This window comes from Triturus cristatus, chromosome 1_1 (genome assembly GCF_964204655.1).
Source record: "Triturus cristatus chromosome 1_1, aTriCri1.1, whole genome shotgun sequence".
Taxonomy (NCBI): domain Eukaryota; kingdom Metazoa; phylum Chordata; class Amphibia; order Caudata; family Salamandridae; genus Triturus; species Triturus cristatus.
The window spans coordinates 21,424,985-21,569,163 of record NC_140579.1 but is presented as its reverse complement, the minus strand read 5'-3'; the positions used below and the strand labels follow the sequence as shown (position 1 = coordinate 21,569,163).

General features: G+C 47.0%; 1 protein-coding gene across 1 annotated transcript; it reads right to left on the bottom strand.

Moving 5' to 3' along the window:
* Positions 1-59,594: 59,594 nt before the first annotated feature.
* Positions 59,595-143,169, bottom strand: LOC146869182 (E3 ubiquitin-protein ligase TRIM39-like). Its single transcript, XM_085643051.1, has 6 exons — positions 142,665-143,169; positions 131,586-131,681; positions 121,313-121,543; positions 99,742-99,764; positions 77,680-77,729; positions 59,595-60,352 (listed from the first exon to the last, which is right to left on the bottom strand). Exons 1-6 carry the CDS (start codon positions 143,076-143,078, stop codon positions 59,841-59,843), a joined length of 1,326 nt encoding a protein of 441 aa, XP_085499177.1. The 5' UTR covers positions 143,079-143,169; the 3' UTR covers positions 59,595-59,840.
* Between the last annotated feature and the right edge of the window lie 1,010 nt (positions 143,170-144,179).

Genomic DNA, 144,179 nt, shown 5'->3' with positions numbered 1-144,179 from the left:
TGCTCCTTTCAGAGTGCGTGATGCGAATGCCACTACTCGTTCTCGATCCAAGTGTTTTTGCATGAGAACAGCACCTAGGCCATAAGCACTCGCGTCTACTACTATGATACTTTGATGTGAAGGATTGAATGGTTTCAAATGAACAGACTTAACGATTTGTTCTTTAATAAAAGTAAAATCGTTTTGACATTCCTCTGTCCAATTAAACTTTTCTCCTTTCTTCATTAAAATTCTGAGTCTGTGTACTTTGTCAGCAAAGTGATGGACAAATTTGGAATAGAATTCCGCAAGACCCAGAAAGGAGCGTAACTGCTCTTTGTCTTGAGGTGGTGGAGCGTTTGTGATTGCATCTAGTAATTTCTTCTTAGGTTTGACCCCATCTTTAGATAAAGTGTGTCCTAAGTATTCAATTTCTTGAACACCAAATTTGCACTTTTTAGTTCCTACAGTTAGGCCTGCTTGTTGCAACTTCTCCAAAGTTTTAGTCAATGTCTCATCATGTTCTGAACGATTGGCACCCCAGACTAACACATCATCCTGAAACACCAATACTCTATGTAGTCCTGTCAACATTTTTGACATTACCCTCTGAAAAACCGCTGATGCTGATGCTAAGCCAAATGGCATTCTTATGAATTGGAAGGCTCCCTCTGGTGTGATAAAAGATGTGAGGTGTTTGGAAGATGGATTTAATTTGATCTGATGATAAGCGTTAGATAAGTCAATCAGAGAAAAGTATGTTGCATTGTTCACAGAAGACACCATTTCATTTATGTGAGGCAATGGATAACGATCAATAAGAATGTTGCGATTTAAATCTCTCAAATCAACACACATGCGTAAATTTCCATCCGGTTTTTGTGCCAAAACTACTGGACTGAGCCATTCTGATGATTCTATTGGTTCTATCACCTGGGCCTCACACAATCTTTGTAGCTCTAATCTTAGTTTCTCTCTCAAAGTGAAGGGTACACTCCTTACTTTGTGAACACACGGTACACTTTGCGCTTTAAGTATAATGCGGTGTTCAAATTTTTGTAAACAACCTAACTTCTCATTAAACAGCTTTGGAAATTTGGTACACCATTTGCTAATTTCCGCATCGTCAGTGGTTAGAACTTGTTGTGGATGATTTGGATTTAACGTGATTCCCAATTTTTTCTGTTCACACCATCCCAATAATGCTCTTCCCCTTTCCACCACATATACTTTACTAGTGGCCGTCCTTCCTTTGTGAGATAGTGTACATTCAAAATAACCTATCTAAGGGAGTTTAACTCCACAGTATCCTACCGGTTCAACATCGGGAATTTTTAATTCGTGACTTCCTACTTTCTCCCATGCATTTTTATCTATAATAGTGTATGGAGAACATGAATCTGCCCACACAGTTATTCTGGTGCCATTAATTCCTAAATCACACTTGGGCGGATTGTAGTTCTCTGATACTTCATTTATGACATTATCACATATGACCATTATTTCTACCTCTCCTTCATTTCCTGAACTATCATTCTCAACGTTTTCATCTATTGCATTTACAGGATGTTTCCATTTTGGGTTGAATACAGATCCTGCTTTACACATGCGTGCTAGATGGCCCCCTTTTTTGCATTTGTAACATTTCTCCTTGACTGCATAGCATTTTTCAGAATCAGCTGTGTGTCTTCTGCTACCGCATCTGTAGCATGCTTTGTTATGTTTTTGAACAATGTGTGTTTTACGGCTATTGTTTTCTTTCTTATTGCTTTGTTGTTGGTTTTTCTTTTCTACTACACACACTTTAGCTGTGCCCGATTTATCTGAACTTAATTCTTTTACATATTTAGAAGTGTTTTCAATTCTTCTTGCTATTTCTATAGTTTTCTTTAATGTTGGACAACGTGAGCGAGTTTTTCCAGGCCAAAGCGTACCGGGGCTGTAAGCGTCCCCCTCCCAAGGGTGAAAACCCGTGGTACTCTAATGAGTGTAGGACAAGGAGGCAGGACCTCTCGAAAGCTCTAAAATCTAAGGTTCAGACTAACATCCTGTCAGCAAGAAAAATATACTATAGGTCTATTGCCTTAGCCAAACGAGCTTGGGAAGAATCTCACTGGCAAGAACTTAAATCTGCAGCCCAGCTGAAGGATGCCACACTATTTTGGGATCTTATTAATGTTGGCACAAGGAGAGGGGCTGACCCACTATCGAACCATATCTCGGGGCGAGTCTGGTTCGATCATTTCCAGAAATTATACATGGGTGATGAAGGGCTTATCCCGCTTGAGCAAGGGCACGAATTAGAGCCTCCTGTACCCACACCTGAAAATGAGCATTTTGGCCTCAACGAGGTTCTTACAGCTATTGCTTCGATTGCGCCCGGTAAAGCAGCTGGTCCCGACGGCCTTCCGGGTGACCTTATGATTCATGAAAAAAATCTCTGGGCTCAATTTATCTGTAGATCCCTAAACCTCATAGCAAACGGCCACCCTGTACCTGAATCCTGGAAAGGGGCTGAGGTGGTGACCATCCACAAGAAGGGGGATAGAGAGGATCCTGCCAATTACAGACCGATTAGTTTAATCGATGTCATCCAAAAAGTGGTTGGCAGGGTCCTCTTAACACGGATGAAGGGATGGATTGATGAGGAGGGTGTTTTGTCCCACTTCCAGGCTGGATTTAGATGTGGTGTTGGTACGATGGATCAGGTATTTAGACTCTGCCTGATCCATTGGAAAACTGTAACCATCGAGAAGGGTAGCCTGTATTTGGCTTTTATAGACCTAAAAACAGCCTTCGATCTGGTCCCCCGTTCCAAGCTCTGGCAAGTTTTGCTTGACCTAGGAATCCCTCCTCTGATTTTGTCTCTTGTCAAGCGTCTGCATGAAGACAACTTTGCCAGAGTAAGGTGGGGGGGCCAGGGCCAGCTTACTGAGAAAATAGTTGTCCAGAGAGGAGTACGCCAGGGTTGTGTCTTGGCGCCGACCTTGTTCTCTCTCTACATAAATGGGGTGGCAGACCATTTGAGCGAGGACTCGACCGATGCCCCAACCCTGTGCGGGGAAAAAATACCAACTTTACTATTCGCAGACGACACCCTCCTGGTCTCCAAGAGTCCTATGGGCTTACAGAAACTCCTCGATCGCTTCACCTCGTTCTGTGTAGCCAGAGGCCTGGTTATTAACATATCTAAAACTACGTTAATGGCTCTGGCCCCATCTAAAAGTTTCAGGAATAAATTTAAGTTGAATGGTAGCCCGTTGGAATTAGTTGAGGCCTTTGATTATCTTGGGGTAAGGATGAACAATAAAATGAAATGGTCCCCCCATCTGTCCAAAATGGTCTTGAACCATAAACGGATTTCCGGGGCTATAGCGAGGCATCAGAGACTCTCCTATAGCCGGCCTGTAGTCCCTGCTATCAAAGTATACGAGGGCAAGGCTCTGCCTGGGTGCCTATATGGGGCGGAACTTTGGGGGTTTGATAATCTCTCTGAGTTAGTAAGATCTGAGAATAAATTTTTTCGCGACTTAGTTTCGCTCCCTCCATCTACCCCCCTAATCCCGCTCCGTTACGACCTTGGGAGACACCCAATAAATGAAGTGGCGAGGCTGCGTCCCCTGCTATACTGGACCCGGCTCAGGAGGTCTCCCGACCTAAGCCACTATGCATCCGGCCTAAATGAACTGATAAGATTGGGTGCAGGTCATAAGGTCGGTTGGGTGTCCAACCTGAAGAAATTAGTGGTTGCAATTGGTTTGGACCAGGCTTGGGAGAGTCAGATGCCCCCTCCCAAACCTCTAGTGAAAAGGCTTTACTGGGACTGGATTTCTGCTATGACCAACAAAAATCAAAATGGTATTCTGTCGGAGAGATTTCTGGATGTCAAGCATACCCCAAGACTGGAACCCTTCCTTGACCTCATCGAGTCCCCGGGGGACAGAGTCCTCTACCTTAAATTCAGGTACGGCACTCTCCCTCTCCGAGACTTCCAGAATGGTTGGAGCGACCAGATGGGAAATAACGAGGGCTGCCCGGGTTGTGTTTGCCCTACGGAATCTATAGCACATTTTATCTTTGCTTGTAGGGCATACAGCCAAGTGAGGTCTAGGTGGCTAAAACCAGTCTGTATTAATCTGGGCTGTTCATCCCACAGGGTGGCTTTACGCATTTTAACCTATGAAACGCTAATTCCAAGTGTTACTTGTGGTATAGCAAAGTTTTTAGGACATGCATGGAGGATAAGGCAAAAGATTGTCAAAGGAAAATAGTTAAATAAGCCGTTGTGAGCATTGTTCATTGAGCTCACTTGATTTGGATGGGCCCTAATTATACTGCTATGTGGCTTTATGTATAATTTTCCCTTAATCTGTTCTAGCTTCGCCTCATTTTTATGTACGTCTATGAGCATAAGAAAACTGACCAACTGTTGATATGAATTTTCTGGTCTTTTAAAAAATTAATCTGTGATGTATTTTTGTAACTTTTATGATTGATATTTTATTAATCGAATAAAGTGATTTGATTTGATTTAATGTTGGGTTATTCAAATCTAAAAGTCTTTCTTGAATGATAGTGTTACTAGTTCTATTCATGAATTGATACCTTATGATTTCTTCGTGAAGGTCTCTAAATTTACACGTGGCTGCAAGTGTTCTTAAGACCGAAATGTATTGTTCTACAGTTTCTCCCGGTTGTTGAGATCTAGAAAAGAACTTATGTCTTTCTACTACTATGCTTGTTTTTCTCCCAAAGTTTTCCTCTAATGCATTCTTTACATTAATATATTCGTCAGTGAGACTTGTGTCCTCATACTGTATTTCTGTTACATCGCTTTCTTCCTTATTCTCATCATCATTGGCTTTATCCTCAATAACTATTTGTCTCGGAATAGTGCCAATAGGTGATGTTTTTAAAACTTTCCTCCCTTCTATACCTAGATTATGTTTTAATATCGCTACTTTCCTAGAGGCTAGGAAGTCCTCCCCACCTATGGCTTCTAAGTAAGTTTCAAAGGATTCTATCCAATCCTCCCAAGGTAACGTAGGTTCTCCTGGGTTTTGTAAAAATTTAGGTGGAGCAATGATAGATGATATATCCATCTTGTGTGTTTAAATCTTATTACGTGATCAATTTATAATCAATACTATGTATGTATACAGTATTCTTAGATATTTGTGTACTGTTTTAACTTTAGTTGAAACTAAGAATCGATTTTCATAAGAAATCTGAAAGTTAATGAGATATGGTTAACAAAACAACAAACTAGCACAACTGACGTAGTCACCGTCGTCTGTAGTTCGCAGGTAGTGCAGTCTGTAGCTCACAAATATTGCCTTCTTCAAATGGCAGTGTAGACAGTTGAAAAATAAGTCTTGCTTTTATTCTATATATATTCCACCTTTTACACTATATAAATAAGTCTTGCTTTATTTAATTTCACTGTTTATTCCTTCCTTGTACTCTTCGTGTATGCAGATCTCTCCCCTGTGAACTCGCTGTATCGGGTAGACTGGTTGCTATGGCTACGTTCTGTTGTGATCCCACAGCGTTGATGACTCATGCGTCATGACGCGTTGCCGCTCCCATGATGCACTGCGCGCATCCGACGTAGGGGACAGTAAGGAGCGAACAACCAAGCCGATCCACGCGATATGTATCTATGGCAGCAATCAAGATCGCGGCCAAACAGTTGCTTTCAAAGGTAAGCACACGTGATGTTTACGCTTATGTTTTAAATGTTGCGCCCGCGAGGCTCAATTGACAATCAAACTTTGATTTCTTCAATCGCGACCTCAATTATATTTCATCACCACGCAATCACACACTCTTTGTGGGGAAAACATGTTCATGACTAGTACTTCACTGGGATCCCAAAACGAATGTCGTTGTTAAAAATCAAAACGCAGTTCCTCTTCAAGTTGAGTTGTTGCAGTCATATGTTTCCCTGCATACTCGTTAATCTAATTAGATATGTTCCCTTAAGATTGCCGCGTTCCCTTGTTGGGGCTAATTTTTTTTTTCTTTTGTTAATGCACAGTGTTTAACGCTTACAGGCCAGTCTATTGTTCCACAAAGCACGGCAATCCACTCTCATTCGAAGACGATCTCACACTTAGGACATCCTCGAAAATCCTGTAGCAGGGATCGCGATGCTAATCACTGTGTGCTCTCAGTTCATCTGGGGGTTGTTGGTTCTCACTTCATCTCGGTTTAGTCTGCTCAAAAACGATCGCATCCTCTGTCGCCACTTTTAAGACGCGCAGACTTGGTAGATGGAAGAAGGTCTTTATTGTAAGTTAATGAGAGCAACCCCCAGTTACATCCTCTGCCCGCAACCGCCAGCACTCCTCTGCCGGTATGCCCAGAATCCCATTCCCATGGATACCCCAGAAAAATGCAGACTCTGTTGCTAAGGCAACCCACAAGCTGCCAGATGTTAAGATATAACATTTTGCAAATTACCATCAAGTACAAATTGATGGTAATTTGCGCCCCCTATTAGCAAAATCGCAATTTGCAATTCCGTCATGCATTGCATTTAAGGAATCGCAATTTGCAATTCCTTAAATGCAATCACAATTTAAGAAATCTCAATAATTTGCCATTTCTTAAATTGCGAGAGGCTGACAGGTTGATGCATCGCAGAAGCCCTTTCTGCGGGTGCAAACGGCCGATTTTTGCTTATCGCACCGTTTGCGCTCGCAAAAACGGTTGATGCACGTGCCTGCAAGTGTATTATCCAGTCACCATAGTATGAATAAGCTGATATGACCTTGTTGCGGAGAAGAGCCACAAGGGATGCCGGCATTTTGGTGAAGTCTTGAGACCAAATGCCAGAACTTGGTGTTGAAAATGTGTATTCCCTTCAAAAAATCTAAGTTACTGATGGTGGTCATGGTGGACAGATGCATGGAAATAAAGCCTTCCACATCCAATGAAATCATGTATTCTCCCAGAAGTACTAGGGGTATGATGCATCGCAGCGCGTCCACCTTGGAGTGGATTATGGACACTCATAGGTTGACTACAGATTGATGGTCACCCTGAATCCTTCGGTCTTCTTTTCTCCAAAAAAGACATAAGAACAGAATCCCTGTCCTTGTCATGACTCAGGTGTTTGGAGGAACATCTTCTTTTTTTTTTTTTTTTTTTTTTTAAACCGTTTATTGCAATCTCAAATATATACAGGTATGGGCCTACAACCTTCCGGCCGGCCGCTAAAATGACAGGAGCACATGACATACATACAATAAGGCACTTGGCTTTGCAGAGACGCTAAATCAGGAGGTATCAACAACGTGGGCCACATGACTCTGAGCCCACAATACGGTTTCGTTTTATACAAACACAACAACAAAACCACACCCGCAAGGCAACCCGCAGTCGAAAGTAACAACACGTGCTCCTCAAATGGGGGACCCCAACCATACACAGGAATCTAGAGAGGGGAAGGGGAACAGATCAAGGACTGGGAGAGCCCTGTGCCCGGGGCTGGGGGAGGGGGTCAACTAGGGGGACGGAGCTGGTGAGGCAGCAGGCAGCAGTGGTGGCTCGCAGATACCCCCGCGGTAGGCGTTCCAGGGGCCACCCACGCCCCAGGCTTACCCCTCGCCACATACACCACCTTTTCTCGGAACATGCACCAATCCATGTGTTCTTTCCAGGCCGACACCGCCGGGGGCCTCTGGGATCCCCACAGTTGAGCGATGTCACGTTTAGCTATCATATATCCCAGAGTCACCCATCGCGTCTGCGGAACCGAGTAATCAGTTGGTTCCCACACATTCAGCAAGCATCTCCTCGCTTCAGGCAACAGCGCGAGATGCGTAACCACTCGCAGGACCTCATGCACACCACGCCAGAATCGCTCCACCTTCGGGCATTCCCACAGAATATGCAAAAAAGTCGCCAAAGCACCACACCCACGCTTACACAATCCATCCTCGGCATAGCCCATACGCAGAAGCCTTGGCCCCGTCATGTACACCCGGTGGAGTATCTTAAGCTGGACGAAGCGAAGGCGAGCCGGGATGGCCACCTCCTTCGGAGAGGCCACCGCGGAAATCCAGTCCTCGTCGTCCAACTCCAGCCCATCGGCAACCCAAGCCTCGCGGAGGCCAGTCAACAAGCCCGAGCGGTCATTAATCAATTTCTTGTAAATGAGGCAGATCGTGCTGTCCGGAACGTGGCCATCTAGCACTCTATCCTCCAGGGGGGAAGACTCCGGGATGGAGGCGACGTCTGGGAAGACGGAGCCCAGTGCGTGACGGACCTGCAAGTACCGAAAGTATTCACTGCCCTGCAGCTGAAACTCCGTCTGCAGCGTCTCGAAAGTTTTGAATCCCCCCCTCGTCCAGAGATCCCCCACTTTACTGATGCCTATCGTGTCCCACTTCTCGAAGCCCTTCGAGGTCCAGAGGGAGCCCAACCTCTCAGACGCGTACAGCGGTGACGCCCGGGTCAAACGGTCCTTCCACCCCATAGCTGCATTAGCCGCGTGCCATACTCGCACCATGACACGCGAAGGTCCCGTCAGGCGAGCGTCGGGCGCGCCAGAGTAGAGCGCTCGATTGTAATCGCCACCGGGCAGTAACATCTTGTCCATTTCAAATGCCGGGTTTAAGGCGGGCCCGTAGAGGCCATGGTTAATTGCAGCTAGCTGGGAGGCCCAGTAATACCGTTTAATATCCGGGAGGGCAATCCCCCCGTCGTACCACGGGAGCGTCAACTTCGCCAGGGCTATACGCGGCCTTCCGTCCCAGAACAGGAGGCGCTGCAGACTCTCCACCTCACGGAAGTAGCGCGCCGGGACCAAGTCCATAGTGTTCTGGAGAGCGTACAGGAAGCGCGGCAACGACATCATCTTAAACAATGCCGCCCGGCCGAGCGGCGAAAGCGGCAAGCGCCGCCAGCACGCGACGTCCTCCTTCAAGCGCTGGAGGGGGGGAAGCAAATTCCGCTCGTAGCGGGCCTCCGGGTCCAGCGTAATATAGACACCCAGGTATCGAAACCCCTGCGAGGCAATCTGGATCGGACAACCCCGCGGGAGGACGGGAGCCTCCCCGGAAAGCACATAGACACATGATTTAGCCCAGTTGATGACAAGGCCTGAGTTGCGGCCGAATGAACGTAAAACATCAACCAGGACTATTAGTGATTTACGTGGGGAGGCTAGGTACAAAAGGATGTCATCAGCGTATAGGGACACGCGGTCCTCGTACTCGAGGGTCCAACGGAGACCACGGATGGAAGGGTGCCACCGCAGCCACGCCGCCAGGGGCTCCAAGGCCAGTGCAAACAGGAGCGGCGACAGGGGGCAATCCTGTCGCGTGCCCCGTCCCAGCGCGAATGGGGCAGAGACTCGACCATTCACCACCACCTGCGCCAATGGGTCTGAGTACAACAATTTGACCCAGCTGATGAATCCCGGTCCAAATCCGAATTTCGCCAGCATCGCCCAAATGTATGGCCATTCGAGCGTGTCAAACGCCATGGTGGCGTCCAAGGACGCCAAGATGGCCGGCTCCCGCACGAACGGAACACGCGCGAGCACCCCGTGCAAGCGCCGCAGATTAAGGGCCGTGTTGCGATGAGGAATAAAGCCGGACTGGTCTTGGTGGACCAGGTCGCCCACCACGCCGACCAGCCGGTTGGCGAGCACCTTGGCGAGGATTTTGGGCTCCGCATTCAAGAGAGAGATAGGCCGATAGGATGTAACCCGGTCTCGTGGTCTCCCCTCCTTGTGGATCACCACGATGGTAGCCAGACGCTGGTCCGGCGGGAGGGAGCCCCGCGAGTGGGCCGCCAGGAACATTGCGCGGAGGTGGGGTGCCAGTACATCCGGTCGCAGCTTATACAACTCGATAGGAATGCCGTTCGGGCCCATGGCCTTGCCAGATGCGACCGAGCGTATGGCGAGGGCAATTTCGTCCGAGGTGGGAGCGACATCCAACGACTCCCTGTCCTCCACCGAAAGGGAGGGCAGCGCGATATCTCGCAGCAGGGCATGGGAATCCTCCTCCGAGCAGGGAGAAACCGGGGAATATACCTCGCGGATGGTGTACGTGTCACCGGCTCGGTGACACGTACACCATCCATCCTCTCAATCAGCGGGACCACACGACTAGCTCTCTCCTTCTTATCCAACCACGCAATCAATTTACCAGCCTTATCACCCACATCATACAGTCGCCCCTGTTGCTCTCTACTGAGGCCCCTAGCCGCCTCCGTGACGAGGGCCCTATAGGCCGCCTGCTTAAGGTGTAGAACGTGCAGCGCAGCATCCGTCACCCCACTCCCCAGATCACCCTCTAATTCAGTAATTTCGGCCTCCACCCGGGTCACCTCCTCCTGTGCGCGCCTCCGGGCATGGGAGATAAAGGAGAGGGCCTCCCCTCTAAGAACTGTCTTGAAGGCTTCCCACAGGGAGATAGCCGAAGGGACAGACCCCACATTCTCCTCAAAATACCGCTGCAAGGATTTAATCAAGTCAGCACGAATAGTGGGGTCGCGCAGGTACCAGGCATTGATTGGAGCTACCCTGCCCTCCCCCCTCGGGAAGACATCAAAATGCAACAGGAGCGGGGAGTGATCTGAAATACCCCGCGCCAGATGGCGCACCTCTCCCACTCTCCCAGCATAGGCCGCAGGGACAAGGACATGATCAAGCCGCGAGAGGCTACCATGGGCACCCGAATGGAAGGTGTACTGCAGCTGCGTGGGATGTTTTAAACGCCAGCAGTCCACCAATCCCAGTGTATCTAAAAGGCCGGACAGCCACGCCTGTGCCCGGGGGAGGTCCCTAGGGGGATAACGATCCATGGTCCCAGAAGCTACCGCATTGAAGTCCCCCCCAACCACTAGAAGCCCCCCCGGAAGGTCAAGAAGGAGGCGTCCCAGGTCCGCAAAAGTGGTGGACTGTAACCCCGGTGGGACGTACACTGATACAAAAACAACTACTTTGCCCTCCAGTCTCCCCACCAAGACAGTGTAGCGTCCCCTCTCATCATGGCGCACCTCGTCTATTTCTAGCGGGAGCGAGGTCTTGACCATAATGCCCACCCCCCGCGAGCCCGACGTGAAGCCCGAGTGGGCCACCAAACGATAGCCACGCCGATTCATGGCACAAAAGGAGTTACCAATAAGGTGTGTCTCCTGCAGAAAGACCACATCAGGCGAAATCCGTTTCAGATACTGCAGGACCACACCTCGCTTAATCCTATCACCCAGTCCGTTAACGTTCCAGGACAACAAAGTCAGGTCCCTACCCCCCATCACATACAGAAGCCATCATTTGTCCCCCCGAGAGCATCTCAAAAACACCAATACAGTAAAGGGTTTGCCTTGCGGTAAAAACGAACAACACCCTGTGGAAAAGTGGATTTTCCTGATCAGTTATGTCCCCTATCTTGGACCCCAACGGTTCTATATGCATGTTACAAGTACATGTATGTTCTCTCCAGTTCCAGTTTCGAAGACGCAAACACATGTGCGTCCACCGTCAACATGTTCTCTGTCAGATCCGCCATCAATGGGCTGGATATTCGTTTCCTAAGTAGGAAAGGCCACCGACTTTATATGGCTCAGTTACTCCATTTTTACAGTTCAGTCGAAGTAGGCCCGATTCTGTCCTCAAAGCCTTTCCCTGCTCTCTGTCTCTGACAAGCTGCAGCTTGAGCTCGCATCTGTATCCATGAACTTTGTCCTATTTCCTGTGCAGCTAACGGTGCCTGCCTCGGCCAGTTTATGCCGGCCTGCCAAGAAGCTGTATTTCACCTTCGAATTATCTACTTTACTCTTCAGCTGATGCATTCCTGTCTAGTGATTTAGGTAAACATTTCCTTTAGCTCTCGTGCAAAGGGCTGTCCCCCTGCAAGTAATTCATGGCCCAGTTGCCATGGAAAGTTTTCTGCTTCTCGCATCACACATAGACACTTAGACGTTTGTGCACGCACACACAGTCAGTATAGACTAGATTTTGTCCGAGAGTCCTTCCTTGTGGATAACATAGTTCTTTAAACATAGGATGTTAGATATGATTTGGGATTAGGTTGACTTGACCCCCCAGACTTTTCGTCTCCACATGTAGAGTTAATGTCAAGCCCCCTTCACCCCCTAGTCATACGTCAGTTACACGTCATGCTGCTGCGCGCGCATCTATGCCAAGTATTATCTCATAGATCCACCTATATGTGATAACTTTAACCAATTATGTTTCTTTTTACTCCTTATTACGCCTAGTTTCGTTTACGTAATTACTATGTCACTTTTCTTATCAAATGTTACGCCTTCCACATTCGTTTCATTGTAATGTAATTACTATAAAAATGCATGTCTGTCAATAAAGTATCGTACTTCACTTCCTGAACCTTTGCGGTGACGGAACCTGAAGGCCGCCACTCGAGTCGGCCATTTTGGAATAAAGCCCATTCAGAAACCTCTTATACCACGGATTCTGCCTCTTATTATTCTGAGCTATTTGTTTAAAGTTCCAGTATGAAATTCAGATCGGTAATGAATATTTTATTTACCACATAATGGCGCCCGAACAGGGACACTTCCTCATCTCACGCGCCGGCGGTGCGTTGCAGGCCCGGTCTCCTGCCACAGCTGGACGGACCATAACGCGTACCAGCAGGATTTCCTGTAGCTCCCTCCGGTCAAGCGGGGGCGACTGAGGCTGCGATCAACCCAGACGAGGCGGTGAGAAGCGCGAAGTATCCCGACCAGAGCCTAGCTGAGAGAGCAAGATCCGAGGTATACAGAGGCCCACCAGGTTTTCGAAGCCCCGATGTCCAGAGGGTCCGATGTCCGCAGTCGTGTCCAGTCCAGTCTCCGAGGCCTTTCGTTGTGAGCTACTCGGTGAGTACCATCGCCGGGGAGGCGTGTTGACGTGCACATAGGTTGTGCCGGTCAAGACGGATTTGGGTACACAAATCCGGTCTGCACTGTTTAGCAGTGTATATGTACGGTTTAGCCGTATATCAAGTATTCCGAAGTATTTAGTTATTGTCAAGAATTCTGCTTGGTGATTAGTTATGCAGACTGTCATCATTGTTGGTCATTTTTAAAATGTTTAGTGTTTTATTTTGAACGTGTTAAAATGTCCTGCATATTGTGGTATGAATGATTGTTTTATTGTGCTTTGTTCATTATTGTGTTTTTCGTACTAAGTGTGTTTAAGATTAAGTATCAGATCAGTTCTGTTCAAGAGTAAGTACCAGATTAGCTGTTGTCAATATGCCGCTCTTTTCGAAATTAAGACAAATCACTACTAGAAAAGGGGTGCTTGAAGAGGCAGTCCCTATCCCTCCTAGGGACACTCCAGGGCATTTTATGTACCATAAGCATGGCTTAGATGCCATATTATTCCTAGATCTATGGGTGGACTACACCAAAGAGTTACCAGGGAATCAGAGATGGCCCGTAGCTGGGACCTGGGATGCAGACTGTATCATGAAAGTAGAAGAAGAGTTGTGGAAGAGGAAAGCTAGACAGTCACAGAAAGACGCTATTGAATTATGGCGTAAAGAATCGCATAGGCGCACCGAAAAGGCGCTAAGACAAGAAGAGAGAAGCAAAGAAAGTGCAAATAAGGTTCGAGAGAAGCAGTTGATTGAAGAAGGTACAAGAGTACAAGCAGAACAAACAGAGAGACAAAGAAATGCCCTTATGAAAGGGATGTATCCCCTTCTGGCCGAAGGATTGCCTCAAGCCACTACGGCCATACCAAAAGACTTGCCACCCCCATTGTTTCCAATAAAGGTACATACTAAAGGACATCCTAGAACCGCAGAAGATATTTTTCTTTCTTCTTATCTAGACGACACAGTTCCCGAATATGCTAACCCCGCACCACATAGACCGTCAGCTGGGGGGGTTCAACGACAAGAGCAGGTATCTGTTACTGTGCCACAGCAAGTTCCGGCACAAGTCACAACCCAAGCTTCAGCAAGCACATCTGCTTCCGCGTCTGTCCCCGCAACTGATTCTACAGCCGTGTCTACACCTATAGTGGCTGTAGCACGTTCAACGAATCCTTTCACGTCTGACACCTCAGGGGGGGCTACTGGAGGTGCTACTAGCCTTCATTTCACGCCACCCCGAGGGAGTAAATTTTCTTTCCAAGAATCAGTACATACACGTACGCCCAAACTTATAAATAACCGTACGCTTAAGGATCTTATGGTAGATTGTAGATATGATCCGGTGCCTGGTAGAGAGGATGAAATGATTATAACATCATTACGTATTAGACGAGCTGCGTCGTATTTAGGAAGGCTACCAGGAATGACCGCGCATTTAGATAACATATATCATTTTGTCCAAACAGGAAAAGATCCTGAATGCATTAACAGAGCTATGGAATATCAGAAAGTCGAGATACAGGGAGAATTGTTACGTTTTTTTGTAAATTGTGTGATCAGAAATCAAGACCGACCAGGGGTAGACCCGGAAATAATGCAGATCCTTACTAAATGGAGTCAGAATATATCCGATGGAAAACATGATAGACAAGGAAGTATAGTAGGCATGTGCCGAAAAATTAGGAAAGAAGTAGAACACATACATGCAGAGAGATTGGAAACAGACGAGTTCGAGCAGGATGAAGAGTCCGACTCGGGAGATTCAGGAAGACAGCCGGACACCATAGCCTATGTGGGCAGAGGAAGGTCCTGTAATAATACCGGAGGTTTTTCTGATCCGATACACTCTATACGTCCAACTATAATAAATATGAAATCTCCCGAGCGTTTGTTTCAAGCCGCAGATAAAATACTCCGGGAACGAAGGGGTTACCACCTCCTCGATTCTATGGACGAACAAGAACTAGCGAGGGCAGCTGTTCACTGGATGGACAGTCCCGGTAAATATGGTGATGTAACAGTCGCACACGCGTTTTTGAACCTCAGTCCAGACGAACAATGTTTAGCTGGGATTTATATGATCCAGCAACTTCTTATACAATATAAGAGCCGACATGCTGATCCTGGTCCCTTACCCGATATGTTAACCGAACTACTCACGAATAGATGGAGAGGTTCCAGTAACAAGTTAATTAAAGAAATACTAATGTCACGTAAACAGTATGATCTTTTTGTAAACGCAGATCCTTTCGCGATCCCCAACAAAGAAGGAACACCGTACTACATGGATAGACAAAATCCCCTACGAGAAGTTCACCCAATAAAGGGTGATGACGATCAGTTTCGTCGTGTATTTGTTTACACACCCATATCAAAAATGGAATTATTAGGAATGAAGAAAGTAGTACCAAGTCATGACAAAGACCCAGCGGGTTTCCACCGAGAAATTAAAGACATGTTACTGATGGGAGAGTATACCTTTCCTGATATTATGACGATATTAAAGGTGCTTCTGCCTCCTGGCATTTATGAAAAACTGAAAGAAAAAGAGTGGGAAGTGGGAGACCAAAAGATAGATTGGACAGCATTAGAAGCAGAAGAAAGGGCCCGAACTGCAGGTTCAGGGCTCGGGGATAAAGTTAAACTATTACCAGGTTTACTAGTACAGGTACTGCCACGTTTATTAGCGACGAAAAAGGAAGATTGGGGTGCAATCTCAGCCTGTAAACAAAAGCAAGATGAAGACACAAGTGATTATTATGCCCGATTTGAAAAATGTTTTGGTATAAACAGTGGTATAAAAGCAAGCAGTGACTCATATCCACATTTATTTGTGACAAAATTGGTGGAAAATGCATTACCTCCAGTAAAGAATAGAATATTGAAATTCGAGAGTACCTGGCAAAGTAACACTCCGTCACAAATGCTACAAATGTTACAGTATCATCACAATAGAATTAGGGATGAACAGGAACACGAGCACAGACGCATGAAGGACACTAAAATGAAAATGCTAGTTTCTCAGACAGTACCAACGGATGGTCACAAAAAGGGTGCGACACACTCTGGAGATTCTGCAGTTCCTGTAAAAGGAACCTGCAATTACTGTAAACAACCAGGCCATTATGTACACGATTGTCAAGTCCTGAAACGTAATATAGCCTCAGGTATTGCAAAAGAGAGACCACGATTAGTTAGACAAGATCAGAATGAACAAGGAACTATGCAGCATGGACAGTCTATGCCAGTTCAGCAACAGTCTATGCCAGCTGCACAACAGGCCATACAGTTTGTGCCAGCTGCACCACCGTTGCCTGCTGCTGCCACACAAGTAACTTCACGACAAATGTATCAGACCGCACAGTACGAATATCCAGAGTATCAACGTTACGCATGAACTAGCCTAGAGAGGGAAGTTGACTTACCCCTTATCGAGATCCCTGTAGATCAAGAAGGACCTTATGTCCATAGTGAATTATTAGGTCAAGACCGAAAATTTTTACTCGATACAGGGGCAAGTCGAACAACCATAAAACGTAGTGAAGTTCCAGGTGCACCCCTCTCAGGCTCTCAAAATGTTTCCCTTGGTTTTTCAGGAAAGCCTATTGTTAATGAAGTAACACAGCCACTTCCGCTTACGATTGGTCCCTTGACAAGAACTACTGATTTATTGCTTACCAAATCATGTCCAGAAAACTTGTTAGGTATAAAGACATTGAAAGCCCTAGGGGCTATTATCTGTTGTTCTCCGGAAGGAGTAAGATTGTTTTTACGTGATTTTAAAGGTCATTATGTATCCAGAGACATGGATTCCCGACTACAGAACTTGCCAGCACATCTATGGGCACAAGGCCCTACTGATGTTGGTTGCATGAACATTACACCATATCGAGTCACACTAAAGGCAGGAGTGGTACTACCACGAATGCGACAATACAAGTTACCACAAGATGCTGTAGCGGCTTTACTGAAAATCATTGACGAGCTAGTTGCGCAAGGAGTGGTTGTAGAAACCAACTCCAATGTGTGTAATTCACCGATAATTCCGATTCTTAAACGAACTGATCCTATGGCCCCACCAGTATATCGATTAGTTATTGATTTGCGTGAATTAAACAAATGCATTGTGCCACAATTCCCTGTGGTCCCCGATATCTCATCATTACTGACAGCTATTGATTCTCAAGCTACATTCTTTACTGTAATTGATCTCAAGAATGCCTTTTTCAGCGTCCCAATTGATCCGGAAAGCCAATATTTATTCGGTTTTAGCTTGAATGGACGAAGTTTTAAATTCACCCGCGCTCCTCAAGGATTTACAGAAAGCCCCAGCATCTATAGCCAAGCACTGAAACGAGAACTTGACAGTATACACATGCCCGTTAACACCGCATTGCTTCAATATGTAGATGATCTGCTGATCACCGCCCGAAGCGAACCCGAATGTGAAAAAGCCTCACTGACAGTTTTACATTTTCTAGCCGACAAAGGGCACAAGGTGTCTCCTTCTAAGCTGCAATTCTGTGTCCAGCGAGTTATCTATCTTGGTCACTCGTTGTCCAAGGAGGGAAGGCAGCTTACACCAGATCGCATCCAGTTAATTGCAAACATGCCAATACCCAAGACACAAAAGGAAGTGCGGGCTTTCATAGGCCTCACTTCATACTGTAGGCAGTGGATCCCTCAATATGCATTTCTAGCGAAGCCACTCATTCAGTTGACAACACAGGAGGCAGCCACATCGACTGTCCTCCCTTGGACTCAGGAACACACACTAGCTTTTGAAAGCTTGAAGAAAGCTCTATGTCAAGCACCTGTTCTAGCGACACCAAGTTACAGCAAACATTTTACACTCTTTGTTACAGAACGTGCAGGTACTGCCTTGTCAGTACTCACTCAGGAACAAGCAGGAGCATGTAAGCCATGCGCTTATTTCTCCAGTACATTAGACCCCGTAGCTCAGGCTTTGCCTGCGTGTCTGAAATCAGTAGCAGCAACTGCTTTAGCAATCAGACAAAGCGATGCCATAGTGTTAGGACATCCATTGACAGTACAAGTACCACATGCAGTAGAGGTTCTTGTGAACCGAACGCAAACACAACACTTGACCATAGCAAGACTCACTGGTTACGAGCTGACATTGTTTCAACCACACATAGAAATCAGACGTTGTAATACACTGAATCCTGCTACACTTTTACCAGTAATTGGAACGGACCCACTAGCTCATGATTGTGTCGAAGTTATTGAAATAAAGACAAAACCGAGACAAGACTTAACAGACGTTCCATTGTTAGATCCAGACCTGACGTTGTATGTAGATGGTTCGTGCATGAGAGCAAGTACAGGAAATTTAGTTGCTGCATACGCAGTCACCACAGACACCGAAGTTATTGAAACAAACTGTATAGATACTTTGTCAGCCCAAGCAGCAGAACTTGTTGCTCTAACACAAGCCTGTATTCAAGCCACAGACAAGAAAGTCAACATATATACTGATTCACGTTATGCATTCGGAGTCGTACATGACTTCGGGGTGCTTTGGCGAGAAAGGGGTTATTTAACTTCTCATGGAACCCATATTCAGCACGGGTCCCTCATTCATGCTTTGTTAGACGCAATTCATTTACCGACTGCAATATCGATTATGAAATGCAAAGCACACACGAAGGTTACTGATATCATTTCTCAAGGCAATGATTTAGCTGACAGAACAGCTAAGCAAACTGCTCAGACCCGTACATCCGACATGACAAAGCCAATAGTTCAGACACCAACACAGTGTATGACGATTAAGGATCCCGCACTGGACGTAATTGACATACAGACACATGCCACAGAGGAAGAAATAAAGAAGTGGACTGAACTAGGAGGGATCCAGACAGATCAAGGATGGATGACGAAGGAGAAATCTGTGTGGTTTCTCCCTGATTCCATGGTTCAAGCCATTATAGCTACAGTTCACAGTCCAGCACATTTAGGAGAGAAGGCTATGTTAGACAGCATTCAGCACATTTGGTTTAACAAACATTTACGAGCAGCAGCTAAACAAAAAGTTCGTACCTGTATGATATGTTGTCAGTTTAATCCAGGAAAGAGTGTCCCCGTAGAACAGGGTGGATTTCAGCCTCCTGATCATCCTTTTGAAGTCCTCCAGATGGATTATATTCAGATGGAACGTTGTCGAGGATTCAAATATGTCCTCGTAGTTGTCTGCGCTCTCTCCCGTTGGACAGAGGCGTACCCTGTATCAGATTACACTGCCCCGACTACTGCCAAACAGCTAGTTCGAGAATTCTTCCCACGGTACGGTTTACCACGTGTTGTATATTCAGATAACGGCCAACCTTTCTCATCCGAATTAATGAAACATGTTTCGCTTCTGCTAGGATATCAGTGGAAGTTCCATTGTGTCCGACACCCCGAGGCAGCAGGTCTCGTGGAACGACATAATCAACTTTTGAAAATCAGACTGTCTAAAATATGTCAGGAAAAAGGTGTTGACTGGATAGTAGCCTTACCAGTTGCACTATTTTACATGAGAATGGTAGCACACTCTCGAACAGGGCTATCCCCGTATGAGGTGGTCTTTGGCAGACCACCGAATATGTGGGGGACGCCTATACCACGTAAAATAACTGATGTTGACTGTAATATGCTGACAGATTACCTGGCTTCCTTGATGTCTGCACTACAATCTTGTCGTTCACAGGTGGTCGCAGCCTTTCCTGACAACACTGAGGTGAAACCCCATGACGTGGTTCCCGGTGATTTCGTGCTCATCAGGAATTTCGATAGGAAAAGCCAATTGGACCCCAGGTGGAAGCTTCCTAAGCTGGTCCTGCTGACAACAAGAACAGCCGTGAAGATCGAAGGGAGAAAGGGCTGGGTTCATTCCAGCCACATCAAAAAATTCCATGGACTTCCTCCTGATATGAACAGTTCTCCCCGTGTGTCTTCCCCCATTGACTCAAAGCTACCTTTGGCTGAGGCCAGTAGCACCGAACTCTATAAGCAAAAACTTAGGTCCAGGCCTAAACTGTCGGACGATTTGATTGTTTAAGTCCTCTCCAAGGTGAAGCGGTTGAATCTGTCTCGACATGTATCCCTTTGGTCTGAATCATGTAGAGTCCAGAATCATAATGAAAATACATGCATACTGTAAATTACTGCGTAGCCACTGTATTGTGACTTTATTAATTTCGTTTTTCTTGAGTTTTATAATAGTTACTGCAAGTATATTATTACATATGTATTATCCTGTTTCTAGACGTACTATTAATATAACTGATGAACATTCTTTTAGTGATCTACCCCCACATGAGTTGTCCTACAGACTTGCGCTGCGTAATAACACTTTCATTAGTATGTTACATCATTCTCATCAGACTAGTAATGCCACAAATTGTTGGGTGTGTGGTCGACTCCCTCCCTATCAGAATAACAAAGGAGTTCTGCCTTTCTTTCCACATCCGTTCACATATAATGGTACTTGTGGAGCATGGTTTAGTTTGTTGAATTCCATAGACTCAAACACAGCAGTTTATGAACACCATTGGATATGGGGAAATCTGAATATAGTGTTATACAAAGTCTGTCACCCTGACAAGGAGGGTCACCCCAGCAGAACCGGAACTGACCTAGAAAACGAAGTGTATAGATTAGGTAATTTTACACCTAATCTCATGATTCTGAATGTCAAATCCGAAGTTGAGCTAATTTTGCCCACCATGTCCGTATTCCCAGTTAAAGGTGAATTATGTGTAAGAAAAGTTGGTTCCATACCTATGGGCCATAGCAAATGTGTTACTACAGTAGAATATAGTGACCAAGGAAAATCTTCATTTAGAGCTTCCCGCCATTCCTACTTTATATGTGGTCAGACGGCATATATGCGTCTACCTCTAGATTGGGATGGTACCTGTTACATTGCATTCCTTCTGCCACCTGTTTTCTTAGCTCCTCCTGATTATTATCGAAATACTCGTTTAACACACAATAGAGAGCGAAGAGATCTCCCAGTTGTTGATTATACTGAGACGGCATGGGACAAGTATGTAGATTTTAATAAAGGTATTTTTCCATATATAGGTACAATTTCAAATAGTAAGTTGATACGTAGACTAACCAAGACTCTTGAAGCTGTAGTGAATGAAACTATAGCCGCCCTAGGCAATCTGACAGAGGAACAATCAGTGATGAGGATTGTTGTCCTTCAAAATCGTCTTGTCCTTGACGTCATCCTGGCCGATAGGGGCGGAGCTTGTAGGGTCATCGGATCCAGCTGCTGCGTATTCATACCAGAAAATTCGCCATCTGTATACAAAGCTATAACACGCCTTCATAAGATTGTGAGCCAGATACACGAAGATCCAGGCACTTGGACTTGGTCCGGGTGGTTTTGGAGTCTGATATCAGCCTGGGGATGGAGAGTTCTATCCTTCCTAGGTATTGGCCTTCTTATACTATTCAGTTGCTGCCTATGTCTGCAATGTGGACCAGCGATTTGTGGTTTGTGTGCCACATCGTGTATTCCACATCAAGGTTTTCGTTCAAAATCACGGAAGAAGAAAGAAGAAGAAATGATGCTCCATGAGCAAATCGATGGATTAATGAAGATTGATGTCTCTTGACGGGCAAGTAAGGGGACAAGGAGGGAATGTGGAAAAGTGGATTTTCCTGATCAGTTATGTCCCCTATCTTGGACCCCAACGGTTCTATATGCATGTTACAAGTACATGTATGTTCTCTCCAGTTCCAGTTTCGAAGACGCAAACACATGTGCGTCCACCGTCAACATGTTCTCTGTCAGATCCGCCATCAATGGGCTGGATATTCGTTTCCTAAGTAGGAAAGGCCACCGACTTTATATGGCTCAGTTACTCCATTTTTACAGTTCAGTCGAAGTAGGCCCGATTCTGTCCTCAAAGCCTTTCCCTGCTCTCTGTCTCTGACAAGCTGCAGCTTGAGCTCGCATCTGTATCCATGAACTTTGTCCTATTTCCTGTGCAGCTAACGGTGCCTGCCTCGGCCAGTTTATGCCGGCCTGCCAAGAAGCTGTATTTCACCTTCGAATTATCTACTTTACTCTTCAGCTGATGCATTCCTGTCTAGTGATTTAGGTAAACATTTCCTTTAGCTCTCGTGCAAAGGGCTGTCCCCCTGCAAGTAATTCATGGCCCAGTTGCCATGGAAAGTTTTCTGCTTCTCGCATCACACATAGACACTTAGACGTTTGTGCACGCACACACAGTCAGTATAGACTAGATTTTGTCCGAGAGTCCTTCCTTGTGGATAACATAGTTCTTTAAACATAGGATGTTAGATATGATTTGGGATTAGGTTGACTTGACCCCCCAGACTTTTCGTCTCCACATGTAGAGTTAATGTCAAGCCCCCTTCACCCCCTAGTCATACGTCAGTTACACGTCATGCTGCTGCGCGCGCATCTATGCCAAGTATTATCTCATAGATCCACCTATATGTGATAACTTTAACCAATTATGTTTCTTTTTACTCCTTATTACGCCTAGTTTCGTTTACGTAATTACTATGTCACTTTTCTTATCAAATGTTACGCCTTCCACATTCGTTTCATTGTAATGTAATTACTATAAAAATGCATGTCTGTCAATAAAGTATCGTACTTCACTTCCTGAACCTTTGCGGTGACGGAACCTGAAGGCCGCCACTCGAGTCGGCCATTTTGGAATAAAGCCCATTCAGAAACCTCTTATACCACGGATTCTGCCTCTTATTATTCTGAGCTATTTGTTTAAAGTTCCAGTATGAAATTCAGATCGGTAATGAATATTTTATTTACCACATAAAATAACCCACCCGTCCCAACAGAACTCCCCCCTCCCTGCACCCCTGCATGAGCCCAAACAGCCCCCCCAAAGTGCAGTGTGCCTGTCGCCCCATAGATAAGAAAACTAACTAGTCCCCCAGAGGAGGAGGGAGAGCCCCCAAGAGACCCCGCACGACCTCCACAGGAGGGGAACTTACACGAACAGTCAATGGTGACAATAACGTAGTCCAGAGCAAGGCCTACCATTAGTCCCTCAGTCCTGATCCGGCGGGCCCTCCCCGCCAACCGCTCCCCCCCCACCCCCCCGGCCCCGATCTCCGGGCAAAGTGTCCAACCAGTCCCCGGCTGCCTCGGGACGATCAAAAAAGTGCGTGCGGCCATCCACCTCCACCCTCAACTTAGCTGGAAAAAGCATCGCATACTTGAGGTTCAGGTCCCGTAGGCGACGTTTGACTCCGAGAAAACTCAGTCTCTGCTTTTGGACCGCCGGAGTGAAGTCAGGGTAGAAATTTATATCCATATTGTCAAGTCTGACCGGTCCTTGTAGCCTAGAAGTCTGCAGGATAGCGTCTCTGTCCCGAAAGTTGAAAATCCGGGCAATGAGAGGCCTCGGAGGGGCTCCGGCCTTAGGCCTACCTCCGGGGACCCTGTGGGCACGTTCCACCGCAAAGAATTTACTCAGCCCCCGGGGCCGGAGATGGGTGAGAATCAGGTCCTCCACAAACAGATCCGCCACCTCTGCCTCACGTCCCTCCGGCACCCCGATAATGCGGACGTTGTTCCTCCGGGCCCGACCCTCGGAATCCTCCAGTCGACGATTCATCAGGGCGCTCGCCTGGCCAAGCCTGCGCACCTCCTGTTGGAGGGCTGCCACGTCCGTTGTGAGGCCCGAGGTAGTGTGGGCCAAAGAATCGACCCGGTCATTTGTTTTGGACGGATCGGCCCTCACCAGGCCCACATCCACGAGGACCGAGTCGATCTTCTGCGCCAGAGTGTCAAAGCGCTGGTCCACCGAGGCCTTCATCTCGGCGATGGCGCCCATGACGTCTCGGAGGGTCAGATCCGTGGGCAGAGCAGGAGCATCAGTCGGGCCCGCAGGGGACCTACGCAGCGCCTCTGGAGATCCCTTCTGGAGGGTATAGCGGTCCATGTTGTTGGACTGAGGGGCCGCGCCACGACGGGTCGATTTCACCTTTGCCCGGTCGCCATCTTGTTTTGTGGACATGGCGTCAGTCCCCAAATCGTGCCAATCTCCTCAAAAAGGGAGCCGACAATCCAGTTCACGGGCTCCGGGGGAGAGCGACCACCGCTCCGCAGGGCAGATCTCAGCCGGCGGGCCGGCAGGGCACCCCAACGAGGCCACACCACCGCACACCGCCCCGCAACCCTACCTCGCCTGGCAGCAAGGAGGGCGCAAAAGCGAAAGTGAAAGTGCGGGGCACGCGAGTCGCCCAGCCTCGCCCGCCGCTGTTGTTAACTTTGTCTCCGGATCGCCCCACAACTCCAATCCGGGGGGCCGGTGTGGAGAAGGCCGCAAACCTCAATCGGTGCTCCCGCCGGTGTCTGAGGTCCGATTTAGAAACGGAAAACGGGTGTCACCTCTGCTCGGGCTCACAAACACAGTCCCCTCATCTAGGACAGGATTCGGTCAGGATTTATGCAGGAGGTCGCGGAGGTCCTCGGGAGCCTCGCACCTACGCGGCCATCTTGGTTGCGCGCTAGGCTCCCCAGGATCATCTTCTTGGTGTGAATCTCTTGTAGGTTGTCCCAAGGAGCAGCTCGATGGACAGAGTTCACCAGAAGTGTGAGGGATCTCTGCAAACTCCAGCCTGTAGCCTTGTGTGATCCCCTTGAACAGCCAGTGACCTCATAGGGAATTCTGCCGGGCTTCCAAACAAGCATTTACAATGCAATGGTCTCGGCATTGGTAAAGTTAGAGCTATTGGCATTGCTCATGACATTATTTTTGTTTATGTTTTATTTTTTAAAACATTTAAAGAAACGGCCTTGTTATTTACAATGTTAATAGCTTAATGACTCTCAAATGCGAGACCTATTGCATTTGCACCCACACACAGAGCCACACACACAAATAGAGCCACCCACACACACAGAGCCACCCACAGAGAGCCACTCACATAGAGAAACCCGCACACAAATAGAGCCACCCACAGAGCCACCTATACACACACACACAGTTATTAAAAGGTGTTTATGATGGCGTGACAATCGTCTGCTCTAAATACACAAACACAACCGGTATAGCCATTCACCGCAAAGCACGCATATACACACATCCTTACAAACACACTAATATGCATAGATGAGTGCCCACACAAACACAATGCCCACACTCTGGAAACTCATACGAATGAAGAGGCACACACAAACATCTCCTTACCACTTCCTCCTTTGCTTGCCCGTCTACTGTATATAAAATGCGTGCAGGGTGAGCGGGTTTGGAAAACATGTAAGATAATTTACTCTTCTTGTCCTCTTCAATCATGAATTCAATTCAACGTCTGTTGTCTCAATGCAATACATCATCCAGTCTTCAGATTTCTTTGAAGGGTGAGGAGGCTGGAGGCGGGTTTGTTCAATGCTTTCAGCCGTCAGAGGTGTGCCTACAGTTTCTATGAGGGATTGCTCCAACCCTCCTATGCCTAAAGAGTGTGTAAAGTGTTCACCCTCCCCATATGTGTGCATGACAACAGAGTAATGCTCCCTTTCTTTCTCCCACAGGGTGCTGACAACGTGAGGGGGATGTTTCACCCATCTAGCCCCAAAATATGTACATGTAGGGTGCATCAATAAGGAAGAGGGGTGTTTTAGTAAAAAACCCTCTTCCTTACCGATGCACCCTATATGTACATATTTTGGGGATGCACAAAGCAGGTTAGCTCTTTTCTCCACAGAGGTGTGCATACAGTGCGTGTCTATATTTAAAGCTTTTTATATATAGCGCGTACTAGACTCAAAATCAAAGAGCTTTACATAATACCACATAAAAAGATCATAACACAATAAGATGATTAGAGGGGGGAGGGCATAACTGTGAAATAGGCAAAAGGTAATAATTGACAATCCAATAGAAGTCACCTTGAAATCTTCCCACCTTAATGTGCTAGCCATCCCTGTTTTCACACCCTAAACGAATTTCTCTGTAATGGGGGCCAACCTCTGAATCCTCTCCCTGTCCCTTTCAGATTTACCAAGAGTGAAACGGATTTCAGGAAACGTCCCCAAACGTGGCTTGTTTCTCTGGCTGATGAGTCCTGTAGGCGTTCGACCGACGGAGTTTTAGGTTCAGCTTTCTCTCCTCGGTTCTTCACACTACATTCTTATGAGTTAGGTGGTGGTTTACTGTGTTTGTTGCTGTCCAAGCGCCAGGATGCTCAGTCATGAGTGACAGTGCGCTATAAATAGCTCCTAGCATATCATATCATCGGCGCTGTCCGTTCTCCTGTGGCCTCAGGCCACCATGGAGTCCATGCCCCATCTCCCAGCACACGGACACTGGACCCAGTCTGGTGCCTGGGATTATTGTAAAGGAGAGATCTGAGGTTCCATAAAGGACCCACCCGGACCCGATAGAGGGTTACCAGTCGTAAGTCATGTGTTCCTCGCGCATTCGTAGGTGGGAGTTACACAGACCCTAGTTTAGGCTTTTTCTAACCTCTGTATATTGCTCCCTACGTGAGCAGCCCAGTACAAATGTGTGCAGATGTATGTAAAGCCTGTGACGTAGGTGCACTAGTGGAGTAACGCAGGGCACTGCGGAGCAGGAACACCTCCCCCCCCCCCCTCCCTCCCACCAACCTTTCCGGGAGCTCCAAAACCTTTCAGGGGACCCCTATCCAGGCCAAGGCCAACGAACATATGTGCAGTCTCGGAGATTCCGGGGTCCCTCATCACTTCTGCAGGGCAACGTGTAACATTTCATAAAATAAAAGATGGGTCCTTGGGTTGCTGCATCCAGATGTAAGTTTATTTTCATTAATCAGGAATCAATGTACAGGATACAGGCCCCAGTTAAGATCCAGTTAAAACCAAGTTAAGCCCCACCGGGAGCAGCTGCCCTGCTGCTCAGCCTCAGATCTAACTGGCAGTAGAATCAAACATATACAAAAGGAACTCTTGGGTGACATCACAGATACAGGCTGAGGGGCTTAGAACAAACACAGAAGAAGGACAGAGAAGAAGGAAAAGCAGGATGTAACACATCTCCCTCCTTGACAGAAATAAGAGACAGATGTGAAATAGAACATACAGCAGAGATGGAAGTAACACAACTTCACCTTTAAAAGAAATTGGAGACATACGGAAATGACAGAAAGAAGAAAAGTAAAGGATAGAACAAACAGCACATAAAAGAAAACCCTCTTCCCCAAGTAAGTGAAAGAGGATAGAGATCAAATGGAAACATTTACAAAATATTCATAAATATAACGACATTTTCAAATATAATGCCATTTAGAAGAAATAATCACCATTGCACAATGGATTAGCATTTTCAAATATAACACCATTTAGATGAAATGATCACCATTCCCCTCCCTTGGGAAAAATCCAATAAAACATTTCTGACTCAAGTTCCAAAACTTCTTAAAATATTGGAGAACACTGCTCCCAAAACCTCCTCATCAATTGAAAATGAACACCTCTAAAACATTAGAGCACATACGTGGTTCATATATACTAAAACTCCTCACATGAAAGCGAGCACGAATATAACTGAGCACACTATGGCTCTTTACCTTTAAACTTGAAAAAACGAAGCCCTAAGACTTCTCACATGAAAGCGAGCAATAATTTAACTGAGCACACTATGGCTCTTTACCTTTAAACTTGAAAGCTTGGAGCGCCTCAAAAAATGAGCACCGAATGTGGCTCCGACAATACATATCCAAACACTGGAGCAAACAATCTCCAGTTTTACCTTTTTTAACAATGGAGCACCTCAAAAATGAGCACCGATGTGGCTCCGCACACAATTACATTAAATTAAATAAAATATCTCAAAACGCATCACCAATACATAGCCAAACACTGAAGCAACTAATCTCCATAACCATGAAAACAAATGAGCACCTCAACGAAGGTTGAGCACCATTGTGGCTCAAAAGTACGCAATAATAAAATTCTTCAAACACATCACACAAAAGTATAAGTAACAGCGCAAACATTACACTGCATAACTTAACAATATGCATAATGAAATACACAACTTTTTAAAACGTAACAAACTAAAATAATAAAGGTAGTCACCGTAGTCTGATTTTTGGAGAGAGCTACTCCTCTGATGTGTGGCACCAGGAAGACAAAAAGTAAAGTCAAACTTGAAGTCATAATGGCTTGCACAGCTCTGTCCACTTTGGGAAAATGAATACCTCCATTGTCGGGAGAAAGACACACACACAGGCTGAGCAGCACATCGTTCCAGTTCAAGACGTAAAACTAATTCTTCCAACGCAGCGTTTCTGTGAGACGTTAATTTCATTTGAAATGCCACACTTTCTGCATTCCTGTAAGGCACAAACTTAAATTTTGACATGCCGTACTTCTGGCACTCAAAACAGTGACGTGGGTATGAGTGACGAACACATAATCGAGATATTTTAAAGTCAAGAAAGCCCAAGATGGAGGCACGCTGCCTCACGCTGCACCTGGTGGCTCTCGGCATCTACGTGCACCAAACGTCAGGAAGGATCACCGGAGCAGTAGAAGACACATTCGTAACAGTGGCTGAAATGGAACTCAGCACAGCATGAAGAGCACGAGAGAGGAACCTTTACAAAGGTATGCGCGTGCAAAACTAGTCACGAGCTCCATTTGTTTTCAACCATGTAAATGTCAGTTGAGTAACAATGCAAACAGTGAGGACTCGGAGTTGCTCAACTAATAATAATGTCTCAACTGTTTTAGCTTACCGGTGCTAGAAAAATACCTCCGCTGTGTGAATCAAGCACTGTTCACTTTCTATCAGCTATTTATAGTGAAAACACTGCACAAACATGTCCAAACCAATATCGCACGTCCTGTGTAAAATCGGCAGTTTGTCTTCTCCTTTTCTTTTAATTTAAAGTTGAGATAGGACTGATTTTCCAGCTGCAGGCACAGTTTTCTTTATCCAGATATGTAAAAGTCTCCAGAAAGTCGATTAAAGTACAAACACTTAAAGTAGAGTGCCCATCCTCGTCGCCAGTGTAACATTTCATAAAATAAAAGATGGGTCCTTGGGTTGCTGCATCCAGATGTAAGTTTATTTTCATTAATCAGGAATCAATGTACAGGATACAGGCCCCAGTTAAGATCCAGTTAAAACCAAGTTAAGCCCCACCGGGAGCAGCTGCCCTGCTGCTCAGCCTCAGATCTAACTGGCAGTAGAATCAAACATACACAAAAGGAACTCTTGGGTGACATCACAGATACAGGCTGAGGGGCTTAGAACAAACACAGAAGAAGGACAGAGAAGAAGGAAAAGCAGGATGTAACACAACCCCCATCATTTTGCCTTACGCCACTGAGGTGACCTTTGACCTTCCGTTGACCGCACGAGTAACAACACTGGTACTGCGCCACGCTCTTAAATGAGCTGGCGCATAGAAGCCGCCTTTCACGGCTTGGCGCTGGCGCTCAGTGCAAATAGCAGAGATTGACTGAGATGCTGGAATCTTCCGAGCAGCGAGTTGAACATTTTACAGCTCGGCTCCTTCCACTCACACTGATCAGCCAGGCACCGAGGCGTGTATGTCTTGCATCACATGTTTGTTCAATATATTTTATTAAATGGCGCAAAAGAATATTTCGGGAAGTGTTCCGTTTTAATTTGGAGAACACATCTTCTCCGTCTGTTAGCAAAAGCCTGGTAACTTTGTTTTGATGTTCATTGTTTTATTAATCTGTCAGTCGAGAGAGTGGGGTAGACCTGGAATGTCTTCCAGCGCGCGCCGTCTCCAGAGGGCGGCCTGGCCGCGCGCCTTGATCCTTGCTGGTAGCTGGCCCCGCCGCAGTTTCCCGGCCTATCATGGCCGCGCGCCGTCTCCAGAGGGCGGCCTGGCCGCGCGCCTTGATCCTTGCTGGCAGCTGGCCCCGCCGCAGTTTCCCGGCCTATCATGGCCGTGCGCCATCTCCAGAGGGCGGCCTGGCCGCGCGCCTTGATCCTTGCTGGTAGCTGGCCCCGCCGCAGTTTCCCGGCCTATCATGGCCGTGCGCCGTCTCCAGAGGGCGGCCTGGCCGCGCGCCTTGATCCTTGCTGGTAGCTGGCCACGCCGCAGTTTCCCGGCCTATCATGGCTGTGGGCCGGACCAATGTTCCCTAATAATCCTGTCATTATAGGCTCCTGATTTTAGCATCTAAGGGAGCTGGGGCGCGTTGGAGTGAAGGGGCTCACGTAGCCCCTGGTGGGCGGGCTTCCAAGCAGAGTCCCAGCCGCTGGGCTCTTCCGATTGGAGCAGGGTCAAGACTGATTTGCATATGGATGGGTTTTAAGTGAAAATGAAATGCATGGGGGACAAGAGTGTGACGAGTAGGAATTCTAGCAAGGGTTTAGACGGATTACAAGCCTTCTTCAATCCCATCTCATGTTGTGTCTTTGATGTACCGGCCGAAGTGGCAAGGGTATGCCATGGGTTCTGTGCTCAAGCGCTTCGATGCCTTGTCAGGGGTAGTAAGCGCTATATAAATGCAATTACAATACAATTGTGCTGCTGGAACCAAGCTACACACAGCAGGCGAGCCCCAATCAGAGCTGCTGGACTGTTCTCACTCGAGCAGGGTGATTTGCATATGGCTGGTCATCTAAGATGGCATGCTGGGTAAAAGACCCCAGATGAACATTGGCCCGATCCGCTCAACATATAAGCATGGATAAATTCAGATATGCAACCATGCCACGTCTGTCTTTTCTGTCTAGCCTGAAAGTATAGAGGATGTGGCGTAACAGCTAGAGCTTCCAACTTTGAAACTGGATTCGAGTCTGGCATTAGGCTCAACATCTTGTGATTCTGGCCAAATCACTCAATCTCCCTGGTGCCTATCAAAATGAATGTGACCTTCTATAATGTAACTAGCGCAAATGTATAGCGCTCTTGCAGTAGGGAGTTTCAGATGAAAGATAAGGGTAGATATCCGTTAGGCTGCACTGAAGGGGTGGTGAAGAGCTGTTAGGCTTTATTGAGAGGACAGGGGCTGGATTAGACTGAGTTTGCACTGGTGGCTGATGCTGGACCTAGGAGGCTGCACTACACTGCAAGGCTGGGCTCGTGGTGGAGGGGAAGTTGCACAGTGTGGACAAATGGGCACTTTATTCTCTGAGGAGGGGGCAACCATCGCTACGGAGGAGTGTGGCTGAAGTGTAGGATCGAGAGGCTGGACTGGTGGTGGATTGAGCAGGGGCCTGTGATGGACTATGAGACAGGGGTAGACAGGAGTGGGGGATTGGAAATAGTTGGAAGGACAGGGCTGGAGAGGTGAGGCTGGGTCTCCATCGACTGAGCCGGCGTGGCTTTTTCTGAAGAGCCCCTGGCCGGCCTAGACTCTAGATTGCCTCGCCGCCTGAGGTTAAGGCTGCCTGGCCTCCAGGCTCTGCTCCTCGACTCGTTCCTCTCTTCCGCTGCCGCCGGCTCCCGCGGCGCACGCTGATGACGTCGCAGAGTCCTTGGAGACGACGGTTGCTAGGGGCGGTTAGCGGCTGCACTCTGTGCTGAAGTTTGAAGGCGGCTTCTGCCCTCGCCCTCCCCACCCAGGCACCGGCCCCATGGACGTCTGCGCCCGACTCCCCCGGAGCTGGGGGTGTACGCCGAGCAGCACCGGGTCATCGACATCATACAGGTGCGGTGTGAGGGGGCGTGGAGGCTGAAGCGAAGGACAGGGGATGGGAAATACTTGAGCTGAAACCTGACGAGATCCCCGGAGTTGTGGGGGGGCGGGGGCGATAGACACTGCGGGGGGGGAGGGTGGGCGTGGGGAAGTGGAATTGGAACCAAGAGGCGCTGCGCAAGTTCGGCTCCCAGAGCCTGCAGGGGGCCCTAGACCGGCCCGAAGCAATGCAGAGTGACGGCGAGGAGGGGAAGACCTACCTGGGCACACATTTTCGTCAACACGGAATACAGCCCTGCATCGCACCACGCGAGTCTACTGCGTGTCTTGCTCACGCTGCCTGCACGCGCCAGTAGGCTCTCTGATTGGTTGACAAGGTCCACCAATCACAGTGCGTATTTGGTAGTTGCCAACCAATCAGAGAGCCGACTGGCGCGTGTGGGCAGCGTGAGCATTACATGCTGTCTTGTGGGCGTTTATTAAAAAAAACACGCCCAGAGAAAGATTAGAAAAAAACACGCCCCCGAATCGCAAAGAGACGGGGCTTGTTTGGAGAGACAAACCTCTTCTCCAATGGCTGACCAGCATTTCAGAGGCCAGCCAATGGAGAAGAGGAGAGAAGAGGGGCGGGTTTAAGCCCCTCTTCGCCAAGTCATTAAAACTCGCGAGCGAGACTGCGCAAGCGCAGCCTTCGCTAGCCGAGACCTAAACAAGCATTTACAATGCAATGGTCTCGGCATTGTTAAAGTTAGAGCTGTTGGCATTGCTCATGACATTCTTGTATGTTTTTGTTTTTAAAACATTTAAAGAAACGGCATTGTTATTTACAATGTCAATAGCTTAATCACTCTCCAATGCGAGACCTATTGCATTTGCACCCACACATACAGAGTTCACGTCAATGAAACATTGCGAAGCAACTAAGATAAAAGTATCATGGATAAATCAACATTTTATTTGTTTCCAAAGCATAGGCCACCACCTCAAAGAACAACAGTATAATGAAAAACATTCGTATTTCCAAGAGGAAAGCATCACGTAAGGAGGGCCCTCTGAGGCCCAAGAAAAGGACTGCTGCCATAGCGATCTATTTGAAAGATGCAGGTGCGTCGCACAGAAGATGAGATAAACTGCGGCGCTGTGTCAGTCTCCTGAAATAATCCCATGATGTCATTGTGCAGCGTGTGCAATGCATTAAGGGACCACTACTATCACAGCCTTGAATTCACGCAACCTCGGGAGTCTTATATGGCTCTTCCTCGGGATTCTACTCCAAGAACTTCTCTTAGAAGGGTCTGATGTCACCCGACAGTCATGGCTCCACGCTACTTTTAGAAGGCCAACTAAAAGCGAACACCCCATGTTGGAAACGGCCCACTCCCACTCCGCAGGGCGGTGGTGGACCCTTCCCAAACACACTGTGGTAGCTTGGCTCGAGTGGTCAGGAAACAGGCGCAGTGCTAAGCATACAATATACCCATACAATAACCATGCGTGCATCCACTCCAAAAACGACTCTACACCGTAAAAATTATGAAAATATGTTTTCTTTATCTTTCTTCTCTTAGTTGCTGATTGGGAAAATAAATAACAATCACAATATATACATTTTCTTAAATAGAGCAGGTCAAATAAATATTTGCTGTTTGCTGAAATAAATAGGGGTGATTATAAATAACAGGGCATAAATACAAGTGCAATATATACAGACAATTAAATACTTTGAGGTAATAAATACTGTATCAATAAATACTGTCCCAATAAATACTGTACACTAACAAGTCCTGTGGACCTAAAAATTCAGTGCAGCAATAAATAGATGAGAACTTAATAAATACAGTAACCCCAATAAATAATTAGCAGTATACAATAACACTCCTGAAATCAGATGACACTTCACTTCTGAAGGGCTGAATTGGCCCAGGCACAGCTTGTAGGGTGTGAAAGGCTTGAGGGGTACTACTCCCTGGCTGAGGCAAAGGCTGAGGCCTAAACTGAGGTAGATCAAAAAGGGGGGAAATTCCAATGCCCTGGCTTCCCTCTCCACAGAACCTCTCTAGGATAGTCCCAGTTCACCCCAGGCACAGTCAGGTGGGTTTCAGCTCCTCCCTAGCCCCTTAGAGTAGTCTCTCAGGTCTCCACAGGGCCTTAGGCGCCCTCTACTCCACTTACTGCCCTTTTCTGATGCTCCGACGCCGCTGGAGTCGTGTCGACGCCGTGAGGCGGTTCCGGTTCGGTCTCGGCGGCCTCGGCACAGTGTCAGTTCTTTGACGACGCCGGTAGGCGGTTCCGGTCCGATGTCGGCGGCCTCGGTTCGATCTCTACCTTCGATTCGACGGCGTCGGGCAGTCTCCACACGATGTCGACTTCGGGCGGCTCCGGTCCGATGGCGCACTCGGCTCCGATGACGTCGGCCGGCCTGACCTCGCTGTCGACTTCCGGCGACTCCGGGGTGCGATCCTCACCCCCGACCTCCGGTGTTCCTCCTCACAGGTTCCGGGCGACTCCGGAGTGCGATCCTCACTCCCGACCTCCGGTGCTCCTCTACCTCGGTCTCCGACGACTCCGGAGGGCTGACTTCACCCTTCCGATGACGCCGCTCGCTCGACCTCGGTTCTCCTCCTTCTCGACCCTTGGTATTCCACTCGACCTCCGCCGGCGCCCTCTTATGACCTCAGGCGGCTCCGGGTACGACGTCTGCTACCTCAGTCAGCGCCGCTTCTCCACCTCGGGCTCCAGGTCTTCGGCTACTCGACGCCAGGCTCCAGGGAAACCAACTCTCAGGTCAGAATCTTGTTATCTTCTTGGTTCTAAGGCCTGTTCCTGCTGTCCAGGTCCTTAGGATGGTTTTCTTCTTTCTTCTTCCCACACAGGGCTATAGGCTGGGATCCATCAGCTGGGACAAGTATCAAGGGTGGGTTTATGGACCCCACTCCAGGCACAAGTTTCCACCCCTGCTGCTTCACTCCTTCCTCCTTCACTGCTGTGCTCCTCTCTCTTCACCAGTCAGGTGCCAACTGCCAGCTCCAACTGCCAACTGCCCCTCTTATCCTCCCAACATTCTAAACGGTTTCCAACTGTCACACAGTTCTGGAATCTCCTGGAAGGTTCTGGAAGGTGCTGGTAGGTTCCAGTGGATGCTGGTGATGTCATAGGAGGCCACCATTTTGTGCTTCAGGCCCTCAGATAGAAGTTTCAGGGGTAAACAAAATGGCTCCCTGAATCTGTAGCAACATGAAAAATGAAAACAACTGAGGGAAAAAGGGCCAAGTCCTACACAACCCCCTTCCAGCCAAAAGCCAGGGTAGACCGATCAATGCCTTGATGGTCTTCCCTGCTTGGGGCGAGAAAAGGTGGACGCAGGCCCGCAACGGCAGGAACACCCACAAGTTCTCCTCCGCTCTGGAACCCAATGGTTCCCTAATGAACCTCCCTGGTCCAACAAAACCACCCCACGGGGACTCCCTAGCTAGTTGTGGCCAGGACCGGCCCCTGGGCCATCCAGATGTCTCTGGCCCGGGTGATCTCGCGGAGTGGGGGGCAGTAGCCCCAGGCCTGTAGTGCCCGTTGACCACTCCGGTCCTCCTCCTTGCAGTCCTAAACTGCCTCTGGTCCTTCCTCCTGGGTTTCGCACCCTTAGGCTGACCAGCCTTCAGGGGCGAGGCTCTCCTCCCCCTAACTCTCCTTCTGGGGTTCCTCATCCTACCCTGTAAGGCACCCTCAGACCAACACTTCCTCCTTAGTCTAGGGCCTTGACCCCTCAACTGATCCTTCAACCTAGGGTCTAAACCCTTAGGCTGAGTCGGTGCCCGAGGCGAGACCTTCCTCCCTCTGCACCCCCTTCCAGATTTCAGCACCCTCCTAACGGGAAAAGTACCCCTGGAAGTTAATTCTGGGGGGACCCTGTTAACAGAGGCCCCACCCGCCAGGTCAGGCAACCCCTGAGCCTGGCATCCCGGCCCAGGACCTAAACCCTGAATCTGGGCTAACCCCAGAACCTCAGGCGCGCTGGTTACAGTCGCCCTGGGTCCTCCTGACACTAGGGGCTCCCCTGCACTGGAGGGCACATCGGGACAGCCTAGGCTCCCAACCTGGGGCTCCCTTGCGGAACTCTCCAGGCCCTGAGACTTCGGTTGGGGCACCTCGGGACACCTCCCCGTCTCACGCCTCCCTACAGATAGGTCGTGAGGCCCTACAACCCTCTCTCCCTGGGACCTAGCTGGGCTATCTGCCACTTCTCTCACCTCGCTGGGTTGGAAGATCCCTGCACTACCCCCTTCAGGTTCACACCCCAATGCCTCCTCAGACACCCTGGTGATGTCCTCCTGGGGTAAATAAACTTCTAGCTCCTGTGAAGCTTCTGGTATGCTGCCACCAGTGTCCTCGCTGGACACACTCATCTGAAGGGCACGCAGCTTCATCTCCTTCACCCAAAGCTCGTGCGCCCTCCTTTTCTCCTCCATCTCTTTCTCCAGCCTTGCTAAGTCCCATGCGAGCTGTCTTTCCTCCCTCCGGTCTGTTAACTTCCTGACTTGGGCCACAGTGTACGTTTTTCGATTGTCCAGTACAACCTCCATCTTGCCCACTCAGGTTAGAGGACAGGTTTTGTGTAGTAACAATGCAGGGGGATACCTTTAATAATACCTCCTCCCACCACCAGAGTAAATTTGGAAAAAACAAAAACCCACAATTAGGAAGGCCGCTGTGAGAAAACTCCCGGTGTAGGCCTATGGACTACTCACAGTTATTGTTGAGTATATGTAGGCACAGCTCTATCCCACCACTGAACACCAATTTATGTTGGAAACGGCCCACTCCCACTCCGCAGGGCGGTGGTGGACCCTTCCCAAACACACTGTGGTAGCTTGGCTCGAGTGGTCAGGAAACAGGCGCAGTGCTAAGCATACAATATACCCATACAATAACCATGCGTGCATCCACTCCAAAAACGACTCTACACCGTAAAAATTATGAAAATATGTTTTCTTTATCTTTCTTCTCTTAGTTGCTGATTGGGAAAATAAATAACAATCACAATATATACATTTTCTTAAATAGAGCAGGTCAAATAAATATTTGCTGTTTGCTGAAATAAATAGGGGTGATTATAAATAACAGGGCATAAATACAAGTGCAATATATACAGACAATTAAATACTTTGAGGTAATAAATACTGTATCAATAAATACTGTCCCAATAAATACTGTACACTAACAAGTCCTGTGGACCTAAAAATTCAGTGCAGCAATAAATAGATGAGAACTTAATAAATACAGTAACCCCAATAAATAATTAGCAGTATACAATAACACTCCTGAAATCAGATGACACTTCACTTCTGAAGGGCTGAATTGGCCCAGGCACAGCTTGTAGGGTGTGAAAGGCTTGAGGGGTACTACTCCCTGGCTGAGGCAAAGGCTGAGGCCTAAACTGAGGTAGATCAAAAAGGGGGGAAATTCCAATGCCCTGGCTTCCCTCTCCACAGAACCTCTCTAGGATAGTCCCAGTTCACCCCAGGCACAGTCAGGTGGGTTTCAGCTCCTCCCTAGCCCCTTAGAGTAGTCTCTCAGGTCTCCACAGGGCCTTAGGCGCCCTCTACTCCACTTACTGCCCTTTTCTGATGCTCCGACGCCGCTGGAGTCGTGTCGACGCCGTGAGGCGGTTCCGGTTCGGTCTCGGCGGCCTCGGCACAGTGTCAGTTCTTTGACGACGCCGGTAGGCGGTTCCGGTCCGATGTCGGCGGCCTCGGTTCGATCTCTACCTTCGATTCGACGGCGTCGGGCAGTCTCCACACGATGTCGACTTCGGGCGGCTCCGGTCCGATGGCGCACTCGGCTCCGATGACGTCGGCCGGCCTGACCTCGCTGTCGACTTCCGGCGACTCCGGGGTGCGATCCTCACCCCCGACCTCCGGTGTTCCTCCTCACAGGTTCCGGGCGACTCCGGAGTGCGATCCTCACTCCCGACCTCCGGTGCTCCTCTACCTCGGTCTCCGACGACTCCGGAGGGCTGACTTCACCCTTCCGATGACGCCGCTCGCTCGACCTCGGTTCTCCTCCTTCTCGACCCTTGGTATTCCACTCGACCTCCGCCGGCGCCCTCTTATGACCTCAGGCGGCTCCGGGTACGACGTCTGCTACCTCAGTCAGCGCCGCTTCTCCACCTCGGGCTCCAGGTCTTCGGCTACTCGACGCCAGGCTCCAGGGAAACCAACTCTCAGGTCAGAATCTTGTTATCTTCTTGGTTCTAAGGCCTGTTCCTGCTGTCCAGGTCCTTAGGATGGTTTTCTTCTTTCTTCTTCCCACACAGGGCTATAGGCTGGGATCCATCAGCTGGGACAAGTATCAAGGGTGGGTTTATGGACCCCACTCCAGGCACAAGTTTCCACCCCTGCTGCTTCACTCCTTCCTCCTTCACTGCTGTGCTCCTCTCTCTTCACCAGTCAGGTGCCAACTGCCAGCTCCAACTGCCAACTGCCCCTCTTATCCTCCCAACATTCTAAACGGTTTCCAACTGTCACACAGTTCTGGAATCTCCTGGAAGGTTCTGGAAGGTGCTGGTAGGTTCCAGTGGATGCTGGTGATGTCATAGGAGGCCACCATTTTGTGCTTCAGGCCCTCAGATAGAAGTTTCAGGGGTAAACAAAATGGCTCCCTGAATCTGTAGCAACATGAAAAATGAAAACAACTGAGGGAAAAAGGGCCAAGTCCTACACCCCATGATTGAGCACATCTGCGCGTAGGAAACCTTCTGAGAGGAAGTTGCCCGTATCTAGACATGACCTGACCCAGCACCACCCTGTCAACGCATCAAGCCAAGGTTTGAGGCAGACAGTGTGTGCTGCGTGCCAGCGCTTCGAAATGTAAATGATGTGGGCGAGCACTGCCATCCTCAGTCAGTGGTAAACAAGACAGCTCCACCCTGGCTACGTCTCTGCGTTGGGTGGGCATTACAAAGTGTGTCCACGGCATGAACATAGGGTTAAATGGGGGGAAGAGGGGGCATGATAAATATATATATATATATATTGATATATATATATATATATATTCACTTAAAAAACCATAGGTTTCACACAGGTTATAGTTAGGTGGATATTTCACTCGTAAAAAACCAATAACTATAACTCGCGCGCCCGCAATCCACTGCTCATGACGTCACATATTACATCACTCATGACATGGTCAGTGGCATCACTCATGACATCACTGATGACATCATCCTTGTGATAGGGTGGCGGTCGCGCGAGTTATAGTTATCTGAACTAACTATAACGGGGGAATTTCATTGTTTTTTTACGAGTGAAATATCCACCTAACTATAACCTGTGTGAAACCTATGGTTTTTTCAGTGAATTTGTACGTTTTTTTAAATGCTAAGTTATGTATTTATTAATATATATATATATTTTTAAAGTTTTTTTACCGTGCGCGCACCCCGCGATTTTTTTCAAAAAAAATAAAATGTTTTTTTTCCCCTTGGGGGTCCTTCTGTGACCCCCTGACAAAGGCTAGGGGGTCAGGAACTCTCTTCCCTGCCCCCTTTTCACGTTTTCCACCTTTTTTCCCCCTTTCCTTTTCAGTGCGAGAGACAAAATGGCGGCCGACACTTCCTGATTTCGACCGATTCGAATGTTTACCGACATCTAACAACCAATCAGAATTTTGCTCGCGCACGGTGCGCGCGTATAGATATTTATATGCTTTTAAATGCTATTTTCTCAGGAACTAAAAAGTTACTGCGTCCTCCCCCCCCCTCCCGCCTCCCCCAATCAGCGTCCCCTCCACAGGTCAGCGCCTTGTGCGGTCGCACCGGTCGCACTGCCATGAAGCCAGCCCTGGAGGACTGTGGTCTTCAGTGAGATGGTGGCAGGGTCATTAAGGGTCAGGGTGGAGCCAAAAAGAACAAAATATTCTGGTGCTATTTTGTTGGTGTTTTACCTTCAGTTAACAGCATATACAATAATGCACACGCCTTAAATTAAAAAAAGAAATGCAAGTTTAAGTATTCGGTGGAAAATACACTATTTTATGTTATTAAATCTAATGTAGTTGATGTGATCTCTGCAGGTAGGGTGTGCGTGCGTGCGTGCGTGACGGGTGACTTCGGACCATGGAGCCACAAGTCTTACAAAACAGGTATGGGCCCTCCTGATGTAATATTAATGCTGTGCACTCTTCTTGTCGGGGCTGGCTTTTGAAGGGCAGTCTCTTTAACACTTGCTGTGTTCCATCGACGAGGGGTCATTGCAGCCGCTCTTGAGTGCGTCTCTAGTCCTTATCTGCCAAGCTGCGTCTGGCAGTCCTCTTGCTAATCCAGTCCCTGACGTAGGCATTTCACCCATCACAAATTTGGTAGAGCATCTGAGGAACAAAGGTTGATTTGCCTTGGTTAGCGCTGGTTACATTCCCTACGTACATGACAGCACCCATCTCTTAAATCCTGTGAAACTATGATAAAACGCCAGTTGAAGAAAAGATGTGCTTTTCTCAACGTGTTTCTTAAAACGGATGCAACAGCATGTCAAGAACCACCGCCTGCTGCACTCCAAAATTCTAGATCCCTAGAAATGATTTTAACTACATCGGTGATTTGTTATGTTTCGCCTGCACATCGCTTGCGCTGTGCTTGTAAAATCCATTGTATTTTAAATAAACCTTAAAAGGGGCATACATCTCACCCTCACTTTTCATTTGCTTGTGTGCTTGCCATTTACTTTTCCTCCATTCCCATTGGTTGTCGCATGCCAATGCTTGTTGTTCTTCCTGTGTTTTATCAGTAGCCTATTGCCCAAGTGCTCTGTTGGAAATGGTCCTTGATAGGGCACTTTCCCTGGAGTTTTTGATATTGTCCCTCCTGGTTTCTTGCTGATCTACGCGCTAGCCTTAGGACTTTGAGTGATTGGACGCTGCCATTCAGTGCCAAAGCGTTGTGCTTGTCATATAAATGTTGGTGATTGGTATATACAAGATTGGCTGATTTGAGTTAGCTGTAAGTCCTTATCCAGCAGTAAGACATATACCCAGGGCATGTAACTCAAATGCTACTCCCTGGTCCTTCAGCACTGGTTGTACCACCCACAGAGGTAGCTCTTCAAACGTTCCACGGACTGTGTTGTGTGTTTTTTATTGACATAATGGCTGTTGTGTTCGTAAGGTTGCAACATCAGCTCCTCCTCCCTCCCCCATGGACCAGTTTTTGCTTTTCTCATCTGTGTCTTCTGCATTGCTTTCCATTTAATTTTCAAGCCATCAGCGCCCTAAACCGCAACATGTTGACCTGCCAGTGCTTGTATTTGCTCGTGCTTACCTGCCCGAACCCCAAGACAGACGCACTCTGTGATAAGCTTCCTCCACTGTGCCCAATATCAACCCCTGTATCTTTATTTGTGTCCGGAATTCAGGTACTTAGCAACTGAGGGTGGATTATATAATTATCTTTACAATTCAGCATCAATGTACCACATACTATGTGACAAACTCACTCTATCAATTCTAAAATTGCCGGGTTTCACCATCAGAACTGATAATAGCTCGAGCCTCCCAATATGTAAATTAAGCTATGACGTTCAGCCTATCACTTGTGCCTAACCTCAGACCCAATTATGGACCACGGTGTGGAATGGCCATGGGCATGGTGGTACAGTTCATTCCTTCACATCTGTGTTCGTTTGCTGCACTCCGGTGCCAGTTTGGAAGATTGGTGATGTCTTGTTTGGTCTGGTTCATGAACATTGAACTACTCTGCTCTCTCGCCGACTCAGCAGAGAAGCTTGCACCCCCCCGTGATGCAACGGAGTCCATATGACCTGAAATACAGTTTCAAAGTAGGCAGGCATTTGGACACCTTATTTTCTACCAATATCAATTGAGCATTTGGCTGCAACATACGCTTCATGGCTCTGGATTGGATATGTGAGCTTGAGTTGTGGACAGCTACAATTGTGATCATCAGGTGAGTGGAGATGTGTACCCTTTCCAGAGTGTTGCTTTCAAGTTCGAAGTCCTTTATTCATTTATTCTGATTTTTAGGTTTCACTTGCACAGCGATTGCGCTGTGCTTATTAGGTTTCTTCCGCACATCGCTTGCGGAGTGCTTGTGAAATCTCATGTATTTAAAATTAGTTACCAGTGGCCAGTTCCCATGTCACTCACGTTTCCTTGCTTCCTATTGGTTAGGGCCTCCTCCTTGTCTTCATCTTCCTACTGGGCTTTGAGTCTTCATCCTGCTGCGGAGCATGGACCAAGTACTATGTTCGATGTCAGTGTCCCTCCACTGCAGGCTCCTTCACACTTTTAAAAAAACAAAAAACTTTTCAGCCTCTTTACCCCTGCCCGCCTCACTCCCTATGATTTTTTTTACCTCGCATCCTTCTGCCGCTTTTTGCTACGTCTTGTCTTAAATTACTGATGTATTTTAATCTAATTTGTATGACAATATTTAAATAAATACACCTATAAATTGAAATACATTTTTATATTACGATTATTTGTCAAACGAAGAGTTACTAAATTGATTCTAGAGTAAAGATTTTCATTAAATGCTCTGAAAATGATGATAGAACAAGATGCCCACTGTCCCGGCTTTATTCCATTCAGATGTAGCCCTGCTGAAGCAACGCCTCTTTCTATGGCAATTGTGGGCCATCCTGGGTTGGGTGTGAAGGGTCAGCGGTGGTTATGGGGTAATCTTATGACTGAGAAAATAGAGTTCTTGTCAGTGCCAGTGGGATGACTGTTCGTCGGAGAGGCGACAGTGGCAGCCATGGAGGGTCCGAGGTACAGAATGGTGTCATAATGCTTGTAGGAGGGATACAACGCCCATCAGTGCAGCAGTCTTCCTGAGACACTGAACGCCTCCCTCATGCACGGCAGTAAAGTAGGTTTGCAGTTGAAGGCCAGTCTGGGATGGAGGGAGTGGACTGGACCTGGTAGACATACAGTGAGGTATCCCTGCCTCCCTAGCTAAGGCTAGTCTGGGATGCAGGGTGTGGAGTGGACCTGGTAGACATATAGTGAGGTATCCCTGCCTCCCTAGCTGAGGCTAGTCTGGGACGGAGGGAGTGGACTGGACCTGGTAGACATATAGTGAGGTATCCCTGCCTCCCTAGCTAAGGCTAGTCTGGGATGGAGGGAGTGGACTGGACCTGGTAGACATATAGTGAGGTATCCCTGCCTCCCTAGCTAAGGCTAGTCTGGGATGGAGGGAGTGGACTGGACCTGGTAGACATATCGTGAGGTATCCCTGCCTCCCTAGCTAAGGCTAGTCTGGGATGGAGGGAGTGGGCTGGACCTGGTAGACATATAGTGAAGTATCCCTGCCTCCCTAGCTAAGGCTAGTCTGGAATGGAGGGAGTGGACTGGACCTGGTAGACATATAGTGAGGTATCCCTGCCTCCCTAGCTGAGGCTAGTCTGGGATGCAGGGAGTGGAGTGGACCTGGTAGACATACAGTGAGGTATCCCTGCCTCCCTAGCTAAGGCTAGTCTGGGATGGAGGGAGTGGACTGGACCTGGTAGACATATAGTGAGGTATCCCTGCCTCCCTAGCTAAGGCTAGTCTGGGATTGAGGGAGTGGACTGGACCTGGTAGACATATCGTGAGGTATCCCTGCCTCCCTAGCTAAGGCTAGTCTGGGATGGAGGGAGTGGGCTGGACCTGGTAGACATATAGTGAAGTATCCCTGCCTCCCTAGCTAAGGCCAGTCTGGGATGGAGGGAGTGGACTGGACCTGGTAAACATATAGTGAGGTATCCCTGCCTCCCTAGCTAAGGCTAGTCTGGAATGGAGGGAGTGGACTGGACCTGGTAGACATATAGTGAGGTATCCCTGCCTCCCTAGCTGAGGCCAGTCTGGGATGCAGGGAGTGGACTGGACCTCAGGCAGATAAAGCCTCAGGGTTTGGTTATTGATCAGCACTTTGCTTAGTGTATCTGGACAGGTTCATGATTATCAGGATCCTATATAAATGTAGGATTGCCGCATTAGCAAGGGATCAGACAATTGGTAAATAAGCAAGTCACAGATCAGGGCTTCCAGCATTGCTTTGGGGAGAGCTTCACCCATCCACTTTGTGCCTCTTGGTGCTCAACATGGATGTTTCATACCTGCAGCAATTGACTCCAATCCTATTTCTACCACCATCAGCAAACCCCACAAAACACAAAGACAGATTTCTCTCATAGTGACAAACTTTATTGGCATTCACATCATTTGGAGGGGGCCATGAAAGTGCTGTCGCCAAATTGGGCTGTGATGGCGATCATGACAGTGAAATTTAGAAAAATAATTTCATAATATTATGGTGCATTATTTTCGGGCAGATGTGGTCTTGAAGAATACTTGAAGTATTTCATCTACTGTTCTGTTTCCTATAAAGTGGGAGGTGTGTCAGCAAATAATCCCTGCGGTGGAAGTAAAGTGCTGACACCTGATCAGTAAGCTTCTTCCTCATCATAGTCCAAACACGTTGAGTCTGTACCTGGGAGGTAGGCAACAACTTGTGTCCTCTAGCCCAAACCTGTGGATAAGCTTCCTTCATTTACTCTACATTCTAAGCAAATTGGGCAGGCCCTTCCCTCAAACAGCATCCTTTGAATATTCCAATAGGATGACACTAGGGTACAGCAGCCGAATAGCAAGATCCAGTGAGGGCTTTAGCAGATCACAATGAATATGTATAAAGTACAATTGAATGGAATTCATTTCCTTGGAGATTTTTTTCATGTTTGTTGGTCATTATAAACCCCCTCTGGATTTTAATGTTTAACGGTGCAATGATCCCAGCTGTACAACAGAATGGATGAAAGGCAAGAAGGGAGGTGAGGAAAATGTGGAATTGTGGAATTATGATTAGCGGTAAATACACCGCATGTTACCACCTCCTCCCTTTTCCTCATCACAGGCTTTAAACATTGAGGAAAAGGCAAACCGCCGCCTGTTTCCCAAACACATCCTATGAAAGAAGAAGCCATAACCAAGTATTCTGCGATCCCCAAGTTTAATTAACATCAAAGTTCCTTCCATTTCTAAGTAAGACACCAACCATCAATCCGAATGTGACCCTCCAATGTGCCGCATGTGCAGCTTGGGGGCTACTCTTTTAGCAGCATTGCGCGTGAGCTCCCAATAGCAAAGCCTTTGCAGCGGCCTTCCTTTTCATTCAACGATCCAGGTTCAGACCAGAATCTTGATTCTGATTCGTCGTCAGAAGTGTACATTAATACAGCACCTCAGGGCGTAGTCGAGAGCGATAGGGAGGTGATAGAGGGTACCTCAGATTTCAGACCATCAAAGCTGGTACGGTAAAGGACCCCCAGCTCAGGAGGCCACCAGGCAGAAACCGAACTTAGCAACATCTGGCGCACTGTACAGTAGCCGAGACATTGAGTTGAGGGCCATCATTAGACTCCTTCATTGAAAGTCCAAAGCATCTGGATAAGGAGATCAAAGGTGGGAGGTAGAGGAGTGCGGGGCTTAAGGAAAAGGCTTGCAGAACCCTACATCTGGAAGGCTTGAAAGCTGAGAGAGGAACAAAGATACTGCCGGCTCAGGATCATCTAGAAATGACTTGCACCGAGGAAGCACAAGGTCTCTGAAGCCCAGTATGCGCAGGCGTTGACCCAGCCAAGGATCTGAATCCGCATCAAAGGCTGCACTCAAGTGCTCTAGAATCAAAGCAGCGCTGGTACCCTGATCCCAGATAGATGGAAGATCTTCTGAAACAGCCAACAGGCAGCTTCTGTGCTGCGGGAAGACGTTTGGAGATAAAACAAAGGAATGAGAAGATATATATTTGCTTAGTACCTGGGTATCTGCTTTGAGATGTTTTTAGCAAGAGAAAAACAAAGGGAGATATGTACAAGGAAGTGGCCTCCTTGGATTAACGCCGCGCTCCGCCACTTCTGAAACTCAAGGCTGCACCATATTTGAAAGAGTGTGGCGCCGCCTTGTGTTTCCCCCTGCGATGGCGCTAAGTTTAGCCACTTAGCGCCAACGCAGGCACCCTTACAGCATAGTGCAAGGGTGTCTGCGTGCAGGGTAGGATTGTTTATGTGTAGGAAGGTGTTGTGAGAAAGTGGCTCTGTATATACTGTTCCCCAATAGGTACAGTGTGCAAAGAGTCCACAGTCCCCAGAGGTTTGGCAGAGGCTAAAGTTAGATATAACCTTACTCTCTAAAGTGGTAGCTTGGTCGAGCAGTAAGGCAGTATCAGAAGACAGTGTAAAGCATCTGTTGTACACACTCAGTCAGCAAATGGTCTCACACACTCAATAACTGAACTCTAGGCCAATGGTTTATATAAAAAATATATGGCTGTTTTATTTTAGAACCAACAATAGGTATCAAAACATACTTTCTCAGAATGAGATGCTTTAGTTAAATACTTTTGCAAAATGCAATTGACTTTTGTACGTAATAGTTACAGGTTGTTGCAATAGGCAACACAATTTCAACCACAATAATACATTGAGCTCAATGGGAACTTTAAGTTATATGCAATTAATTACTTTCAGGATTACTTTTCTAACTCCAGGACTGGATCCTAGATTCAGTCTTGGGACAGTTCTTGGAAACAAGTGAGTAAATTCGGTTAAGTTACTGTTGTGATTTTTAAACAATATTTTGCTATTTTAAAAGATGACAGAAACTTTTTCTGATCAAATTACCAATGTTATCCTATGGAAGGAAATTCACTTAGCAGGTAAGTGAGGTTATGGTTTCTAAGTCAGTGTGGGATCCTGGATCCAGCACTAGAGTACCACCTGTAAGCAGTTGAGAAACTGCGTTTTAAGTTATACAGGCACCTTTTAAGGAATATTTATAAGTTTGTAAAATCGACACTTAGAAGAAACTTCATAGAAAAATAGTCAATGGTTCCCTATGGAAGAAAATTCAAGTTACGGGTAAAGTATGCTCTTGTTACTTTTGTAATCCAGGGCTGGGCTCCTAGGCTCAGTACTGGGACCTCTATCTAAAACAGGTAAGTAATTACGTTTTCACAGTTGGTACTATTTTTAAAGAATATTTGTAGTTTGCAAAAATCGACACGGAAGAAATTTCACAAAAAAACAGTCAATGATTTCCTATGGAAGAAAATTGGGTTAGTGGTAAGTACAGTTGTGAGTACTTTTCAGGGTCAGTGCTGGGCACCAAGATCCAGCACTGCCATCTCTCCAAATAGCATGTGAGTATTTCCGTTTTCGTCACTTGGTTGATTTTAGGTGAATATTTTAAGTTTTAGAAACTCCACACTTAGAAGAAATTTCAGAAGAAACCAGTCAACGTTACCCTATGGAAGAAAAAAGAGTTATCGGCTTTAAGTACTCGACTGGCAGAGTTAAGGTTCTGGGCACAGACTCAGGGGTCTCCCAGGGTCAGGTTGGTACAGTTGTTACACCCTCAGTGGCACTGGGGCGGCCGGGTGCAGAGTGAGTTAAGCCCAATGTTATCCTATGGAGGCAGGGGGGCCTTGGTTGGTGGCTGCTGACTAGCAGGCCACGCGGCTGTGGGAGCTGGGATCCTGGTCACTTGCTCAGGGCAAATGGGGAAGTAGGTAGGAGTAGAAGTTGCACTGCCAGGGCCACTCGGGCGGCTGGGTGCAGGGTGGTTTTGAGCCTTCGGGCGCTCAATGGATTTCAATGGGAAAGCTCAAGGACGAACAAAGGCTGCAAGTTCGGGGACGAAGATTCTTCGGGTGCCACCACCACTTCGAGAGGAAAGTTGGGTAGTTGAAGGATAGGTAGGTACCCAGTAGTCTGGCACAGGGGGCCGCAGGGTGCCGGGTGCAGGGGTGCCTTTTGATGTCCGGAGATCTTACCCCCTGTGATCGCGGTGGGGGGTCCCTGGTTCGGCGGCTCCAGGCGTCATCAGGAGCGCCGAGATGGGTCCTTGGGTGACGGATTTGGGGTCACAGTCGCCGGGGGGACGTCCTCGGGGTCTTTGTCCACTCCGGCACAGGCCAGGCTTGGCGGGTGCAGAGTGTGCAGGGTTCGCAGTTCCGGGCAGATGCCAGGGGTCAGTTACTTGCTTTGAGCAGAGCCACTGCTCATGGGAGTCCCAGATGCTCAGAGTCACAAGGTAGCCAGGTCCTCCGGGGTTTGTGAGGTTGTGGCCACAGGAGGTGCCGGGATTTAGCAGGAGCAGGTTCGAGGGTCGACAGGCCGGTAGGGCTGGGGCCAAAGCAGTTGGTGTCTTCCTCTTCTTAGCAGCTGCACGGCAGGTCTTCTTTCTTCTTTGCTTTTTCGGAATCTGGAGAGGGAAGGATCAGGGTGCCCCTAAATACTAGATTTAGGGGATTTACAGGTAGGTAAAGGGCAGGGACCAATGGGTCTATGCCCTGGGGTGGGTACACCCCCTATCCTGCCACTCTTCTGTGGGAGGGGGGCAGTAGCCTAGTCCTGTTTGGGCAGGGCTTCCCATCTACAAGATGGTGAGAGTGGAGATGTGCTTCACCTCGCCTCCCCCACCTGAGGGGTGGGGTTGGCAGAGGCTGGCACATACCCTGTTCTTACTTGAGGTTTCTGGCCAGTCTTCCCGCAAGAGTGGGGGTCAGAACCGGTGGGGGCCAGTTTCTGGGTACAGCAAATGGCCTGGAGAAGCTCACAAAGGCGGCATGCCTTTGAAGCTTACCCTGCCCATCCTGGGGGAGGAGACCTAGCACCTCGCCCAGGATGTGCATTTTTGCAGGCCCAGGAGAGCAGGGGCTCTCCACCCAGGGGTCCAGCAACAAACCTGCTGTGTGGCAGCCTAGGCAGCCCCTCAGACGAGATGTGGATTGTAGGTTAGGTTTCAGGAGGCATCTCTAAGATGCCCTCGGTAGTGCTTTGTATATTAAATGCCACACTGGCATCAGTGCGGGTTTATGTCCTTGTGTGTTCAGAGGTTTTTAGGCAACAATAAAAATGTAAAGGTAACCTCGGCAATTAATGTTTTAGTGGGATAGAGATGGAAGTTTTATCTAGTGGCTGTTTCCACTCATGCTAAAGTAGCGCAGAGGATTAAGATGCCAGCTGCAAAGAACATGTCCTTGTGTGTTCAGAGGTTTTCAGGCAAAAGTAAAAATGTAAAGGTAGTTACGGCGATTAATGTTCCTGCTGGAGAGAGATGGAAGTTTTATCTAGTGGCTGTTTTCACTCATGTTAAAGTAGTGCAGAGGAATAAGGTGCCTGCTGCAAAGAACATGCTCTTGTGTGTTCATAAGTTTTAAGGCGACAATAAAAATGGAAGGAGAACTTTGGCGATTAATGTTCCTGCTGGCGAGAGATGGGAGATTAATTTAATGCCTGTTTCCAGTGATGCTAAAGTAGCGCAGAGGATTAAGATGCCTGCTGCAAAGAACATGCTCTTGTGTGTTCAGAGGTTTTCAGGCAACAGTAAAAATGTAAAGGTAACTTTGGCGAATAAAGTTCCTGCGGGAAAGAGATGGAAGTTTTATCTAGCGGCTGTTTCCACTCATGCTGAAGTAGTGCAGAGGATTAAGATGCTTGCTGCAAAGAACATGTCCTTGAGTGTTCATAAGTTTTCAGGCGATAATAAAAATGTAAAGGTAACTTTGGCGATTAAAGTTGCTGTTGGAGAGAGATGGAAGTTTTATCTAGAGCCTGTTTCTACCTGCTGCAAAGAACATGCCCTTGTGTGTTCAGAGGTTTTCAGGCAACAATAAAAATGTAAAGGTAACTTTGGCGATTAAAGTTCCTGCGCGAAAGAGATGGAAGTTTTATCTAGTGGCTGTTTCCACTCATGCTGAAGTAGCACAGAGGATTAAGATGCCTGCTGCAAAGAACATGTCCTTGTGTGTTCAGAGGTTTTCAGGCAACAATAAAAATGTATAAGTAACTTTGGTGATTAAAGTTCCTGGGGGAAAGAGATGGAAGTTTTATCTAGTGGCTGTTTCCACTCATGCTGAAGTAGCGCAGAGGATTAAGATACCTGCTGCAAAGAACACGCTCTTGTGTGTTCAGAGGTTAACAGGCAACAATAAAAATGTAAAGGTATCTTTAGCGATTAGGGTGCCTGCAGGACGGAAAAGGAAGATTTATCTCGTGGCTGTTTCCATTGATGCTAAAGGATCCCAGAGGATTAAGATGCCTGCTGCAAAGAACATGTCCTTGTGTATAGAGAGGTTTTCAGGCAACAATAAAAATGTAAAGGTAACGTTTGCGATTAATGTTCCTGCTGGAGAAAGATGGGAGTTTTATCTAGTGGCTGTTTCCACTCATGCTGAAGTAGCACAGAGGATTAAGATGCCTGCTGCAAAGAACATGTCCTTGTGTGTTCAGAGGTTTTCAGGCAACAATAAAAATGTATAAGTAACTTTGGTGATTAAAGTTCCTGGGGGAAAGAGATGGAAGTTTTATCTAGTGGCTGTTTCCACTCATGCTGAAGTAGCGCAGAGGATTAAGATACCTGCTGCAAAGAACATGCTCTTGTGTGTTCAGAGGTTTTCAGGCAACAATAAAAAGTAAAGGTAACTTTGGCGATTAAGGTTCCTGCAGGACGGAAATGGAGGTTTTATCTAGTGGCTGTTTCCATTGATGCTAAAGGATCCCAGAGGATTAAGATGCCTGCTGCAAAGAACATGTCCTTGTGTATAGAGAGGTTTTCAGGCAACAATAAAAATGTAAAGGTAACGTTTGCGATTAATGTTCCTGCTGGAGAAAGATGGGAGTTTTATCTAGTGGCTGTTTCCACTCATGCTGAAGTAGCACAGAGGATTAAGATGCCTGCTGCAAAGAACATGTCCTTCTGTGTTCAGAGGTTTTCAGGCAACAATAAAAATGTAAAGGTAACGTTTGCGATTAATGTTCCTGCTGGAGAAAGATGGGAGTTTTATCTAGTGGCTGTTTCCACTCACGTTACAGTAGCGCAGAGGATTAAGGTGCCTGCTGCAAAGAACCTTGTGTGTCTGCAAGTTTTTAGGCAACAACAAAAATGTAAAGGTAATGTTTGCGATTAATGTACCTGCTGGAGAGAGATGGCAGTTTTATCTAGCGGCTGTTTCCACTCAAGCGGAAGTAGCACAGAGGATTAAGATGCCTGCTGCATAGAAAATGAATTTGTGTGTTCAGAGTTTTTCAGGCAACAATAAAAATGTAAAGGTAACTTTGGCGAATAAAGTTCCTGTTGGAGAGAGCTGGGAGTTTTATCTAGAGCCTGTTTCCACTCATGCTGAAGTAGCGCAGAGGATTAAGATGCCTGCTGCGAAGAACATGCTCTTGTGTGTTCAGAGGTTTTCAGGCAACAGTAAAAATGTAAAGGTAACAATGGCGATTAAGGTTCCTGCAGGACGGAAATGAAAGTTTTATCTCGTGGCTGTTTCCATTGATGCTAAAGGATCACAGAGGATTAAGATGCCTGCTGCAAAGAACATGTCCTTGTGTGTCTCTAGGTTTTCAGGCAAAAATAAAAATGTAAAGGTAACTTTGTAAATTAATGTTGCTGCAGGAGACAGATGGGAGTTTTATCTATTGGCTGTTTCCACTCATGTTAAAGTAGCGCAGAGGATTAAGATGCCTGCTGCAAAGAAAATTTCTTTGTGTGTTCAGAGGTTTTCAGGCGACAATAAAAATGTAAAGATATATTTGGCGATTAATGTTCCTGCTGGAGAGAGATGGGAGTTTTATCTAGTGGCTGTTTCCACTCATGTTAAAGTAGCGCAGAGGATTACGGTGCCTGCTGCAAAGAACATGTCCTTGTGTGTCTGTAAGTTTTAGGCAACAATAAAAATGTAAAGGTAACTTTGGCGATTAATGTTCCTGCAGGAGACAGAAAGGAGTTTTATTCAGTGGCTGTTTCCACTGAAGCTAAAGTTTCACAGAGGATTACGATGCCTGTTGCAAAGACCATTTCCTTGTGTGTTCAGAGGTTTTCAGGCAACAATAAAAATGTAAAGGGCACTTTGGCGATTAATTTTCCTGCTGGAGAGAGATGGGAGTTTAATTTAGTGGCTGTTTCCAGTGATGCTGAAGTAGAGCAGAGGATTAGGATGCATGTCTGCTGCAAAGAACATGTCCTTGTCTGTTCAGAGACTTTCAGGCAACAATAAAAATGTAAAGGTAACTTTGGCAATTAAAGTTCTTGTCGGAGGGAGAGAGATGGGAGTTTTATCTAGAGCCTGTTTCCACTCATGCTAAAGTAGCGCAGAGGATTAAGATACCTGCTGCAAAGAACATGCTCTTGTAAGTTCAGAAGTTTTCAGGCAACAATAAAAATGTAAAGGTAACTTTGGCGATTAAAGTTCCTGCGCGAAAGAGATGGAAGTTTTATCTAGTGGCTGTTTCCACTCATGCTGAAGCAGCACAGAGGATTAAGATGCCTGCTGCAAAGAACATGTCCTTGTATGTTCAGAGGTTTTCAAGCAACAATAAAAATGTATAAGTAACTTTGGCGATTAAAGTTCCTGGGGGAAAGAGATGGAAGTTTTATCAAGTGGCTGTTTCCACTCATGCGGAAGTAGCGCAGAGGATTAAGATACCTGCTGCAAAGAACATGCTCTTGTGTGTTCAGAAGTTTTCAGGCAACAATAAAAATGTAAAGGTAACTTTGGCGATTAAAGTTCCTGCGCGAAAGAGATGGGAGTTTTATCTAGAGCCTGTTTCCACTCATGCTGAAGTAGCGCAGAGGATTAAGGTGCCTGCTGCAAAGAACATGTCCTTGTGTGTTCAGAGGTTTTCAAGCAACAATAAAAATGTATAAGTAACTTTGGCAATTAAAGTTCCTGGGGGAAAGAGATGGAAGTTTTATCTAGTGGCTGTTTCCACTCATGTGGAAGTAGCACAGAGGATTAAGATACCTGCTGCAAAGAACATGCTCTTGTGTGTTCAGAGGTTTTCAGGCAACAATAAAAATGTAAAGGTATCTTTAGCTAATAAGGTTCCTGCAGGACGGAAAAGGAAGTTTTATCTCGTAGCTATTTCCACTGATGCTAAAGGATCACAGAGGATTAAGATGCCTGCTGCAAAGAACATGTCCTTGTGCATCAAGAGGTTTTCAGGCGCCAATAAAAATGTAAAGGTAACCTCGGCAATTAATGTTTCTGTGGGAGAGAGATCGGAAGTTTATCTAGTGGCTGATTCCACTTATGCTAAAGTAGTGCAGAGGATTAAGATGCCTGCTGCAAAGAACATGTCCTTGTGTGTTCAGAGGTTTTCAGGCAACAATAAAAATGTCAAGGTAAGTTTGGCAATTAATGTTCCTACTGGAGAGCGATGGGAGTTTTATCTAGTGGCTGTTTCCACTGATGCTAAAGGATCACAGAGGATTAAGATGCCTGCTGCAAAGAACATGTCCTTGTGTATCAAGAAGTTTTCAGGCGACAGTAAAAATGTAATGGTAGTTTTGGCGATTAATGGTCCTGCTCTTGAGTGATGGCAGGTGTATCTAGTGGCTGTTTCCGCTCATGTTAAAGTACCGCAGAGGATAAAGGTGCCTGCTGCAAAGAACATGCTCTTGTGTGTTCATAAGTTTTCAGGCAATAATAAAAATGTAAAGGTAAATTTGGCGAATAAAGTTCCTGCGGGAAAGAGATGGAAGTTTTATCTAGTGGCTGCTTCCACTCATGCTGAAGTAGTTTAGAGGATTAATATGCTTGCTGCAAAGCACATGTCCTTGAGTGTTCATACGTTTTCAGGCGACAATAAAAATGTCAAGGTAACTTTGGCGATTAATGTTCCTGCTGGAGAGAGATGGGAGTTTTGTCTAGTGGCTGTTTCCACTCACGTTAAAGTAGCGCAGAGGATTAAAATGCCTGCTGCAAACAACATGCTCTTGTGTGTTCAGAGGTTTTCAGGCAATAGTAAAAATGTAAAGATAACATTGGCGATTAAGGTTCCTGCAGGACGGAAAAATTGAAGTTTTATCTCGTGGCTGTTTCCACTGATGCCAAAGGATCACGGAGGATTAAGATACCTACTGCAAAGAACATGCTCTTGTGTGCTCAGAGGTTTTCAGGCAACAATAAAAATGTAAAGGTAACCTCGGCAATTAATGTTTCTGTGGGAGAGAGATCAGAAGTTTTATCTAGTGGCTGTTCCACTCATGCTAAAGTAACACAGAGGATTAAGATGCCTGCTGCAAAGAACATGTCTTTATGTGTTCAGAGGTTTTCAGGCAACAGTAAAAATGTAAAGGTAACTTTGGCGAATAAAGTTTGTGCGGGAAAGTGTTTGAAGTTTTATCTAGTGGCTGTTTCCACTCATGCTGAAAGAGCGCAGAGGATTAAGACACCTGCTGCAAAGAACATGCTCCTGTGTGTTCATACGTTTTCAGGTGACAATAAAAATGTAAAGGGAACTTTGGCAATTAATGGTGCTGTTGGAGAGAGATGGGAGTTTTATCTAGAGCCTGTTTCCACTCATGCTGAAGTAGCGCAGGGGATTTAAATGCCTGCTGCAAAGAACATGTCCTTGTGTGTTCAGAGGTTTTCAGGCAACAATTAAAATGTAAAGGTAACTTTGGCGAATAAAGTTCGTGCGGGAAAGAGATGGAAGTTTTATCTAGTGGCTGTTTCCACTCATGCTGAAGTAGCGCAGAGGCTTAAGACACCTGCCGCAAAGAACATGCTCCTGTGTGTTCATACGTTTTCAGGTGACAATAAAAATGTAAAGGGAACTTTGGCAATTAATGTTGCTGCTGGAGAGAGATGGGAGTTTAATTTAGTGTCTGTTTCCAGTGATGCTAAAGTAGCGCAGAGGATTAAGATGCATGTCTGCTGCAAAGAACATGCCCTTGTCTGTTCAGAGGTTTTCAGGCAACAATAAAAATGTAAAGGTAACTTTGGAAATTAAGGTTCCTGCAGGAAGGAAATGGAAGTTTTATCTAGTGGCTGTTTCCACTAATGCTAAAGGATCACAGAGAATTCAGATGCCTACTGCAAGGAACATGTCCTTGTGTGTTCAGAGGTTTTTAGGCAACAATAAAAATGTAAAGGTAACCTCGGCAATTAATGTTTCTGTGGGAGAGAGATCGGAAGTTTATCTAGTGGCTGATTCCACTCATGTTAAAGTAGCACAGAGGATTAGGATGCCTGCTGCAAAGAAAATTTCTTTGTGTTTTCAGAGGTTTTCAGGCGACAATAAAAATGTAAAGATATCTTTGGCGATTAATGTTCCTGCTGGAGAGAGATGGGAGTTTTATCTAGTGGCTGTTTCCACTCATGTTAACGTAGCGCAGAGGATTACGGTGCCTGCTGCAAAGAACATGTCCTTGTGTGTCTGTAAGTTTTAGGCAACAATAAAAATGTAAAGGTAACTTTGGCGATTAATGTTCCTGCAGGAGACAGAAAGGAGTTTTATTCAGTAGCTGTTTCCACTGAAGCTAAAGTTTCACAGAGGATTACGATGCCTGTTGCAAAGACCATTACCTTGTGTGTTCAGAGGTTTTCAGGCAACAATAAAAATGTAAAGGGCACTTTGGCGATTAATTTTCCTGCTGGAGAGAGATGGGAGTTTAATTTAGTGGCTGTTTCCAGTGATGCTGAAGTAGAGCAGAGGATCAGGATGCATGTCTGCTGCAAAGAACATGTCCTTGTCTGTTCAGAGACTTTCAGGCAACAATAAAAATGTAAAGGTAACTTTGGCAATTAAAGTTCCTGCCGGAGAGAGATGGGAGTTTTATCTAGAGCCTGTTTCCACTCATGCTGAAGTAGCGCAGAGGATTAAGATACCTGCTGCAAAGAACATGCTCTTGTATGTTCAGAAGTTTTCAGGCAACAATAAAAATGTAAAGGTAACTTTGGCGATTAAAGTTCCTGCGCGAAAGAGATGGAAGTTTTATCTAGTGGCTGTTTCCACTCATGCTGAAGCAGCACAGAGGATTAAGATGCCTGCTGCAAAGAACATGTCCTTGTGTGTTCAGAGGTTTTCAAGCAACAATAAAAATGTATAAGTAACTTTGGCGTTTAAAGTTCCTGGGGGAAAGAGATGGAAGTTTTATCTAGTGGCTGTTTCCACTCATGCGGAAGTAGCGCAGAGGATGAAGATACCTGCTGCAAAGAACATGCTCTTGTGTGTTCAGAGGTTTTCAGGCAACAATAAAAATGTAAAGGTATCTTTGGCGATTAAGGTTCCTGCAGGACGGAAAAGGAAGTTTAATCTCGTGGCTATTTCCACTGATGCTAAAGGATCACAGAGGATTAAGATGCCTGCTGCAAAGAACATGTCCTTGTGCATCAAGAGGTTTTCAGGCGCCAATAAAAATGTAAAGGTAACCTCGGCAATTAATGTTTCTGTGGGAGAGAGATCGGAAGTTTATCTAGTGGCTGATTCCACTTATGCTAAAGTAGCGCAGAGGATTAAGATGCCTGCTGCAAAGAACATGTCCTTGTGTGTTCAGAGGTTTTTAGGCAACAATAAAAATGTCAAGGTAAGTTTGGCAATTAATGTTCCTGCTGGAGAGCGATGGGAGTTTTATCTAGTTGCTGTTTCCACTGATGCTAAAGGATAACAGAGGATTAAGATACCTGCTGCAAAGAACATGTCCTTGTGTATCAAGAAGTTTTCAGGCGACAATAAAAATGTAATGGTAGTTTTGGCGATTAATGGTCCTGCTATTGAGTGATGGCAGGTGTATCTAGTGGCTGTTTCCACTCATGTTAAAGTACCGCAGAGGATTAAGGTGCCTGCTGCAAAGAACATGCTCTAGTGTGTTCATAAGTTTTCAGGCAATAATAAAAATGTAAAGGTAAATTTGGCGAATAAAGTTCCTGCGGGAAACAGATGGAAGTTTTATCTAGTGGCTGTTTCCACTCATGCTGAAGTAGTTTAGAGGATTAAGATGCTTGCTGCAAAGCACATGTCCTTGAGTGTTCATACGTTTTCAGGCGACAATAAAAATGTCAAGGTAACTTTGGCGATTAATGTTCCTGCTGGAGAGAGATGGGAGTTTTGTCTAGTGGCTGTTTCCACTCACGTTAAAGTAGCGCAGAGGATTAAAATGCCTGCTGCAAACAACATGCTCTTGTGTGTTCAGAGGTTTTCAGGCAATAGTAAAAATGTAAAGATAACATTGGCGATTAAGGTTCCTGCAGGACGGAAAAATTGAAGTTTTATCTCGTGGCTGTTTCCACTGATGCCAAAGGATCACGGAGGATTAAGATACCTACTGCAAAGAACATGCTCTTGTGTGCTCAGAGGTTTTCAGGCAACAATAAAAATGTAAAGGTAACCTCGGCAATTAATGTTTCTGTGGGAGAGAGATCAGAAGTTTTATCTAGTGGCTGTTCCACTCATGCTAAAGTAACACAGAGGATTAAGATGCCTGCTGCAAAGAACATGTCTTTATGTGTTCAGAGGTTTTCAGGCAACAGTAAAAATGTTAAGGTAACTTTGGCGAATAAAGTTTGTGCGGGAAAGAGATGGAAGTTTTATCTAGTGGCTGTTTCCACTCATGCTGAAGTAGCGCAGAGGATTAAGACACCTGCTGCAAAGAACATGCTCCTGTGTGTTCATACGTTTTAAGGTGACAATAAAAATGTAAAGGGAACTTTGGCAATTAATGTTGCTGCTGGAGAGAGATGGGAGTTTTATCTAGAGCCTGTTTCCACTCATGCTGAAGTAGCGCAGGGGATTTAAATGCCTGCTGCAAAGAACATGTCCTTGTGTGTTCAGAGGTTTTCAGGCAACAATAAAAATGTAAAGGTAACTTTGGCGAATAAAGTTCGTGCGGGAAAGAGATGGAAGTTTTATCTAGTGGCTGTTTCCACTCATGCTGAAGTAGCGCAGAGGATTAAGACACCTACTGCAAAGAACATGCTCCTGTGTGTTCATACGTTTTCAGGTGACAATAAAAATGTAAAGGGAACTTTGGCAATTAATGTTGCTGCTGGAGAGAGATGGGAGTTCAATTTAGTGTCTGTTTCCAGTGATGCTAAAGTAGCGCAGAGGATTAAGATGCATGTCTGCTGCAAAGAACATGTCCTTGTCTGTGCAGAGGTTTTCAGGCAACAATAAAAATGTAAAGGTAACTTTGGAAATTAAGGTTCCTGCAGGACGGAAATGGAAGTTTTATCTAGTGGCTGTTTCCACTAATGCTAAAGGATCACAGAGAATTCAGATGCCTACTGCAAGGAACATGTCCTTGTGTGTTCAGAGGTTTTTAGGCAACAATAAAAATGTAAAGGTAACATCGGCAATTAATGTTTTTCTGGGAGAGAGATTAGAAGTTTTATCTAGTGGCTGTTTCCACTCATGCTAAAGTAGCGCAGAGGATTAAGATGCCTGCTGCAAAGAACATGTCCTTGTGTGATCATACGTTTTCAGGCGACAATAAAAATATAAAGATACATTTGGCGATTAAAGTTCCTGTTGGAGAGAGATGGGAGTTTTATCTAGAGCCTATTTCCACTCATGCTGAAGTAGTGCAGAGGATTAAGATGCCTGCTGCAAAGAACATGTCCTTGTGTGTTCAGAGGTTTTCAGGCAACAATAAAAATGTAAAGGTAACTTTGGCAATTAAAGTTCCTGGGGGAAAGAGATAGAAGTTTTGTCTAGTGGCTGTTTCCACTCATGCTGAAGTAGCGCAGAGGATTAAGATGCCTGCTGCAAAGAACATGTCCTTGTGTGTTCAGAGGTTTTCAGGTAACAGTAAATATGTAAAGGTAACTTTGGCGATTAAAGTTCCTGTTGGAGAGAGATGGAAGTTTTATCTAGTGGCTGTTTCCACTCATGCTGATGTAGCGCAGAGGATTAAGATGCCTCCTGCAAAGAACATGCTCTTTCTTGTGTGTTCAGAGCTTTTCAGGCAATAATAAAAATGTAAAGGTAACTTTGGCGATTAAAGTTCCTGCGCGAAAGAGATAGAAGTTTTATCTAGTGGCTGTTTCTACACATGCTGAAGTAGCACAGGGGATTAAGATGCCTGCTGCAAAGAACATGGCCGTGTGTGTTCAGAGGTTTTCAGGCAACAATAAAAATGTAAAGGTAACTTTGGCGATTAAAGTTCCTGGGGGAAAGAGATGGAAGTTTTGGCTAGTGGCTGTTTTTACTCATGCTGATGTAGCGCAGAGGATTAAGATGCCTGCTGCAAAGAACATGCTCTTGTGTGTTCAGAGGTTTTCAGGCAATAATAAAAATGTAAAGGTAACTTTGGCGATTAAAGTTTCTGCGCGAAAGAGATAGAAGTTCTATCTAGTGGCTGTTTCTACTCATGCTGAAGTAGCACAGAGGATTAAGATGCCAGCTGCAAAGAACATGTCCTTGTGTGTCCAGAGGTTTTCAGGCAACAATAAAAATGTAAAGGTAACTTTGGCGATTAAAGTTCCTGGGGGAAAGAGATGGAAGTTTTGTCTAGTGGCTGTTTACACTCATGCTAAAGTAGCGCAGAGGATTAAGATGCCTGCTGCAAAGAACATTTCCTTGTGAGTTCAGAGGTTTTCAGGCGACAATAAAAATGTAAATGTAACTTTGGAGATTAAGGTTCCTGCGGGAGTGAGAAGGAAGTAGTGGCTTCATCCTTGAAGGAGTATGTGGGGATGTGTGGGGTCTACAGCGGAACTAGATTTCACTATAGTAAAAAGTGTTGGAAGAGTTTATCTGGTAATGGGGAGGGGCGTTTGTGATGCAGACAGTTGGTGAGTCCAGAGTCTTTTTTTGGGGGTAGAATTTGGTGCATTTATTGTACTTTATAGGGAACAGTAAATTTCGGAGATTTAAAAAAAAAAAATTTGCTAGATCATTGCAATGAGTGACTGTGTGTTCTGGGAAATTGCCGCCAATCGATGTGGTTAGGGATTTAAGAATTTGGAAACACAAACCGTAAACGTAAGAGTTAAGGACAGGCCGGTAGTTTTGATATTTTACTATTATAAACATGTTAGATTGGTCCATGGGGCCATGCATATTACATTTACCCTTATTGCCCTTTCAATAGTTTGTAGACATGCATTATTAATCTAATTACAATTGATGATTTTTTTTGTATTGATGCACATGCCACCCACATGCACCCCAGCACACTAACCACATGCATCCCACCAACACACACCTTATAACAACACACCACACCATGCCACTGCCCCACGTCACTGAACTAGACACCAAGTTTGCAGTACGGAGCACGGCAGCCACACTGCTCTACAACATACGTAAACACTTACACGGTCCTAAAGGTGAGACCTGTTGGCTATGCCAATGCTTGTTTAATTCTGCAGAGACTTTATCATATGTTACATGCGGTTTGGTGCATGACTCACATGGCAAACATTCTCTGCCCTTGTTTTAAAAATGTGCAAGGAAAAGAAATACATAGTTTCACGTGAGGCTTCTGGTTGTCATGGCAACAGGTGAGAGGGTCCTTGTGAAGAAGGGCGTTTGGAATGTTGGTGTTTGAACCGCGGATGACAGTTGGGGGGGCGGGAGGGGGGCTCACACCAGCCTCAGCTCCGCTCCACTGAGACCGAAGATCGGGTAGAGCCTCTCTGTGAAAGGCGCCCGCGGGAAGGAGAAGAGAAGCTCCATGGAGTCCGCATTGTACAGGGACAGCCGCCCCCCCTCGTAGTCCAGATACACCCCCAGCTTCAGGGGCTTCTCACGAGGGGACAGAGGGGTCCGAGGGGAGTTGAGAGCCTTGTACTGACCCCCACACCCCCGCACAGCCCAGACTCCCCCCTCAGGTGACCATCTGATCCCTCCCTTCCTGTCCACAGACTCCGCTGCGACCCCCACACGCCACCCTCCCCCCTCCTGCAGCAGCTGCACCTCCCAGTAATGTCTGCCGGAGGTGAACCCCTCGCTCCCCAGCACACAGGGCCAGTAAGAGGTGAATCTCTTGGGGGTGTCCGGCAGGCGCTCTGCTCTGCCCGTGTCTCTCACACGTCGCACCCCCTCAGACAGGAGGAGCCGAGGATGAGCCGTGTCAGGATCCAGAGTCACCATCACTGCAGAGAAGAGATTCACAATTAGAGATTTAACGACACAAAGAAAGGCTGTAATTACTGCTTCTGTTTTACATGTGATTAATTTACACCACACCCCGAAGGAGCACGCGGCGCTAGAGAGCGCGGCACTAGACTGCTCAGTACACTAAAGCGAGGGACACTAGACTGCTCACTACACTAAAGCGAGCGGCACTAGACTGCTCACTACACTAAAGCGCGCAACACTAAACTGCTCACTACACTAAAGCGTGCGGCACTAAACTGCTCACTACACTAAAGCATGCGGCACTAGACTGCTCACTACACTAAAGCGTGCAGCACTAGACTGCTCACTACACTAAAGCGCGCAACACTAAACTGCTCACTACACTAAAGCGTGCGGCACTAGACCGCTCACTACACTAAAGCGCGTATTCATCCAGAGCACACACTACACCGAACAGCACACTGCACTACAAAGGACATTCTACTACACACTACACGCAGCATACTACATTGCTCTACCACACATGACGCACACTACAATAGCAGAGAGTAACAGTAACTTGATTAGATGGTACGGAGTGATAGCTACTCCAAGGTTTACTGTACTAATCAGTACTCTCTAATAGATAGTACAGAGTAACAGAGCTACTAGAAGGTCTACAGGACTAGTCAGTACAGTGCATTAGATGGCACAGAGTGACAGAACCACTGCAAGGAAACAGTACTAGTCAGTACATTAGTGAGAGAGCTAGGAGAAGGTATACAGTACTAGTCAGTACACTTCTGTAGATGGTAGAGTGACAGAGCTACTCCACGGTATACCATACTAATCAGTACACTGCATTGGAAGGTGTAGAGTGACAGAGCTACTCTAAGGCATACTGCGCTAGTCAGCGCTCTATAATAGATAGTACAGAGTGACAGAGCTGCTACAAGGAAAGCAGTACTAGTCAGTACCCTGGATTATATTGTACAGAGTGAGAGAGCTCCTAGAAGGCATGCAGTACTAGTCAGTACACTGCATTCGGTGTCACAGTGACAGAGCTACTCCAAGGCATTCTGTAATAGTCTGTACTCTATATTAGATGGTACAGAGGAAGAGAGCAACTCGAAGGTAAACAGTACGAGGCAGTGCACTGCACTGGATGGTACAGTAACAGGGCTACCAGAAGGTGTACTGTACTAGTCAATACACTGTATTAGATGGTACAGAGCAAAGGAGCTACTAGAAGGTATATAGTAGAAGTCACCAAACTGCGTTACATGTCACAGAGTGACAACGCTACTCCAAGGTATACAGTACTACTCAGTACATTGCATTAGATGGTAGAGTGACAGAGATACCAGAAGGCATACTGTATTTGTCACTGGACTGTATTGTATGTTACAGAGTGACAGAGCAACTTCAAGGCATACTGCACTAGTCCGTACACTGCATCGAATAGTACAGAATAACAGAGCAAGAGAGCTACTAGAAGGTAAATAGTACTAGTCAGTACACTGCATTAGATGGTAGAGAGCGATAGAACTCCTAGAAGGTGTACTGTACTAGTCAGTACACTGCATTAGATAGTACAGAGTACCAGAGCTACTAAAAGATAAACTGTACTAGTCAATACACGGCATTAGATTGCACAGAGTGACAGAACTACACCAAGCTATATGTACTAGTCAGTACACGGCATTAGATAGGACAGAGTAACAGAGCTACTAGAAGGAATACTGTACTAGTCAGTAGACTGCATTAGATAGTACATTGTAAGATGGGTACTCCAAGGTATACTGTATTAGTCATAACCTCCTCGTAAGTCACCCTGGAAGTGTTGGCATTGCTTCTGAGTCGTTTCGCCCGGCTCTTTTTCCTTCTAGCCATTGGTGTGTTTCTGCCTATTCTCCCTGTACGCTCCGTTTCTTGGTGGCTCTCAGTTGTTCAGCTGGGTCGGGCCTGGTCAGTGGCTGGCTTGGTGGCCTCCTGAGTCCTCGCTTCGGCGGCTCGTTCACTACACGTGAACCATTACAGAGACAGGTTGCTTGGCCCCTGCGCTGGGATGTCACGCTCGTTCACCCAGCGTTCCCATGCTGCTAGTGCTGTATGCTTCCTTGTGCATAGTGGCCCTGTGATGGGCCTTCGCTTTCCTTTCTGGTGGCTTAGCCATGGACCTGGTCCCTTCTGATTTTCGGGCTCCTTGGGCGGCCTTGCGGGCCTTCCGCTGTTGGCTGCTTTGGTGGCCGGGTTGCTTCGAGGTTGTTTCCTGTGGCTACCGGGGGCTGTTTTGCCCTGTGCCTTTGCTGGTGTTGCGTTCCCTTCCGGGGGGTCCTTTGAGCCAATAGAGTCCATGGCCTGCCTGTTTTTCACCATGTTGATGGTGTTTTGTTGGCATTTCGTTTTGCGGGTCGGAGGGGGTGCTGGGTTCCTTTCTGCGCTCTCCTCCGTTCTTGCGGCTCCTGCCGGTCTGATTGGCTGTGTCTGGTTCCTCGGCTTCTGCCTTCGGTTTCCTCAGTTGACCGTCGGGCCTGGTGGGTTTTGTTTCCTTCTTTCCCTCCAGTCACTGGACTTGGGGTGGTTTCTGTTCTCTCGGTGTGGTGGTCCAACGTGCTGTTTTGCTGTGTTTGCGTCGGTCTGTGTCTTTTGGCTGCTGTGGCATCTTGTTGTCTCTGTGGTGGCGTTGCCCTCTTTCCTTCGATTCCAGAGCCTGAGGCTTTTGCTTCCCTCTCTGTTTTGACTGTCTGTCGGGCAGTCTTGGCAGTTTGGTCCAGCCGGCCTCTTGCTGTTGTGGTGCCGGTTTGTTTGTTGCTTTTGGGTCCGTATGGTCTGGTTCCGCTCCTTCTCTGTCCTCCTTCAGTCATTGGTTCGGGTGGATTTTCTGGCAGCCCTTCGGGTCTCAGGGGTTTTGGGTTTTCGGCCCTCCCCTCCCGGTGTCTCTATGTCCCGGGCTGGTTCTCCCTGCTCATGGTTGCCTGTCTCTTGGGTGTTTTCTTCCACTTGTCTGTGTTTTTGGGTTTGCCCTGCTTCTTTGGCATCCCCTTCTGGTCCATTAGTTTCTTGTGAGTCTCCATGAAGCCGCTTGGCTTTAGTATGTGCTCACTTTGTTAATCAAGTGGCGAGGAAGACTTACGAGGAGATAATGCCCCGGTTACTTACCAGTAATCTTCATTACTCCGAGTATAGTCTTCCTCGCCACAGGAGTTCCCATCCCTCCCTCCATGTGTTGCTATCGGCTTCTTGTTTCTGCTTGGTAGTTCTCAGGCTGAGGGTTGGGCCGACCCTCCTCTTATAGAGGTCAGGGGTGATAGAGGTCGGCCATGTTGGGAAGGGATGGGAGGCGTGGGAGGCTAACTTTTGCTTTGGGGGGTTCTGATGTGGAGCTGAAGCTCTCTTCGTTAATCATGTGGCGAGGAAGACTATACTCGGAGCAATGAAGATTACCGGTAAGTACTCTATATTAGATAGTACAGAGTAGGAGAGCGACTAGAAGGTATAATGTAGTAGTCAGTATACTGCATTAGATGGCACAGAGTGACAGAGCTACTCCAAGGTATACAGTACCAGTCAGTACACTGCATTGGACGGTGCAGAGTAAGAGAGCTACTAGGAGGTACACTGTAGTAGTCCCCACCCTGTATTAGATGGTACAGTGCGACAGAGCTACCAGACGGTGTACTGTACTGGTCAGTACGCTGAATTGTATGTTACAAAGAAACATAGCAACTCCAAGGCATACTACACTAGTTAGTACACTGCAGTCGATGGAACAAAGTAACAGAGCGACTCCAAGGTATACTGTACTACTCAGTACACTGCAATAAATAGTACACAGTAACAAAGTCAGTCTAAGGCATACTGTACAGGTCAGTACCCTACATTAGATGGTACACAGTGCCAGAGCTACTTTAAGTTATAAAGTACTAGTTAGTACACTGCATTAGATGACACAGAATGACAGAACTACTCCAAGGTATATTGCACTTGTCAGTACACTGCATTGGCTGGTGCAGTTAGGAGAGCTACTAGAAGGTATAAAGTACTAGTCAATACACTACATTAGTTTGTACAGAGTACCAGAGCTACTTTAAGTTATACAGTACTAGTCAGTACACTGCAATAGTTTGTACAAAGTGACAGAGCTACTGGAATGTATGCTGTACTAGTCAGTACACTGTATTAGATGGCACAGAGTAACAGAGCTACTCCAAGGTAGCCAGTACTAGTCAGTACACTTCATCGGATGGTACAGAGTTACAGAGCTACTAGAAGGTATACTATACTAGTCAATACACTGCATTAGATGTCACAGAGTGACAGAGCTACTCCATGGTAGCCAGTACTACTCAGTACACTGCATTAGATGGTACAGAGGCATTCTATACTAGTCAAAACTCTATACTAGATGGTACACAGTATGAGAGCCACTAGAAGGTATACAGTACTACTCAGAACACTGCATTAGATGGTACAGAGGCACAGAGCTACTACAAGGTATACAGTACTAGGCAGTACACTGCACTGGATGGTACAGAGTAAGAGAGCTACTAGAAGGAATACTGTACTAGTCAGTACACTGCATTAGATGGTAGAGTGGCAGAGCTACCAGAAGATGTACAGTACTAGTCAGTACACTGTATTGGATGTTACAGAGTAACAGGGCCACTTCAATTCATACTGTACTTGTCAGTACACAGAATTAGATAGTACAAAGTAACAGAGTCACTTCAAGGCATACTGTACAGGTCAATCAATCAATCAGGGGAACTGTAAGTGCGCTGAGGGTCTCAAGGCGCGGGGGGAGGTGAGCAGCTCCGTTCAGTCGAAGAGCCCGGTCTTACGTGTCTTCCTTGAAGCTGTTCATGTTGGGGACGCATCTGAAGCCGATCGGGAGCTCGTTCCAGGTTTTGGCCGCGGAGTAGAATGCTCTTTCGCATGTTCTGGCTCTGCGGATATGTGGGGGTCTTCTCTGAATGAATGAATGAATGAAAGGAGTTTTTATAGAGCGCAATGGCTACCCTGAGGCGTCCCAGCGCTAAAATAGGCCAGCGTGAGCGTAGAAGGTAGAGGGACCTAGTCTGTAGTGGTAAACAGCAGCGTTTTTAGCCCCTTTCGAAAGGAAAGATGGTTGGGTTCTGAACGTAGATGGAGAGGCAGAGAGTTCCAAAGTTTTGATGAATTATAAGAGAACAGTCGGCCGCCAGCTCTGGTTCTCTTCATTTTTGGCACCGTGGTCAGAAACAAGGATGCTGACCTAAGGTGTCTGGGGGGAAGGTGGGGGGAAATAAGGGAGTGAGTTATGGTGGCGCCAGTTTTCCAAAAAGCGCGATGAGCAATGCATAGGCTCTTGAAGGAAATTCTTTCCCTGATTGGAAGCCAGTGCAGTTTCTTTAGACCAGGTTTTACTGAAGCATGACAGGGAACTTGCAGGAGCATTCGTGCTGCACAGTTCTGGATAACCTGTAGCTTATTGATCGTGGACTGGGGGGCCCCCAAATAGAGGGCGTTTCCATAGTCCAAACGAGAGAGTATAAGGCCTTGGGTCATAATTTGTCTAGCTTTAAAGGGAAGACCGGAGAGAATTTGGCTGAGAGTTTAGCTGCCTGGCAGGAGAAGTTAAGGGATTTGTCTAACCAGAAACCTAAACTCTTAATTGAGTCCTTGGGAATCGGAGTAGGACCAAGGCAGGATGGCCAGAGGAAGTTATTGATGGCGTTGGGAGAGTTGCCCAGAAGCATCAGCTCTGTCTTATCTCCGTTTAATTTAAGACAGGATGAGGTCATCCAGGAGGCCGCTGCTTCTAGGCAGTCCCTCAGGTTATTGTTAGTCTGAGTCTGGTTTAAGGCGACTACTAACTGGGTGTCGTCCGCATAGGTCACAATTTTTATCCCAAAAGGGCGGACGATTGCAGCTAGAGGGGTCATATAAATGTTGAAGAGCGTTGGGCTCAATGAAGAGCCCTGCGGCACTCCACATTCTAGAGGTTTACAAGGGGAGGTGGCATTACTCTCGAAGACCTGGAAGGAGCGGTCGGACAAGAAGGAATTAAACCATTTGGGACCTGAGTAGAGACTCCCAGATTGGAGAGTCTCTGGAGAAGGATGCTGTGGTTCACAGTGTCAAACGCAGCGCTGAGATCAAGGAGGAGAATGGCAGCGGTGCCTCCTTGGTCAGTAATCCTCCTAGCCTCTTCCGTCACTGCAACCAGAGCAGTCTCGGTCCCATGCAAGGGCCGAAACCCAGTCCGGGAAGGATCTAACAGATAGTGGGTCTCGAGAAACTCCGTCAATGACTTATTGACATGCTTCTCCAGAATCTTGCTGAGCCAAGGTAAGAGAGAGATTGGGCGATAGTTCGCCGGGTTGTTGCTATCTAGGTTAGGTTTTTTTAGCAAGGCTTTTACCATAGCCTGTTTCCAAGGGAGCGGAACTATGCCGGTGGCTAAGGAGGCATTAAGTAGCTCCATGATAGTGGGGAGGATGAGTGGACTGACTGACATCAGAGATCGCGGGGGCGCGGGGTCATTGGGGGAACCGGATTTAATCTGGGACATCAAGGACTGTAAGATGGGCTGATTCAGAGGGGGGAGTGTATCAAGTGTTACAAGGGGCGACACCTCTGTCTTAACATCTTCGACAGTCATTGGGAGGATCTGGGTGATAGGGAAGGTGGTGTATATAGCCTGGATTTTTCCATGGAAAAATTCTGCCAGATCGTCGCAACGAAGTTGAGCATCATCAGGGTTGGGAATTCTTTCTGGAAGTTTAAGGAGAGTTTTTGCGATGTTGTAAATTTCTTTAGGCTTAGAGGCGGCTGCCGTGATCTTAGTTTCGAAAAAAGCAGCTTGTGCGTTTGTGATTTTGTTCTTATAAGATTTTATCGCTGCTCTGTAAGCAATTTTTCTGGAGGGTGAAAAGTCCAGACGGCATTTCCTCTCTAGTTTTTTACAAAGGCGCTTGCTTTCACGCAGGTCTTGGGAATACCAGGGGGCAGTTTTGGTGCCACGCTTGGGTTTAATGCATTCTAAGGGGAGAGTAGCATCCAAGGAATTCAAAATCCAGTTATTAAAATTCCGATTGGCTAGGGGGGGGGTCAGGATCGAGAGAAGGTCTTGATGACTCGAGGGCCAAGGCCCAGTCCGCTCGTGAGAGTTTACACCAATTCCGTTCTTTCCGAGTGACTTTAAATGTGGGAGGAGGACTATGTATAATAGACAGACCAAAAGGGATCAGAAAGTGATCTGTCCAGGGTAGCGGGCGGGGTTTTCCACCAGAAGGTCAGTACAGTTACTGAAGATGGAATCCAACAAATGACCCCTACAATGGGTGGGTTTTGTTACTAACTGCTGGAGTTGTAGTGCAGCGAGGTTCTCGGACAGATCTAAGGAATTATGGTCGGTAGTGTTATCAAGGTGGATGTTAAAATCTCCTAAAAGAGTATCGTTTGCTAAGCTACATACCGAGTCAGCCAATGAGGGGGATATGGCATGAAGAAATTGCCCCATAGGCCCCGGTGGGCGATAAATAAGCGTCCCTGAAAAGGTATTGGTAGCAGAGAGCTCAAGAGAGAAGGTTAAACTTTCACAATTGGGTAGAGAATTGGGCAGACTCCAACAGTTATAGCAGTCCTTAAAGATAATGGCAAGTCCACCTCCTCTGGTGGGGCGGTCTGCCCGTAGGATCAGATAGCCCTTAGGTAATGCTTTGATAACGTCAGGGTCTGATGCGGGGTGGAGCCAGGTTTCTGTTAAAAATAAGGTATCTAGTTTAGTGTCCTCTAAAAACAGCGAGACCTCTGTGCTATGTTTGGGGAGTGACCTACAGTTCAATAGATACATGCGAACTAGAGTACTTTTATCCGTAAGGTCATGGAGGATTTGAAAGCCACAATGTGGACAGACTAATCCGCGGTCTATTGGATTGCAGGAAGGGACGCAAAGAGGAGAGTACTTCCTTCTAAGTTGAATGAGAGCCTGGGAACTGTAACTCCGTATGGTGGGGGGAAAAGGAGCAGGGGTCGTGGCCCCTTGCCCCGGTCGGCCGCGGACGGGCGCAGACGGGCTTGCCTTTGGCGCGCCGCTGTGCGCGCCCGCTGTGCGCGCCCGCTGCGCACTTGTACCATGAGCCTCTTTGTAGCGTGTGGGAAGCAGACACTAGACTGCTCCCCGCGCTACTTCCAAGATGGCGGGCGGGCGTGCAAAGTTGAATACTTCAAAGAGTTTGGGGAATGAGGTATTAAAGTGCCACAAGTGAATAAAATACAAGTTAAAATGACAATAATTGTTAAAACTGGTTAAAAAAGCTCCAGGTAAACGCTACCTTAAAACAGTGCTAGGATCGCTCCAGCCCCCGATACACAACGCTACAGCAACTGTCTCCTGGCTCAAGCCTCAGGAGATTTCGCCGCTGTGCGCTTGTACCATGAGCCTCTTTGTAGCGTGTGGGAAGCAGACACTAGACTGCTCCCCGCGCTACTTCCAAGATGGCGGGCGGGCGTGCAAAGTTGAATACTTCAAAGAGTTTGGGGAATGAGGTATTAAAGTGCCACAAGTGAATAAAATACAAGTTAAAATGACAATAATTGTTAAAACTGGTTAAAAAAGCTCCAGGTAAACGCTACCTTAAAACAGTGTCTGAGTTGAGCTTCAGGCAGCTGCTGCTCATCCAGGATGCGACATCGTTCATTCCTTCCTGGAAGTTGAGTCTGGTGGTGAAGGGGTCCTTGGTGAGGGAGAGGATGAGCTGGGTGTCGTTGGGGTAGGATACTTTGCTGAGTCCATGCTGTCGGACGATGGTGGCGAGGGGGCCATGTAGATGTTGAAGAGCGTGGGGCTGAGCGATGATCCTTGGGGTACTCCGCAGTTGATTTCCGTGGGTTCGGAGAGGAAGGGTGGTAGTCTGATTCTTTGGGTTCTGCTGGTGAGGAACGAGCGGATCCAGTCGAGGGCGGTTCCTTGTATACCGGCGTCGTGGAGTCTGGTGGTGAGTGTGCGGTGGGAGATGGTGTGGAATGCTGCCGAGAGGTCGAGTAGGATCAGGGCTGCAGTTTGTCCTTGTTCGAGGAGGGTGCAGATGTCATCTGTGGTGGCAAGTCAAGCTGTCTCTGTGCTGTGGTTGCTGCGGAATCCGGATTGGGAGGGGTCGAGGATGGAGTCTTCTCTGAGCTGCGGTCTGACTTCTGTGCATTTCCAGTCATCGAGGAAGATACCGGTCTTAAAGGTGGTGATGATGGTGCGTCGTAGTTCTGGAGCGATGGTGGTGGTGGCTCTGTGGTAGATGTGTGGCGGGCAGGGTCCGGGGGGGCCCCTGAGTGGATGCCTTTCATGGTCGAAGTGGTGTCTTCAGTGGTGACTGGGGTCCACAAGAGATGGTGGGCTGGCTGGCTTTGCTGGTCAGTACTCTATATTAGATACTAGAGGAGGGTGTGGATGTCGTCTGTGGCGGTGAGTAGAGCGTTCTCGGGTCTGTGGTTGCTGCGGAATCCGGATTGGGAGGGGTCAAAGATGGAGTATTCTCCGATGAATCTCATTAGTTGTGCATTGACGGTCTTCTTGGTTTATACAAGAAGGTATAAAGTAAGGGCTGCTTCCTGCGAAGATGACGCAACGCGGCATCGGACCGCCGACGTTTTTTGGAACGAAGGAGGCAAGATGACGTCTGAGTGAGGTCACCACTCACCTCTCTCGCTGGATATTTCTCAGTGCCGTGAAACCGGTGTATGTGCTGGGGCGATAGTCTGACGGGAGATTTCTATGGGCCTACTCTGGCAGAACAACGAGGCGGGCACTGGACACTCTCGTGCTGGGGAAGACCGGGCTCCTGCTTCAGCCGTTGGGAGACTCTAACGCGGATGCTGCTGACAGGCTGGATACAGCAACGCTCCACAGGCTGGAACGCAGACCGCAGAGTCAGTGGTGATGGCTGCTCGCGGAAAAGGGAAATCACGGATGGCGGCCCCTGCTTCCACCTCCATACAATCACCCCGTAAAGGGACAGATGCCAAATTGGGGGGCAGGAGGGGAGACCCTTGTACTGGTAAAGGGGACGAACAGGAAAAGCAGGAAAAGGAAAAAATAGAGCCTCACATAAAGACAATTCCCCGGTGCATACAGGCTTCCGGAGAGGTTGCAACCTTCCATCTCGAGTATGTTTCCACCCCTAGACATGAGCGAAAAGGAAAAGGCTGGGCAGCAAAGACAGCAAAATCAAGGAAATGGTGATGGTAATGGGGAAGTGTGTAACTTTGTGAACAGCCCTACACATACTGCAATACCCGGTATACAAGAGGCGGAAAATGAGAATCCCCTAGCTAAAAGTGTGACCCCTTGGCTGGCAAACTGTGATAATACTATTCTGGAAGCATCTTGACATACCTGCCCGGCGGACGAGACTGGAAGTAATGATAACTGCCCACCGATATACCTACCGATAAATCAAATAATGAGAAGGGTGTTAGTACACCAGATATGACAAGCAAAAGTAAGCGAGGCGCATCTAGAGGGAGTGAATCTCAAAGAAAAACTATGGAGACTGGTTGTTTATCCCGGATTCTTTGGAAAAGGTTTTTTCTCTACTGAGGAATCAGAGGGATCTGACACCAGCCTATTTGCTATTAGCGATGGCGGAGGCTCTTCCTCAAGTAATAGTAGCCGACAAGAGAAAGGTGCCATCTCTAAGAAACCCAAACGGACATCTGGGAAGAAAGTTCAAGAAAACCCCAGGTGATAATGAGGTTGAGGAGGAATTGGGTTGGGATTATTCAGCTGCACAACTGTTACCCCCTGAAGATGAAAATGGAAAAGAGAAACTATCAATTGGGAATCCAGGGGGTGAAATGGAGCAATCAAACAATACAAAGGTGGATGAACCCTCCGTAGCTTTAATCTTACCTTCCCTGCGACTATTCCAGGATGATGTCAAGCACGGCTGGCCTCTAAAAAACTCCAAGGGTCCGTACGCAAGACTGGGAAAATCTGTACTGATATCTCGGAGAGATTAAATATGGTAGAGACACGTACTGAGGCATTAGAAAATACAGTTGACACGCTGAAGGTTCAGGCTACATCGCAGGAGAGCACCCTGAAAGATGTTATGTGGAAACTTGAGGATTATGAGAATCGCCAGCGCCACAATAATCTAAGGATGCTAGGAATCCCCAAAAAGTGCGACGGCAATGACATAAGGAAATTTATAATTAATATGAGAGAGAGAGAAAAGTCTTTATTTATTTTCGGTCAGTATGACCATAAATGCACAGATAAAAATACAATACATTTCATTCAACTCTCATTGCTCTAAATAAGGGGTAGAGTTACTCATAAATTGCATGTGCATTACATTGTTATTTCATAAAATACCAATAAAAATGGGTGTGCAATACAAGAGCAATATTAGGCCATAACAAATTTTCCAAGAAACCAAAGTTTGTGTTGCTAACATCACAGCCGTCACATGATCACAAATTTAAAAGAATATACAGATAAAAAAGGTACAAGATGTACATTTTGCACATTTTAAGCTTAAAACAATGATATTAAAAATACCAAACCCAGTTTATATGATAAAATAATCAGGCAGAACCTATGGGCTCGTCTTTAGGATAGCTCGACGTGCACACCACATGGAGAATAAAAAACGTCATATTGAATGCACAATGGGCATGTGCGTGTCATATTTCAAAATCCTAAAAACCTCAGCACATTGCTTAGGTCCCAGATTTCTGTATAGCTGTAATAGCCATCGGTGTCTCGCCTTCTTATACCCTTGACAGAAAAATATTACATGATAGGCAGACAGGCAGATTTCTGCATTGTTCCACAAATTACCCCTTCCTATGGCCGCAAAAGTATTCTTGATGAAGGCCAGCCATGGTAGTTTGCTCGCACCCTGTGAGCTCAACACTTCGCTCAGCTCTTCCCTGTGTACAGCCAGTTCTGGGGTACTCCACAGACATCGCCAGAATAAAAGTGGTCTAAGAGTGGCATCGTCTGCAATTGGACTAATCCCAAGGTCCATACGAAGCGGTGTAAGCGGGGAGCTTGGGGGAAGACCCAACAATTGCATGGCAAAGGAATTCACAATTTTCCCTATAGAGCCAGATGGACGGTGACCCCATATATCAGTCCCATACAGGGCAGGACCCCTAGCTTGTGCTTTGTAGATTTCCACCACCGGCCCAACAGATTTATGGATACACCTTCTGCATACCTTTGACAGTTCCCCCATTGTCTGGGCCAGCTTTAAGCTTGCTTTTTTGATTTGGGCACCCCAGTCCATTTTTTCGGTGAGCGTGATTCCAAGATATTCAAAGACAGTCACCCTCTCGAGGGGTTTCCCAGCTAGGCAAGGATTTGACCGAACACTATTACCTGCATTAAATACCATGCATTTGGTTTTCTGCGAATTGAACTCCAAGCCCCTATTTTTGCAAAAAACATAGCTGTCTCAGGCCCTCTGACTTCCATAGGTGACTTTGGGAGCAGAAGGGTGTCGTCGGCGAACATCATGGCAGGTTCCTCACGGTTCGCCAGCTTAGGGGCATCAATATCCTCCCAGCAATCAAAGCCTCAACGAGGCCATTAATAAAAAGGCAAAAAAGGGTCGGGGCAAGACGCAGCCTTGGGGCGCACCTCCATCTACAGGTATGGGGGCAGTAAGTTCACCATTTCTGCCGTACCTAATTTGGGCAAAATTGCCTTCATGCAGTCATTTCAGCTGGTGGCAAAGGTAAGGTGGAGCCACAAGTCCAATAAAACAGCCCACAGTTTGTCCCTCGGCACCAAGTCAGATGCAGATAGGGCCGCAAAAATGAGTTAGAGGCTGCCACCCTCTATACACACTGTCTTCCAATGTAATAGTTGCAACCTAAAATGTGATCTATTGTGGACATCTTCGCTCTGAACCCGGCTGAAAGGTTCCCTCCCCGATCTTTAACACTGGGATTGGGACAAGGAAGTACAATGTGTCCATCGATTTCCCTTATCACCTGCCAGGCACTCGTCCAGTGAGCGGGCGCTGCCCCGTGCTATATTGGTCTATTCTGGAAATGTTTTGTTACGCCAGGCTGTGTATGACCTAGCCAGACCTAATGCTGAAAGAAGTTTTGGGGGTTTCTCCTTTTTTGCCACACCAGATTTTGCTCACGCTACTGATGGCGGCTTAGACGGCTTACAACCCCTCTCCAGACAGCAGGGGCTGCAGTATTTTTACAAAATCCATCTAGGCTGAAAGTTGTCTTTCAGGGTCAGAATTTAAGCTTCACTTCTGAAATCCAAGCCCAGAAGCTACTGGGTGATATCTTAGCAGGGACCATCGGTGGTAAAAAATAAGTCTGTAACATGCTAGGGAGAGCGCTGGATAGAGGCTGGAGATTCCTCTTTATGGGAGCGCTGTATTTTTTTTATGTATATTTGATCACTGGTGGGGGGGAGAGAGGTGGAGGCAGAAGAGGAGTGGTCCAGACGTCCTCGCGCAGGCTCATGGTTGGGCCTGATTGCCTAGGTTGAGGCGGTGGGTGGGGGGCGGAGAAAGGAGGGGGAATGGGGTCCTCAGAGGGGTGATAAAAGAGCCTGGTTCAATAGTGTTTTTTGTCACATTTATCACATTTGTCACATTAGATGCAAAGAGTGCGGGATCGGTGTGGTGCGATTGCTGTACAGCGATGCGGTGCCAGAATCTGGTTAATGTTATAAGCCGACATGGGCAGACTTAGAATCGCAACTATCAACATCTGTGGTCTCAATGACATCAAGAAAAGGCCGAGGGTAGCGGTGGGTTTACAAGCGTTTGTAGCAAATATTATTTGCCCCCAAGAGACACATATGGAAGGATCACAATTGCATGTATTAAAAACACTGGGGTACAGGGTGGTTAGTGCAACAACGCGGGGGCCAGGGTTCGGGGCGTTGCTATACTGGCTCAAGGAGGCGGGATCCAATGCACACGGTCATGCTCTGATAAGTTTGGCCGGTGGGCGATTACTGAATGTCAATATAGTATGGGTACGAAACTGACACTATGTACAGTATATGGATGTAATAGCGACGATCCTAGTGTACTTGATACTATCTCCAGTGAACTCGCTCATTGGCCTCTTCCACTTATTCTGTGCGGGGGCTATAATATTAACTTACCCAGTGATTGGTCTCCAGAGGCCGGATGGAGATACACTGCAGTAGATGATACGGAGTAACAGAGCTACTCCAAGGTATACAGCACAACTCAGTACATTGTATTAGATGGTACAGACTGACAGACCCACCCAAAGGTGTAATGTATTAGTCAGTACAGTGAATCAGATGGCACAGAGTGACAGAGCTATTAGAAGGTATAATGTACTAATCAGCGCACTGCATTAGATGGTGCAGAGTAAGAGAGGTACTAGAAGGTATACAGTACTAGTCCGTACACTCCATTGGATGGTATAAAGTGACAAGGCTACTCCAAGGTATACTGTACTAGCTACCAAACTATTAGGGATAAAGGACTAGTTAGCAAACTGCATTCGATGGCACAGCGTGACAAGGCTACTCTAAGATATGCTGTACTCACCAGTGCACTGCATTAGATGGTACAGAGTAAGAGGGCTATTAGAAGGGATAAAGGCAGTGCTTTGGGCCGGTACTCACCGGTACTGAGTACCGGCACTTCTTAGATTTATCAATCGGCGTACCGGCACTTCTCTACTGCCGAGAAGAGTACCGGTACTCATGAAACGCTGGCGGCCTTTTTTTGATTACTAAGGCACTTCTATAGACCTGTGCCGAGCCCAGCTGAACAATTCAGCGTGGGCTCATTTGCATACCATCTCGGTGTTCACAGACATCGAGGCAGCCCAGGATAGCGTAATTAAGAAAGCCATGGGAGGTAACCAGGTTCAAATGGCTTTAAGGCGTATCGATTCTTTTGTTGAGTGTCTGCTTATGTTTGCTTGCCTGTGATTGTTGAGAAAAATGAGAAAAGGGGGGGGGGAGGGGGGAGACAATAGAGGCACTCTTGGAAGTTATATTAGCGGAAATGTGTGGAATGTTTTGTCGCTGCATGTCTGCTTGTTTCTTTCTGTGTCACTCGAGAACAGCAAAAATGTATGTTGCACATTTTACAAAACAACGAAAAGTTGAAATATCGCCGCGTTTGGGTTTCGTGTTTTTTGTTATAAGTAAACAAACCTGCGTTGTTCATTGAAAGACATTTCCCATGTGTTTTGGTCTGTGCTGCAAGTAGTATCGAAGTCAATAAGTATCGGCATGTCTTGCCCTAAGCCCCGCCCCCAAGCCCCGCCCACTCGCCACATTTAAATGAGTGCCTGCACTATTTTGCCCCCATTTAAAGCACTGGATAAAGGACTAGTCAGTACACTGACAGAGCTAGTAGAAGGTGTACTGTACTAGTCAGTACACTGCATTAGATGGTACAGAGTGAAACAGCCACTCCAAGGTATAAGGTACTAGTCAGTACACTGCATTAGATGGTGTAGAGTGATAGAGCTATTCTAAGTTACACTGTACTAGACAGTACACCGCCCTAGAAGGCACAGAGTAACAGAGCTACTCCAAGGTATACAGTAGTAGTCAGTACACTGTATTAGATGGTACAGAGTGATCAGGCTACTAGAAAGCATACTGTACTACACTGCTTTAGATGGTACAGAGTGACAGAGCTACTCGAAGGTGTACTGTACCAGTTAGTACACTGTATTGGATGTTACAGTGTGACAGACCCCCTCCATGGCATACTGTACTTGTCAGTACTCTATATTAGATGGTACAGGGTACCAGAGCTACTAGAAGGTATAGAGTACTATTCAGTACACTGCATTAGATGGTACAGAGTGACAGAGCTACTAGAAGGTGTACTGTACTAGTGACTACTCTGTATTATAAGGTACAGAGTTTCAGAGCTACTTAAAGGTATACTGTACTCATGAGTATTAGAAGGTACTGAGTGACAGAGCTATTAGAAGGTCTACTGTACTACTCAGTACACTGCATTATAAGGTACAGCGACAGAGCTACTCCAAGTTATACTGTACTAGCGAGTCATTGTAGGTGCATGCACTAGGTCAGTGTAAGTGCATGAGCTGGGTCAGTGTAGATTCATGTGTTAGGTCATTGTAGGTGCTTGTGCTAGGTCAGTGTAGGTGCATGTGCTAGGTCAGTGTAGATGCATGCGCTAGATCAGTGTAGGTGCATGTGCTAGGTCAGTGTAGGTGCATGCGCTAGGTCAGTGTAGGTTTATGCACCAGGTCAGTGTAGGTGCATGCGCTAGGTCAGTGTAGATGCATGAGCTGGGTCTGTGTAGATGCATGCGCTAGGTCAGTGTAGATGCATGAGCTGGGTCTGTGTAGATGCATGCGCTAGATCAGTGTAGGTTTATGCACTAGGTCAGTGTAGATGCTTGTGCTAGGTCAGTGTAGGTGCTTGTGCTAGGTCAGTGTAGGTGCATGCGCTAGGTCAGTGTAGATCCATGAGCTGGGTCCGTGTAGATGCATGCGCTAGGTCAGTGTAGGTTTATGCACTAGGTCAGTGTAGGTGCATGCGCTAGGTCAGTGTAGGTGCATGAGCTGGGTCTGTGTAGATGCATGCACTAGGTCCCTGTTGGTGCTAAAACTCTGGAAAATAGAATGTGTTATGTGGTAAATACCAAATTCTGAGGTAATTCCCCTTTCAAAAGTCCCAGAATACTGCAGGAACTGAGTTGCTCGCAGTCGTCAAGCCTAGCAGTATCATTAATGTGAGGTGTGAAATAACTGCATCTGAATTTCCGATAAACTTAGTATGAATGTCCAAGGGGAAGAATGATTTAAACAAAGGAAATGCGGCAGTACGTATACAGAATGGAGATAAGTAGAAATCTAGAAAAATCTGGAAAAGACAAAGTTTAGAGACACAAATCAAGTAACTGTACCCTGACGTGAGTGCACGTTACCAATAAATGCCATACCATACCATACCATACCACACCAAACCATACCATACCATACCACACCAAACCATACCATACCATACCACACCATACCATACCATAGCACACCACACCATACCATTCCGCCATCCCATTCCATCCATTACCACCATACCAAACCATCCCATACCACTATACCATATGATACCATGATCTCACCCTATAGCACACCACACCATCATAACATTCCATACCATACCATCCCATAATATTCTATACATACCATACAATTCCGTATCACACCACACCATACCATAGCATACCACACCACACCATACCACACCATACCACACCACACCACACCATACCACACCATACCATAGCACCCCACACCATAGCACACCATATCATTTTCATGAACAGTAATATTCAGAGCTAATCATCGCAATGGTATTTACCTTTATAACTCTTCACCACCTCTGGGCACTGAATCTTCACATTATTACACCTGTAATAACACACACATCATCTTTGTATTAAAGAGCAATGACAGCTACAGGAACAAAGGATGAACATCACATAAGACCTGTATTTGAAATAAGATTCTGTATTAAGAGCAGCGCCTGCGGACTAGAGCTCGGTGTGAGTTACTGTTCATACACAACAGTCAAAGCTCTAACGATATCCAAAAGCACCTTTAACATCTTATGACAGGATGTGGGTGTTCTATGGCAGATGGCTCAGTGAGACAAGTGTGCCTTATATGATGCTCGTTGTGGGTATTCTAGGAGCGGCCGTTGGCTGAGTGAGAGGGGGGGGCTTACTAACAGGTTACATCTGCTCATCTGCTCCTGGTGGAGTCTTGTGTATATACTTAATAAATACCTTCTTACCTGAGGTCCACGTGAATTCCTGACAGCACCCACAACACAACATTGTCACATACAATCCGTGCCAGTGTAACCTGTGTTACCATTCCTCTACAACCAAGATGTAGGGTAGCTTAAGTGGGATATATAAGAAAGATTTGAACCCAGATGTTAGTAATGAAAAACTGGTTGCAAAACAAAAACTCCCATGTGTTACGGAACAGCAGATTATAGGCCGTAGGGGAAGGATCACAGAGCGAGAAATAAGGGAACAGGTTAGGGGGCTCAGTAAAGGGAATGCAGCAGGCCCAGACGAGATCACAGAGGGAGAGATAAGGGAACAGGTTTGGGGCTCAGTAAAGGGAAAGCAGAGGGACCAGGCGGGATCACAGAGGGAGAGATAAGGGAACAGGTTAGGAGGCTCAGTAAAGGGAAAGCAGGAGGCCCAGACGGGATCAAAGAGGGAGAGATAAGAGAACAGGTTAGGAGGCTCAATAAAGGGAAAGCAGCAGAGCCAGAGGGGATCACAGAGGGAGAGATAAGGGAACAGGTTAGGAGGCTCAGTAAAGGGAAAGCAGCAGGCCCAGAGGGGATCACAGAGGGAGAGATAAGGGAACAGGTTTGGGGCTCAGTAAAGGGAAAGCAGCGGGACCAGGCGGGATCAGAGGGAGAGATAAGGGAACAGGTTTGGGGCTCAGTAAAGGGAAAGCAGCAGGCCCAGGCGGGATCACAGAGGGGGGGATAAGGGAACAGGTTAGGAGGCTCGGTAAAGGGAACGCAGCAGAGGTAGACGGGATCACAGAGGGAGAGATAAGGGAACAGGTTGGGAGGCTCAGTAAAGGGAAAGCAGCAGGCCCAGACGGGATCACAGAGGGAGAGATAAGGGAACAGGTTAGGAGGTCAGTAAAGGGAAAGCAGCAGGTCCAGACGGGATCACAGAGGGAGAGATAAAGGAACAGGTTAGGAGGTCAGTAAAGGGAAAGCAGCAGGTCCAGACGGGATCACAGAGGGAGAGATAAGGGAACAGGTTAGGAGGCTCAGTAAAGGGAAAGCAGCAGGTCCAGACGGGATCCCATCTAAAACCTCTTTCTGTTTCTGGGTATCTTATTTTAATGAGATCTCTCTGGAAGGCTGTTAAATTACACCCTCCTAATATGAGGCAACTGTAGTTATGATCCTTAAGCCGGGTAAAGACTCTAGGTTAGTGGATTCCTACAGACCTATATCTTAGTTGAACTGTGATTACAAAATGATTCCAGGAATTTTGGCTAAGAGATTGTCAGATGTCCTTCAAAAGTTGATCCATTTCGATCATAAGTGGTTTGTGCCTGGACGGAAGCTGTATGAATTAATGCATTGACTTGTCGATGCGTATGATATGGCCGAGGCCTCTAATCTCCTGTTGACAATGGCAAGAATTGATGCTGCTAAAGCTTTTGATAGGGTTAATTGGTTCTATCTTTGGGAGGTATTGCAGGATTACGGTTTCAGCAGCAATGTTACTGAAGTTGTACAAATGCTATATATGGTGCCGGCAGATTAGATTTTGGATGGCGAACTTACAGCTTTGTTTCAGATATCCAGGGGAACTAGACAGCGGTGTCCTTTGTCGCCCATTCTGTTCTGTGTATATATTGAGCCCTTTTCCCCGATGATTCGGCAGGATTAGACCATTCTTCCCTTTGAAGCTGCAGGGTTACCAACCAGACTAGCACTGCATGCTGATGACATAGTTCTGTATGCATCGAAGCCAGAGCTCTGTGTTCCACAGCTTGAGACGCATGCCAGAGATTTTGGGAGTCTGTCAGGGTATCTAATCAATAAGGTAAAGACCGGGCTAGAGAGAAAGTAGGGCTTCAAACCAGAAATCAGATTAGGAATCATGGGCGCATCGAAACTCAGAGTTTGGGGAAATATCGGATGTAAACTTAACGAGGGTATCCCACTGTCAATTAGGAAAAAATCGATGCTGATATGACAAATTATAGATTTATTTATGTGAACAAAATCACGTCCTTATTAACAAATTCACCCGATGTGAACGCCGCATCAACCCGACTCGCATATACGTAGACTGGCAAGCACTGAGACCTAGGCCCAAGGTTACTGATTGACAGGCCACAGGTGGGGTGGCACGTAGCCGGCAGACAAATGCATGGACGGGAAACCCGAGATCAATCCTACAGATTAGTGAACCGACACTACAATGGTAAGGGAGATTGGCCCCAATAAAGCACGCATGGCTGGAGGGGGTACGCGTGCTCCAAAAACAGCATAAAGTCAGATGCCACATGAATTAGGAACATAGAGCCAATCAGATCGCAGCACACGCAGTGATCACGTGCTCCCCGTGCCAGACATCTGGACACTTTAACCACTGGCCGCATTTTGTCCATGGAAGGTCGAGGCCCAACTGGATTATCAATTAAAATTAATTTATGAATCTAGAGGGAGCAACTTACATTCCTCTCCCTACAAGGATCACCAGAAACATTTTATAGCCTATAATGAATTGTAAATAAGAATGATACAGATTGTAAATTGAGACAGTACTCAGACCCTGTGCCTGTAACTGTTCTCCCGGCTGCTATGTTTAATTAAACAAACTGTTCCTGTTTTGCCAAAGGTTTTTAGGTCGAGGACTACCGGTCTGCCGAAAGGCAGAACCGGAAGTCGGAGATTTAATGACTTGGAGAAGAGGGGCTTGAACCCGCCCCTCTTCTCCCCTGTTCTCCATTGGCTGGCCTCTTGAATGCTGGCCAGCCATTGGAGAAGAGGTCAGTCATTCCAAACAGGCCCCGTCCTTTTCGGATCGGGGGGCGTGTTTTTTGCAAGAGGTCTCAAGGAGGAGACAACAGCAAAACACGCCCCCGAATCCGAAAAGGACGCTGCCTTTCTCCGAGGCATTTCTGCTCTGCCTCGGAGAAAGGCGGTGGTGTGCCTTTTGCTCTGCCTTGTTTTTCATTTCGAAATGGGCTCTCATTGTACAACTCGTAACAGCCCCACCCCCAGACTTCCAGATGTCGCTTGCATTGGTAACTACGGTGGTGGGCAAAGCCAGGCCTTGTCACTGGCTGGACGTGTATTGTCTGTCTGGTAGCGTTCTAACTCTCTAGACCCCACGCCATCTCCCTGAATTAACCGTGGACTGATCGACTTCGCTTGTAAGTGCTGAAATGGTATACTAGAGCAGAATTTTGAGCGCAACAGTATGGTTACGCCGCGGGGCCCCAGTGGCACCAGACTGGTTCTCTGAGACAGAGCTCAAAAGTCCCCAACATGATACATCCGTAGTTAGTCCGGAACTGCGTCAAAGAAAGCCCTCCCAGCTCCGTCCACAGAACCGTCAATGAGTTCTGGTTCCAGATGGCGCGTGGGACCTGCACTTTGCACCTCCTTCGAATTTCACTTCCAGCTGGTCCGATGAAAGTTATCCAGGCTTGGAGACGCGCGTAATTTATGTCACCAGAGAGTTAACACGGAACTCGGGAGCTGAACACGGACGGTGCTCCCCGGTCTCGGTGATTGGCTGCAGGAGGCGCCGCCGGTGGTTGGCTGCTGCACTGTAACTAAGAGCCCTAGGAGGGAGACTGTTAGATGCAGACAGGAGCGAAATGAGAGAAAAAAATACTCCCTCCCTGAACGTCAAAGCTATTCATAGTGCTGCTGCTGCCAAACGATCATTAAATAGTAAAACGAGCAGGGAGGATTAAATCCATGCAGTGCGACAAACTCGCACTGCATACGAGTCCATTTCGGCAGATTAAAAAAAATAGGCGCTGGATAGAATCTTTATCATAAGAAAAGCACGGGAACTGCTCCACACAGCCGCAGAGTATTTAAAGGGACAGTAACCGCACTGTGCTCCAAGGACAGCAACACCGGAAATACACCTCTGAGAATCGGGGCCATTAAAGGGACAGTAAGGGCTTTAAGTGGGCCGGGTCCTGCCGGTGCTAAAAAGCAGGTGATGAGAGGAGTCACTATCGAACTCTCCTTTTTTGCCCTCATCCTCGGGGTGGGAAAAATACAACTCTGCAGCAGTACCACCCTTTGCTGCGTTTAATGTAACTTCAAAGAGACTCGTTATAGCTCTATCACAGTCTCACTGTTTCAGAACTGAAGCTTTTTTTAATGTTATCTACCAAGGCAAAGTTGTTGCTTATTTAGCTTTTGCGCCTAACAACTGACTTGTTGTGCGTGTAATGTTACTTGTTGTATTATTTATCTGGATGCGATGACAGAAGCAGCAAATGTACCTGTCCGGCGGCACACCATGCTAAACTCTCCAGAAGCAGTCAAGGGATTCAAAGCAGCACAGCCCAATTGATCACTCAAGTATATATCACAACAAGCATTTGCAATGCAACGGTCTCGGCATTGGTAAAGTTAGAGCTATTGGCATTGCTCATGACATTATTTTTGTTTATGTTTTTGTTTTTAAAACATTTAAAGAAACGGCATGGTCATGAGCAATGCCAATAGCTCTAACTTTAACAATGCCGAGACCGTTGCATTGTAAATGCTTGTTCAAAGGTATTTCATGTTCAAGCAACACCGTGATATAGATGCTCTCCTTACAAGATGGAGGGAAAATCTGCCCCTCGGTATCTATGGGAGGGTGAACACCATTAAGATGCTGGTTCTTCCGAAGGTGATCTCCTTGTTTAACACTAAACCACTTCCTTTTACCAAAAAACTTTTGCAGAAATTGCAAGGGAGGGTCGGCAGCTTTATATGGGCATCGAGGGGAGCCAGGATCTCATGAAAGAAGGAGGAGACGGATGCAAGGGTGGGTCGGCAGCTTTATATGGGCATCCAGGGGAGCCAGGATCTCATGAGAGAAGCTCCGGAGGAGACCGAAGCAAGGGATGGTCGGCAGCTTTATATGGGGACCCAGGGGAGCCAGTATCTCATGAAAGAAGCCCCGGAGGAGACTGAAGCAAGGGAGGGTCGGCAGCTTTATATGGGCATCGAGGGGAGCCAGGAGATTATGAAAGAAGCTCCGGAGGTGACTGAAGCAAGGGAGGGTCGGCAGCTTTATATGGGCATCCAGGGGGGCCAGTATCTCATGAAAGAAGCCCCGGAGGAGACTGAAGCAAGGGAGGGTCGGCAGCTTTATATGGGCATCCAGGGGAGCCTGGAGATTATGAAAGAAGCTCCGGAGGTGATTGAAGCAAGGGAGGGTCGGCAGCTTTATATGGGCATCCAGGGGAGCCAGTATCTCATGAAAGAAGCCCCGGAGGAGACTGAAGCAACGGAGGGTCGGCAGCTTCATATGGGTATCCAGGGGAGTCAGAATCTCATGAAAGAAGGAGGAGACTGAAGCAAGGGAGGGTCGGCAGCTTTATATGGGCGTCCAGGGGAGCCAGGATCTCATGAAAGGAGGAGGAGACTGAAGCAAGGGAGGGTCGGCAGCTTTATATGGGCATCCAGGGGAGCCAGGATCTTACAAAAGAAGCTCAGGAGGAGACTGAAGCAAGGGAGGGTCGGCAGCTTTATATCGGCATCTAGGGGAGCCAGGATCTCATGAAAGAAGCTCCGGAGGAGACTGAAGCAAGGGAGGGTCGGCATCGTTATATGGGCATCCAGGGGAGCCAGGATCTCATGAAAGAAGCTCCGGAGGAGACTGAAGCAAGGGAGGGTCGGCAGCTTTATATGGGCATCCAGGGGAGCCAGTATCTCATGAAAGAAGCCACGGAGGAGACTGAAGCAACGGAGGGTCGGCAGCTTCATATGGGTATCCAGGGGAGCCAGGATCTTACAAAAGAAGCTCAGGAGGAGACTGAAGCAAGGGAGGGTCGGCAGCTTTATATGGGCGTCCAGGGGAGCCAGGATCTCATGAAAAAGTGGAAAAGTGGATTTCCCTGGTCAGTTATGTCCCCTATCTTGGACCCCAACGGTTCTATATGCATGTTACAAGTACATGTATGTTCTCTCCAGTTCCAGTTTTGAAGACGCAAATACATGTGCGTCCACCGTCAACATGTTCTCTGTCAGATCCGCCATCAATGGGCCGGATAGTTAATTCCTAAATAGGAAAGGCCACCGACTTTATATGGCTTAGCTACTCCATTTTCACAGTTCAGGCGAAGTAGGCCCGATTCTGTCCTCGAAGCCTTTCCCTGCTCTCTGTCTCTGACAAGCGTCAGCTTGAGCTCGCATCTGCATCCATGAACTTTGTCCTATTTCCTGTGCAGCTAACGGTGCCTGCCTCGGCCAGTTTAGCCTGTCTGCCAAGAAGCTGTATTTCACCTTCGAATTATCTACTTTGCTCTTCAGCCGATGCATTCCTGTCTAGTGATTTAGGTAAACATTTCCTTTAGCTCTCGTGCAAAGGGCTGTCCTCCTGCAAGTAATTCATAGCCCAGTTGCCATGGAAAGTTTTCTGTCTCTTGCATCTCACATAGACACTTAGACGTTTGTGCACGCACACAGTCAGTATAGAATAGATTATGTTCGAAGTCCTTCAGTCCTTCCTTGTGGATAACATAGTTCTTTAAACATAGGATGTTAGATATGATTTGGGATTAGGTTGACTTGACCCCCCAGACTTTTCGTCTCCACATGTAGAGTTAATGTCAAGCCCCCTTCACCCCCTAGTTACACGTCAATTACACGTCATGCTGCAGCGCGCGCATCTGTGCCAAGTATTATCTTATAGATCCACCTATATTTGATAACTTTAACCAATTATGTTTCTTTTCCCTCCTTATTACGCCTAGTTTCGGTTACGTAGTCACAGTATCGTTTCTCTTATCAAGTGTTACGCCTCCTACATTTGTTTCATTGTAATGTAATTACTATAAAAATGTATGTCTATCAATAAAATATCGTACTTCACTTCCTGAACCTCTGCGGTGACGGAACCTGAAGGCCGCCACTCGAGTCGGCCATTTTGGAATAAAGCCCATTCAGAAACCTCTTATACCACGGATTCTGCCTCTTATTATTCTGAGCTATTTGTTAAAGTTCTCGTATGAAATTCAGATTGGTAATGAGTCAGATTTTATTTACCACATAATGGCGCCCGAATAGGGACACTTTCTCATCTCACGCGCCGGCGGTGCGTTGCAGGCCCGGTCTCCTGCCACAGCTGGACGGACCATAACGCGTACCAGCAGGATTTCCTGTAGCTCCCTCCGGTCAAGCGGGGGCGACTGAGGCTGCGATCAACCCAGACGAGGCGGTGAGAAGCGCAAGGTATCCCGACCAGAGCCTAGCTGAGAGAGCAAGATCCGAGGTATACAGAGGCCCACCAGGTCTTCCGAAGTCCCGATGTCCAGAGGGTCCGATGTCCGAAATCGAGTCCAGTTTCCGAGGCCTTTCGTTGTGAGCTACTCGGTGAGTACCATCGCCGGGGAGGCGTGTTGACGTGCACATAGGTTGTGCCGGTCAAGACGGATTTGGGTACACAAATCCGGTCTGCACTGTTTAGCAGTGTATATGTACGGTTTAGCCGTATATCAAGTATTCCGAAGTATCTAGTTATTGTCAAGAATTCTGCTTGGTGATTAGTCATGCAGATTGTCATCATTGTTGGTCATTTTTAAAATGTTTAGTGTTTTATTTTTAAACGTGCTAAATGTCCTGCATATTGTGGTATGAATGATTGTTTTACTGTGCTTTGTTCATTATTGTGTTTTTGTACTAAGTGTGTTCAAGATTAAGTATCAGATCAGTTGCGTTCAAGAGTAAGTACCCGATTAGCTGTTGTCAATATGCCGCTCTTCTCAAAGTTAAGACAGATTACTACTAGAAAAGGGGTGCTTGAAGAGGCAGTCCCTATTCCTCCTAGAGACACTCCAGGGCATTTTATGTACCATAAACATGGCTTAGATGCCATATTATTTCTAGATCTATGGGTGGACTACACCAAAGAGTTACCAGAGAATCAGAGATGGCCCGTAGCTGGGACCTGGGATGCAGACTGTATCATGAAAGTAGAAGAAGAGTTGTGGAAGAGGAAAGCTAGACAGTCACAGAAAGACGCTATTGAATTATGGCGTAAAGAGTCGCATAGGCGCACCGAAAAGGCGCTAAGACAGGAAGAGAGAAGTAAAGAAAGTGCAAATAAGGTTCGAGAGAAGCAGTTGATTGAAGAAGGTACACGAGTACAAGCAGAACAAACAGAGAGGCAAAGAAATGCCCTTATGAAAGGGATGTATCCCCTTCTGGCCGAAGGTTTGCCTCAAGCCACTACGGCCATACCTAAAGACTTGCCAACCCCATTGTTTCCAATAAAAGTACATCCTAAAGGACATCCTAGAACGGCAGAAGATATTTTTCTTTCCTCATACTTAGATGATACAGTTCCCGAATATGCTAACCCCGCACCGCACAGACCGGCTGCTGGGGGGGCTCAACGTCAAGATCAAGTTCTTGTCCCGGTACCACAGCAAGCTCCGACACAAGTCACGACACCAGTTCCGGCAAGCACATCTGCTTCCGCATCTGTCCCCGCAACTGTTTCCACAGCCGTGTCTACACCTGTAGTGGCTGTAGCACGTTCAACGAATCCTTTCACGTTCGACACCTCAGAGGGGGATACTGGAGGTGCTACTAGCCTTCATTTTACGCCAACCAGAGGGAGTAAATTTTCTTTCCAGGAATCAGCACATGCACGTACGCCCAAACTTATAAATAACCGTACGCTTAAGGATCTTATGGTAGATTGCAGATATGACCCGGTGCCTGGTAAAGAGGATGAAATGATTATAACATCATTACGTATTAGACGAGCTGCGTCATCTTTAGGAAGGCTGCCAGGAATGGCCGCGCATTTAGATAACATATATCATTTTGTCCAAACAGGGAAAGATCCTGAATGCATTAACAGAGCTATGGAATATCAGAAAGTTGAGATACAGGGAGAATTGTTACGTTTCTTCATAAATTGTGTGATCAGAAATGAAGACCGACCGGGGGTAGACCCGGAAATAATGCAGATCCTCACTAAATGGAGTCAGAATATATCCGATGGAAAACATGATAGACAAGGAAGTATAGTAGCCATGTGCCGAAAAATTAGGAAAGAAGTAGAACACATACATGCAGAGAGATTGGAAACAGACGAGTTTGAACAAAATGAAGAGTCCGACTCAGGAGATTCAGGAAGACAGGCAGACACCATAGCCTATGTGGGCAGAGGAAGGTCCTGCAATAATACCGGAGGTTTTTCTGATCCGATACACTCTACACGTCCAACTATAATAAATATGAAATCTCCCGAGCGTTTGTTTCAAGCCGCAGATAAAATACTCCGGGAACGAAGGGGTTACCACCTCCTCGATTCTATGGACGAACAAGAATTAGCAAGGGCAGCTGTTCACTGGATGGACAGTCCCGGTAAATATGGTGATGTAACAGTCGCACACGCGTTTTTGAACCTCAGTCCAGACGAGCAATGTTTAGCTGGGATTTATATGATCCAGCAACTTCTTATACAATATAAGAGCCAACATGCTGATCCTGGTCCCTTACCTGATATGTTAACCGAACTTCTCACGAATAGATGGAGAGGATCCAGTAACAAGTTAATTAAAGAAATACTAATGTCACGTAAACAGTACATTCTCTTAGTAAATGCGGATCCTTTCTCGATCCCCAACAAAGAAGGAACACCGTACTACATGGATAGACAGAATCCCTTACGAGAGGTGCACCCGATAAAGGGCGATGATAATGAGTTTCATCGTGTATTTGTTTATACACCCATATCAAAAATGGAATTACTAGAAATGAAGAAAGTAGTGCCCAGTCATGACAAAGACCCAGCGGGTTTCCACCGAGAAATTAAAGATATGTTACTGATGGGAGAGTACACCTTTCCTGATATTATGACGATATTAAAGGTGCTTTTGCCTGCTGGCATCTATGAAAAACTAAAAGAAAAGGAGTGGGAAGTGGGAGACCAAAAGATAGAGTGGACAGCATTGGCAGAAGAGGAAAAGGCTCGAGCTCCAGGTTCAGGGCTCGGGGATAAAGTTAAACTGTTACCAGGTTTACTAGTACAGGTACTACCACGTTTATTAACTACTAAAAAGGAAGATTGGGGTGCAATCTCAGCCTGTAAACAAAAGCAAGATGAAGACACAAGTGATTATTATGCCCGATTTGAAAAATGTTTTGGTATAAACAGTGGTATAAAAGCAAGCAGTGACTCATATCCACATTTGTTTGTGACTAAATTGGTGGAAAATGCATTACCTCCAGTGAAAAATAGAATATTGAAGTTCGAGAGTACCTGGCAAAGTAACACTCCGTCACAAATGCTACAAATGTTACAGTATCATCACAATAGAATTAGGGATGAACAAGAACACGAGCATAGACGCATGAAAGATACTAAAATGAAAATGCTAGTTTCTCAGACAGTACCAGCGGATGGTCACAAAAAGAGTGCGACACATTCTGGAGATTCTGCAGTTCCTGTAAAAGGAACCTGCAATTACTGTAAGCAGCCAGGCCATTATGTACACGATTGTCAAGTCCTGAAGCGTAATATAGCCTCAGGTATTGCAAAAGAGAGACCACGATTAATTAGACAAGATCAGAATGAACAAGGAGCTACGCAGCATGGACCGTCCATGCCGGTTCAGCAACAGTCCATGCCAGCCTCACAGCAGCCCATACAATTTGTGCCAGCTGCACCACCATTGCCTGCGGCTGCCACACAAGTAACATCACGACAAATGTATCAGACCGAACAGTATGAATACCCTGAGTATCAACGTTACGCATGAAGCAGCCTAGAGAGGGAAGTTGACTTACCCCTTATCGAGATTCCAGTAGATCAAGAAGGACCTTATGTCCATAGTGAATTATTAGGTCATGACAGAAAATTTTTACTCGATACAGGGGCAAGTCGAACAACCATAAAAAGTAGTGAAGTTCCAGGGGCACCCCTCTCAGGCTCTCAAAATGTTTCCCTTGGTTTTTCAGGAAAGCCTATTGTTAATGAAGTAACACAGCCACTTCCACTTACGATAGGTCCCTTGACACGAACTACCGACTTATTGCTTACCAAATCATGTCCAGAAAATTTGTTAGGTATAAAGACATTGAAAGCCCTAGGGGCTATTATTTGTTGTTCTCCGGAAGGAGTAAGATTGTTTTTACGTGATTTTAAAGGTCACTATGTATCCAGAGACATGGATTCCCGACTACAGAACTTACCAGCGCATCTATGGGCACAAGGCCCTACTGATGTTGGTTGCATGAACATTACACCATATCGAGTCACACTGAAGGCAGGAGTGGTACTACCACGAATGCGACAATACAAGTTACCACCAGATGCTGTAGCGGCTTTACTGAAAATCATTGACGAGCTAGTTGCGCAAGGAGTGGTTGTAGAAACCAACTCCAATGTGTGTAATTCACCGATAATTCCGATTCTTAAACGAACTGATCCTATGGTCCCACCAGTATATCGATTAGTTATTGATTTGCGTGAATTAAACAAATGCATTGTGCCACAATTCCCCGTGGTCCCCGATATCTCATCATTACTGACAGCCATTGATTCTCAAGCTACATTCTTTACCGTAATTGATCTCAAGAATGCTTTTCTCAGCGTCCCAATAGATCCGGAGAGCCAATACTTATTCGGATTTAGCTTGAATGGACGAAGCTTTAAATTCACCCGCGCTCCCCAAGGATTCACAGAAAGCCCCAGCATCTATAGCCAAGCACTGAAACGAGAACTTGACAGTATACACATGCCCGTTAACACCGCATTGCTTCAATACGTCGATGATCTGCTGATCACCGCACGAAGCGAACCCGAATGTGAAAAAGCCTCATTGACAGTCTTACATTTTCTAGCAGACAAAGGACACAAGGTGTCCCCTTCTAAGCTGCAATTCTGTGTTCAGCGAGTTATTTATCTTGGTCACTCGCTGTCCAAGGAGGGAAGACAGCTTACACCTGATCGCATCCAGTTAATTGCAAACATGCCAATACCACAGACGCAAAAGGAAGTGCGGGCTTTCATAGGCCTCACTTCATACTGTAGACAGTGGATTCCCCAATATGCATTTCTAGCGAAGCCACTCATTCAGTTGACAACACAGGAGGCAGCCACGTCGACTGTCCTCCCTTGGACTCAGGAACACACACTAGCTTTTGAAAGCTTGAAGAAAGCTCTATGTCAAGCACCTGTTCTAGCGACACCATGTTACAGCAAACATTTTACACTCTTTGTTACAGAACGTGCAGGTACTGCCTTGTCAGTACTCACTCAGGAACAAGCAGGAGCATGTAAGCCATGTGCTTATTTCTCCAGTACATTAGACCCCGTAGCTCAGGCTTTGCCTGCGTGTCTGAAATCAGTAGCAGCGACAGCTTTAGCAATCAGACAAAGTGATGCCATAGTGTTAGGGCATCCATTGACAGTACAAGTACCGCATGCAGTAGAGGTTCTTGTGAACCGAACGCAAACACAACACTTGACCATAGCAAGACTTACTGGTTACGAACTGACATTGTTTCAGCCACATATAGAAATCAGACGTTGTAATACACTGAATCCTGCTACACTTTTACCAGTAATTGGAACCGACCCACTAGCTCATGATTGTATTGAAGTTATTGAAATAAAGACAAAACCCAGACAAGACTTAACAGATGTTCCATTGCTAGATCCAGACCTGACGTTATATGTAGATGGTTCGTGTATGAGGACAAGTACAGGAAATTTAGTTGCCGCATACGCAGTCACCACAGACACTGAAGTTATTGAAACAAACTGTATAGATACTCTGTCAGCTCAAGCAGCAGAACTTGTTGCTCTAACACAAGCCTGTATTCAAGCCACAGACAAGAAAGTCAACATATATACTGATTCACGTTATGCATTTGGAGTCGTACATGACTTCGGAGTGCTTTGGCGGGAGAGGGGTTATTTAACTTCTCATGGAACCCATATTCAACACGGGTCCCTCATTCATGCTCTGTTAGACGCGATTCATTTACCGACTGCAATATCGATTATGAAATGCAAAGCACACACGAAGGTTACTGATATCATTTCTCAAGGCAATGATTTAGCTGACAGAACAGCCAAACAGACTGCTCAGACTCGTACATCCGACATGACAAAGCCAATAGTTCAGACACCGACACAGTGTATGACAATTAAGGATCCCACACTTGATGTAATTGACATACAGACACATGCCACAGCAGAAGAAATAAAGAAGTGGACTGAACTAGGAGGGATCCAGACAGATCAAGGATGGATGACGAAAGAGAAATCCGTGTGGTTTCTCCCTGATTCCATGGTTCAAGTCATTATAGCTACAGTTCACAGTCCCGCACATTTAGGAGAGAAGGCTATGTTAGACAGCATTCAGCACATTTGGTTTAACAAACATTTGCGAGCAGCCGCTAAACAAAAAGTTCGTACCTGTATGATATGTTGTCAGTTTAATCCAGGAAAGAGTGTCCCCGTAGAGCAGGGTGGATTTCAGCCTCCTGATCATCCTTTTGAAGTCCTCCAGATGGATTATATTCAGATGGAACGTTGTCGAGGATTCAAATATGTTCTCGTAGTTGTCTGCGCTCTCTCTCGTTGGACAGAGGCGTACCCTGTATCAGATTACACTGCCCCGACTACTGCCAAACAGCTAGTTCGAGAATTCTTCCCACGGTACGGTTTACCACGTGTGGTATATTCAGATAACGGCCAACCCTTCTCATCTGAATTAATGAAACATGTTTCGCTTCTATTGGGATATCAGTGGAAGTTTCATTGTGTCCGACACCCCGAGGCAGCAGGTCTCGTGGAACGACATAATCAACTTCTGAAAATAAGATTGTCAAAAATATGCCAGGAAAAAGGTGTTGACTGGATAGTAGCCTTACCAGTTGCACTATTTTACATGAGAATGGTACCACACTCTCGAACAGGGCTATCCCCGTATGAGGTGATCTTTGGCAGACCACCGAATATGTGGGGGACGCCTATACCCCGTAAAATAACTGATGTTGACTGTAATATGCTGACAGATTACCTGGCTTCCTTGATGTCTGCACTACAATCTTGTCGTTCACAGGTGGTCGCAGCTTTCCCTGACAACACTGAGGTGAAACCCCATGACGTGGTTCCTGGGGATTTCGTCCTCGTTCGGAATTTCGATAGGAAAAGCCAATTGGACCCCAGGTGGAAGCTCCCCAAACAAGTCCTGTTGACAACAAGAACAGCCGTGAAGATCGAAGGGAGGAAGGGCTGGGTCCATTCCAGCCATATAAAGAAATTTCATGGACTTCCTCCTGATATGAACAATACTTCCCGTGCATCTTCTCCCATTGACTCCATTGACTCAAAGCTACCTTTGGCTGAGGCCAGTAGCTCCGAACTCTATAAACAAAAACTTAGGTCCAGGCCTACACTGTCGGACGATTTGATTGTTTAAGTCCTCTCCAAGGTGAAGCGGTTGAATCTGTCCCGACATGTCTCCTTTAGGTCTGAATCATGAAGAGTCCAGAATCATAATGAAAAGACATGCATACTGTAAATTACTGCGTAGCCACTGTATGGTGACTTTATTAATTTTGTTTTTCTTAAGTTTTATAATAGTTACTGCAAGTATATTATTGCATATGTATTATCCTGTCTCTAGGCGTGCTATTAATATAACTGATGAACATTCTTTTAGTGACCTACCCCCACATGAGTTGTCCTACAGACTTGCGCTGCGTAATAACACTTTCATTAGTATGTTACATCATTCTCACCAGACTAGTAATGCCACTAATTGTTGGGTGTGTGGTCGACTCCCTCCCTATCAGAATAACAAAGGAGTTCTGCCTTTCTTTCCACATCCATTCACATATAATGGCACCTGTGGAGCATGGTTTAGTTTATTGAATTCTATAGATTCAAACACAGCAGTTTACCAACACCATTGGATATGGGGAAATCTGAATATAGTGTTATACAAGGTCTGTCACCCTGACAAGGAGGGCCACCCTAGTAGAACAGGTACTGATCTAGAAAATGAAGTATATCGCTTAGGTAATTTTACACCTAATCTCATGATTCTGAATGTCAAATCCGAAGTTGAGTTAATTTTGCCCACCATGTCAGTATTCCCAGTTAAAGGTGAATTATGTGTAAGAAAAGTTGGTTCCATACCTATGGGCCATAGCAAATGTGTTACTACAGTAGAATATAGTGATGAAGGAAAATCTACATTTCGAGCTTCCCGCCATTCCTACTTTATATGTGGTCAGACGGCATACATGCGTCTACCTCTGGATTGGGATGGTACCTGTTACATTGCATTTCTTTTGCCACCTGTTTTCTTAGCTCCTCCTGATTATTATCGAAATACTCGTTTAGCACACAATAGAGAGCGAAGAGATCTCCCAGTTGTTGATTATACTGAGACAGCATGGGACAAGTATGTAGATTTCAATAAAGGTATTTTCCCATATATAGGTACAATTTCTAATAGTAAGCTGATACGTAGACTAACCAAGACCCTTGAAGCTGTAGTGAATGAAACTATAGCCGCCCTAGGCAATCTGACAGAGGAACAATCAGTGATGAGGATCGTTGTCCTTCAAAATCGGCTTGTCCTTGACGTCATCTTGGCCGATAGGGGCGGAGCTTGTAGGGTCATCGGATCCAGCTGCTGCGTATTCATACCAGAAAATTCGCCATCTGTATATAAAGCTATAACACGCCTACATAAGATTGTGAGCCAGATACACGAAGATCCAGGCACTTGGACTTGGTCCGGGTGGTTTTGGAGTCTGATATCAGCCTGGGGATGGAGAGTTCTATCCTTCCTAGGTATTGGCCTTCTTATACTATTCAGTTGCTGCTTATGTCTGCAATGTGGACCAGCGATTTGTGGTCTGTGTGCCACATCGTGTATTCCACATCAAGGTTTTCGTTCAAAATCCCGGAAAAAGAAAGAAGAAGAAATGATGCTCGATGAGCAAATCGATGGATTAATGAAGATTGATGTTTCTTGACGGGCAAGTAAGGGGACAAGGAGGGAATGTGGAAAAGTGGATTTCCCTGGTCAGTTATGTCCCCTATCTTGGACCCCAACGGTTCTATATGCATGTTACAAGTACATGTATGTTCTCTCCAGTTCCAGTTTTGAAGACGCAAATACATGTGCGTCCACCGTCAACATGTTCTCTGTCAGATCCGCCATCAATGGGCCGGATAGTTAATTCCTAAATAGGAAAGGCCACCGACTTTATATGGCTTAGCTACTCCATTTTCACAGTTCAGGCGAAGTAGGCCCGATTCTGTCCTCGAAGCCTTTCCCTGCTCTCTGTCTCTGACAAGCGTCAGCTTGAGCTCGCATCTGCATCCATGAACTTTGTCCTATTTCCTGTGCAGCTAACGGTGCCTGCCTCGGCCAGTTTAGCCTGTCTGCCAAGAAGCTGTATTTCACCTTCGAATTATCTACTTTGCTCTTCAGCCGATGCATTCCTGTCTAGTGATTTAGGTAAACATTTCCTTTAGCTCTCGTGCAAAGGGCTGTCCTCCTGCAAGTAATTCATAGCCCAGTTGCCATGGAAAGTTTTCTGTCTCTTGCATCTCACATAGACACTTAGACGTTTGTGCACGCACACAGTCAGTATAGAATAGATTATGTTCGAAGTCCTTCAGTCCTTCCTTGTGGATAACATAGTTCTTTAAACATAGGATGTTAGATATGATTTGGGATTAGGTTGACTTGACCCCCCAGACTTTTCGTCTCCACATGTAGAGTTAATGTCAAGCCCCCTTCACCCCCTAGTTACACGTCAATTACACGTCATGCTGCAGCGCGCGCATCTGTGCCAAGTATTATCTTATAGATCCACCTATATTTGATAACTTTAACCAATTATGTTTCTTTTCCCTCCTTATTACGCCTAGTTTCGGTTACGTAGTCACAGTATCGTTTCTCTTATCAAGTGTTACGCCTCCTACATTTGTTTCATTGTAATGTAATTACTATAAAAATGTATGTCTATCAATAAAATATCGTACTTCACTTCCTGAACCTCTGCGGTGACGGAACCTGAAGGCCGCCACTCGAGTCGGCCATTTTGGAATAAAGCCCATTCAGAAACCTCTTATACCACGGATTCTGCCTCTTATTATTCTGAGCTATTTGTTAAAGTTCTCGTATGAAATTCAGATTGGTAATGAGTCAGATTTTATTTACCACAGGAGGAGGAGACTGAAGCAAGGGAGGGTCGGCAGCTTTATATGGGCATCCAGGTGAGCCAGGATCTTACAAAAGAAGCTCAGGAGGAGACTGAAGCAAGGGAGGGTCGGCAGCTTTATATGGGCGTCCAGGGGAGCCAGGATCTCATGAAAGAAGCTCCGGAGGAGACTGAAGCAAGGGAGGGTCGACAGCTTTATATGGGCACCCAGGGGAGCCAGGAGATTATGAAAGAAGCTCCGGAGGTGACTGAAGCAAGGGAGGGTCGGCAGCTTTATTTGGGCTTCCAGGGGAGCCAGGATCTCATGAAAGAAGTTCCGGAGGAGACTGAAGCAAGGCAGGGTCAGCAGCTTTATATCAGTAGATCAAAGATGGCGTCCCTTTGTGATATGGCAAAGAAAATTATAACATCCTATTACTACACCTCTATTTTGCTAATAAATGGGGAGTTCTCCTTCCTACAAAAGGGCAAAACTATAAGAAATATTCAGCAAACACATACGTTAGACACTCCAGGCAGAGGCGTCTTGCTCACAGCTTACTTAGCTGGAAGGTGATATGAGTAACTTTTTCTCCATATAAAGTATCCATATCAAATTTGTGTCCTTTTCTTACAACATCCTGAGGATTCTAAAGGTACCCAAGGTTTGTGTATTCCCCTGGAGGCGACGCAGAAATTAGCCAAAATACAGTTAAATTTTGGGGGAAAAATAGGAAAAACGTACTGGAAGATGAAAGCATCAGTTTTTTCCCTGCAAATGGTATCAATAAAGGGTTTGTGGTGCTGATATCACCATCTTCCCAGCACTGACAGACTTTTGTCAGAAAACCGAATTTATTTACAAAGTTTTGGCATTTTACTGGGACTTTGCCCATTTTTGCTATTTTTTGTGCTTTAAACCTCCTTTCAGTTATTGGTACAAATGGGTATGAAAGCAATAATGATCCTGGAAAGCTATACATTTCTGAAAAGTAGACAAAACTCTGAGTTCAGTAAGGGGTCATTTGTGTAGATTCTTCAAGGTTTTCTTATAGAACCTAACAGTTAAAAATAGGGAAAATTGAAAATGAGTTGAAAATTCAGCCATTTGTGCCAACGTTGTCACCGGTAACTTCTTTTAAGGATGACAGATTTTTTAAAGCAATATACAGTTCCATCCACAGGACCCTTCTGGTTGTGGGGATATATAGGACTTGTAGGTTCACCAAGAACCCAGAGCCAGTAACTGAGCTGCGCCTTGCGATGGTTTTTCATTGTGCGCCGGGTGTACAGCAATTCACTCGGTAAAATATATAGAGTGAAAAATAGGTATCGAGGAAAACTATGTATTTCCGAAATGGGAACAAGAAAAGGGTATTTTGGAGCAGTGGTTATTTGCACAAGTCCATATATCTGCTATACCAGCAAGTGAATTAGAGGGCTTTTTTGAAAATTATACTTTTTTACACACTGTCCTACATTTGGAAGGGATAAATGCATAGAAAGTCAATTGGCAAAAACACTTCTTCTACTATTCTATGTTTCCCGAAGTCTCCCAGCAAAAATGGTGCCCCACTTGTGTGGGTAGGCCTAGTGCCAGCGACAGGAAACGTCCCGAAACACAACATGGACACACCATATTTTTACAGTGAAAACTGACCCTTTCTTTGTGAAGTGCCTAGCTGTAGATTATGAACCCAAGCTCTGCCGGCACCTAGGGAAACCTAGCAAACCTATACATTTTTGAAAACTAGACACCCAGTGGAATCCAGGATGGGGTGACTAGTGTGGCTTTTACCAGGTTCTCTTACCCAGAATTCCTTGCCAACCTCAAACTTTATAAAACAAACACGTTTTCTTCACATTTCTGTGATGGAAAGTTCTGGAATTTGCGTGGATCCACAAAATTCCACACACCCTGCATTCCCCAAAGTCTTCAGATAAAAAAGATACCTCACTTGTATGGGTAGGCCTGGTGCCCGTGACAGGAAACGGCGCAAAACACAACATGGATACACCACATTTTTACAGTGAAAACCTACCCTTTTTTTGCAAAGTGCCTAGCTGTAGACTTTGAACTCCTAGCTCTGCTGGCACCCATGTAAACCTAGCAAACCTATAACATTTTGAAAATTAGACATCCAGGGGAATCCAGGATGGGGTGACTTGTGTGGCTTCCACCAGGTTCTCTTCCCAGAATCCCTTGCAAACCTAGGTGAGGTATCATTATTTGCTCGGGAGAACAAGGAGAATGTTGGGTGGTAGGACATTTGTGCTGGCACGGTGATCCCACGCAAAAAATTACAGAGAAAGTGATAATGTTTCCTTACATTTGAGGTTTGCAGGGGATTCTGGGTAAGAAAACATTGAGGGATCTACATATGCCATATCTCATTGGACTCCCCAAGTTGTCTAGTTTTCAGAAATGTGTGGGTTTGGTAGGTTCCCCTAGATGGCCTCGATCCCAGGGGCAAAAAATCCCCGGTGCCCCCTCCCTGCAAAACCAGGTCGTTTAATGATGGGTAATTTTGAAGTCTCCACAATATGATTTGGGCCCTTGCCTGTCATGGGTACCTGACCCACCCACACGAGTGAGGTATCATTTTTATCGGGAGACCTGGGGGAGCGCTGAGTGTCAGGAAACTTGTGTCAGTCCTGTGATCCTAGAACTTTCTCACACAGACATTTGAGAACATTTTGATTTTTTCAGCAAAATTTGAGGTTTGCAGGGGATTCTGGCTAGGGAAACGTTGGGGGATCCACGCAAGCCATACCTCCCTGGACTCTCCCGGGTCTCTAGTTTTCAGAAATGTGTGGGTTTGGTAGGTTACCCTAGATGGCCTCTTTTGGTATTATACTGACCGATCACCACCAGTCAGTCATAAAATGCTTCTTGCTTATTTCCCACTCCACTAGGAAATTCACAAGACAAATATTCATAATGTGGCCCTTTTAATTGTATTCCGCTACACATGGAATCACTTCCCTCGTTTCACCTGGGTGATCAGTTTCCATTCTGAACTGGTCTACTTTTATATGTTTTTATTTGCACTGCCCTTTCTACTACTCAGGAGACTTCGCTCTCCTTGCGGTGTACTAATGTTTACTTTTCCGCACACTACTATTTTTCCCTCAGCATGGTCGAATATACATACAATTTTATATATATTTTAAATAGATTCTGACAAGATCTGCTCTGCATCTCTCGGACTACTTTTGGACATTGTCCTTACTACAGGGCGCTCAGGTATTCTATATTCTTATTAAATCTCACTACTAAAGTTTATTCTATCCTTGCATGCAAAATGGAACACTAAACATGCATATTTCTTCGTATCTTATAGAGCACAATGCATGCAAAATCTAGTTTTTTGCTTGTATTATAATATTTACTGGGATTCTCTATGGCCCCCTTCCTTGGGTTCTCATCTTTCGGTCAACGTCGCCAATCATGGGTAACACTTTTTATGGCTTTGGGTGAGCTGACGCTACAATGCATTTTTACACAATATCCCCAGTGCGTTGTGACCGGCATATATAATCTCATGTCACTATTTTTCTTCGCCTCATCACTGCAATTTGAAGTTTTGACACATATGAATTTTACGTAAAAGATTTCATGAGAGATGATGTTCCATTCCAATGTATGTATATTTTCTGCAGCCTTGACAAAGCCCAATGGACGAAACACGTGTCAGCTGCTTGTGCTCGTATAGACCAGATATTGGCCGTTCCTGCTGAGATATAAACCGAACATTGTGGAAACTACAAATGGAATAAAATAACTTCACAAAAAAGAACAAAAAATTTGATGGACTTCATATTAGGACTACTTTCTTTATTAAATGGACTTTCTACGTGTGCTCTAGTACTTATTATTGTGTATATTTGTTGCCAAGGACATTGTCCTAAGCAGGTGAACACCCTCGGTGGCAGGGTGTTTGCCGTACCATGGTAGCTCCTCTACCCCACATGAAGATATCTGTGTATGATCTAACATCCCTGACAATAGTGCTGAAAATTGGATCTGCAATTGTTGTGAGCAGAGCCAGCATATGTGTCTCTATAGTTAGGAAATTATGTCTTAGTGTATGCCCAACTCTGAATTGAGGAAAACCTGGGGGGACTTTTCCAGAATGGGCTTGCGTTTTCTGTATATTCAGGGTACTTTTCGTACGACTTCAGTTAGGCTTTAAAGATACAAATATGTTTTGTGAGGACAGCAGCTCATTTCTGTGGCAATTATTTCAAGACTCAAAAGAGTTTGCTGAAAACTTGCAGGGATTTCTAAAAATTTAAGAGAGTTTCCTGATGACATAGGGGAGGTTTCTGAGGACTTAAGATTTGTTTTGAGACTGTAAAGTGATTTTATGAGGATCTGAAAGTTTCCTAACACTTTGTGTGAGCTCAGTAGTGGCATTTACACACAGCAGCATTGAGACCTGCTCCTTACACACTGACAGGAGGATAATAAACCGGCCTTACCTGCTTAGGGTGCTTCTGACATCCTGCAAAAGAGAGAAACAAACACAGTGAAATCAGCTTCCAGAGGAGATGTTAAAGTTATGGCGGTATTTTTAGGAGTGAAACACTTTACTATCTATGGTTAGAAAACAGTGACTGGGGTCACATGACACAGCACATTCTGGGGTGTTGCCTGACTAAGCACAAAATGTGATATTCAGAATGAGGTCACAAGATATAACAGAAACTGATATTCTGAATGGTAATGACATAGCAGTGTCCCTATGAATGGAGTTACAAAACACAGCACATTCAGATATTCTGAATGAGGTCACTTGGCACATTGTATGATGTTCTCAACAGGGTCACATGCATGGGCATCATTTAGGGATTACCAGAGGTCGCAGCTGTGACTCAAGGCTTGCCCCTTGTGACCCCTGACACTGCTTGTGCGACCTCTGGCTTCAGAGGTACCAAATGAGTACCAAGAACACACAGGCAGGTTATCCTGAAGGGAGTCGTGCTCCGCCTTCGTTTTCAGCCAATTTTATATTACACTAATAGTGAATGATAGATTATTATTCACTGTTAGTGTGATAAAAAATGGGGCACGAGGATCTAGAATTGAGTACTTCTGTGGCAGATGACAAATAAAAAATGCTTTTAAATGTATGTAGGGTACAAGCTTGGGGATCGGAGTGTGGTTGTGTGTTTGTGAATGTGTTTGTACGTGTGAGCATGTGTGTGTGTAAGTAACAGTGAGTGTCAGTGACAGGTAGTGTGTGAGAGCCACTAAAAGGGAGTGAGTGAGAATAAGTGAGGATGAGTGTCAGTGAGTATGAGCAACAATAAGAGTGCACGAGTGAAAATGTATGAGTGAGTAAGAGTCGGAGTAAGTGTGAGTGTGAATGAAGGAGAGAGAATGAGTGATACAGAGTGTGTGAGAATGACAGAGTTAGAGCAAGTGAGTGTGAGTAAGTATGTTGGAGTCAGAGTAAGAATGAGTGAGAGTGAGGTAGACTGAGTGAGAATGAATGATTGAGTGTGGTTGAGTAAATGTGAGTGAGAATATGATGTAATGCTTGCTAGTCTGCCATTGGCCCTTACATACTGAAGGTAATTTGTGGCTTATAAAGGGACCTATGGAAAAATTCTGCTGCTGGAATACTGGAGGCAATTGCTGGCATGGGCAGGCACCTGTGAAAACCACTGCTACTGGCACACTTAAGGCAACTGGAGGCATGGGCAGGCACCTGTGAAAACCACTGCTACTGGCACACTGGAGGCAATTGTTGGCATGGACAGGCTCCTGTGAAAACCACTGCTACTGGCACACTGGAAGCAACTGGAGGCATGGACAGGCAACTGTGAAAACCACTGCTACTGGCACACTGGAGGCAATTGTTGGCATAGGGGTAACTGTGTCAAGATACTGGCACTAGCTCATTGGAGATGCTTCTTGGCATAAGGGAGGAAAACCATGACATAAGGGGGCACAAATCACAAAATTCTAGTCCTGATGTACTATATGTAATTCCACCCAGGTGCGATTTCACCATGGGGGCATTGCCCCCCTGTATTTGCTGCCCTCCTGGACCCTAGTATGTATTTAGACAGTTTATATTCCCGGTCGCGGTGCTTATATTACAGCCGCGGGCCGGCTGCACATTGCAAGCAGCAGACTTTCAATTTATGAGTGGGCGGGGGGCGTGGCGTCATTATAGACGTCACTGGAAGAGTGTCTGGGTCTAAAGATGTGCGAGTGAGCATGTCAGGGTGAATGGGTGTCTTTCTATGACTAACCCGGCATGCGCACATAAGGCCTCTCCTACCCGCACAACTTTAGTGAGCCAGGGATCATATCCGTAGCGACCCGGTCTCCAAAGGAGAGCTGACTTTGCCTGCTACAGCCAATCCCGACGCTGCTCTTATGCTTTGAAACAGCTTCTGGATTGACTCAAGAGGCGAAGAGTAGGCCTAGTCCTGGAGGCAGCAGGTTTGGCTTTACAGAAGGACATGGCCAATCACAGCATGGCTTTATTATGGAGCCACGCAGTGGTTGGTTATTCTCTATCCGTTGCTGCCTTTCCTTCAGTCGCTCTGCTGTTACCGCCGCTTCATCATGCCCAGCCCAGGGAGTAGCAAAGATGAGGGTGAGAAGCGCTGCGAGTAAGTAACGGTTATGGTAATAAACTATTTTTCAGGATTAAATGTTTTCTTAAGATGTTTTACAAGACAGAAAATTAACCTGATAAACAGACATACGAGATACCTGAGAAATATGGTAAAAAACATCATGAAAACGGGCCATGAAATTGAAGGGTGTCGAGAGCTAAACAATGATGAACCTGCTGACGGTTGGGTGGATGAGCTGTTAACCTACAACTTGGAATAAACCTACTTGAATTTACATTCAAAGTATCTGCATCTTTCTTCGTGGAAGAAGTTACTTTGCAACAGCTATGGCACTCTGTAACAACTCTGTAACTCTGTAACAACAGCAACAGCAAATCCTGCCGTACTTCCGCACCGCCTTCAGCGTTAATGGTGGAAGCAGATGTTTTATATTGTGAATTCAGCTTTGTCACCAGAATGAAAGGGGACGTTGAAGGACGTTAAAGGGTGTTGAAGGGCATAGTTTTCGGACTCTAACTGGAAAGTGTGGGCACAGATGTGTGCAGGTATCTTACAGCTTTCGGGCATTTCAGAGATGCACAAAGCCCACAATGCCCATGTAAGCAGCTAGTTTTCCCACTCGCATATTTGGGAGCAGATTGATGTCTGAGCAGTGTTGGTAGGGTGGAGTCAAACTCTGCTCTGCCGGCGGCAGGCATAGTTTTTGCCAAACTCCGTGCTCCAAGCAGAGCACAGAATGTGGCAAAACTGTGCCAAAGAAGCGGAGTTTGCCGCCCACTCCTAGAATCAACTTCCCTGGTCACATGACATAGCAGTGGGTGATATGAATGAGATTACATGACACAGTCTGCTGGTCCAAAACAAGTCACATGACACAATCTGTGAAATTCTGAATGTTATCACATGAAGCAGTGCAGTGTAGGATTTACTGAATGAGGCCACATGACACAGTCTGTGATATTTTGAATGGGGTCACATGGCACTATATTGTCTGTTATATTCTAATCTGTGTCACGTGACTCAGCACATGGAGAACTTCACATCATAATATAAATCGTGAATGATTTCCACCCGTGTGGAAAAGTGGATTTCCCTGATCAGTTATGTCCCCTATCTTGGACCCCAACGGTTCTATATGCATGTTACAAGTACATGTATGTTCCCTCCAGTTCCAGTTTCGAAGACGCAAACACATGTGCGTCCACCGTCAATATGTTCTCTGTCAGATCCGCCATAAATGGGCTGGATATTCGCTTCCTAAGTAGGAAAGGCCACCGACTTTATATGGCTCAGTTACTCCATTTTTACAGTTCAGGCGAAGTAGGCCCGATTCTGTCCTCAAAGCCTTTCCCTGCTCTCTGTCTCTGACAAGCGTCAGCTTGAGCTCACATCTGTATCCATGAACTTTGTCCTATTTCCTGTGCAGCTAACGGTGCCTGCCTCGGCCAGTTTTCGCCGGCCTGCCAAGAAGCTGTATTTCACCTTCGAATTATCTCCTTTGCTCTTCAGCCGATGCATTCCTGTCTAGTGATTTAGGTAAACATTTCCTTTAGCTCTCGAGCAAAGGGCTGTCCCCCTGCAAGTAATTCATAGCCCAGTTGCCATGGAAAGTTTTCTGCCTCTCGCATTTTACATAGACACTTAGACGCTTGTGCACGCACATACAGTCAGTATAGAATAGATTCTGTTCGAAAGTCCTTCAGTCCTTCCTTGTGGATAACATAGTTCTTTAAACATAGGATGTTAGATATGATTTGGGATTAGGTTGACTTGACCCCCTAGACTTTTCGTCTCCACATGTAGAGTTAATGTCAAGCCCCCTTCACCCCCTAGTTACACGTCAATTACACGTCATGCTGCTGCGCGCGCATCTATGCCAAGTATTATCTTATAGAACCACCTATATATGATAACTTTAACCAATTATGTTTCTTTTTATTCCTTATTACGCCTAGTTTCGATTACGTATTTACTATGTCACTTTTCTTATCAAATGTTACGCCTTCTACATTCATTTCATTGTAATGTACTTACTATAAAAATGCATGTCTGTCAATAAAGTATCGTACTTCACTTCCTGAACCTTTTCGGTGACGGAACCTGAAGGCCGCGACTCGAGTCGGCCATTTTGGAATAAAGCCCATTCAGAAACCTCTTATACCACGGATTCTGCCTCTTATTATTCTGAGCTATTTGTTTAAAGTTCCAGTATGAAATTCAGTTCGGTAAAGAAGAATTTATTTACCACATAATGGCGCCCGAATAGGGACACTTTCTCATCTCACGCGCCGGCGGTGCGTTGCAGGCCCGGTCTCCTGCCACAGCTGGACGGACCATAACGCGTACCAGCAGGATTTCCTGTAGCTCCCTCCGGTCAAGCGGGGGCGACTGAGGCTGCGATCAACCCAGACGAGGCGGTGAGAAGCGCGAAGTATCCCGACCAGAGCCTAGCTGAGAGAGCAAGATCCGAGGTATACAGAGGCCCACCAGGTTTCCGAAGTCCCGATGTCCAGAGGGTCCGATGTCCGAAATCGAGTTCAGTTTCCGAGGCCTTTCGTTGTGAGCTACTCGGTGAGTACCATCGCCGGGGAGGCGTGTTGACGTGCACATAGGTTGTGCCGGTCAAGACGGATTTGGGTACACAAATCCGGTCTGCACTGTTTAGCAGTGTATATGTACGGTTTAGCCGTATATCAAGTATTCCGAAGTATCTAGTTATTGTCAAGAATTCTGCTTGGTGATTAGTTATGCAGACTGTCATCATTGTTGATCATTTTTAAAATGTTTAGTGTTTTATTTTTAACGTGTTAAAATGTCCTGCATATTGTGGTATGAATGATTGTTTTATTGTGCTTTGTTCATTATTGTGTTTTTCGTACTAAGTGTGTTCAAGATTAAGTATCAGATCAGTTGTGTTCAAGAGTAAGTACCAGATTAGTTGTCAATATGCCGCTCTTTTCGAAGTTAAGACAGATCACTACTAGAAAAGGGGTGCTTGAAGAGGCAGTTCCTATTCCTCCTAGGGACACTCCAGGGCATTTTATGTACCACAAACATGGCTTAGACGCCATATTATTCCTAGATCTATGGGTGGACTACACCAAAGAGTTACCAGAGAATCAGAGATGGCCCGTAGCTGGGACCTGGGATGCAGACTGTATCATGAAAGTAGAAGAAGAGTTGTGGAAGAGGAAAGCTAGACAGTCACAGAAAGACGCTATTGAATTATGGCGCAAAGAATCGCATAGGCGCACCGAAAAGGCGCTAAGACAGGAAGAGAGAAGTAAAGAAAGTGCAAATAAGGTTCGAGAGAAGCAGTTGATTGAAGAAGGTACACGAGTACAAGCAGAACAAACAGAGAGACAAAGAAATGCCCTTATGAAAGGGATGCATCCCCTTCTGGCCGAAGGATTGCCTCAAGCCACTGCGGCCATACCAAAGGACTTGCCACCCCCATTGTTTCCAATAAAGGTACATCCTAAAGGACATCCTAGAACCGCAGAAGATATTTTTCTTTCCTCTTATCTAGATGACACAGTTCCCGAATATGCCAACCCCGCACCACATAGACCGTCAGCTGGGGGGGTTCAACGACAAGAGCAGGTATCTGTCACTGTGCCACAGCAAGTTCCGGCACAAGTTACGACACAAGCTTCGGTAAGCACATCTGCTTCCGCGTCTGTCCCCGCAACTGATTCTACAGCCGTGTCTACACCTATAGTGGCTGTAGCACGTTCAACGAATCCTTTCACGTCTGACACCTCAGAGGGGGCTACTGGAGGTGCTACTAGCCTTCATTTTACGCCACCCCGAGGGAGTAAATTTTCTTTCCAAGAATCAGTACATGCACGTACGCCCAAACTTATAAATAACCGTACGCTTAAGGATCTTATGGTAGATTGCAGATATGACCCGGTGCCTGGTAAAGAGGATGAAATGATTATAACATCATTACGTATTAGACGAGCTGCGTCGTTTTTAGGAAGGCTACCAGGAATGGCCGTGCATTTAGATAACATATATCATTTTGTCCAAACAGGAAAAGATCCTGAATGCATTAACAGAGCTATGGAATATCAGAAAGTAGAGATACAGGGAGAATTGTTACGTTTTTTTGTAAATTGTGTGATCAGAAATCAAGACCGACCAGGGGTAGACCCGGAAATAATGCAGATCCTTACTAAATGGAGTCAGAATATATCCGATGGAAAACATGATAGACAGGGAAGTATAGTGGCCATGTGCCGAAAAATCAGGAAAGAAGTAGAACACATGCATGCAGAGAGATTGGAAACAGACGAGTTCGAGCAGGATGAAGAGTCAGAATCAGGAGATTCAGGAAGACAGCCAGACACCATAGCCTATGTGGGCAGAGGAAGGTCCTGTAATAATACCGGAGGTTTTTCTGATCCGATACACTCTATACGTCCAACTATAATAAATATGAAATCTCCCGAGCGTTTGTTTCAAGCCGCAGATAAAATACTCCGGGAACGAAGGGGTTACCACCTCCTCGATTCTATGGACGAACAAGAATTAGCAAGGGCAGCTGTTCATTGGATGGACAGTCCCGGTAAATATGGTGATGTAACAGTCGCACACGCGTTTTTGAACCTCAGTCCAGACGAACAACGTTTAGCTGGGATTTATATGATCCAGCAACTTCTTATACAATATAAGAGCCAACATGCTGATCCTGATCCCTTACCCGATATGTTAACCGAACTACTCACGAATAGATGGAGAGGTTCCAGTAACAAGTTAATCAAAGAAATACTAATGTCACGTAAACAGTACGTTCTTTCTGTAAGTCCAGATCCTTTCTCGATCCCCAACAAAGAAGGAACACCGCACTACATGGATAGACAGAATCCCTTACGAGAAGTGCACCCAATAAAGGGCGATGACAATGAGTTTCATCGTGTATTTGTCTACACACCCATATCAAAAATGGAATTATTAGAAATGAAGAAAGTAGTACCCAGTCATGACAAAGACCCAGCGGGTTTCCACCGAGAAATTAAAGACATGTTACTCATGGGAGAGTACACCTTTCCTGATATCATGACGATACTAAAGGTGCTTTTGCCTGCTGGCATTTATGAAAAACTGAAAGAAAAAGAGTGGGAAGTGGGAGACCAAAAGATAGATTGGTCAGCATTAGCAGAAGAAGAAAGGGCCCGAGCTGCAGGTTCAGGGCTCGGGGATAAAGTTAAACTGTTACCAGGTTTACTAGTACAGGTACTACCACGTTTATTAACTACTAAAAAGGAAGATTGGGGTGCAATCACAGCCTGCAAACAAAAGCAAGATGAAGACACAAGTGATTATTATGCCCGTTTTGAAAAATGTTTTGGTATAAACAGTGGTATAAAAGCAAGTAGTGACTCATATCCACATTTATTTGTGACAAAATTGGTGGAAAATGCATTGCCTCCAGTGAAGAATAGAATATTGAAATTCGAGAGTACCTGGCAAAGTAACACTCCGTCACAAATGCTACAAATGTTACAGTATCATCACAATAGAATTAGGGATGAACAAGAACACGAGCACAGACGCATGAAGGATACTAAAATGAAAATGCTAGTTTCTCAGACAGTACCAGCGGATGGTCACAAAAAGGGTGTGACACATTCAGGAGAATCTGCAGTTCCTGTAAAAGGAACCTGCAATTACTGTAAACAGCCAGGCCATTATGTACACGATTGTCCAGTCCTGAAACGTAATATAGCCTCAGGTATTGCAAAAGAGAGACCACGATTAGTTAGACAAGATCAGAATGAACCAGGAGCTATGCAGCATGGACAGCCCATGCCAGTTCAGCAACAGTCTATGCCAGCCGCACAACAGCCCATACAGTTTGTGCCAGCTGCACCACCGTTGCCTGCTGCTGCCACACAAGTAACTTCACGACAAATGTATCAGACCGCACAGTATGAATATCCTGAGTATCAACGTTACGCATGAACCAGCCTAGAGAGGGAAGTTGACTTACCCCTTATCGAGATTCCAGTAGACCAAGAAGGACCTTATGTACATAGCGAATTATTAGGTCAAGACAGAAAATTTTTACTCGATACAGGGGCAAGTCGAACAACCATAAAACGTAGTGAAGTTCCAGGGGCACCCCTCTCAGGCTCTCAAAATGTTTCCCTTGGTTTCTCAGGAAAGCCTATTGTTAATGAAGTAACACAGCCACTTCCGCTTACGATTGGTCCCTTGACACGAACTACTGACTTATTGCTTACCAAATCATGTCCAGAAAACTTGTTAGGTATAAAGACATTGAAAGCCCTAGGGGCTATTATCTGTTGTTCCCCGGAAGGAGTGAGATTGTTTTTACGTGATTTTAAAGGTCACTTTGTATCCAGAGACATGGATTCCCGTTTACAGAACTTACCAGCACATCTATGGGCACAAGGCCCTACTGATGTTGGTTGCATGAACATTACACCATATCGAGTCACACTAAAGGCAGGAGTGGTACTACCACGAATGCGACAATACAAGTTACCACAAGATGCTGTAGCGGCTTTACTGAAAATTATTGACGAGCTAGTTGCGCAAGGAGTGGTTGTAGAAACCAACTCCAATGTATGTAATTCACCGATAATTCCGATTCTTAAACGAACTGATCCTATGGCCCCGCCAGTATATCGATTAGTTATTGATTTGCGTGAATTAAACAAATGCATTGTGCCACAATTTCCTGTGGTCCCTGATATCTCATCATTATTGACAGCTATTGATTCTCAAGCCACATTCTTTACTGTAATTGATCTCAAGAATGCCTTTTTCAGCGTCCCAATAGATCCGGAAAGCCAATATTTATTCGGATTTAGTTTGAATGGACGAAGCTTTAAATTCACCCGCGCTCCTCAAGGATTTACAGAAAGCCCCAGCATCTATAGCCAAGCACTGAAGCGAGAACTTGACAGTATACACATGCCAGTTGACACTGCACTGCTTCAATATGTCGATGATCTGCTGATCACCGCCCGAAGCGAACCCGAATGTGAAAAAGCCTCACTGACAGTTTTACATTTTCTAGCCGACAAAGGGCACAAGGTGTCTCCTTCTAAGCTGCAATTCTGTGTCCAGCGAGTTATCTATCTCGGTCACTCGCTGTCCAAGGAGGGAAGGCAGCTTACACCCGATCGCATCCAGTTAATTGCAAACATGCCAATACCCGAGACACAAAAGGAAGTGCGGGCTTTCATAGGCCTCACTTCATACTGTAGGCAGTGGATCCCTCAATATGCATTTCTAGCGAAACCACTCATTCAGTTGACAACACAGGAGGCAGCCACGTCGACTGTCCTCCCTTGGACTCAGGAACACACACTAGCTTTTGAAAGCTTGAAGAAAGCCCTATGTCAAGCACCTGTTCTAGCGACACCATGTTACAGTAAACATTTTACACTTTTTGTTACAGAGCGTGCAGGTACTGCCTTGTCAGTACTCACTCAAGAACAAGCGGAATCATGTAAGCCTTGTGCTTATTTCTCCAGTACATTGGATCCCGTAGCTCAGGCTTTGCCTGCGTGTCTGAAATCAGTGGCAGCAACAGCTTTAGCAATCAGACAAAGCGATGCCATAGTGTTAGGACATCCATTGATAGTACAAGTACCACATGCAGTAGAGGTTCTTGTGAATCGAACGCAAACACAACACTTGACCATAGCAAGACTTACTGGTTATGAACTGACATTGTTTCAGCCACACATAGAAATCAGACGTTGTAATACACTGAATCCTGCTACACTTTTACCCGTAAGTGGAACAGACCCACTAGCTCATGATTGTGTTGAAGTTATTGAAATAAAGACAAAACCCAGACAAGACTTAACAGACGTTCCATTGTTAGATCCAGACCTGACGTTGTATGTAGATGGTTCGTGCATGAGAACAAATACAGGAAATTTAGTTGCCGCATACGCAGTCACTACAGACACCGAAGTTATTGAAACAAACTGTATAGATACTTTGTCAGCCCAAGCAGCAGAGCTTATTGCTCTAACCCAAGCCTGTATTCAAGCCACAGACAAGAAAGTCAACATATATACTAATTCACGTTATGCATTCGGAGTCGTACATGACTTCGGGGTGCTTTGGAGAGAGAGGGGTTATTTAACTTCTCATGGAACCCATATTCAGCACGGGTCCCTCATTCATGCTTTGTTAGACGCAATTCATTTACCGACTGCAATATCGATTATGAAATGCAAAGCACACACGAAGGTTACTGATATCATTTCTCAAGGCAATGATTTAGCTGACAGAACAGCTAAACAGACTGCTCAGACTCGTACATCCGACATGACAAAGCCAATAGTTCAGACACCAACACAGTGTATGACGATTAAGGATCCCGCACTTGACGTAATTGACATACAGACACATGCCACAGAGGAAGAAATAAAGAAGTGGACTGAACTAGGAGGGATCCAGACAGATCAAGGATGGATGACGAAGGAGAAATCTGTGTGGTTTCTCCCTGATTCCATGGTTCAAGCCATTATAGCTACAGTTCACAGTCCAGCACATTTAGGAGAGAAGGCTATGTTAGACAGCATTCAGCACATTTGGTTTAACAAACATTTACGAGCAGCAGCTAAACAAAAAGTTCGTACCTGTATGATATGTTGTCAGTTTAATCCAGGAAAGAGTGTCCCCGTAGAGCAGGGTGGATTTCAGCCTCCTGATCATCCTTTTGAAGTCCTCCAGATGGATTATATTCAGATGGAACGTTGTCGAGGATTCAAATATGTTCTCGTAGTTGTCTGCGCTCTCTCCCGTTGGACAGAGGCGTACCCTGTATCAGATTACACTGCCCCGACTACTGCCAAGCAGCTAGTTCGAGAACTCTTCCCACGGTACGGTTTACCACGTGTTGTATATTCAGATAACGGCCAACCTTTCTCATCCGAATTAATGAAACATGTTTCACTCTTGCTAGGATATGAGTGGAAATTCCATTGTGTCCGACACCCCGAGGCAGCAGGTCTCGTGGAACGACATAATCAACTTTTGAAAATCAGATTGTCTAAAATATGTCAGGAAAAAGGTGTTGACTGGATAGTAGCCTTACCAGTTGCACTATTTTACATGAGAATGGTAGCACACTCTCGAACAGGGCTATCCCCGTATGAGGTGGTCTTTGGCAGACCACCGAATATGTGGGGGACGCCTATACCCCGAAAAATAACTGATGTTGACTGTAATATGCTGACAGATTACCTGGCTTCCTTGATGTCTGCACTACAATCTTGTCGTTCACAGGTGGTCGCAGCTTTTCCCGACAACACCGAGGTGAAACCTCATGACGTAATTCCTGGAGATTACGTCCTCGTCCGGAATTTCGATAGGAAAAGCCAGCTGGAGCCCAGGTGGAAACTTCCTAAGCTGGTCCTGCTGACAACCAGAACAGCCGTGAAGATCGAAGGGAGAAAGGGCTGGGTTCACTCCAGCCACATCAAGAAATTTCATGGACTTCCTCCTGACATGAACAGTCCTCCCCGTGTGTCTTCCCCCATTGACTCAAAGCTACCTTTGGCTGAGGCCAGTAGCACCGAACTCTATAAGCAAAAACTCAGGTACAGACCTAAACTGTCGGACGATTTGATTGTTTAAGTCCTCTCCAAGGTGAAGCGGTTGAATCTGTCCCGACATGTATCCCTTAGGTCTGAATCATGCAGAGTCCAGAACCATAATGAAACGACATGCTTACTGTAAAGTACTGCGTAGCCACTGTATTGTGACTTTATTAATTTTGTTTTTCTTGAGTCTTATAATAGTTACTGCAAGTATATTGTTGCATATGTATTATCCTGTTTCTAGACGTGCTTTCAATATAACTGATGAACATTCTTTTAGTGACTTACCCCCACATGAGTTGTCCTATAGACTTGCGCTGCGTAATAACACTTTCATTAGTATGTTACATCATTCTCATCAGACTAGTAATGCCACAAATTGTTGGGTGTGTGGTCGACTCCCTCCCTATCAGAATAACAAAGGGGTTCTGCCTTTCTTTCCACATCCGTTCACATATAATGGTACTTGTGGAGCATGGTTTAGTTTATTGAATTCCATAGATTCAGACACAGCAGTTTATCAACACCATTGGATATGGGGAAATTTGAATATAGTGTTATACAAAGTCTGTCACCCTGACAAGGAGGGTCACCCCAGTAGAACAGGAACTGATCTAGAAAATGAAGTGTATAGATTAGGTAATTTTACACCTAATCTCATGATTCTGAATGTCGAATCCGAAGTTGAGCTAATTTTGCCCACCATGTCAGTATTCCCAGTTAAAGGTGAATTATGTGTAAGAAAAGTTGGTTCCATACATATGGGCCATAGCAAATGTGTTACTACAGTAGAATATAGTGATCAAGGTAAATCTTCATTTAGAGCTTCTCGCCATTCCTACTTTATATGTGGTCAGACGGCATATATGCGTCTACCTCTAGATTGGGATGGTACCTGTTACATTGCATTCCTTCTGCCACCTGTTTTCTTAGCTCCTCCTGATTATTATCGAAATACTCCTTTAGTACACAATAGAGAGCGAAGAGATCTCCCAGTTGTCGATTATACTGAGACGGCATGGGACAAGTATGTAGATTTCAATAAAGGTATTTTTCCATATATAGGTACAATTTCAAATAGTAAGCTGATACGTAGACTAACCAAGACTCTTGAAGCTGTAGTGAATGAGACTATAGCCGCCCTAGGCAATCTGACAGAGGAACAATCAGTGATGAGGATTGTTGTCCTTCAAAATCGTCTTGTCCTTGACGTCATCCTGGCCGATAGGGGCGGAGCTTGTAGGGTCATCGGATCCAGCTGCTGCGTATTCATACCAGAAAATTCGCCATCTGTATATAAAGCTATAACACGCCTTCATAAGATTGTGAGCCAGATACACGAGGATCCAGGCACTTGGACTTGGTCCGGGTGGTTTTGGAGTCTGATATCAGCCTGGGGATGGAGAGTTCTATCTTTCCTAGGTATTGGCCTTCTTATACTATTCAGTTGCTGCTTATGCCTGCAATGTGGACCAGCGATTTGTGGTTTGTGTGCCACATCGTGTATTCCGCATCAAGGTTTTCGTTCAAAATCTCGGAAGAAGAAAGAAGAAGAAATGATGCTCCATGAGCAAATCGATGGATTAATGAAGATTGATGTTTCTTGACGGGCAAGTAGGGGACAAGGAGGGAATGTGGAAAAGTGGATTTCCCTGATCAGTTATGTCCCCTATCTTGGACCCCAACGGTTCTATATGCATGTTACAAGTACATGTATGTTCCCTCCAGTTCCAGTTTCGAAGACGCAAACACATGTGCGTCCACCGTCAATATGTTCTCTGTCAGATCCGCCATAAATGGGCTGGATATTCGCTTCCTAAGTAGGAAAGGCCACCGACTTTATATGGCTCAGTTACTCCATTTTTACAGTTCAGGCGAAGTAGGCCCGATTCTGTCCTCAAAGCCTTTCCCTGCTCTCTGTCTCTGACAAGCGTCAGCTTGAGCTCACATCTGTATCCATGAACTTTGTCCTATTTCCTGTGCAGCTAACGGTGCCTGCCTCGGCCAGTTTTCGCCGGCCTGCCAAGAAGCTGTATTTCACCTTCGAATTATCTCCTTTGCTCTTCAGCCGATGCATTCCTGTCTAGTGATTTAGGTAAACATTTCCTTTAGCTCTCGAGCAAAGGGCTGTCCCCCTGCAAGTAATTCATAGCCCAGTTGCCATGGAAAGTTTTCTGCCTCTCGCATTTTACATAGACACTTAGACGCTTGTGCACGCACATACAGTCAGTATAGAATAGATTCTGTTCAAAAGTCCTTCAGTCCTTCCTTGTGGATAACATAGTTCTTTAAACATAGGATGTTAGATATGATTTGGGATTAGGTTGACTTGACCCCCTAGACTTTTCGTCTCCACATGTAGAGTTAATGTCAAGCCCCCTTCACCCCCTAGTTACACGTCAATTACACGTCATGCTGCTGCGCGCGCATCTATGCCAAGTATTATCTTATAGAACCACCTATATATGATAACTTTAACCAATTATGTTTCTTTTTATTCCTTATTACGCCTAGTTTCGATTACGTATTTACTATGTCACTTTTCTTATCAAATGTTACGCCTTCTACATTCATTTCATTGTAATGTACTTACTATAAAAATGCATGTCTGTCAATAAAGTATCGTACTTCACTTCCTGAACCTTTTCGGTGACGGAACCTGAAGGCCGCGACTCGAGTCGGCCATTTTGGAATAAAGCCCATTCAGAAACCTCTTATACCACGGATTCTGCCTCTTATTATTCTGAGCTATTTGTTTAAAGTTCCAGTATGAAATTCAGTTCGGTAAAGAAGAATTTATTTACCACACCCGTCAAGGAGACATTTTACGAGACCTACAGGTGATATCACACACACTGAGAGCACAGCTAGAGCGGCAAATGGAGACTGGTTTCTTCTCATGAACACTCTGTATGCCACGCTCTGAATACAGGTATTTGGACCTCTGCAGTGATGTGTGTCGTCCTAATGGGGTCTCATACACTATGATCTATGTTACAATTTAGCTACATGCTGTAATCTATAGCGCCTAGACACCAACGGAGAGAGTGGATGTTTCATATGGGGGTTTGGGTGAGCACAGAGTGTGTCTATTGTGATTTAATGTATGAGGACAGGAGTCCATTTTGGATTCCCCTATGTGTGAATAGTACATATGATGGAGGATGGAGTGACAAAGACTTTAGCCTGACCAGTCTGTGCTGAAAAATAAAATGTTAGAACTGCCTCGAGCAGATGGAGCTCTTGAATTTTCATCTACATCTAAAAAAACTAGGACCAATATTAGTGATAAACCCAGGTCACTGCACCAGGAGTCTCTTTCACCAGTGTCAAGACCCACAACGCGCTGATGGAGATAAATATATCAGTTTCAGAGCCAGGATCCTTGATTGCTGCTTCCTTACAGGTGAGGGGAACCTGGAAAGGACCCCTGCAAGGAGAGCTGTGGCTGCCTATAGAATAGAGGAGCTGTCGGCTGCCTATAGAATAGAGGAGCTGTCGGCTGCCTATAGAATAGAGGAGCTGTCGGCTGCCTATAGAATAGAGGAGCTGTCGGCTGCCTATAGAATAGAGGAGCTGTCAGCTGCCTATAGAATAGAGGAGCTGTAGGCTGCCTATAGAATAGAGGAGCTGTCGGCTGCCTATAGAATAGAGGAGCTGTAGGCTGCCTATAGAATAGAGGAGCTGTCGGCTGCCTATAGAATAGAGGAGCTGTCGGCTGCCTATAGAATAGAGGAGCTGTCGGCTGCCTAAAGAATAGAGGAGCTATAGGCTGCCTATAGAACAGAGGAGCTGTCGGCTGCCTATAGAACAGAGGAGCTGTCGGCTGCCTATAGAATAGAGGAGCTGTCGGCTGGCTATAGAATAGAGGAGCTGTAGGCTGCCTATAGAATAGAGGAGCTGTGGCTGCCAATAGAATAGAGGAGCTGTAGGCTGCCTATAGAATAGAGGAGCTGTCGGCTGGCTATAGAATAGAGGAGCTGTAGGCTGCCTATAGAATAGAGGAGCTGTCGGCTGCCTATAGAATAGAGGAGCTGTCGGCTGCCTATAGAATAGAGGAGCTGTCGGCTGCCTATAGAATAGAGGAGCTGTCGGCTGCCTATAGAATAGAGGAGCTGTAGGCTGCCTATAGAATAGAGGAGCTGTCGGCTGCCTATAGAATAGAGGAGCTGTCGGCTGCCTATAGAACAGAGGAGCTGTCAGCTGCCTATAGAACAGAGGAGCTGTCGGCTGGCTATAGAATAGGGAAGCCGTCTGCTGGAGAAAGGCGTTGGTGAATTAGAACCCCCAGGGAGAAGCCTGCCTTGTAAAGTCATCAGCCCTTCTGACTGGTGAGTAAGGAGCGGTGCAAGGGGCTTGGGTCCTAATCCTGCTGAAGGAGCTGCATCTACCTCATTTGAAGAGGCCAACTCACTGAGCAGAAGAGGTACTGGAAGTGTGCCCAGGAGGAGGAGGTACGAGCAGAGAGGTACTGGAAGTGTGCCCAGGAGGAGGTACGAGCAGAGAGGTACTGGAAGTGTGCCCAGGAGGAGGAGGTACGAGCAGAGAGGTACTGGAAGTGTGCCCAGGAGGAGGAGGTACGAGCAGAGAGGTACTGGAAGTGTGCCCAGGAGGAGGAGGTACGAGCAGAGAGGTACTGGAAGTGTGCCCAGGAGGAGGCACGAGCAGAGAGGTACTGGAAGGGTGCCCAGGAGGAGGTACGAGCAGAAGAGGTACTGGAAGTGTGCCCAGGAGGAGGTACGAGCAGAGAGGTACTGGAAGTGTGCCCAGGAGGAGAAGGTACGAGCAGAGAGGTACTGGAAGTGTGCCCAGGAGGAGGAGGTACGAGCAGAGAGGTACTGGAAGTGTGCCCAGGAGGAGGTACGAGCAGAGAGGTACTGGAAGTGTGCCCAGGAGGAGGAGGTACGAGCAGAGAGGTACTGGAAGTGTGCCCAGGAGGAGGAGGTTTGAGAAGAAGAGGAACTAGAATAGTGTTGTTCAGAAGAAGGAGTAGGAACAGAAGGATTACTATAATAGTGTTTTGATGGAGTTGTTAAGAGCTCAAGCGGTACTACAAGATTGCCCTGCAGAAGGAGGTACGAGCAGAAGAGGTACTGGAAGTGTGCCCAGGAGGAGGTACGAGCAGAAGAGGTACTGGAAGTGTGCCCAGGAGGAGGTATAAGCAGAAGGGGTATTAGAAGAGTGCCTAGGAGGAGGAGGTACGAGTAGAAGGGGCCTGCAGTAGGAAGTACAAGCAAATGGGGTACTAGAGAAGTGCCCGGGAGGGGGAGGAAGTACGAGCAGAAGGGGTGTTAGAAGAGTGTCCTGTAAGAGGAAGTATGAAGAGAAGGGATACTAGACGAGTGTTCTTCAGAAGAAGGAGGTACGAACAAGATTACTAGAGGTGTGTCCTGCAAAAGGTGGTACTGGCAGAAGGAGTACCAGAAGAGTGCCCTGCAAGAGGAGGAGGCACTGGAAGAAGGAGTACCATAAGAGTGGTCTACTGGAGGAGGAGGTACAAGAAGGAGTACCATAAGAGTGGTCTGCTGGAGGAGGAGGTACAAGAAGGAGTACCATAAGAGTGCCCTGCAAGAGGAGGAGGCACTGGAAGAAGGAGTACCATAAGAGTGGTCTGCTGGAGGAGGAGGTACAAGAAGGAGTACCATAAGAGTGGTCTGCTGGAGGAGGAAGTACAAGAAGGAGTACCATAAGAGTGGTCTGCTGGAGGAGGAGGTACAAGAAGGAGTACCATAAGAGTGGTCTGCTGGAGGAGGAGGCACTGGAAGAAGGAGTACCATAAGAGTGGTCTGCTGGAGGAGGACGTACAAGAAGGAGTACCATAAGAGTGGTCTGCTGGAGGAGGAAGTACAAGAAGGAGTACCATAAGAGTGGTCTGCTGGAGGAGGAGGTACAAGAAGGAGTACCATAAGAGTGGTCTTCTGGAGGAGGAGGTACAAGAAGGAGTACCATAAGAGTGGTCTGCTGGAGGAGGAGGCACTGGAAGAAGGAGTACCATAAGAGTGGTCTGCTGGAGGAGGAGGTACAAGAAGGAGTACCATAAGAGTGGTCTGCTGGAGGAGGAAGTACAAGAAGGAGTACCATAAGAGAGGTCTGCTGGAGGAGGAGGTACAAGAAGGAGTACCATAAGAGTGGTCTGCTGGAGGAGGAAGTACAAGAAGGAGTACCATAAGAGAGGTCTGCTGGAGGAGGAGGTACAAGAAGGAGTACCATAAGAGTGGTCTTCTGGAGGAGGAGGTACAAGAAGGAGTACCATAAGAGTGGTCTGCTGGAGGAGGAAGTACAAGAAGGAGTACCATAAGAGTGGTCTGCTGGAGGAGGAGGTACAAGAAGGAGTACCATAAGAGTGGTCTTCTGGAGGAGGAGGTACAAGAAGGAGAACCATAAGAGTGCCCTGCAAGAGGAGGAGGCACTGGAAGAAAGAGTACCATAAGAGTGGTCCGCTGGAGGAGGAGGCACAAGAAGGAGTACCATAAGAGTGGTCTGCTGGAGGAGGAGGTACATGAAGGAGTACCATAAGAGTGGTCTGCTGGAGGAGGAGGTACAAGAAGGAGTACCATAAGAGTGGTCTTCTGGAGGAGGAGGTACAAGAAGGAGTACCATAAGAGTGGCCTGCTGGAGGAGGAGGTACAAGAAGGAGTACCATAAGAGTGGTCTGCTGGAGGAGGAGGTACATGAAGGAGTACCATCAGAGTGGTCTGCTGGAGGAGGTACATGAAGGAGTACCATAAGAGTGGTCTGCTGGAGGAGGAGGTACATGAAGGAGTACCATAAGAGTGGTCTGCTGGAGGAGGAGGTACAAGAAGGAGTACCATAAGAGTGGTCTGCTGGAGGAGGAGGTACAAGAAGGAGTACCATAAGAGTGGTCTGCTGGAGGAGGAGGTACAAGAAGGAGTACCATAAGAGTGGTCTGCTGGAGGAGGAGGTACAAGAAGGAGTACCATAAGAGTGGTCTGCTGGAGAAGGAGGTACATGAAGGAGTACCATAAGAGTGGTCTGCTGGAGGAGGAGGTACACGAAGGAGTACCATAAGAGTGGTCTGCTGGAGAAGGAGGTACATGAAGGAGTACCATAAGAGTGGTCTGCTGGAGGAGGAGGTACATGAAGGAGTACCATAAGAGTGGTCTGCTGGAGGAGGAGGTACAAGAAGGAGTACCATAAGAGTGGTCTGCTGGAGGAGGAGGTACAAGAAGGAGTACCATAAGAGTGGTCTGCTGGAGGAGGAGGTACAAGAAGGAGTACCATAAGAGTGGTCTGCTGGAGGAGGAGGTACAAGAAGGAGTACCATAAGAGTGGTCTGCTGGAGGAGGAGGTACAAGAAGGAGTACCATAAGAGTGGTCTGCTGGAGGAGGAGGTACACGAAGGAGTACCATAAGAGTGGTCTGCTGGAGAAGGAGGTACATGAAGGAGTACCATAAGAGTGGTCTGCTGGAGGAGGAGGTACAAGAAGGAGTACCATAGGAGTCATCTGCTGGAGGAGGAGGTACAAGAAGGAGTACCATAAGAGTGGTCTGCTGGAGGAGGAGGTACAAGAAGGAGTACCATAAGAGTCATCTGCTGGAGGAGGAGGTACATGAAGGAGTACCATAAGAGTGGTCTGCTGGAGGAGGAGGTACATGACGGAGTACCATAAGAGTGGTCTGCTGGAGGAGGAGGTACAAGAAGGAGTACCATAAGAGTGGTCTGCTGGAGGAGGAGGTACAAGAAGAAGGGGCACTAGAGGAGTGCCCTGCAAAAGGTGGAGGTACCGGCAGAAGGAGTAGGAGAGGAGTGCATGTAAGTGGAAGCCATCTAGGAAATTAGATCACACCTGCCCAGGAAGAACAAAGAACTGTGACCACCTCTTGTGCTGTTATGGACTTTTAAAGGGTCTGCTTGTGTGAATCTCCCGCCAATTACTTGATTAATTCATCCCAGAATAGGGTAAGCTGTTGGAGCGAAGAGGCTGAGATGGGAGACCTTCTAATAAAGTTTAAAGAAGTCACCCTCGGAGGGATGCTCTCTACCACCCTCTGAGGGATACTATCCGTCACCCTCTGAGGGATGCTGTCCGTCACCCTCGGAGGGATGCTCTCTACCACCCTCGGAGGGATACTTTCTGTCACCCTAAAAGGGATGCTGTCCGTCACCCTAAAAGGGATGCTGTCCGTCACCCTCAGAGGGATGCTGTCCGTCACCCTCAGAGGGATGCTGTCCGTCACCCTCGGAGGGATGCTGTCCGTCACCCTCGGAGGGATGCTGTCCGTCACCCTCGGAGGGATGCTGTCCGTCACCCTCGGAGGGATGCTCTCCGTCACCGTCGGAGGGAAGCTCTCCGTCACCCTCGGAGGGATGCTCTCCGTCACCCTCGGAGGGATGCTCTCCGTTACCGTCGGAGGGAAGCTCTCCGTCACCCTCGGAGGGATGCTCTCCGTCACCCTCGGAGGGATGCTCTCCGTCACCCTCGAATGGATGCTCTCCGTCACCCTCGGAGGGATGCTCTCCGTCACCCTCGGATGGATGCTCTCCGTCACCCTCGGAGGGATGCTCTCCGTCACCCTCGGAGGGATGCTCTCTGTCACCCTTCGGAGGGATGCTCTCTGTCACCCTTCGGAGGGATGCTCTCTGTCACCCTTCGGAGGGATGCTCTCGGTCACCCTCGGAGGGATGCTCTCTGTCACCCTTCGGAGAGATGCTCTCTGTCACCTTTCGGAGTGATGCTCTTTGTCACCTTCGGAGGGATGTTCTCTGTCACCCTCGGAGGGATGTTCTCTGTCACCCTTCGGAGGGATGCTCTCTGTCACCCTTCGGAGGGATGCTCTCTCTCACCCTTCGGAGGGATGCTCTCCGTCACCCTCGGATGGATGCTCTCCGTCATCCTCGGAGGGATGCTCTCCGTCACCCTTGGAGGGATGCTCTCCGTCACCCTCGGAGGGATGCTCTCTGTCACCTTCGGAGGGATGCTCTCCGTCACCCTCGGAGGGATGCTCTCTGTTGCCCTCATCCAATGCGCTTCACATGGAGCTACTTCTCTGGAAATTTCTTGGCTGTTAACTAATCAACATACTTGAGCCGAGCATCACTGTTAAAGTGACAGGGTACGACCACGATAAGGAGGTTTACACCTCTAGCCCCACCCTAAGCCATATTAGAGAGGAATTTGGTTGCTGTATATGGTGTCAAGAAAATCTAGTTTTAAATTAAATTTCTATGCTGCCGCGCAGCAATTTGCAGAGATTAATTTTGCACACTCTGTAATATGATCAAGGGTTACTCGTAATATAAAATTGTCACTATTCTTCAAACTAAAGAGTTTCCAGTGGAAATTTCTACCTTTATCTGGGGCAACACGCCATCAACCAATCCGAATGCCTAGTTACATAGCTGGTCACCCTAACAAGAGGTCAGTGCACGTGAAAGTAGGTGACCACTTGCATCAGGAGAAAAGAAATCAATTTAAAACAGAAATGTTTTCAAACGTCTTAGAAAAGGAGAATTCGGTTTCTTTCCAAATTTCTAAGATGTTTTCTCACATTATGCTTTACATTTTTATCCAGCTTTTTTCACATTTTGCTCCTTCATATCCCTGTTAATTACTGTCATTAGAATTACTCGGTGTGTTGCATTAACTTGTATATGATAATGTAAGAGGTCACTGTACATTACACTGCTTGTATATTGAATCTGGCTCTCAGCCTCAAGTAGGACACTGTAAATAATCCATGACTGTATATTGTGTGCGGCTGTCAGAGTGCGTGGGGTCACTGTGCATTGACCCTGCCAGGAGATCATGTGTGTTCCACTCATACATTTATTAATGCACACAAAATATGAATATTTCACTTCCTTCTTTTTTTTTATTTCCCAAACAGTATCTCACCTTCAGGAGTTCCCACGCCGGCGCCTCACACTTCTTTTCTATCTCTGTTATCAGGGCGTTGAGAGAGGTGATTTGATTGGACAGTTTGGTGATATTTGCATTTTCTACCATGGTAATTTTCTTCTCCATCTCCTCCAGTCTCCCGTGCAGGGTTTGCTCATTTTCTTTCAGGAGTCGCCGCAGTTTTTCAATCTCAGATTCAAGTTTCTTCTTCTCAGTTCTTAGCTTGTTCTGTCAGAAGCAAAGAAAAGCTGGTTAGATCTTATAAAGCTTCCTATAGGCCGTCCTGAGAGTGGGGGTCCAGGAGGAGGGTGGAGGGGCGGCCTATTGTGATTGTCATCACCTTGCACAAAGGGTTTGTCCTAGAGACATCCAAAAAATGACATTTGAAAGAGAATTTAGATTTTTCACAGCCTGATGGGCCGAAAATCTGTATTTTATTAAAGACCCGAGGGCTAAGATTATGCAAATCTCCTCAATTGCCAGCTCACAGCAGCAACAATCGAAGAATATAGAACTTCAATAACATTCTAATAGGCTATAAAGTTCCCCTGCACACAGTGTTCTCCCTTTTTTGGCATTGCTAACAAGATAGTTTCTAAGATCCATAACTTTCTAATGAAAAACTTCATCAGTGAAAACTGGCTACTCTGAAAAAAAACCAACAATACAAAATCAAGGACTTTTCTCCATTAGGGAGGGTTCCAATGTGGAGGAATAATCTTAGCCTCCGTGTCTCTAATAAAATCCAGATTTTCTGCCCAACAGGCTGTGAAAAATCTAAATTTTATGGCATGACACAGAGGCCCATAAACACAAGAGAGCCCCACGTGATGCATGGTGAGGGGAACTAGAGGCGCAGGGTTCTAGGAGCTAGCAGCCTCCAACAACAAATGTTAACCACAACAATAGCTGCTCCTAGTGTAGAGACCACTATGAATTTATGGTTGAATTGGGGGCAGAGCTTGCTCGCGACCAAGATGGCCGCTTGAGCCGAGAGCTCCGTGAATACCGTCCTAAATTCCTCTAATTATCCTGCAATTGGCACGTGTAGCAAATAAATATTAGTTCCCCCTGAGCTCTGGAACAACGCAGGAGCGGTAAGTGACACTCCTGGCAGCTGAGTGACCGGCTGCGCCGAAGATAGAGCGACGGCAGCGGTGTGCTGAGCTGGGCCTCAATCCCTGAGCTTGCCTGAGTGCGAAACGCAGAGAGCATCCGGACCTCCCCTACGAGCCACAGACGGGTGACGCGAGTAGAGATCAGCCGCGATCGGGAGCGGTGGAGATACCGGAGAGGCGGACCTGAGAGGTGAGCGCTCGGCGCGAGGGACCCCTGTGTGGGGCCTGGGGCTGCCTCTGACGCGCCTCGATCCCTGTGCGTGTGAGGAGGACACAGCGAATTCAATATTGCTGCGGGGCTGCCGCGTAATACAGACGGCAGCACTGAGACCCGTGACGAAAGATGCAGGCATAAAGTAAGGAAATACGGCGGGACAGCAGACCTTCCCCACGCGTGCTGGGGAAGCAGACACTCCCTGTGGTTGAGCCCACTGCGAAGTTATACGGCATACTACATAATGCAGCGCCACCATTTTGTGACAGGGTTGAGTGGAGCCAGGGGGGCTCTTTGAGGAGGCTGCCCTACTCATTTGGAGCCAGGTGGAACACGAGAGACCGGTGGCTGCAGTTCAAATTTGGGAGGCGCCAAGGAAGGTGACGCGATTTATTGCGGGCAGTTGGGTTCTGAGTCGCGACGGCAGACCATCGGAGGGGTTCATTTCCCAGACCCCCACGGAGATCGCGCAGCCAGGCCCGAGTTGCAGTGGACGAGTGGTTCCCACGCAAGCCTGAAGAGGTCATAGTGCGGCTGCATATGACATTGGAGTAGGAAGACTGTGGCGGACCTCGGCGCTTGATACTCCGAATACTCAGCGGTGCACTGAGGCCCTGGGCATAGAGGCAGGCGGCGACTCTGAAGCATTATCTTACCGCATGGACAGGATGGTGGAAAGATTAGACAAACATGCCGAGCGGCTGGACATGTCGCAGCGCAGACTGACTGAAGTGGAGGAAGCGCATACCACGCTTGACACTGAGCACAAGCAACTGGGCAGGGTGCGGAGGGTCTTACAGGATAAGACCGAGGATTTAGAAGCTCGCTCCCGGGGATGCAATTTGGGAATTACGGGACTTCCGGAGGCCACAACCATGGGCAATTCGTTGAAAAGCTTCTGAAAGCCCTGCTGGGGGAGGATGCGTTCAACAAATTTGTTCGTGGTTGAGCGAGCGCACCGCTCTCTGGGGCCCCGACCTTCCCCGGGGCGCCGCCTCGCCTAATCATAGCAAAGTTACTCAACTACCGAGACCGGGACGTTGCATTGAAGTTAGCCAGCGAAAAGCAGCCCTTGGGATAAGAGGGGTCCGTGATATCGCTGTTTCCGGACTTCACGGCAAGAGTACAGGAGGCGTGCCGACAGTTCATGGGAGTGGATGACGCTATGCTGTATCCAGCCAAGTTGCGTGTTAACAGACAAGGCCGATCTCACATATTCACTGATCCGAAGGCACTGCGGAAGGCGCTGAAAGACTGGTCGAGAGATAAATGTCCAAGCCCGGAGCGGCTACTGCTCGACGAGGCGGCCGGTGGACAGCTGGATGAACAGGACTGAAATAAGTCTCGGGACTGAGAGCGATAAGTATGACATATGCCCTGGGGTGATGACGGATGTGATGGGAGATATCAGAGCGGGGAGAGGGGTACTAAACAAGCTAGGTGCCTCGGGGTGTTTAAACAACTTTGCGCAAGAACGCTAGCTACTAGGGGAAACGCAGATTGTAATGCAATACTGAGGATGCTAACTGTGTGGCAGGGTGGTGATACCATGGGCCACAGAACTCTAAGTTGGGAACGGACTGCCCGGCGGACAATTTACATTGCAGAGTAAATATAAGGTGCATAGGACTTTAATTTTGCGATATTGCTGGAGAGCGGGAGGGGGGAACAAGGTATGATGGGTGATTGCAAGAGCTGTTGGTGACGGTATCTGGAGAGAGGCTCCGTGGGGGCCGGATAGCACGCTATATTAGATGAGCAACCCCTGCCCACGCGTGCAACACACCTGGGACTGTTCTTTGTTATTGAAGGTTGGGACGGGAGAGAGGAGGGTTGTGGGGGGTAATGGGGAATGATAGCGGCCATGCTGGGGGAGGTCTGCTGTGGGAGGGGGGTGAGGGGGGGGGGATTTCGAAGCAAGTGTACGTTCTTCTGGAGAGAGCCTATTCGCGTGCACATCCAAACTGCAGACGAGCACGACAGAAAGCACAGATTGAAAGGTGATTTGAGACCACAGGAGTATGATGGGGTCACATAGCAATGACAATACTCCCCAGCCAGGAGCAACACTTAGGGCACTTACGTGGAATGTCAGGGGTCCGAATGATTATAGGAAATTACGCAAGGTCTTACACTATCTGCACAATCATGCCATTGACGTAGCCTTACTACAGAAGACGCATCTCCCAACGAGCAGCCCCCTTCTACGGAGTAGAGGTCTGAGAGGCAACATACACGCTTCCGGCTTCACCACGCACGCCAGGGGGGAGATTACATGGACTAACCCTAATTCAGCGTATATTTTGACTCTCCTGGACACGGATAGAGACGGCAGGTACGCCATAACAAGATGGCGGGGGTGGGGACTTGACCTGATAAGGTGCTCGGCCCTGCCAATTCGGAAGGAAGGCATCCACCCCGAGGGTCTGGTATACAGCTGAAAAACGTCGACAGTTGAGTGTTCAATCTGTCCGCCAAGAGGTCCACCCGAAGGGTCCCCATATCGACTGGCAACTGAGGAAAATGTCCATGTTCAACTTCCTATTGTGAGTCTCTGAAATTCCGGGAGAACAAATCTGTAACACCGTTGCTCTATCCTGGGATATGCTCCGCTGCTACTGACATGCCTGCCCTCGCTCAGACAGTAACCCCAGAAGACCTTGGCTAAATCTGCAAGACCCCTGGAGTGAGGGCCCCCCATTTTGTTGACGTATCTGACCGCAGATACGTTGTCCATGCACAACATTACAGAACACTTCATTAAGTCTTTGGTGAAGCAGCGAATTGCAAATGAGCCGGCCAGTAATTCCAAGCAGTTGATGAGTAACTCCTTCTCCTGATCGGTCCAGCGTCCCCCTGCTGATGAGTCGCCACATCTTGCACCCCTTCCCTCTAAACTCGCGTCTGATTCTATCACTATCTCCGGGTCTTCCCCAAAAATGGCTCTGCCATTCCATGCTTCTTCATTCCTCAGCCACCAACGTAGTTCCTTCTTTGAATCCAGGTACAGAGACAGCATTTGAGAATAAGATTGACATGTTCTTGATGCTTTGGCTTTGAGTCTTTGGAGTACACAGTAGATTGCTCATCTTGTTGAGGACAGAAGGCCTAGGATCCTTGCTAGAGCCCACATGGGGAGTTTCTTCCTCCCTAAGAGATTCCTCAATTCGTTGTAAAGTTTCCTTAACTTTTCCCTGGCAATTTCAATTCTGCCCTTATTATGTTCATGACAAAACCCAAGAACTGCATTTCCTGGTTTGGTACCATGCAAGATTTTTTCCTGTTTATGACAAAACCCAGGTGTTCTAGTAGGCTCATTGTAAGTTCTATGTGGCGTGAGACCACTTATGTGGACTGTGCCATTATCAGGATATTGTCTAAGTAAACTATTAGTCTCACCCCTCTCGCCCTTAGCCATCCCGCTATGGGATGAAGAGCCTTGGTGAAACACCAAGGGAATGAAGAAAGTCCGAAAGGGAGACTGCACAATTGCCATAGTCCACCCATTCAGGTGAATTGGAAAAACTTTTGGTGTGGAGTCCAAACTGGGATGGTCAGGTATGTATCCTTAAGATCTAACCGAGTTAGCCAATCCCCTTTCCTTAGCACATCTCTGAGGAGGTGCATCCCTTCCATTTTGAAATTGTGGTAGACCACCCATTCGTTCAACTCTTTTAGATTGATCACTGGTCTCATCCCTTTGTCTTTCTTCTCCACTAGAAAGATATTGCTGATAAAACCGGACTCTTCCCTCTTGTATTGCCCCTTTGGTCAATAAATCCTCTACCTCTTGTGTTACTAAAATAGAATTTTCTTGTGAGAATATCAGTTTTGGGGGAATTTTCCTTTGTAATGGTGTATCTGTAAATTCGATCATGTATCCCTTCACTGAGTCTAGGACCAAAGGGTCCTGATTCACCAAATTCAAGTTTCCACAAAATTGGGCTGCTCTGCCTCCCACCTTTATAGGGGTATCTGAAAGTTCGTTCATAGCTCACTTCTGAAGCCTCTCCCGTGAAGTATTTGTTTCTGGGGGTATAAATGACGAATGTGGAGCAAAGTGTGGGTGCGCAAATCTTGGGCCATGTCCCAGGTAGGGTCTTTAAGAGCTTTGGCCACGGCTAAGGAACCGACCCCCTGTTCTCCCTGCCCTGCCAAAAACCCTATCCTGGAAAACTTTCTTGATGGCTTTCTAGGACTTCTGAATTGAGCTAAATGCTCTGATGTACTTAGCTACGTCCCTAATAAAATTGTCCCCCAAAAAGTAGATCCTGGGAGGCAGCTACCTTCCGCTAGTGGCCAGTTTGACCAATTTGAGATCTATTTTTTGCAATATGCTTTTTCTTCTCTCATTTGAGAGTGCAGTATTTGCGTTCCTCAGGAGGCAGATGGCTCTTTGTGCCCATTAGCGCAATTCCTTGGGGTCAATGAGGGTGTCTTTAAGATGAGCCACTTCAGCCATCTCAAACGTCTTTGTGAGTGGGCCAGTAATATCAAGTAGACAGTCTTGGCAGGACTTGAGGCCTTTATCGATACCTTTCCTAGGGCCTTTTCCTCCCGTGACGCTTAGAGCCACCACCTTTGCGTCTAACTCTGAGATAGACCCAACTTTATCCGGGAGGGCGGGGCGTGGGCATTCGGATCTAAGACGGGACCTGACCTCTTTGATGTTTCCTTCCTAAGCCAAAAGGAGAGGTACTCTGCAAAATGCCGCGATGGAGCCAACTCTGGAGACAAGGGTTGTTTGAGCGGGTCAAACATACTCTCTCCGAAGGGGTCAACAATGCCCATTTTTAACCTGGAGTCCTTTGATGACTCGTCAGCTATACCCATATTCCTCACCTCTATCTCCTCAATATCCATATAAAAAATGAAGGAACAGGATAGGTTAATTTCATCCTCGAATGTTTCATCGCAAGTGATGGGAACAGGCACTTCTGGGCCTTTTTCTTGCCCATCTGCAGTGCCCGAGGCACCATCCTTGTCACCGCCAAATCGTGAAGTCATTTGTTTGGGGGTTTGGGCTTTTTTTACACCCTTTGGCAGGATTTCCCCTGCAGCCCCTTTCCTCTGGGCCTTAGTCACCCCATCTCCCCCTTCAGGGTGCCCTGGGACAGCAACTGGCCAACCCCTCTTGGAGAGAACCTTCACTTTTTTATTAATTGTGTCATCCAGTGTCCCATTACCTTATCCAGCGCCTTATTCAGAGGTCCTTCCAGTCTATGCTCCATAGTATTCTCTGAAGGTGCAAGGGACATAGCAGAAGGTAAATATTATTTAAGATTACTGGGCTCAGTGTAAGGAAACAGCTGCTCTGGCAGTTCATTGGACTGCAACTGCCAGAATTCAAGCAGTTTGCCCAATCAGTTAAAATGGCCCCTGTAGTGTCTTTGCTCAGGGGTCCCAATCTCCTAAAATGGCACCAGCCTGTACAGAGTGTGGCTGACCATCTCTTAAGGGTCTTTCCTCTAATTGTGTGGTTCTTTCTTTATTGTTGTGCCCCAGACTATCTCTTTTTTTCTGTTGTTATTTATTAAACTGTGCGATAATTGTGCATCGCACCGCTGCCTTTATTTACATGGGCCTGCAGTCGCTGAGGGAAAAGGAGGGCTGCCGGCATCTTTGTTAAGTAGACGGACTCTCTTCCGTGGCCACGTCCGTGAGATGACTCCACTGGACTGCTGCTGATGGGCGAGTCACCGCGTGCGCAGCGCGACGGCCTCAGTGGGAGGTGTCCTTCGCAACCCGGTCTTTTTTTCTTTTTTCTTTCAAGAAGCTCCTGCTATTATGGCAGCTGGATGCGGGCTCACACTTTTCAAAGAAAGCTGGCCTGCAGCAACAAGTGGCATGGAGTCGGACTTTGAAAGAAAAGACCAGTCCACAGCAAGGGCGTATTTCTTGGCCTTAAGGAGCCGAGGGAAACGCCGAAAAGTTGTGTCGGGTACGGAGGTAGTAGGACCTCCGACCCGACGCTGTAAGAGAGGGGAAGTTAAATATAAAAAAACAACCACCCTCCTTCCTAGGTTAGGAAAAGACATTGGGAGACATGGGAAGTTACACAATAGCCTGGTTGAGCGTGTTAGTACCAGGGTAGGAGATTGATATTATTCTTCTTTTCTATAGAGGAGGGTGGGATATTTCAAGGTAAAATAACTCAATAAGGCACCGATTATGATATGCCCTGTAAAGCCTCCGACCTTGGGTCAGAGCCTTTAGGGCCGCATCGTAATGGGCCATTCGGTTTACTTTCCTAAATAAGATTAAATAAGATGTAGGCAGTCGGAAAGTTAACTGGACGGTCATTCCGGCTCGCTTCCGACGGGCTCTAAGAGCCTGTCTGCCATTCAGCAGCGGGCCTGTAATCTCAAGGGCCGTCTGTCTGACATGGAAACCATGTCAAAAACATGTTTGGGGCCCCCAGCAGGGCCCCCTTTGGTGCACAGCCTCCAGTTGGAGTCCTAGGGGGTGCCTATGGTGCCCCCCTGATGATCCCTGCACCTTGTGGCTGGCACATTGAGGTGCCTGCCACTGGTTGCAGGGATGAACCGTACCTCCAATTTTACTATGGGAGCATGCATTACGGCCGGTTTACAGTCGGAATGCATGCGCCCATAGTGGAATATAGGCATGCGACAGAACAGTGTTCCGTTGCATCCTAATGAGGCGGTCGGGACCGGCGACATCGAAATCAGCCCTCAGTATTAGTATTCTAAAGGCTGTACTTATCTTGTGAGCAGAAGCAACAACGAAAGGGAGAAAACTGCATGCGGCGGGACTTTATAGCCTATTAAAATGTTATTGAAGTTCTATATTCTTCAATTGTTGCTGCCGTGAGCTGGCAATAAAGGAGATTTGCATGATGTTAGCCTCTGTGTCGCGCCATAAAATTCAACTCAAGCAGTTTCAAAGCTTTAGAGGGTGGATCTAGTTCCTCTGTCTGCAAAATGAGTACAATAAAGTAGGACCCGATGCACCTCAGGAGAAACACTTCATGAAAACTGTGGGAGGGTTTATCAGATACCATGAAAGGTTTATGGCAGTGACGCCCTTGTTAAATGCATCTCTACAGACACCCCCTGTTGAATACTTAAATATCGCGACCAATGGCAGTGTCAGAGTGGTGATAAATGTGCACCACTGCTGAAGGGGCTTCCACGTTACAGGCCCGCCCCTTCTCCCATCCTGAGGCAGGGCCAGGTGCACCAGTTATCCTGGGACATTCCCGTCAGCTGTGGCCTATCCCTGTAAGAAAGGTCTAATGAAGGCATAAAAACTGACGCGCCAAACTAAGGCCGATTAATGAGGCTGTTGCAGGAAAACCTTGCAATGGGGATTGAGCAGAACAGAGAATGTCCAAGGTCAGGGGCTGAAGCTGTGCTCTGCCCATTTCATTCCTAGAATTAGAAATGCTTATGTCCTGAAGAAGGGAATCTAAATGTCCCGAAACGTGCTAAGATTAGAAGGCATTTGGTATAGATTAACTATTCGTGGGTTAAAACTCATGTACACAATGTTGGAGCTTCCATTACTTCGACGAACTCTGTTGGATGTTCTCTGATTTGACGTTGTATATACAATACCATAGCGTGATTACATTGCTAAAACCTTTGTTTAGGAAGGGGCTTACTCCAGGCTTGCTTTGTCTGTTGGATGTATAGATCACTACCGATCCACGCATACACAACCCACAGAGGTACACACTCATATAGATGCACACATTAATTTGCAGACTCACACACAAACCTTGTACAAACTCAAAGGTGGATATCTTTGGGCAATGCATGCAGACTCACAGAGGCACACATCCATGCATATATATACTCACACACAGATGCATATACAGTCTCACAGATGTATAACTCCAGATCCATGCATACACACACCCTGAGGTACACACTCATGCATATATATACTCACACACAGATGCATATACAGTCCCACAGATGTATAACTCCAGATCCATGCATACACACACCCTGAGGTACACACCCATACATATATATACTCACACACAGATGCATATACAGTCCCACAGATGTATAACTCCAGATCCATGCATACACACACCCAGAGGTACACACTCATGCAGATGCACACATTTAATGTGCACACTCACACACAAACCTTGTAAAGACTCACATATGGATATCTTCAGGCCGTGCATGCACACACTCACACATCCATATATATATATACTCACACACATATGCATATAAAATCTCACAGTTGTGTAACTCACCACTCATGCATATATCAGACCTTGCGATACGCAAACCCATAGAGGCATCCACATACGTAAGTACAAACCCACAGCCAATAAATACAGACTAAAGCATACACAACCCTCAACCACACATGCACATAGGCACGCACATGTATTTGCATACTCTGTATCTCAAAACCTATATATGCATATGCAGACACATACAGGCACTAATTCAAGCCCAAAACACAGACAGATATGGAGATGCTCAGCATGCATGCACTCCCACAGATAACTCCAGGGCCATCCATACTTGAACACATACTTAGACATGCACACCCAGGTGAGAACATGCATGCACACACTTATGCACGCGCGCACACACACACACACACACACACGCACACACACACTGCTAAGTACTCACAGCCAGATAATGCCACAACTGTGCACACATACTCTAACACACACCATGTGAGTATGTAAGTACTACCTTAGGATCAGAAGAGTAATTCTTGATTTTATGATGTTTTTAGGATGAGCCCGTGGCCGGTTTCAGCCCCAATATCCAAGTGGAGTGACTCTCGTCAGTATATTTATTCGGTGGGGACCATGACCCAGTTTGTAGGGTGACTCATCAGCCTCTGTGTTCTTGAACTCTAAGAGGTCACAAAAAGACATGGGCATGGACACACACAGACACACAGAGACACAGCACTCACTGCAGCCTCTCACCCTCATGGTTTTATAGTGTTCCTCTTCCTTGACTTTAGACTCCTGAATATTTTTTTCCTCTTTCTTCAGAAGACGCCGCCACTCTTGAAGTTTTACCTGCAGAGATGAGAGTGGAAGAAATAAGTGTAGATATATGGAGTGCAGTCTTTGTTTATTATTAACACATTTTATTGACTTTGACGGTACATAGCAGACGGTACTCGAAGCATATATTTCGGATACAGCTTATATGAGATGGTGCCAATTATATTCAAACAACAACATTGCCTGTGAACATACAGGCCCAATAACTAAACTTGGCACAGGTTACTACATGATTAACTATACGCAAAATGTTCAGGGGTACATGTTTAGAAGACAGAGCGACTCATCTACCCTAAATATGGTCCAGTTTGATTTGATTGCCTGCTTTAGGGAGGGTCTAATGGTGGCAGGGGAGGCAGGTCTATGCCGCGGTCTGTTGCCCAGCAAGACCATATTTTCCTATGTTTTTGTGAACAACCATGCGCCTGGTACACCACGATTTCAGCCTCCATGCATCTGTCCATGGCCTTTCTCCACCCACCCATTGATGGCGGGGAGGTACCCTTACACGTTTGGGCAATGCCCCTCTTGGCAAATGTGAGGCCCAAAAATAGAAGATGTAGTTTATAGTGATTTTCCCCCTATCCCCTCGGTGCTGTGAAGTAAGAAAAGCTTGGGATCGAATGGAAGACACCAGGACAGGACCAGACCCAGACAAGAAGATATTTTATGCCAAAATGGTTGCAGTGCCCCACAGCTCCGTGAGTTGAAACGTCCCCTCTGATTCTCTGCATCTCAGACATGTGGGGGACTGGATAACGCCGATCCTCCAGAGGGTAAAGCGGGTGTAGTATGCTCAGTGGAGGTATTTAAATGGAATTAGGCGGTATCGTGTGGCTATAGTGGCACCTCGGGACTAGCTAGAGCCTCAGTCCAGTCATCGTCTGTAAGATCAGGGATGTCTGCTTCCCACGCATCCCGGGGTTTGTGTAGTGTGGTTTGGGTATGAGTAGTCAGTGTCTGGTAGATTTGCCGGATCTTATGCGTGCCAAGATCCCCCATTAGTAAACGTCTCTCTAGTGGGGTGAAATTCTGGTAGACCTCCCAGCAAGCAGATTAGGGGAGTCAGGGCGTGTCTCAGCTGCAGATATTTGTAAAACTGTGTCCGGTGCAAGTGGTATTCTATTTGCAGTTGCTGAAAAGATTTGAGAGTGGGTCCCTGCAGAATGTCACTCAGGGTAGAGATTCCAATGAGGTCCCATGCTCGGAAGCCTGGAAGCTCGGCGACAGCCACAGTACGTCGACTGCATGCAGGTTCATAGCACCACACAAGCGTCGCCCCCTCCCCATAGGCAATTATTAAGGAGTGCATTAACCTGGGCGAATCACGTGCGTGGATTGATATTATGTGCCCAAGATATCGTGGGACAAGGCAAGATGAAGACCCCCAGATATTTGAAGCCCTCAGTTGTGTGGGATAACTGTGAAACCCAGAAGCCGCGCCCATGGGCTCCGCATACTAGAAATAACACTGGCTTTGCTGGATTAGCTCCAAGGCCAGAGGTCTCCCCAAACACCCAAAGTATCTGGAGAATCCGGGGGCGGGAAAATCCAGGATCGCTTAAAAAGAATAATACGTCATCTGCATATAGCGCAATTCTGTCAGACCGATCCTGTGACCATTCATACCCACGAATTAATGGGTCCCGCCGCACCCATGTAGCTAAAGGCTCTGTGGTGAGTGCAAATAGCAATGGATACAGGGGGCAACCCTGCCTCGTGCCCCAACGTATTGGGAAGGGTGCTGACCGTAAACCCGCACAGAGGCCGAGAGCTCTGTGAGTAATAATTATATGTAGGACAAAAAGCGTGGCCCAAAGTTGAGAGATCAGAGGAGCTGAAATAAATAAGTCCAACTTAGGGCCTCAAACGCCTTATCTATATCAGCCAAAAGAATGGCCGCAGGGCAGCCCAGCTCCGGGGCCTTCGCAATGGCATTGTGGACCCGTCTAATATTGTGCTGGGCAGACCGGTGCAGCATGAAGTAAGCCTGGTCTGGGTGCATCAGTTCTTGGACATATGTGCGGAGGCGGTCAGCAAGGACCTTACCCAACTGTGTGGGTTCAAAATTTAGTGAGGAAGATGAGGCGGTAAGAAGATGGTTCTTCTGGGGGTGGCCTGGTTTAAGGAACTCCACTATCTCAGTACGGCGCCAATCAGGAAGTAAGGTGTGCTGCTCCAGAGCCTCATGGAGTGCATCCAACAGATGTGGCCGAGCTGCGCCTTGGGTGGTCGTAGAAAGTCACCAAGGAAGCCGTTGGGTCCAGGCGCGCGGCCAGCGTGCATGTTGGTTTAAGCCGCATCGAGTTCCTCTGCGGTTATGGGGGCATCTAGCTGGTCACACAGGTGGTCTGGGAGCTTTTTGGGAGATATGTCTGTTAGAAAATCCCTATCGTCACACTCGATACGAGTTCCTTCTGCTCGTATAAGGAGGCATAGTAGGCCGTGAACGCTTGTACGACTAAAGGTCTCCACCTACGTGATGCGATCCACAGCCTTTCTAAGATCTTGACACAAAAAGGAGACCTCCAAACCCACAGCACTGATCTTTGTGTCTAGGGTAACGCGGACCTGAGTGCTCGCCATAGCGCCGTGTCTACCCCGCTTCTGATTGTATTTCCTTCCGCTAAAGATTCTGGCACGTATCTCCGATAGGCAACCTGCCACCTAGGTGCCCCGTTGGGGACACTCGGGTATACTACAGCGGGCCATGCCTCACGGAATCTGGCCGCCCTGGGCCACAAGCCGCACTAAGCCTAGCTCAGCTGCCTCGGCAGCCCAGGGTCAGCCAGCCAAGTAGACCGCCTACCGGGATTAGACTCGCCGGACCCCTAGCCCACAGGTCTTCTCGCATCAGCTCAGTCCCACGGGGCCCCAGGCTGCAATCCCTCCAGGATGTTGCAAAACGGCTGGAGCTGGACCCACAACCTTCAAGTGTGGGTGGTCCACTCCACCTGGCCCTCGATGGGGCGGTTTCACTATCCACTCTGGGGCGGGGGAATAGTGGCATGTCTCATCACAGGCCCTTTATGTGAAGAGCCACCTTTGCTGTATCCCCAGCCGGGCCGTGACACCCTCAGCACAGGTCCCAAGGTCGTCGATCAGCAGCAGCGTCGACTTCCGGCCGTCGCGGACCCCAGCCAGCGGGGCCCAGTGCCTGCCTCCACTGCCGTGTCTTGGTACTTTTGGGCCCCACGAGTGCCCCTAGTAGGATGGGAGGCGCAGGCGGGCCGGAGTTCCCCCGTGGGCGCAGCCCCGACCACAAGCAGGTCTCCTCTCTGGGCCCTCAGGCCCATCCAGCCACGAAGGTTGGTCAACAGGATCGACCGGGGCACAGTCAGTGTCACTGTCTGCCCCGGTGCTCCTGGGTCGAAGGGAATCCCTGGGGTGGCACCCGGCCCTGCGGGGCACACCCGAGGCTCAAGGCGCCTGCCGGACCCCTTCGAGCTGCACAGGGTCGACCTTGAGGATGCCGCACTACCTCTCGCGTCTGAGCCGTCCGATGTGGGTGAGTCTTCTGTGTGGGGGCCGATGGCTATGCCCCAGCTTCCAGGGGCCACGACTGCCCGGGGCGCTGCTACACAACACACACAAGGGCCTCCACGAGCCCCGCGTGGCTTCCACGATCTCCTTGGCACCCGTAACCAGGTCCCAGATCTGGCACCGGCCGCGCTGGCCCCGGCGCGTGACAGCGTGTGCCACACCCTGCATTACTGCACCTCTTCGTCTGCACCTGTTCTGCTGTGTACCATGACCATGTGACAGCGCGTGCCACACCCTGCATTACTGCACCTCTTCGTCTGCACCTGTTCTGCTGTGTACCATGACCATGTGACAGCGTGTGCCACACCCTGCATTACTGCACCTCTTCGTCTGCACCTGTTCTGCTGTGTACCATGACCATGTGACAGCGTGTGCCACACCCTGCATTACTGCACCTCTTCGTCTGCACCTGTTCTGCTGTGTACCATGACCATGTGACAGCGTGTGCCACAACCTGCATTACTGCACCTCTTCGTCTGCACCTGTTCTGCTGTGTACAATGACCATGAGATTGTTTGTGCCACATCCTGCGTTACTGCACCTCTTCGTCTGCACCTGTTCTGCTGTGTACCATGACCATGTGACAGCGTGTGCCACAACCTGCATTACTGCACCTCTTCGTCTGCACCTGTTCTGCTGTGTACAATGACCATGAGATTGTTTGTGCCACATCCTGCGTTACTGCACCTCTTCTGCCATGTTCCATAACCATGTGCGACACCCTGCATTACCGCACCGCTTCTTCTGTGTACCATAACCACATGAGCTCCTTATATAACCCTGCATTGCCACATCATGGGGCATATTTAAAAGAAATGTTCGGAGCTAGGTCTAACGCCACGCTTCAACAGTTTCAAAACACAGGGATGTGCCGTATTTGCAAGAATGCGGCGCACTCCTGCATTTTCCCTAGTGATGGCACTAAATTTAGCTGCCTAGCGCCGCAAGGGTGCCTGCGTTGCAGGGAATGATTGTTCATTTGCGCATAAACAAGCACTAACGGCGATTTGTAATCTCTATGTGTGCTTAAGAATGCAGCACATATAGAAGTTGGAAAACGTCATTTTTTGAATGATTGTTTATGTGCAGGAAGGGACCCCTTTCTGCACATGAGCAATCGCTTATGGCGAATTGCGCACACATAGAAACAGCAAAAACAGAGAGAAATTAATCATTTCTCCTCGTTGCACCTGTTTAAGACCAGGTTTTCCCTGGTCTTATTTTTGGTGCTGCCCCATATTTACACCACCCTTGTAAATAAGGGGCAGCCTAGAAAAGCACTGGGATTTGTGGTGGAACGCCCACAGCAACACCCATAGCCCCTCCCTTTACTGCAGCGGACTGCTGCCATAAGGGTCATATTTACAAGGTGACGCTACTATCTTCATATTAAAGAGGGGGTGTGAGAACAAAGGGGCAGATTTACAAGGTCTGGCGCATCTCTGCAAATCGGCATGGATGCGCCAGAACACTTGCGACCCGCAAAACCACACGTGCGCCACCACTGATGCGCCGCATTTACAATGCGGCGCGCCGTGGCGCATGGATGGGCAGATGCGTGTCACATACCCTGGCGGAAATGCGGCATAGTGCTGGAGTCGCGTCGCAAGGGCGGGGGTGCCCTATGCCTAACATGCTGCATCAATCCTTATGCCTGCTTCAAGCAGGCGCAGGGTTTTAAAGCAGCATGGCCGTAAGAGTGACTCAGTGAATTCTTGTAGATTTCACTGCGTCACTTTTACGAGGCGTACCTGTGAGGGAACGCCCACTCTGCGCTGGAACGCCCACATGAAACCTGACGCAGGTTTCATGTGGCGCAGGGGTTTATAACGTGACGCATCTCCCTAGATGCGTCACGTTGTAAATACGGCGCAACATGGCGCATGATTTACATGGGTGCTGCGTCACAGAAGTGACGCAACGGCGGCGTAAATGTGTCGCAAGGGGCTTGTAAATCTGCCCCAAAGTGAGCCAGGCAAAGTGTGTGTTTTCGTAGCACTAAAACAAGGCACTGTGAAAGGTCAGAGCAGGGTCGTGCTGGAGTTGGCTGCCTGTGGTGTTCTGCAGAGGCGCAACTAGAGCCAAATTTCGGGGGAGGCTAATTCTTCCAGCAATAGGCAGAGTGGGGATGCAGGGGCTGTGAAAAGGGGTGAAAAACAACAGAGCCTCATTTACAAGCAAATGGTCTTTTAAAGACCTGTGAAGTACTGGGTGCGGCCGTGTGTGTGGAAGCTGTCTCAGCCCGGGGCAATGGGCGTTGCGCGCTCTTCTCTCTCCTAATAATCCCACGATGATGTTGCTCCTGCACTGTGTAGGAGAGTAGGATCTGCTTCCTATGGTTACCCTGACTTTTTGCAGATGTTTCACTGTTTTTCGACTTTAGTCTGGCGGGGGCCCTGTAATCCAGGACCCCAGCCTAGCTGCTTCCTCTCTAAAATTATTTCATATACTTTAGATACACTCCAGATTGGATTCTGGGGTACCCTTATGAGTCCCTAGTATATGGTATACTATGTACCAAGGGCATAGGTACCCCAGAGGCCTACCAGGGGCTGAAGCATGTATTGTGCCACCCCTGGAAAGCCATCCAAAATGACACCCCAGGACTGCTACTGCAGCCTGGGTAAGGTGGTGCATGCACCCCTTACAGAGATGTAGGTTCACTATATCTCACCTATCACTGCACATATAAACCTATCAGTCACCCCTATGGCAGGCCTTATCAATCCTGAAGGCAGGGTGCTTGGTTATTTGTGAGAGGGTGCCCATGCATGATCAGAGCACCCCTGCAGCCTTCGGAATCTATCCTCCGGGGTTGTCAGTGGTGCAGCCTGACCATATACTCTTAAGTACATTATAACCAAACGGTAAATGCTAACTTTGGACTGGCTGCACGGATACATGTCGTATTTGGTGTCAAACACCTTGGATTCATACCCCCACACCAGTAACTGGTGTGGGAGTATGATCCCACACTTCTAGAGGGAGAGACATGGCAGTACTGGTATACCCAGTAGAAACTTAATACAGCCTTAGCATCACAAAATGGATGCTGCAGCCACAGACACAAGTCTGGCCTCCTACTGCTGACCGAAACTCCGGCAGGGGAGGCCTGGACAATAGATTTCCTGTCACAGGGAGGTGTAACCACCTCCCAGACAGGCTGATGTGTATTGGGACTGGGTGGGAGCACTCCAAGAGTGCTGTGAAGTCCTGCACACGGGGCACATTTGGTGTCCCTGTGCATAGCCCAGTTCAAACCGGTTGCAGGGGCTACCAGCCCCTGCTCTGGTGCGAAACTGGACAAAGGAAATGGGTGTAGCCACTTCTCTTTCCAAACCCCCCCACGTAGGTGGGTCCCCAGAGTAAGTCCAACCCCTTACTTGGGTATAAAGAAGGAACCCCTGTAACCAGAACTTTAGATATTCCTGGACGAAACTCTGCAACTGAATCCTGGACCTTCGACGATCTGTTCAACGCCAGATGACTGAAGAATCTCCCTTGGAGTAAAGGAGTTACTCCCCTGATTGGCAGGCACCAAAGAAGCATCTGTCCGGTCTGCATCTCCGAAGCTCCCACCAGACGCCAAAGACTTTGCAACACCAGAGGTGGATTTCCAGACTTCCCAGAGGCTGACCCAAGTCCCCAGCAAGGCTGAGACCCGTAGACCTCGTGGGTACCGTGGAACCTGAATCCCTGGACATCGATCACATTTGCTAGTGCATCAGCTTCTCGATGTTCCTAGAGGCTGTGTATTGGGTTACTCGTAGCCCATGCACTGAGCAGTGACCTCACCGAAGGTTGTCGGCCTATCCACTCCGAGTGACCCGTGAGCCACCATTGATTCTTCTCGACGCATCCTTGTGATCAATTGTCCGTCGACTTGTGGGTCCCTGAGAAATTAACTCTGGCTTTCCTTGGGCTTTCCTGGTTGCTCCAGATGTGCCCTCACTCCTCCTTGCTGGGGGAGTCCCTCGGACCTTACTGGTCCGCACCGAAGCATTTCTTCTATTTCTGCGTGGGTTGCTGTTGCCAAGGCTTATTAGGTCCAATCCGGATACCGACACCGCAGCACTCGACATCCTTCGTGGGCAGCTCGAATCCAGCTCCTGGTCATCGTCGACACCTCCTGGTCCTCGTGGCTGAAGAGTCAAACTTCACCTTCTTCACCAGAAACCCCCGACATCGGTGTTCATTCAACTTCCATGCTCCTGGTCACCGGCAAGTGACCCATGCGCTGTCCCCTCTGCTTTCAGGTCTTCTACATCTTCGATCCAGGCTTGGATCTCTTCGGACACTTCTCCTCGTCCCGGCAGCAGCATTTTGCAGCAGTCAGCCATTGAAAACGACGAAGCGACCCGACTCCATTTGACACCTATGCACCCGGCTTCCCTGGGGGAGGCAACACGAGTACTCCGGTGCTTCCGTGGGTGTGGGCCCTAGAACCCCTTAAGTCTAAAAGGGTTAGCTGCAAGTCCTCTCCTAAGTGTCCTTTAGCTTTAAAAATCTAACCGCGACTTTCTCTATAGAAGCTAACGGGCGCTCGCGGCTGTGTTCTCACACTGCACACGGCCCCGTGGGTCCCCTGTGTCACTACCTTGGGTGGTTCCTTGGGGTCGCAGCGATTCTAGAGGCTCTAGGCCTGTGTCTAGTTCAGTCGTGGTTCTTATACCACTATTTTAGTCTATGGTTTGGTCGCCCCTAGGGCTAACTGTATGTTGTGCTTATTTACTGTTGATATTTGCCTTGTAACTTGTGTCCTTCGACTTCTAGCCTCATAAAGAGACTAGGGGGGTGTGTTTTAGAATAAATACATATATTTTATATACACACCTGGTGTGGATCTCTTTTCATTTGGTCATTCAGAGATTATAGACTGGTAAATCAAGCTGCTTTACAATCCTTCAAGACTTAGCCTGAAGGCTGCTCTCCACAGCTACCACTAGGATAGCTTTCAAAAAAGGTTGTCTTTAACTTGTCATCAATAAGGGTTGTTTGGACTGGTACAAGGTGCCCACTATAACTAGTGGACAGCATATACCAGGCCAACTTCTCACACACTGCAAAAAGAGAAGGGAAATCCTGAGAGAAAAGGGCTCTCTTTAAAGGATTTCCCTTCCCCTATAACGTGGCTCACCTGGCATGATGTCTCCGCTTCTCAGTAGTGAGCGATGTGCTTGCTCTCACTGCAGTCCAATTAAAAAAAAGGAAAACGGACTACCTTTGTGAGGCCCGAAAATACAGCCCGATAGAGGTCAGTTTCGAGGCCCCCTAAAAATAACTGCTGGTGCTCAGACCCGGCCCACCTAAAGCCCTGCTTGGTATCCCAAAACACCCACATGCATATGACTTCTGATTAGCTGCAGCTGCTTATGTGATGCGAGGTGAAAACCTCGGGGCTCTGACAGACACCCAGTGGGATCTTCTGCAGTTTCTTACATGGGTCACACACTGAAACGCACTGACAACTAACAAACTTACCTAATGGGTATGGGCAGCCTTCTCTAGTGACCTGCGGAGACTCACAGAGTGAACGGTGATCCCTGAATGATCACAGCTATCCCTTCTCCAGGGACCCGCGGAGATCCGCTGAGTGAACTGTGATCCCTGAATGATCACAGATGTCCCTTCTCCAGGAACCCATGGAGACCCACAGAGTGAACTGTGATCCCTGAATGATCACAGATGTCCCTTCTCCAGGGACCCATGGAGACCCACAGAGTGAACTGTGATCCCTGAATGATCACAGATGTCCCTTCTCCAGGGACCCATGGAGACCCACAGAGTAAACTGTGATCCCTGAATGATCACAGATGTCCCTTCTCCAGGGACCCGCGGAGATCCACTGAGTGAACTGTGATCCCTGAATGATCACAGATGTCCCTTCTCCAGGGACCCATGGAGACCCACAGAGTGAACTGTGATCCCTGAATGATCACAGATGTCCCTTCTCCAGGGACCCATGGAGACCCACAGAGTAAACTGTGATCCCTGAATGATCACAGATGTCCCTTCTCCAGGGACCCGCGGAGATCCACTGAGTGAACTGTGATCCCTGAATGATCACAGATGTCCCTTCTCCAGGGACCCATGGAGACCCACAGAGTGAACTGTGATCCCTGAATGATCACAGATGTCCCTTCTCCAGGGACCCATGGAGACCCACAGAGTAAACTGTGATCCCTGAATGATCACAGATGTCCCTTCTCCAGGGACCCGCGGAGATCCACTGAGTGAACTGTGATCCCTGAATGATCACAGATGTCCCTTCTCCAGGGACCCATGGAGACCCACAGAGTGAACTGTGATCCCTGAATGATCACAGAGGTCCCTTCTCCAGGGACCCGCGGAGATCCACAGAGTGAACTGTGATCCCTGAATGATCACAGATGTCCCTTCTCCAGGGACCCAGGGAGACCCACAGAGTGAACTGAATGATCACAGAGGTCCCTTCTCCAGGGACCCATGGAGACCCACAGAGTGAACTGTGATTCCTGAATGATCACAGATGTCCCTTCTCCAGGGACCCAGGGAGACCCACAGAGTGAACTGTGATCCCTGAATGATCACAGATGTCCCTTCTCCAGGGACCCGCGGAGATCCACTGAGTGAACTGTGATCCCTGAATGATCACAGATGTCCCTTCTCCAGGGACCCATTGAGACCCACAGAGTGAACTGTGATCCCTGAATGATCACAGATGTCCCTTCTCCAGGGACCCATGGAGACCCACAGAGTGAACTGTGATCCCTGAATGATCACAGATGTCCCTTCTCCACGGACCCATGGAGACCCACAGAGTGAACTGTGATCCCTGAATGATCACAGATGTCCCTTCTCCAGGGACCCATGGAGACCCACAGAGTGAACTGTGATCCCTGAATGATCACAGATGTCCCTTCTCCAGGGACCCATGGAGACCCACAGAGTGAACTGTGATCCCCAAATGATCACAGATGTCCCTTGCCTTGCATAAAATCTGATTTAAATGCCGTGTATTCCTTTGTTGGAATCATTGTATGTCTTTGTTAGTGAACTCTGAACATCCACTCACATACCTTGTGCTCTTGGACAACCATTTATGTGGGACCCGCAGGGTGCCTTTGATCCCTCCACACCCAAAGACACTGCATCTTCTATTAGACTCCAGGAGTGTATTCACTTGTGAATCCTGAACCCCCACACACATCCCTTGTGCTCTTCTGCAGCTTCCTGTATGGGGTACACTGAATGACATGTCACCTCTGAACACTTGCACACATAGCTCTGCTCTCAGTCTGCCTCCCTGATGGGACTCACAGAGGGACTTTGTGATCCCTGAATTTCCAGACATACCCTGTGACCTTCACTTGTCGTTCCAGAACAGCCACACACACACCTTGTGCTCCTCAGCAGGTTCCTCAATGGGGCTCACACTGGGACTTTGGAATCCATGAATGCCCACGCACATACCTTGTACTCCTCTGCAGCCTCCTCTACAGGACTCTCTAAGTGAGTTCTATGGTCCTTGGACTCCCGGCACACCAAACATATCATCCTCTGATCCTCTGCACAGAACAGATTCAGTTTCTCCTGATGTTTCTCGCACAGATTCTCCTCCGGGGGCTTCACGGGGGGCAGATGAAGCTGTTTTAACATTTCCACCACGTTCCCCAGTTGCCTGTTGGGTCGGAGGCTTTTCCCAGGAGATATTTCCCTGCACTGTGGACAGGGGAAGTTTCCATCTCTTCCCTCCCAGCTCTGAGTGATGCAGGAGCGGCAGAAGTTGTGTCCACAATCGATCATCACAGGATCCTTAAAATATTCCAAACAGATGGAACAAGTGGCCTCTTCCTTGAGGTTCCCGAGCTGAGCTGCCGCCGCCATGATTCAGAAATGCAGGAAGTAAACTTAAGTTTCATTTCTCTCTCTGTGTGAAGTGGGTGTGTCTGTGCGTCTGCCCGTCTCTGGCTGCGCTGGGACTTCCGGGTTCATGTTACAGTCACAGAGCAGGGAACTGCCTCTTCTGCTGTGTGTGATTTACCTCTGGGATTGACACCATTTACGCGTCATGTGGTTGTATTTCGAGGATCTGTAAGTGCAGAATTGAATCTTGTAGATGGATTTCTGTAAAATCATCTGTGTTATTTTTTACAGGCAAATTCTGCAAGTTCGCTTTTTAAAATCTTTTAGGAATGTCATAAACATTTCTAAAATACTTTCTAAAGTGATTTCTTCCTGTATTTTTTTTTTAATTTTTGTTTGAAAGGCTGAAAAAGACCAACTTTTGCTCGTTTATCATTGTTTTTACTGGCCTTACCATAACATTGCTGGTCAGGCCGGTAAAATAGTAGTTTGTGTGTGTGGGAAGAATATATTGCTGCCTCTTATTGTCTGTTCTGTATGTAAAGGAGGCTTACACTGCTGATGCCCTGATCTACCTATTCGGTGAGTGAGGGAAGCTTGCACTGCTGATGCCACGATCTACCTATTCTGTGAGTGAGGGAAGCTTGCACTGCTGATGCCATGATCTACCTATTCTGTGAGTGAGGGAAGCTTGCACTGATGATGTACTAATGTACCTATTCTGTGAGTGATTGAAGTTTGCACTGCTGATGCCCTGATAGGAAGTTTGCACTGCTGATGCCCTGATCTACCTATTCTGTGAGTGAGGGAAGCTTGCACTGCTAATGCACTGATCTACCCATTCTGTGAGTGAGGGAAGCTTGCAATGCTGCAACCATGATATGCCTGTTCGCTGCTACCATGATATGCCTGTTCTGTTAGAGGGATGCTTGACCTGCTGTTTTCATGATATACCTGCTCTGTGAGAAGGAAGCTTGCACTGCTCCCACCCTGCTGTACCTATTCTGTGAGTGAGGAAAGCTCGCACTGCTCCCGCCCCGCTGTACCTATTCTGTGAGTGAGGGAAGTTTGCACTGCTGATGCACTGATGTACCTATTCTGTGAGTGAGGGAAGTTTGCACT

Excerpts from the sequence above, each read along its gene's own strand:
- LOC146869182 (XM_085643051.1), bottom strand. The coding sequence starts at position 143,078 with ATGGCGGCGGCAGCTCAGCTCGGGAACCTCAAGGAAGAGGCCACTTGT. Across the intron at positions 131,682-142,664 it reads AGGCTGCAGAGGAGTACAAG|GTAAAACTTCAAGAGTGGCG; the intron begins GTATGTGCGTGG and ends TCATCTCTGCAG. Across the intron at positions 99,765-121,312 it reads CGGCGTGGGAACTCCTGAAG|GATGTCAGAAGCACCCTAAG; the intron begins GTGAGATACTGT and ends TCTCTTTTGCAG.